The 117,524-nt window shown below is 37.9% G+C and overlaps 1 protein-coding gene across 1 annotated transcript; it reads right to left on the bottom strand.

The window, feature by feature from the left end:
- Positions 1–66,240: 66,240 nt before the first annotated feature.
- NDNF (neuron derived neurotrophic factor) lies at positions 66,241–104,147 on the bottom strand. Its single transcript, XM_086704305.1, has 4 exons — positions 103,613–104,147; positions 78,704–78,892; positions 69,967–70,091; positions 66,241–68,283 (listed from the first exon to the last, which is right to left on the bottom strand). Exons 2-4 carry the CDS (start codon positions 78,889–78,891, stop codon positions 66,890–66,892), a joined length of 1,707 nt encoding a protein of 568 aa, XP_086560431.1. The 5' UTR covers position 78,892; positions 103,613–104,147; the 3' UTR covers positions 66,241–66,889.
- Positions 104,148–117,524: the final 13,377 nt, after the last annotated feature.

The raw sequence follows: 117,524 nt of genomic DNA, 5'->3' as shown, positions 1-117,524 counted from the left end.
TACATTTATAAAGGACATCTACATTAGTAAGTTGTCTTCCTTTAGGTACCAGGAGGAGAAGGGTGATTTTAAATCACAAGAAACTTATTAATGGAGGAACAGTGACTAAAATCCACATAACATTCCTTACTCTACCATGCTTTTCCTGGTGACCTCCCATAACTGGCTTCTCCCCTCCTCCCTCAATATCTTTTGTCTTTAGCTGAAGATGGTATTTAAGGTGGTGGTTTGGGCCATCTGGAGGAGTTACTCAGTTTTCCTGGGTATCTCACATGTATGTGTGAGATACAGGTATGTCAATAAACTTCTGTTTGTTTTTGTTTTGTTAATCTGTCTTTTATTACTTGTGGTCTCAGCCAAAAACTCAGGAAGATTATTTTTCCTCCTTTACAGTTCTGCTGAAAAGGAAGGGGCCCACTGGTACACCCCACTTGTACCAAAGCCTGCAGATGGTATCAAAAGGTAAACTGAGACAATACTAAAATTATTAAGACCATATTTGGGCAAAAATCGATTCAAATTGAGCAGCCCCAAATGGGAAGTGGTAAGGAGCACTTCACTCACAGGAGCTGGGAGAAACTTTTTCTTTAATTTTTTTAAAATGTTTTATTCATTTTTGAGACAGAGAGAGACAGAGAGCAAGTGGGGGAGGGGCAGAGAGAGAGGGAGACACAGGATCTGAAGCAGGCTCCAGGCTTCCAGCTGTCAGCACAGAGCCTGATGTGGGGCTTGAACTCATGAACCGCAAGAGCATGACCTGAGCTGAAGTTAGAGCTTAATGGACTGAGCCACCCAGGGTCCCCAGGGGGTTGGGAGACTTTTATAGAGAAAGGGTAGAAGCAAGATAAAGAAATTATTAATTGGCAATAGCTGAAAGCCTATTTGGCTGTTTATGATTGCTTGTCCTCCATATTTTGATTTTGTAACCTTGAGGCATTTACAGGCTGATGTTGGTTTGCTTATGTAGGCCACCACTGCATTAGAGCCACAACCGTCTAAAACCTCCTTGTTTAAACAGTTTAACAATGGGATCCTGGGAAACCAGCAGAAGCCCGCGAAGGATAAGAATTCTTACCAAAGTCAGCTCTCCGGAGATCCCTGTCTGTAGGGTCCAGTCCAGAGAAGAAGGTTAAATTTTATGTGACCTTTCTTTTTCAAATTCAAATTAACAGGACTAAGACATTTATAAGAATCAGTTCTGTGAATTGTAACTCTTCCGGATTTGGTTTTGGGGTGCCAAGTGGTTATTGATACTTTCCCTCCCAGGGATGGTTATTGCTTCCCCGTTTGTCTGGTTTTGTGTCCTGAAAACTTGGCTTGGCCTTCTTTTTCTTTCTGCCCAGGGTACACAGATTGTTGGTTCTTGCGTGTGCAGGTGGCTCATCCATCAGATTGGGGGCCAAAAATATGGCTGGACAGAAGTGTGCATCACACCTCATTTGAGGCTGGTGTCCTACCAACTGATAGCAGCTCAGGGGAGTTGTCTTACTTTCTTTTGGTTCCTTGAGAGTGGCCCTGGATCCCAGGAGGACCGCATCTCTTGCCCCTTCTTTGGGGATGCCTCTTGCACCCATGGTTAGGTCAATTAAAAGATCATTCAGCACACTTGGGTGGCTTAGTCAGTTAAGGGTCTGACTTGAGCTCAAGTCATAATCTCACAGTTCATGGCTTTGAGCCCCGCATTGGACTCTGTGCTGACAGCTCAGAGCCTGGAGCCTGCTTTCGATTCTATGTCTCCTTCTTTCTCTGCCCCTTCCCTGCTCCACTCTGTCTCTCTTTTAAAAATAAATAAACATAAACAAAAAGATTTTTTTAAAAGATTATTGGCTTTGATTTTGAGTCACCTGTATGTGTAATTTTGTTTTAAAAGATAAAGGGGAAAAAAAACTTTTAAAAGGAATTCAGTGCTGTCAGAAATATTTATTATTTGTCCTGGCCAAAACCTGATAATAGGATTGTTTGAAAGAATTTTTAAAGAAGCTCTATGATTAGTTGCTGGCCTAACTGGAAGCTGATATTCAGAGCCTGATAAGAAATTTTTGCGGGAGCTGGATGGGCTTCTCTCATAAGCTGAAATGGAACTATATACCCAGAAGGAAATAAACCATTTTGAAGCTTTTATGGAATGATTTATTAAAATATTTCAAAAGCACACAATTCTAAATCTAAAACGTAAGAATCTTTTGATTTCCATCTTAGTTGGAAATCTTTGCCCTCCTAAAAGAAGTAAATTGAAGAAAATGTAGTTGTGTGGGTGAGTCAGCCCTTGATATTATTCAGACTGTAGATATTGTAAAAGAGCAGGACATTGGAAACAGAACTGTCCTGCACTTAAGAAAGAGAAGGAAAATTTACTTAGATTACTCTAGACCTCAGATAATAGGCTAATTATGCCCCAAAACTCCTTCTTGGAGGAAACTACATCAACTACATCCTTTCTCTGTGCCTTTGAGATAAATTTTCTACTCTGTCCTCTCTAGGACCTGGAAGCCATCTCTAGGTATCTAGCCATCTGAGCAGGTAACTTGAACTTATTTCACTGGCCAGGAATACAATTTGGATTCAGTTGTTCTTTATTTATAAACTAGGGAGTCTTTTATTATTATACCTGTCTCATGACTGAAAATTTTCATGAAAGTTATAAGATCTCCTCCCCTATATAACTATTATAAAAAACATAAGGCTGAGTCCAGAGAGTTGATTTCCTCAGTAGCTAATAGGATGATATTGTAAATGCCACAGAATCTCATATAAAAAGGGCCCATTGAGTACCTGCACCCATCATAGCTAAATTCAGAAGTAAATGAATGAAGAAATTATACTAAAAAATGAACAGAACACAAAGCTCAAAAAGAAATGAGAATCAAATTCTCATGAGTCCTCTTGTGAGCCATATCAGACACAGTAGAGCAATAAAGCAAAATCTTAAAACAGATAACTGATAAAGGAAAAGAACTGAATCTAGAATTTTATATCCAGGCAAGTTACCATTCAAATCTAAAAGAAAATAATGACATTTTCAAATATGGATGGATTCAGGACACCTGTGTGGCTCAGTCGGTTGGGTAAGCATCCAGTTCCTGATTTTGGCTCAGTTCATGATCTCATGGTTCCTGAGTTTGAGCCCACTTCGGGCTCCTCATAGTCAGTGTGGAGACTGCTTGGGATTCTCTCTCTCCCTTTCTCTCTCTCAAAATAAATAAATAAACTTAAAAAAATATATATGGATGGATTCACAAGATTTATTGCCCCCAAAACTGAAAGAATATAAAAGATGCAATCAAGGAAGAAGAGATACAAAACTAAGTTGAGGCAATGATATAATGAAGAGTGATAATTTACATCATTATGGATTGTAAAACTTCAAAAATCAGTTAAAGTATTAATCTAGACCTATAATTCAAGACACTATTGACACGACAAATGAGAGGTGTATATGCGTGTGGAGGATGCAGAGGAAAAACAGAGGTGAATAAAAGCATGTTAAAGTTTGGATCTAATTTTGGTTGATTGGCTCCAGATGTTGTTAGACAAAAAGCTAGGTAAATATGTTAACATTTTCAGGATGTTCTTAAGAAGTAGAAAAAAGTAAAAAAGAAAAATTGAGGGGAAAAATAGTAAAGAGAAAACACAAAACAAGAGGGAAAAGTCAAAACATAGACTTAATTAATTACAACCAATATAAATGGGTTTAGAATAATCTGTAAGATGTGGAAGACACCCAGATGTCCAAAAGATGATGTATAAATGAAATGTGATACAAAAATACAATGCAGTATCATTCAGTGTTTAAAAAGAAGGAAATTCTGACACCTGCTACAATATGGATAGATACTATATAATTATACCTATATGACCTACTTAAAGTAGTTGAATTCTAGAAACAGAAGGTGGTTGCCAGGAACTGGGGGAAGGGAGAAATGGGGATTGTTGTTTAATGGGTATAAGAGTTTCATTTTGCAAGATTAAAAAATTCAGCGGATTTGTTGCACAACTTAACACTACTGAATGGTAGACTTATAAACAATTAAGATGGTAATTTTTTTAAGTTTATTTATTCATTTTGAGAGTGAGAGCATGCATGTGGGAGGGGCAGAGAGAGAGGAAAAGAGAACCCCAAGCAGGTTCTGCACTGTCAGTGCAGAGCCCAACATGAGGCTCGAACTCACAAACCGTGAGATCATGACCTGAGCCAAAATCAAGAGTTGGATGCTTAACCAACTGAACCACTCAGGCGCCCCAAGATGGCAAATTTTATGTTACATAATTTTGAAAAAAATAAATTTTTTTAATTATTAAAAAGAAGAAAAAAACTGTAAGAGAGAGAGTCACTGATTGGACCCAAAGAGAAAAGCTAATGCATAGCTTTCTACAGCACAGTTTCCAAGAGTCCCTCTTGCAAGAGCCTAAGCACTAAACTGACTGGAACAAAAACAGAAACAAAACAAAAACAAAAACAAAAAACAAAAACAAAACTGGAATTATGTCACAGAGGCTGAACATACTGAATAAAATTAAAAATCAGTAATAATCAAATATTTAAAACTTACCAATAAGAAAATCTTACAAAACAAAAATTCACAGAGTGGAAACAAACTGGTAATTAATTGAAAAAATATACAGCCTTGATTATTTTAAAAAAAGTATTAAAAATAAATGAACTGTATCTTAATAAAAAAAATTGGGTGGAAAAGCAAAATAAACCCAAAGAAAGTGGAGCAAGAGATGCAACAATAGTAAAAGAATAAATTAATAGGACAGAAACAACAAGGTCTGTGGATTCAGCTGTCTAAAAGAATGAAATATTGGGGCGCCTGGTTGGCTCAGTAGGTTAAGCATCTGACTTTGGCTCAGGTCATGATCTTGAGGTTTGTGAGATGGAGCCCCGCGAGGGGCTCTGTGCTGACAGCTCAGAGCCTGGAGCCTGCTTCGGATATTCTGTGTCTCCCTCCCTCTCTGCCCCTCCCCGCTTGTGCTCGGTCTCTCTCCCTCTCTCAAAAATAAACATTAAAAAAAAATTAGAAAAAAGAATGAAATCTTGCCATTTACAACAACGTGGATGGAGCTAGACAGTATTATGCTAAGTGAAATAAGTCAGTCAGAGAAAGACAAATACTGTATGATTTCACTCATATGTGGAATTTAAGAAACAAAACAGATGAACATAGGGGAGGGGGTAAAAAAGAGAAGGAAGCAAACCATAAGAGACTTAACTATAGAGAATAAACTGAGGGTTGCTGGAGGGGAGGTGGGTGGGGATGGGCTAGATGAGTGATGGGTATTAAGGAGGGCACTTTTGTGTTGAGCACTGTGTATTACTGGGTATTACATGTATCACTAAATTCTACTCCTGAAACCAGTATTACACTATATGTTAACTAACTAGAATTTAAATAAAAACTTTAAAAACAAAAACTAAAACAAAATCTAAAAACAAAAAATAGAATAGACTTGATTAAAACAAAAAGTAGTATTTGAAAAAAATTAAAAAGACAAATTTAGGGCAATTATAATCAAGAAAAATGTGAGAATACAACTAATAACAAAGGGGACCATTAGTGATTCAGTTTTACGGAATTCCAGATTTTAGTTACTACCATCAGTAATCTTGTACCAATGAATTTGGACATCCCCTACATGAATCAGATAATTTTCCCTGGAAGATATAAATCGCCAAAACTTGAAGTAATGGAAAACCCAAAAGAACAAAAATAAAAAAGCTCAATAGGTAACTTACAAAAGGAGGCTGACTGGAGATAAAATTAAGATCAAGGAACCCATAAGCCTCCTTTTATATGAATAGATCCAGAATTTAATTTAATTAAATCTAATTATCTAATCTCACAGGCTACAATGTTCTGAATTAAAAGTGGAAAAATGTACCACAAGAAGAGTTTTGTTTCACTTTTGAATATGAAGTAAAAACGCCTAAATGATGTATTCATACATTAACAAATAAAACAACGTATTAAGGAAAAAACCTAACAATATGTCAGATTTAAAATAGGCTGCAAGGATGATTCAATATTAGAAAATCTATTATTTTGATTCCCTATATTAACAAATTAACAGAAAAAAAATTCAACAGTTGCCCCACATTTTTCAAACAAAAGCCAACATACATTAATCTTTAAAAGAAAAATTATTAGCAAATTAGAACTCAAAAGAAATATCCAGATCTGAAAATAGATATGATTTGAAAAAACGTCCAGAATAGGAAAACAGATATAAACCAGAATTTAAGAGCAAATATCATAACTGAAAAGCGAACATTAGCATAGTCTTTAGGAAGTTCAATGTTGAAGTCGGCCTGCCTGAATTTGAACCTGGCAACACCACTTCCTAGCTGTTGGATTTGTATCTGGCATCAGGGAGGGAAGAAATGGATGTGATCTTCTCCTTACTCTTCTCTTTTCTTTCTCTAGTTGAATAGGCCTCTCTTCTCCCCACCCCTACTATAAATTCTCACACTAGCTTTCTTTCTGTACAGCAAGTAACAGAGAGGAGGAAGCAGAAATTGGGTTCATGTGTCTGTGCTCTGATTTGTTTGCTTTGAGGTTGATTCTCTTGTCTTTTCTTCTCTTTTCTTTTCTTTTTTTGGAGAAAGAACAGCAGAATTTAATCTCCTATTAAATTATGCTCACCAAAATGAGGGGAAACAAAGCTTGTGATATCCCGAAGTTCAGAATCCATTCATTTACTGTATTGCTATGCCTTGGTTCTGCAAGAACTGATCATTATATGAACAAATTTGATGGGAACTTTGTAAAATAGGAAGAGGTCAAAAAGAAAATTGTATTCCTTGGAGTCCATTTGGTACCTTTTTAATATGTTTTCTTTGTTCTTAGGTATTTTTAGATTTTAAAAAATTGGGAAATTACCATCTTAATTTTGTATTTTATTTTTGCTTAAAATTATGCTATGGATGTTTTCTCATGTTATTAAATATGCTTCCAAGTATTTCAATGACTAGAAAATAATTCATTTGTTTACTTTTTAATTTCTCATCATAAGCAATGCTGCAATGAACATCTTTGTGAATAGATATTTAAATATATGAATATTATGAATGTTATGTGTAACACCAAATTGCTTTCCAATGAAGTCATTCTGATTTATAATTTTACCAGCAGGGTATTTAATTTTACCTATAGATTTAGATGTGTTAATAAATATTTCAGTTGTATCTGTGAAATCTCCATAACGCTCAGAAAAAGTCAAAACAAAATGTGAAAGACCCAAACAATAAGGTAGTTTTGGATATGTGGGAACATGCTTCTTCTTATTTTTATTAAAAAAAGAAAAAGCATGAGTTTTTACTACACACCAATACTGACCATTACTTTTGATACATAATTTCATAAAATTTATTAAAGAAATGTAAGTTAATTCCAATTATTTTTATTATTATGTTTGAGCATTAATTTGTAACCATAGGAATGATTTAAGGAAAAAGCTATTAATTCGTACACAGATCCCTAAAGTCAAAGGCAGCAGTTACCTCAGGAAAAAAATTTAACCCAAATTCTTAATTGATATGGAAAATATACGATGGTTTTGTGCTTTGTGGAAGTGCTTTCATATTATAGCAGAGCTACAGAAACTAAGTTGTCTGAGTTCTGCTCTTTTCTTGCTTGAAAAAAATGTTTGTTTTTATATACTTATTTTTTTAAATGATTATTTATTTTTGAGAGACAAAGAACACAAGTGGGGGGAGGTGCAGAGAAACAGTGAGACAGAAGATCTGAAAGTAGGCTTCTGGCTGACAGTACAGAGCTCACTGTGGGGCTCAAAGTCACCAACCACAAGATTATGACCTGAGCGAAAGTCCGGTGCTTAACTGAGCCACCCAGGTGCCCCCAAAATGTATGTTTTTATTTATTTGTAATTATTTTTTAATTTATTTTTTTGAATTTACATCCAAATTAGTTAGCATATAGTGCAACAATGATTTCAGGAGTAGATTCCTTAATGCCCCTTACCCATTTAGCCCATCCCTCTTCTCACAACCCCTCCAGCAACCCTCTGTTTGTTCTCCATATTTATGAGTCTCTTCTGTTTTGTCTCCCTCCCTGTTTTTATATTATTTTTATTTCCCTTCTCTTATGTCCACCTGTCTTGTCTCTTAAAGTTCTCATATGAGTGAAATCATAGGATATTTGTCTTTCTCTGACTGACTAATTTCACTTAGCATAATACCCTCCAGTTCCATCCATGTAATCGCAAATGGCAAGATTGCATTCTTTTTGATTGCCGGGTAATACTCCATTATATATACATTATCCATTCATTCATCGATGGACATTTGGGCTCTTTCCATACTTTGGCTATTGTTGATAGTGCTGCTATAAACATGGGGGTGCAGGGGCGCCTGGGTGGCGCAGTCGGTTAAGCGTCCGACTTCAGCCAGGTCACGATCTCGCGGTCCGTGAGTTCGAGCCCCGCGTCAGGTTCTGGGCTGATGGCTCAGAGCCTGGAGCCTGTTTCCGATTCTGTGTCTTCCTCTCTCTCTGCCCCTCCCCCGTTCATGCTCTGTCTCTCTCTGTCCCAAAAATAAATAAACGTTGAAAAAAAAAAATTAAAAAAAAAAAAAAAAAAAAACCATGGGGGTGCATGTGTCCCTTTGAAACAGCACACCTGTATCCCTTGGATAAATACCTAGTAGTGCAATTGCTGGGTTGTAGGGTAGTTCTATTTTTAGTTTTTTGAGGAACCTCCATACTGTTTTCCAGAGTGGCTGCACCAGCTTGCGTTCCCATTGAGGTTGATTTTCTTAAGGACTGATTCTTCTTTACCTGAGTTGCCTATCTGGCAGATGATCCCCTCCCTACTGAGGGACAACTTTACTCCCTGTAGCACTCACATAGGGTTCACCTGGCAATGGAGATGTCCACATTGGGTGTATGACAGCTTGGCTGAGGGACCAGCTAGGCAGTCCTAAAGCCTGAGTCTCCCTTTGCCACTTTTCATGTTCTTCCAGGTGAAGCCATAGGGAATCATTGGAGTTCTCTTCCAGATACTCAAAGGCCCACCAGGACCTTTCCAGAATATACCTTTGTATTCACACATACTACACTCTGGTCCCTTCATGACCAGCAAGGATGAGTTACCATAACTATCTCCATTTCAGAAATCTTCAGACAAGAATCTGGCTCTAGTCTTTTTATGTTTAAGTACATCTTTAAATTTCTATAGACCTACATTTCTTTCACCACCTCCAGCCTATAGGGATAAGAACAAAATGGTGTACTTCTAAGCATACAGAACACCTTCCAGCAAATACCCTTTCTTTCCAAATTTCCTCTTCCTCTCATTGATAAAGACTGTCAAAGCAGGTTAGCCTTACTGGCACTTGGGGTTAGACTGAAAATCTTATGCCGAGAACCAGGCTTTCTTTGAAAAAAAAATTTTTTTTAATGTTTTTTTTTTTTGTTTGTTTGTTTGTTTTTTGAGAGAGAGACAGAGACAGAGTGTGAGCAGGGGAGGGGCAGAGAGAGAGGGAGACACAGAATCTGAAGCAAGCTTCAGACTCTGAACTGTCAGCACAGAGCCCAATGTGGGGTCCGAACTCGTGAACTGTGAGATCATGACCTGAGCCGAAGTTGGACGCTTAACTGAGTGAGGACCAAGCCCTTTCGGAACTCGACCTTGAAAAAGTTAGTAACATTGCTCTCTGTAGAAATCTGTCTCCACTGTTAGTCTTACACTATTTGGAAACCTCAAGAGACAACAAAGATTTCGATCATCTAACATTACTACATATAGAATTGAAAACTTTAAAATTATAAGAGGAAAATATAGAAGAATATCTCCATGACTTTGGAGTGCAGAAAACTTCTTCAAGAATATTTTTAAATGTAAGATATCGATACAACAGAACACATCAAAATTCAAAACTTCTGAACTGTTCAAGAAATCATTATAATATTAAAAGACACACTGTGGACTAAGAAAAATATTTGCAACATGTGTAATGTAGCATACCAGTAGAAAAAGACAGATATCTAAAAGAAAAGTAGAGAGTGGAGGAAAATGGAAAAGTCAATAAAAGTAAAAATTTAAACAGCCATTGAAAAGATGGTTAACTTCTGTAGTAACCAGGGAAAGAGAAACTGAAGCAACAGTGAGATCACATTTTTAATTCCATCAAGGAGGCAAAAATCTAAAAGCTGAACAAGGACCTAAAGTTCCTGAAGTGTAGGGAAATGGGTGCTCTCTCATTGTATAAACTGTGAGATCCACTTTGGGGAGAAACTGAGCAATATGTGTTAAACCTAAATATGTATATATTCTTTTACTTTACAGTTCTATTTATAGGTTCCTACTGTTACAGAAACACTAGCACATATGCTCAGGGAGAATTGTAAAAGAATGTTGTCACAATATTCATTGTAATTGCAATTATAAATTCAAATATGATATAGCGGCAGATAGAGTAGTTAAAATGAATCAGCTAGATCTGTGTGTCTCAAGATGGGTAGGTCCCAAATACATAACATTGAGTGATAAAAGCAATTTGTACAATTTTTTGCACAATATTACTTATATAAAAATAACAAAATATATGAAACCACGCTATACATGTTTATGGATACATCTATGTAAGTAAAAGATACTAAAGTTCTGAAAAATATACATTATAAATGCATAAAACCATTTGTCTCTGCAGAGGAAAGGGGGAGACTAGGATCAGAATTGGTTTTTAAAGGTACTTTAGCTTTAAACAGAGTGTTCTAGTTTTTTACAAAGAGAATGGATTTTTGGCATTACACAATTAGTTCAAAAAATAAAAATGAGGGAAAAGTGAGATTAGACTCTAGAGATCAAAAGATTATGCTTTAGCTTTTGGGTCCATAGGAAAAATCATCAAATGTCTGAAAATCAGTTTCCTCTTTTACTAACAGGGTATACTTATATATACATACACATACACATACACATACATATATATATATATGTATGTGTATGTATATGTGTGTGTGTGTAAAATATAGAGATAGATAGATATAGAGAGAGTATTGGATGATTTAATGTTGATAACACACAGAGCACTACAGGTGCTCAGAAAAAACGCCAGTTTTCTTCCCTTTGCATTCAGTGAAAATGGAGTATACACAATTGTACTTAAAGTCTTTCATGAGGGTGAACCTAATTTGTGGGTTCACAGTCCATATTCAGTCTATCTGGAAAACACTTGACCATGGGGGTGAGAGAGAACTCAAGCCCTAAATTCAGACTTGATTCATTAATCTGTATAGAGTCTTGACTTCTCTTTAAAACTCATTTGACAGCTTTGAAACACTTTATTTTCCCCCAAAGGAACTAAAACCTTATTACATTAATTACCTTAGAAAATGAGAGAAAAGAACCAAAGGTCTTTGAAAAAACACTTTTTTCCTTCTTTGACAAATATTTCTAGGCACAGTAAAATTAAATATCCCATTGTAAAAAGATAAAGTGCCCCCAATTGGGATATTACTTTCTGAATAATCCTGTGGATATTCCCAGTCTGAGCACCAAACCGTAACTCACTCTTAGAGGTTTGCTAGAATCATAAACTGCCAGAGTACAGTTTTATGAAGGTTCAGAAGGACAGTCTGAACTTGCCCAATTAAACAGATTAAATTTTAGTTGTGAATTCAGGCCAGGGCCATGCATTAATTGTTTTTCTACAGAATAAACATAAATTTGCCAATGCAGTGAAGCTTGCAGCTGGTGAAAGTCCTTTTTCCCAATTTTCCCAATGGAAACGTTTATTTATTTAACTCCATTTATAAAGTTAAAAAGCAATCTAATGCATGTAACGTAGAAAAATGAAGAAAGAAAACATCTGTAACTTAGAAATAAACATTTGGGACTAAATTGTTTCTTAGTTATTTGTGAACTATTTTAATGTGAGTTACATGCAAGCATGGGGGTGCACAATTCCACAAACAATAAAATATACCTTTAAAATATAATGTTCCAGTGCCCAAGTAGCGATGGAGTTAATACATCTAGAAAAATATTTGGCCAGGACCCCGGATGACTCAGTCGATTAAGCGTCCGACTCTTGATTTCAACTTAGGTCATGATCTCACAGATTTTGGGATCAAGTCCCACGTCGGGCTTTCTGCTGACAACGTGGAACCTGCTTGGGATTCTCCTCCCTCTCTCTCCCCTCCCCTCCCATTCCCAGCTCCTTTTCTCTCTTTCTCTCTCAAAATAGATTAAAAAACATTAAAAAAAAAAAAGAAAATATTTCACATTAAGAACTATATATCCAAATTTAATTACTAATGCAGGATAAAATTTTCTTTTTGTTTAGGTTGACCCATATATTTTCATTAAAAAAAGGATAATAGTCTGAAGAGAATGAGAATGTATTGATATTCATAAAATCTTTGACAATTTGGGGTCAGAGGCAGGAAGCAGAGCAGAGGCATTACTTATAAAGATTAAATGTTATTGTTTTACCTTGAGTTTGCTTTCTCCTTGATTCAAAAATTAGTCATTTTCCTTACACAACCTAAGGTATCATAAAGTCATTAACACTTCACCTATGGCAACCTATATAAATACGAAAAATAAGGTACCATCTTTCTGCAGAACTGCCACACGATCTAAATAGCTTGTGAGCAGTGTTTGCAATAATAGTACACTAAATATAAAATTTGTACATTGACATTGCAAGATTTCTTAATGCACATGTAATAAAAATGGCTATTAATGAGTATTTGCACAATGTAAAACTTCTTTCAATATTTTTCCCCTCAGAGATGTACAGAGATAAATAGATTTAATACACTTCAAGAAACACTTCTACTTCTTGAGAATATTGGAAGTTATAAACGTTCTATGTCAAAAAACATATGGCCTTAAGAACTATGGTTCGCTTTCTTGTGGGGATTTTCATGGCATTCTAATGCCCAGAGAAGCATGAGATCATCCTGAACAGACTGACGCTTTTTGAACCAACGTGTAATAACTTGGGGCTTCACTTGGGGGTCCCTCTCTTGTGCATATGCATATAAAGCACACATGCATTTACTCAAATAGCCAGGTTCGAGGAATCAAAAGCAGGAAGAAAATTATAGTCGTTTCCAGATGCTGTTATAATCAGATCTGAATTACCCATCGGCAAGCACCTCCTGGCAGGGAGCAGAGTAATGAATCCTGACAGATGGGACACCTGGGCCTCAAATCAAAGCAAATTCCCTCTTCCAGCAAGGCCCAATGTCGCCATCCATACAGAATGGCCTTCCTTCCCCATGCTGACTATTGGCAGTGTGGCTTCTGCCATCTTTCCAGTTTTATTTGCTACGAAACCTCCCCAGGAGCCTCATCCAGCAATCAAACTGATCCCTCACCTTGTCCAAACACACCCACTGCATTTGTACTACACCCAGGGTGTGCCTACTCTCTTTAACTGAAATTTCTCCCTTCATCACTCTGCCTTCCAATTTTGCTTACCTTCAAGCCTAAAAACTGAAACAAAACACAGGCAGAACCACGGACACATACACGCACATATACCCCTTACCTCCTCTTTGATGTCCTCCTTGATCTTCTCGGAAAAATGATCTTCGTCCAATCTGAACATCAGATGCACTCATCCATATTGTCTAGTTTACTTATAACCTTTTTGGACTTTGGCTCTGGGTACTTTCTCTCCAAACCTGGTAGGCAATTATGAGAAGACGGAGGGGAATGGGAGTCTTGCCGAAGGGGTCTGTCCTATTCACACACCATGAGCTACAGAGTTCTCTCTATAGCGAAGTTTCTTCAGTTGCAAAACAAAGGAATTGGGCCCATTAATCTCTAAGATACATTCGAATTCTAAAATTTGATAACTCTAGCATGTTACCTGTATCTGTAAGTTTTCATTTCTTGATTTCATATTCTTTACTCATTGTTTTAGTTTGCCAGGGCTAAAAAGTACCACGGTTTTCTGCTCCTCTTGCCTTCCATCACATAAGTATAATTGACAGTTGGTCATAATCTCCTGTCTCAAAAGAATGTCATGAAAACACTGCAATAAGAAAGATTTTAAAGCACACTGGGGACTATTTATCAGGCCCTACCAATAAATAGGAGCTAAACTGTTCACATTTCGAAAACATATTGGCTCTTTCATACCATAATAATGTGGATGCAACATGTACTGGTTGTATGGATCCTGATATTAAGCTTAACCCTAATGATACTTAATAAAAAAATCCCTTTGAAAATCTGATCCTCTATGAAAAACAAGTGTCAAGTTATTGCATTTCTTTTTCCAAGTTGATTGCCCCTTCTTAATCTCTTGGAATTTGGAAAATGCAATATCTTTGTGGAGCTAATCTGGTGATGAAGATTAGAGAATGGATTTAAACCAAATGTGAAGTACATTTCTCATATAATAAATGTAACATTGATGGATTTTTAATAAACTTATTGTCAGAACACCATGGTTTCTGTCTTTCATCTCTTCCCTAAATCATTCAAACCCATCTCTGAGATTGTGGATTTAATAAATCCACATTATTTCTAAACCTAGAGAAACCCAGCCAAGACTCATACCGGTGTCTTCCAGTGTTCCTACGGCCCTCAATTTTTGTAACAACATAGGCAAATTCTGATGTCAAATTCAGGAAGTGGTGGGGAACTCTTACTGAAGCCTGGACAGATTGCCAGTGTTTCCTACATGAATAATAAAAATAATAGCAACAATAAATCTGCATTCTAAATCAAATAGTCCAATTCTGAAAATAAATTTCCCCAGGAATTCTACGGTACCAGAGAAACCAGATGAAACTGGGAAGAGAGGTTGCTGGGCTCTACAAGTATGGAGTACCATCGGTCCAGACTCCCCTCCCCGCCACTCATAGGTCTAACCTATGTCTCAAGGGTGCTCTTTCCTTGAATCCTGCCCTTCATCACACATCCCATCCCATCACCCACACCTACTCTTTACTTTCCCAGAGGAAGCAAGTGCTTTCTTGTCCAACTCCACCCAAGTAAAGTTCTGTCCTCTCAGCTTGTTGGCCAAGGTGCCAGTATTCCTTCAGGCTGTCTTCATTATATTATTCACCTTGGATTCAAAGACGTTCATAAGAAATAAAATATATACATTCATGTGCACAAATATATAACTCAGCATTTCAGTTTTCCTGACCAAATAAATGTGTATTGGTCTTTTGAAATGGTGTAAAAGTCACCCATTACTTGAAGTACTAAAAATGTAAAAAAGCGTAGACTTTTATTCTAATTGCTTAATTTCCAATAAATAGATTTTATTTTAATATTGAATTATAGGGGGACCTAGGTGGCTCAGTTGGTTAAGCATAGACTTTGGCTCAGGTCATGATCTCGTCATTCATGAGTTCAAGCCCCATGTCGGGCTCTGTGCTGACAGCTCAGAGCCTGGAGCCAGCTTCGGATTCTGTGTCTCCTTTTCTCTGCCCCTCCCCCCCATCTGTCAAAAATAAAAATTAAAAAATATATTGAATTAAAAAAATCACAGTATGCATGAAAGGTATCTAAACTAGACTTTTAAAGTTCACTGTCTGCATCTATTTTCAAGTTCTTAATTCATGATATACTTAACTTGCTAAAGACAATTTTAAGGCTGATTTTCTTTACTAATTAAAACCTTGCAAAATACATAATGTTTAACAATTTAAAAATTCACTTCCATTCTGCATTGGGAAAGAGAAGACTTAAAAATGATTGCCAATTCTATTAATTGCATGTAAAGCTGCCCATAATTTTTCTTGCCTTCTCTTCTACTCATCTTCAAACTTTTTGTTGCTATTGTTACTTAAAGTGTTAAAACACAAAATTGTAACCTCCCCTTCTGGAACAACACGAAAGTCAACTATTTCTTACCGTTCGACTCGAGAAATTGCTCATCCCCAGCTGAGGTAGTACACTGTAGAAAGTAATGTTTATGGATATGTGTTGTTCTATATTTACTTTAGTCAAATAAATATTGCTTGGTAATGTGAAAAAGCAGTGACTAAGTTTTTTGTTATGTTTGACTTTACAGTGAGCACATATAAAAGGTCTTTTTTTTTTTTTTTAGAAGTAAATTATTCATTAGGTCAGGCCATTTAAACCAAATTTACACAGGAGTTTGTCACTTCACAACTAAATTCTTCCTCATGTTACGTTTAGGCAATGAGAAGCAATTTCAGTAAATACATAGCTTAATGAGTGTGTGCCTAAACAATCCACCCTAAGGGTTCTCCTTACAGCTCACATCCCAGTATCCCAATCTACAGTATTTCCCCTAGAAAGCACAGGTCTTCTGGGGCTGCATGTTGCTTTCATGCTCAGTGATATTCAACAAACTTCCCAGAACCCAAAGAAAGCACAGCTTCCATATACTCGAGTGTGAGAATTTTGTGGGAAACTAATTGCAAAGGTAAAATCATCTGTTATATCACCCTTTTTATTCAGTAAATGGTAAGTACTCATTCAATCCATTCTTCAATTACACTATCATAAGCAGTAATTATAGATATGAAATATTAATAACTTTAAAGGATATGAACATTAATGTGATAGCAGGCATAGCCCTTGTATAATTGGTTCTAACCAATCCACTTGCCATTTCTTCTCCTGTTTTTCTTAAGGGCATGTAAGTCTTCATTCTTTTCTTCTAGTCCTTGCTCATTTAAATCCACCAATCTGGAACAGTCTGCCCATTTCTTTTTGCTAATGCAAACCTTGAAGTTTTCCTTGATTCATCAGACCACATCCCCTTCTTTATGCACAGGTGGTTTCAATATTAAAACAATTGCTGACATGTGGACATGGTGTGACTACTGTAGTTCTACTATTTTATTTCCGTGAACAAATAACATTTTGATTATAACTGTTTTTATATTTATATGGAAGTTGCACAATCTTTAACAAATAAGGAGAATTATAGAGGTCTCTGAGAAAAAGCTTACTCTAACCTAAAATTTGCAGCTTTAATTATTTTTTGACCCTGCTGTCTACATAGCCAGAGACTGATTTATTACTACAATATGATATTTATGTATGATATCTATTAACATTTAAGAAAATTATTTTAAAAGCCATTGATCCCATTAAATAATGTACTTCTCTAAATTATGGCTATTTTCATGGCTGAATTTTATAGTTACTCTTTCAACCATGAAAGTTCAAATTGAATTTAGTGTCTTAGTATAATAATATACACAATTTTATTACCCCTAAAAAGTTTAAGCAAAAGAAAAATGCTCCTCCAAGAATCAAAATGGATGAATAATTCATTTATCCAAAATCTTTCTTTCATGAGTTATCCATGTGGGGACAGTCCTGTGTAGGTGTCACCCAGTGGGTCTGGCCCTTCACCACCAATCTTAATGCCCATCATGAAGTAGGTCTGTCTCTGCCCACTTCTTCCTCTCCTAGTCCTCCTTATAAGTTCTCCTTGCATCTAACACACCTTTTCCCCCACTTCAGGCTACAAATCCATAAATCAAGATATTTAGGCTCATCATCTTTGTCTAAATCTGTAAGATACCTTTTCTGAACTTTACTCCTTTAGCAACAGAAGACTGGGTGCAAGGGGCCTTGCTCAATGGTCCAAAAGAAGGACCAACATCATGGATTATCTGAGAGTTCTACTTGACTCCTAACTCTTGGATGGACAAAGATCTGACCTATGCTACTATCCCACCCATGATAGGTAACAAGTGTGAAAAGCTGTCACTGTCTCTGTCTTTGGTTGTAAATGGTTGGTATTAACATTTTGGGTACTTCCCCCTGACTATTTCCATTCAAATTGTGTTTATGCAAGATTTTTCTGTATTTAAGAATTGTAAATGCAAAATTTTAGCACTCTTCTGTGCTAAATGCCTCTTAGCTACCTTCTTAGAGGATTAGCTAGCTTATAACAGGCACTCTATAAATATGGTCAGATGAATTTTTTTAAAGTAAAAATTTTAAAAGAACTGTCATATTGGCTAAAACTAGACATCTCAATAGCTCTCAGAATGCCCAGGAATGGAATATAATAGTAAGAAATAAACACAAGCATTATTCACAAGTTGCTATTATTATCAAACTTGGTTCCAGCCTAGTCCTATCCTACAAAATTTCCCCTTGTTCATGGCCAGAAACAGGAATCTCTGTTTTGCTAGCTATTTTATTCTTACTGCTTAGGATAATATTTGGTACACAGAAGGCACTCAATAAGTACTATTGAATAAATGAATGAATGAATAACAAAACAACAGCAACAAGAGAGGCTAACATTTATTAAGGACTTACTAGTAAAACACTGGTTGAATTCTCACATGGACTTTCTCATTTACCTGAACAAACACGAGAAACTTAGATCACTTAGAAAAACTATTCAGATACAGAAAATTGAACCAGAGAAATACCCAAATGACTCAAATTCTCCTAAAGTTGTGCACATACATCTACACAGCAAATAATTCATTTTACCTAGATTTACATAATTCAATAGAGTAAAAAATAAGTGTTTTGCCTAAATTATCATGTTATTGCTTGGAGTTTCCATATTCTTGTTTTACTTCATAGCAAACTCTGATTAACAGGTAGAAAGTTAAAATATTTAACCTAAATTTTATTTATGAAGGCTGTGGTAGAAAGCATAGGCAATGATGAGTATGAAGTGTAGAATGAGAGCTTAGTATATACTAAATTTTCACTAAATGCTAGTTATTCATATTATTTCTTAAAATATTGTTACCCAAGGAGCACTTACAACTATGAAGCAAATCAGTGGTCAAGATTTGTATTTCAATCAAGAATATATCGGGGTGCCTGGGTGGCTCAGTCGGTTAAGCGTCCGACTTCAGCTCAGGTCACGATCTCGCTGTCTGTGAGTTCGAGCCCCATGTCGGGCTCTGGGCTGATGGCTCAGACCCTGGAGCCTGCTTCCGATTCTGTGTCTCCCTCTCTCTCTGCCCCTCCCCCGTTCATGCTCTGTCTCTCTCTGTCTCAAAAATAAATAAAACGTTAAAAAAAATTAAAAAAAAAAAAAAGAATATATGACTGTGAGGGGCACGTGGGTGGCTCAGTTGGTTAAGTGTCCAAGTCTTGATTTCAGCTTAGGTCATGATTTCACTGTTGTGAGATCATGGCTCGAGGTTGTGAGCCCCATGTCGGGTTTTGCACTGACAGCACAGAGACTGCTTGGGATTCTCTCTCTCTCCCTTTCTCTCTGCCCCTTCCCTGCTCAAGCTCTTTCTCTCTCTATTTCTCTCAAAATGCATAAACTTTAAGAAAAAGAATATGTGACTATGATAGTGTCATACTCTTTTCAAAAGTGGTTCATGTTATTTACTTGAGAAAAATCTCAAGGACTTTAATTCACAGTGGCCCATCATTTTACTCCTGGTGTCCACTACAAGTTACCCAGGGAAGGGGAGAGGAACTGGCTGGAACTCAATGAAAATACGGGCAAGCGTTAATAACCCACATATGTAAATATGGAACTAAAATGAAAAATGTAAAACAATGTGCAATTCCCCTTGGACAGCTCAGCTTTACTTAGGTGTGGATAAAAGTGTAATGGGCATATGCTGATCTCTCTTTTGCAGAAGAAAGTTAGAAGAAGCGTATGGCCTCCAAACTTACTATCAACACTCTAACAAGTGTGCTCAGATTCATAAGAAACAATACTTAATGTTTGGCTTTAAAAAATGTTTCTTAAAGCTGAATTAAATGAAAACCCCCAGAAGCTCAACTTTCTTATCCTTTTTAGGATCTATGGCCAATGCACTACATTTATGTGAATATGTGATAATGACATTAAGGGAGTTAATAACGTGGAGAGAAGAGTCCGAAGATTGCATCCTTGAGCCAGTGAAAGTGAAATAGGGAAACTGAGGGGACTCCATTTTATTTTATTTTATTCTTATTTTTTTTAATGTTTATTTATTTTTGAGAGAGAGAGAGAGAAAACGCAAGCAGGGGAGGGACAGAGAGAGAGGGAGACACAGAATCCAAAGCAGGTTCCAGGCTCTGAGCTGTCAGCACAGAGCCCGATGCAGGGCTCAAACTCATGAACCAGGAGATCATGACCTGAGCTGAAGTTGGACGTTTAACTGACTGAGCCACCCAGGCATCCCAGAAGGGACTCCATTTTAGAAAGTCTCCATCTCTGCTGTTTTCCTCCTAGGCCTCACTTACTCATGTTTCATATTTTAATTCTGAGTAAGCCAAAGAAGCTATATTCCCACTTCAGGGGGGAAGCAAGAAAGTTAATCATTCTCTGGGTTTTCATTTAGGCCTCAAACACCTGATAACATCTAAGAAGAGTCACATTCTGAACATGTTCCAGGACATTAGCTTCAAACAGACCTCAGCAGATCCTGGCATCAATACCCCTGCCTTTGGTAATTTATGGAATAACACCTATTGTTCACCTGACACTCACCTCCAATTGGACCCTTCTGTCACTCATGCTATTAAGCAAACTATTTTCACTTTCCAGCTCATGTTTGATTTCTATGTTGCATGAAGCCAAAGACCCTCTTGGCCAATCCTATGGGACCCTCCCCTAGGTTCTCAGACCGAACCTGCCTGCATCAAAAGCAAGCTTTCTCCTCTTAAACTGAGAGGGCTAATGTTAAAACCAAGAGCTGTTAATGCCCTCTCTTTCTGAATTCTATTCAGGCAGCTGAACCTTTCTACTACTTAACTTCCCAACCAAGCTCTTAGGGAGTCTATTAGTAAATGAAAATTAGTGATTAAAGAAAACTATGAAGAATTTCCAGAGTTCAGTTTAATTTTAAATTTCTATTCAAATTTATTTGTTTATGCAAAACACATAAAAAATACTGCAAAAAATTGAGTACCAAAATCTCAGATGGGGAAGATCTTTAGTATAAATGCCAAACTGTGAAAGATGTTAGGTTATAAAAATACACATCATACTGTACTCTAATATTATCTCACAACATTTAATCTTTTACTATTATTAATACTCCTTATATAATAATGACTCTGTTGATTAACTAACCAAAAAATCTATACCCCAGATACAAGGCATTTAGTCGCCAGAACCGTAAGAAATTTTGGAATCAAACTTTCACCGCATACTTACATTTTCCTTTTATTTTAGTGATTGAGACATTACTGACAGAAAATCAGGCAGGGAGTATCTGATTCATGTTCTTGAAACAGAGATATGGGTGTTTCTTTCACAACACAACCAAAGTACGTGACTTGTGCAAAACTGTGTTCTTTTCTCACCCACCTAAAAGAATAATGTAAATAGCATCTTCAGCAAATCTTTGAATAATACTTCCTGGCACTGAGTTGTTTACACTCACTCTTCTTTAGAATGGCAAAGCAAGTAAAATCAAGAAAATTGTAAACCTGTAAGGAGCTCTTGGAAGGTTTTAGTATAACGTTCAAAAGAACAAAATTAGAGCCCGAACTTGCAAGACAAACCCTTGCTAAACTTTTATAATGGGCGGCAAGTTTCCCTGGGTGCTGGTGAGAGCAAGTGAAACTGCGGGGCCAGTTTTTGGCCGCATCTTCGGGTTTGGGCCTGGAAGGTGACACCCTACTTTACAAAAATTGCCTTTGACAGCTTTTGTACTTCCACAGCAAAGCTCAGCACGAGGGGAGTCCCCTTGAGACACTAGGGGGGATGAGGATTAAGGCGAGGATGTGGTATCACCGCAGGGCATGGGCAAGGTCATCTAATGTCTCATGTACTACATTCTGCTTCTGAAAGATCGAGCTTTGGGACTCTCTTTTTTTCCTTCACAGTCTGGCGTTGATAGGACTAGGACAGTCAGAGATATAAGACCTGGAACAAATCGCATTGACAGGAACTCAACGCAAACCACATGTTCACTACTGATTTCCGAACTTGTGTTCCTCAAAAGAAATCAAAGACATAATCTACTTTCTTAAACAATTAAACAGGCCTTTTGTCAGTATTTAAGAAGGCCTTCCCACCCTTAGGGAAAATGCAACCCCACCCCCTCCCCCAATTCCGTAATGTTGTTTTCTTTGCATACACTTTTGATGATGTAAAAAAACATGTTTTTTTCTTCTCTAATATATTTTGACTTGCTATGAGCAAATGATTTATGAAGATAAAAATTGGTAACATTTGCTTCCAGAAGTTGTTTCAAAACCGTTCAACTTTAATCAGTATTTCAATCTATTTAATTAATTTCGTAAACCTCAGAGATAACAGAAGTACCATCACCCCTCACTAAGTTAAGCTTAGGTGCACTCAGGTGAGGAGAATTTTATTTTTGATCAGCAAAAACATGCTTATTAAAGTGACATGATGCTCTCAGTCTGCTGCTGGGAAGAGGTTTTTCACTAAAATCATTTCTCAATTTGATAATGTTTTTCCTCCATTCTATTCATATTTTAAATAATATTGCCAAGAATGCTGTCTTTCCTCTCATCCCAGATTTCCTGACTACCACTCAGTTTCAAAAGCGCATAAATGAATAAAATTTCAAAAAGAACCAAGTCTGTGGGTCCTGCAGAAAGGACACACACCTGACTTTTAGTGTCAAAACTGACTGCATTCATTCACCAAGCCATTTCCCCTCCAACCCAAGCTTTTACTCAATACATTATTAAAAAGTTCTGTTTTCTTTTACCATGGGAACATAGACACTTAAGATAATTAATTACGATCATCATTATTTCTTTAAATAATACCAAAAATTACAAAGCAATTTAATACAGAGACTCCTCTTTAAAACCCTTTACAAACCTAAGCTAATTTGCCATTGTAATTCACCAAGAATGGCTATTATCCTCTCTTTATAAAGGGTAAACTAAAAGGTTAAGTGAAGAGCTTAAGGCCGCTGAATAAGTTAATACCATTTCTGGGAGTAGATCACAGGAATGCCAGGTTTCTGCCTTTAAGCTCCAATTAGAATACCACCCTTCAGGAGAATGGCCCATTGAAAAGTTTGAATAAAGGCACATTTTATTCAAGACACTTTCTCCTCTTCAAAAATAACTGAATAAAAGCTCTTTGCTTCACTTAATTTTAAGTATGTTTTTCTGAATAAACGTTTATTGGAAAACACTCAGCATATACAGAAATACATAAAGAATAAAATAATAACCATATACAATTCGGGATAGCCAGTAGTATAATTGTGTGTAGATGTATGTTTTCTGTACATAAATTTAGTATCATTTCACAAAGTTAAGAGCATGCTTGAGTTGAGATTTGTAAATTTTTTACTAAAATACACCATAGACACACAACATTTTCACATCAACTTAATTTTTTCCTAAAAGCAAAGTGCCAGTAACGAACAGAAAATAGAATAGAACCAAGGATACAACTGGAAGACAATAGCAAATGTTTGCATAAGAGGTAGTCTAGAACCAAAAAAAAAAAAAAAAAAAAAAGAAGAAGGCTTTGAATATTGGGCAAAGGAATTTGAGTTTGATAAGTGAAACTCACTCATAAACCTGAATGCCCTGATCTCTTAGTGCATGATCTCACCCAAAGCTCAGAAGTATAAACCACAAAGGACAGAAATCACAGTGAACATTGATTGAGAGCTTCCTATGTGTCAGGCACTCCCCAAAGTGCCAGGGCTGCATCCAGGTTTTGGGGGATGTCATGCTTAGGCAGTGTGTGTGTGTGTGTGTGTGTGTGTGTGTGTGCCCGCGCGTGCGCGTGTGTTGCGGAGGCAGAGGGGGGAGGGTGGTAACTGCAAGGAAAAGAATACAAAATTAGACATAAAATTGAGTATGAAAGTGAGAATTTACTTAGAATGATAAAAGACATAATAGATTATAAATTTTTAATGGCTGAGAAACAGATAAGCACATTATGCAGTATACAAATTATACCCCAAACAAATTTTGAAAAGCTAATGAAACCACAAACATTCCAAAATCCAGAGGAAAAAAAAAATATGTTGGACATGCTTCTGTAATAACCTTTATTAATAACCTTGTTGCCTTAATTTTGTTTTTTTTCTTTTTGATTGCCATTTCCTAAGGTAAAGATGTAGTGATATTGTTTTCCACAGAGAAAGGAGGAAGCTAATTTAAACTTTCCTCTACTTAAAATTTATTTTTATCACTAAAGTTTACAAAAGCACTTTATAGCTTCACAGGTCATTATTGGTAAAGTTATAGAAATATACTTAGGATTTTTTGTCAAGTTCAGTAAAGGCTCCTACTTTTTTTTTTTTTTTTAATTTATAAACTGTAAGACTTCAGGGTATTTCAAGTTATGTGTGTGTGTGTGGCAGGGGGTGGATGTGGGTGCAGAGAGTGATCACACTTACTAAATTGATGATTAGTTGGTTTTTAATTGGTATCTTTGGTTTTAATAGTGGTTATGACTATTTTGTTTTGTTTTGTTTTAAACTATTTCCACACCCAGCATGGAGCCCAATGCAGGGCTTGAACTTCCAACCCTGAGATCAAGACCTGAACTGGAATCAAGAGTTGGATGCTTACTGACTGAGCCACCCAGGTGGTTTAAATTATCCTCCCAGTCTTCAATTTTATCACCCATTTAACATTTTTATTTGCTTCAATTGCGTGAGGCACACGAGGTATGTGGAAATATTTTTAATAGGTACGCTAAATATTAGGCTATCAGTGAGACGAACACAACCTTGGGTTCTTTGAGGGCAGGGACTATTTATTTTATCTTGGTGTTTTCTGTGTCCAACACAAAACTTGGCACCTCCTTGGTGCCCAGTGAATGGTGAATAAATAAAATGTGCCTGGTCAGTAATAGAGTAGTTTATAATCATAGCTTTGATTTCTTGGTTTGCTATTTCTTGCACTTCATTTAGTATCGAGGACAACTACCAAAGTTGAAACTGGCATTTAAATGTTCTATATACAGGGGTGCCTGGGTGGCTCAGTCGGTTGAGCTCAGATCATCAGATCATCATCTCACAGTTTGTGAGTTCTAGCCGCGAGTCAGGCTCTGTGCTGACAGCTCAGAGCCTGGAGTCTCCTTTGGATTCTGTGTCTCCCTCTCTCTCTGCCCCTACCCCACTCATGCTCTGTCTCTTTCTCTCAAAAAACAAATCAACATTAAAAAAATAAAAATAACTGTTTTATATACAGAGTACCAGAAAATAATATGAGGTTTGGGGATGAAAAAAGTTTATTAAACCACATAATGAAACATATTAATAAGACTCTCTCCCCAATTTTTCCTCTATGTAGTACCTATTCAGTTTGGGTGGGCTCACCTCCAAACTCCAGCAGTGAAACCTAATTCATAAATAATTTAGGCTAATTCTATCTCTTTTGCCACAGAGAAGGTAAATCATGCTTAGCTCAGCTGAATGCAAGACCTTTGCCTGGCCATGGAGATGATTTCAAGGACGGTCTCATCCGCACAAAAGTCAGGAAAATTTCTGGGATTCTGACATCTCTCTTCGTTTTGGGATTGTGATTGATGTCATAAAGCAAAAAGCAGAAGATGTCCACTTCATGCTTCCTTTTGTGGCTTCATTTTTCTAAAGCCTGAGCCAACAGACAGTGTCCTGGGAAGTGGAGAGTAGAGAACGTGATCCTTCTAGATGGGGAAAAATGGAGATCTGTGGGGTGCAGGGGAACAGTACTTTCTCCCTGACAGTGCCCTTGAAGGCAATGCCTGTGTAGTACTAAAAGAGGCCAGTTTTGAGCCACTAGAATGTCCATGCCCAAGGGTAGAATAGCAGGATCAGGATGACCAGTCCCATTGGGTCTATTTAGGTTATACCCCTCAGTGTCCTATCAGCGACCAGTGTGGAAAAATGACCAGTTGTAACCAAAATTCCTCTCATGTATTGGAGCATATATAAAACTCCAAGACCCTTGCACAGCTTGGCACAGGGAACCTAGTAATGACTGAAGCTAAATTATCTTCCAGCTTGACAGGATGAGGTCTTTAAAGACAATAACTACAATTTTTTATTTTGCTTACTTGAGTTTATGAACTAAGAATCACACTCTCTTCAGTTACCTTCTACATTATGCCTAACACAATGGCTTAAACATAAGGAGTGCCCAACAAATGTATGATGGGTGGATAGATGAATAAACAGATGGATAGTATTTTAGAACTGGATTTGAAAGCGAGTTCTCTAACAGAGGCTATCACAGTTCCCGTGCAATAACTTAGAGGATAATGAGCAACGATTAGAGATTATTCACATTCTTAATACTTCTGTAAGAGTCAAACCTAACTAGGTTGTTCTTTCAGTTGTACTGAGTATTATTAAAGTACGTTAAATTTGGTGTTGCCTTCCATCTGGGTCACTGAGGCCAAACAAAACTGAGTAGAAAAGAAAACAAGAGAACTCCAAATTGCACAGAGCTCTTGATGATTTGAATCAGAGCTGTCTGCTCTGTCATCCAACCACAACATCAGTGCAGGTGCAGGCATGGGGATAAAAGTCACAAAAAGCGCATGTGATCTTGAAAGTCGCAGAATTTATTCACTGTGTAGAGGAGTTAACCAAGTGATTAAGTGGCTCCAGTGTGCTTTAGAAGCCTTGGTTTATTTTCCCCTATGCACGGATTGTCCTTTTGCAAAACTCTATAAATTAGGTTCTGATGTAGGGACCACTTTGGTCTATCAATTAACTCTCTACTTTTGGCAGTACAACTGCACAATAAATTAATTATGAACTCTTGTAAGAGCTTTAACGGTCTTAAGTGTTTTTGTAATACTGTTGAACAGAACGTGGAAGTTAAATTCCATGTTGGGAATTTCCCAGAGAGGTAGATTGATTTTGTACCTGAAGCATTTCTAATTGGTAAATGCCAATTGACTGATGTTCAATGTGAAGTGGTAAGTATTTCAATCAACCTGACACTTATTAAATTATATTTGAAAATTGATGAATAGCTATACAGGGTAGATATTCTCTTAAGATACTCTTAAGAGACCATATTCAACAACTGCCAGAGAGGTAATATTCTTACTGGCATAAGAATGAACATATTCTGAGTGTTTTCATAACTAACAGTACATTGGGAAAAAACATTTCAAGGATGTACTTCATATAAAAAAATTACCTCAAAATTTTGCATTCTCTTCTATACATGATGAAGAGTATCATGCAAAATTGACCCCAAGACAGATTTCTCTAGATGATAGATGAAGTGTAGAGTCACTGCATACTGACAAAAAGAAATTCATTGAAAATATTGTATATAACTCCATAACAACCTTGGAGTGGTTGTTAATTCTAAAAGGAATTGAAATTGAAAAGCAAGCTTATCAGTTGCAGTGTTAAAGACAGCTTTTCATTGCTCTGGAGCCATAGAGAATATGTCTTCAGGTGGGATGGTGTGCTTTAAAATTCTTATCTATTTTATTCTGCAGTTTTGCAGTTTATTCTGAAAGTTTATTCACAATTTTCCCCTAACCCATCTTTTGCAGGTCTTATTCATTATTTATAAAGTTCAAAAGATAGAGGTAACAAAACAAAAATACAGTAGTGGGAAAAATTGCATTATACCAGCAAAACTAATTGTAATGAATCTTTTGGCTGGGATGTCCAGTCCATGTGCTTGGAGCCTGGACTTCAAAATTGTCAGTTAATGAGAGGAAGAGTGAGGAGAAAGGAGAAACTGAAGAAATAGATACGTTTTGCTCTAGCTTTTGCTTCCAAATTTGATCAAGGATTGGCAAGACTAAAAGTTACATTGCCTCTATTTTCCTTGGTGTCATTCTTCTTGCTTTTCCCAGGGCAATGGGGAAAAGTTTTAACTCACCAAGAATGCTACGAATATCTCAAAATGGTGTAAAATCATCGTGGTGAGATGGCAATGATTCTCATCTCTCACAGGTTCCTTTTGCTGTAACCTGAGAGGTCATTGACCTTGACTGAACATGTGGGGGCCTTGTAGTCACCTCCCTCCATCTTGCCTTCTACTCTTCTTTACTAGAGTCATCTTTCCAAAAGCACTTTAGGGGCTGTCACATCCCTATAATTATTACCTGATTTGTCTCTGAAAGCTGTTAAGTTCACATATGACAATAAGTCAACATAGCAAGGGATCCTCCTAAAGTCACTGACAGTGTACTAGCAGCAAGAAGGTGAAAGGCTATAAGGCCATCTCTAAGAGCCTCGGTTTGTTATATGCCTGAGTTTGTCCCAAGTCTTAGGAAAAATTGGTTAGACAATACTATTCTACTGAATTCTCCTAACGTGTCTCTATTTTTTTTTTAACCTATCTTCTCTTACCTTCCAATTGACCAATGCTTGGCAGTTGTCTTTGATAATTTTCTAAACTAAATTTGGTCTAATACTTCTTAATTTGCACATAAGAGCCTTCAAGATATTGCAGTGAAGTGCTGGGATACAAGAAGTCAAAGGAACATGTCAAATCCCTTTGGTGTGTCACTTTTATTCAAAGGTTTGAAGAAAAATGTTTTGATGTTAGAGACGCCCAAGAAATTTTGCTCCAAGTATATCTACATTTTTCCTTTCCTGAGCTATGTGGAGTGGACATGAAGACTTTCTTTTGTGAGCATGTAAACGAAGACAATGAACCTTAAAATTGTATATGCACAGCCTTTGTCTTACAAACTCTACTTCTCTTCTAGTCATCTAAATTGAGGGCAATAAAAGGTGAATGTCAGAATGACCAAAGTTGTTTTATGTCCAGGATGACTCTATTTGCAGACCCTGAGAGAGGAACTAACCAGACTCACGTAGTAGATGACCCAAAGGACTGTACTTGGAAGAATACAATGAACTGTGGCCTCAAATCCTTTGCTGTTAGTCTTCGGCTACTCTCTATGATTAAGCTGTGGAAGGAGGTACTTATCAAAAGTTTTTGAGCTGATGGGGAAATGTTCAGGAGTAGAAGAAAAGATAGAGGACAAAAATCTTGGATATGGTGAATTAATTCATTGTCATCTTAACGATAATGGTTAGCTTATTAAGTTGACTTAACATCATTTAAAAAAAATCTCTGATGGCATTTTACTTAATGAAGGAAGACTGCTTCAGTGAAAGTGAGGCTCAAATGTCAAGTAAACAATATTGATTCTATGGAATATATATAAATTTTCTGCTTATATTTGTATATATAAGTTTTCTATTGTTAACTTTTAAAATGTATTACTTTAATAGTAAAATAAAAGCATATATGTTATGGAATAGAATGTAAAATTAACCTATATGATTGCGATGAAACAGGAAAATTTTTAAAAATTTGTAAAATGGTGAGTCACTTTGGAGTATGTCTACAGATGCCCCCGAAATAGGTTCTTTGAAAACTTGTGCTTACGTAAGTGTCCCTTTATGTGAAGAGACCTCATAAAAAGATGATGGCTAAGGGTAAATGAGGTAACGCTAAGTACTTAGCGTGGTGCTTGGGGCATACCAAAGACTTGGTTAAGCTTAGTCACTGCTGTTGTTACTACTATTGCTTTTATCATCATCATCGTCATCGTCATCATTGCTATCACTATCATTATCAAAGTAGAAAAAAGTAATTCCAAGACAGATTTTAAATTTTTTTTTTTTTTTTCAACGTTTATTTATTTTTGGGACAGAGAGACACAGAGCATGAACAGGGGAGGGGCAGAGAGAGAGGGAGACACAGAATCGGAAACAGGCTCCAGGCTCTGAGCCATCAGCCCAGAGCCCGACGCGGGGCTCGAACTCACGGACCGCGAGATCGTGACCTGGCTGAAGTCGGACGCTTAACCGACTGCGCCACCCAGGCGCCCCCCAAGACAGATTTTAGCATGTTAGTTAGGTTTGGCCATCCCCAATATCCACTGAAGGAAGTTTCCATTCTCTTTGAGATTACCCATTCAACTTCTTATAATAGCTTATAACTGACTAAGATGAAAATAATGGGAATAAATAAGATTTTACTATATCACAATTGGTGATGTAGCTTCATGCTAAACTTGGAAGGATCCAAGTATGTATTCTCTTAAGCCTTCAGGAAAGAAAGAGGATTTTACCTGGTAAATATATGAAAAATAAAATCAAGTTAACATGTGTGACTGTTGCCTGAAAGTATGTGTATCTTAATGCTGAAATATTTACGTATGTGTATTAGATTCTTTCTAGTTATGGATACTGTTGAACAAAGTGAAGCTGCTTTTGGAGATTTTCTCCTCAGATATGAAATTGACTTCCAAAAGTGTCTTTACTCTTTGACAAAAATCCATGACATTTTAAAACAAATTGTTTTGAAGTCTTCTTATTTATTTAATCAATACTTTCTATGTTTTAATGAAGAATTTAATGTTTTTTTAGATAGTGGAAAATGCTTTTCATTGAAAGCTCCAATTTTTACCATTGTGATAGGTATAAAGCAACATGAATGCTTCCTCACCAGTAGAGGATTGCTCCAAATTTCCTGGTCTCTCAAGTGCTCGTGAGAAGGCACCATTTTGTTTTTATGAATGGCCAGTGGAAAATGAAGGAGTCTTAGGGCTATAAGTGAATGAATTAACTTGGGAAGGCAACTGATATGCATGCCACAGCCAAAGAAATCATTTGACCATTTGGATTATTTCTAGAACTGTCTGAATTCAGTAAGACATAGTTAATTTTCTTCTGCCTTTTGCATTAGTTTTACCAAGAATAGAAAGAGAATTGGGCCTTTGAGCTTACTTAGTACTAAATGACAGACAAATCCTAGCCCTGGGAGCAATTCCATTTTCATTTCCCAAGTCTAAGACTACAAGTGATATGGCCTCCTTCCCACCCTATTGCATGAAAGCACCTTTGGGAGTTACCTTATCCAAGTTCACAATAGAACACCTCATTAGTCATGAACAACACCTATTAAAAAGCCGGAGATTCTTAGAATTCCTCTATAAAATTACTCATCTCAGAATTTTTATTTTTGACATTCAAAATACATATCTAGGTCAATACGGAATCCTCATGATTCGATTCCTTCAACTTCCCAGGAAGATACATTCTTAGTTTCTCCAAATTGTTTAATAGGACATCACAGGCACGATGTTTCCTTCTCATGGCTCAGACTTCTCACTGGCAAGTGAGATAGATAACGATACAAGTTACTGCCCACAAAGATTTACTTCAAGAAAATGTATAGGTTTAAGGTAAACATGGAGTATTAAAACACTTAATTATATGTGCTTCATAATTAGTCCTATGACAGAAAATCATTTCATATTCATGACTATTAGGTGAGAAGAACATGAAGCTTACACACAAGAACAGCTGGTTCTGGAAACCACAATCCTGATAATCTACTCTTCAGAAAATTCTGGTCAGCTTTTTGGTTGATAGTAGGCCATATTCAAATGATGAAGCTGCCAACTAGGTAAGCCGAAGTCATGAAACAAGTAAGGAAAATATCTTTAAATCTTTTTTTGGCTGCAGTAAGTTATCATTAATTTTGTTCTCAGTTTTAAGAAGACATTTTTTTTTCCTTACTAAAAATTGAAATGTATATATTTAAAGTCAGACTCTTACCTTAAGATTTTAGTGAATATCCCAGAAATGGAAAACTTTCACTTAAAATCGGAAAGAAGTCTTCTAACCATCATTCTACATAAAACTCATTTCCCCCCTGCTATGGTTCTTATGGCCAAGACTTCTTCTGTTTATCTCTCCCTTATTTGGATCTGAATATGAGAGAAATCATAGCAGAAATAGAATTATTGCAATTCTAAATTATGTTGAAATGAGCAATGCCATTTGTTTCACTACAGACAACTTAATGGACCTACCAGAAAAATTATATAAAACTTGAAAAGAGATTATTGAGTGTTCTTTATTGTCATATTGGGCTTAATATGTTTGATTGTCTGGGACATATTACAATTTCATAGAAGCGAAGGTTAATTTACAGAGTTTTATTCATCAGAGTTTATAAATAGTTTTTGTCTAGTGGAACAGATAACCATGAAAGTTAATAACTGTAAAATAATAACCAGTTTAGTATCTAATCTATTAATTTTATTCTAACATTTCAAATTTATTTGTTTAGTTAGTTATTAGTTCATTTATTTTGAGAGAGAGAGAGCGCACACAAGCAAGAGAGGAGCAGAGAGAGAGAGAGAGAGAGAGAGAGAGAGAGAGAGAGAGAATCCCCTGTGTTGTCAGTGTAGAGCCTGATGCAGGGCTCAAACTCCCAAACTGTGAGATCATGGCCTGAGCCAAAAGCAAGAGTAAGATGCTCCACCTACTGATCCACTTAGGTGCTCTCTAAAATTTCTGTTTTAAATTTCAAATAGGTATTTCTAAAATGTCCTTTGCCCCAATTATAACTCTGTATTGGTCCTTCATTTATTAATGAGTTAAATAATATATTTGAAATATGTTCATTTTATGTATGCCTGATAGCATAATTGTAAACTGTTTGATAATTATATTTAACATGCCCTAAATTTTCAGTTTAAAATGATAATAATAACCAGAAATAACATAGCTATCAGTGTGTAAACTTAACATTACAAAAGTAAGACATCCGGAACTAAAGACCTCAAGGATCGCCTATTCCATTTTTCCTAATTTCAGTTGATACTCTTGAGGCAAGATAACTGAAAAAAAAAACAAAACATTTTTTATATCTCCTACCCCCATCCTCACATCAACTAAATCCCTAAATTCTGGGTATCTTACCCTGTAAATACTTCTTTCCTTCCCTCTTCATATTTTTTAATTTTTTAAAGTTTGTTTGTTTATTTAAGTAATCTCTACATCCAATGTTGGGCTTGCCCTCATGACCCCGAGATCAAGAGTCCCATGCTGCTCCAACTGAACTAGCCAGGCTCCCCTCCCTCCCTTTGAATATTGAAATATGGTCTATGTACAAGGTTAACATTAGTTTCAGGTGTACAATGCCAAGTGAATGGACAAGTCTATACATTATACAATGATCACCATGATAAGACTGGTTATGATTTGTCATCATGCAACATTATTACAATATTATTAACTGCATTCCCTATGCTGTATATTTCATCTCCATGACATTTATTTTATAACCGGAAGTTTGTACCTCTTAATCCCATTTACCTATTTCACCCATCATCCCATCCTCTTCCTATCTGGCATCTGCCAATTTGTTCTCTGTATTTATGAGTTGCCTTAGTATTTCTTAGATTACATTTCACTACCCCAGCCCAAAGTACCATAGTCTCTTTGCATTACTATGATGGCCTCCTAGCTAGTCTCCTCATTTCCATTTCTATCTGTGTCTACCTATCCTGAACATAGAAGTCAGTGTGCCCTTTTGCAAATATTTACCTGGTTATGGCACTCTGTTTAAACCACTTCAGTGGCTTTCCATGGTCCATAACATAAAATCAAAATAGGTTAGTTCAAGCCTGCATGATTCAGGTTCTATTCACCAGCCATGTCCCTGGCTACTGCCTGCCCACTCTCTATGTCAACAGCCAGTACACCTTTTATTCCAAGGGCCAGATAATAAATATTTTAAACTTTTCAAGCCATATAGTCTCTTTTGCAATTGCTCACTCTGTAGTCATAGCACAAACTTTGTATTTTTGTTCTAGTGGTTTCTTGAGCTCCTGCATTTTTTAAATCACCTACAGTCTCTAGGTCCACTTCAAATTCTCAAATTGTGGTTGCCCAATACCTTCATCCACCACCTCCTCCCTTAGTTATTGTACTTATGTTATGTATAGTCTTTTATCAATTTTCACAATTTCTGTAGGACAGTTGGATCACAATGTTTGTCTCTTTCATGGCAATATTTTTTGAAGAATTTTCATTATCTATGGGAAAAAATGAGCCTCTTCGTTTCAGTTTCCCTTATAGTATAATTCATAATATTCTGTGCTTCTATTTTTTTTAATATTTGAATTTATTTGATTTTCCTGGACCATTAGCAGGAAGTTCCAGTGGAGGAAGAGGTGAGGTATCATTCTAAAACTCACAACTCAAGGGCTCCCTTTTCTGTTATTAGAGTAAAGTTTCTCAACCTTGGAACTATTTTTTGTTTTAGGTTTATTTATTTATTTTGAGAGAGACAGAGACAGCATAAGCAGGGTAGGGGCAGAGAGAGGGAGGAGCGAGAGAGAATCCCAAGTAGGTTCTGTGCTGCCAGTGCAGAGCCTGGTGGGGGGCTCAAACCATGAAGCCGTGAGATCATGACCTGAGCTGAAACCAAAAGTCAGACCCTTAACCAATAGAGCCACCCAGATACCCCCACCTTTTTAAAAAAGTTTATTAATTTTTTCTGAGAGAGACAGATACAGCATGAGTTGGGGAGGGGCAGAGAGAGAGAGAGACAGAAAGAGAGAGAGAGACAGAGAGAGAGAGAGAGAATCCTAAGACAGGCTCGGGTCTGTCAATGTGGAACCCTGACGCGGTGCTCAAACTCACGAACCTTGAGTTTATGACCTGAGCCGAAACCAAGAGATGGATGCCTAACCGACTGAATCCTCCAAGCACCCCAACCTTGGAACTATTGACATTTGGGGCTGTCCTGTGCATCACAGGATGTTCTCCAGTGTGACAACCAGAAAGGCTCCTGATATTGTCCAAGTTACCCTGGGTTGAAAATCACTGTGCTAGATTGAAAGACTTTCTTTTTCATCTGTGTAATCACACTTCCTCTGACAGCCAGCGTCCCATCTGGTTTAGGAGGGCTTTTGCCACCAGTCCACGGTTTTCTCAATCTCCCTTCTCCCCATCCAGAGGCCTCCTTTTGACTGTCATTAAGAGGTAGCACTGCCTTCTGAGAATGCGCACACTCTCAAATCTGTATTTTGCTAGATCTTTGAAAGGTCTGCCACCTATAGGCTCCTTTGGCTAGAGTCCTTACCTTTTTATTTTCTCTGCCTCTCGCCCCATTCTTAGGCTGAAGGTGAGCCTAATTCATCCTTGAGCCCTGTTTAATCTCTACACTGATCTGTGCAGCTCCCTCTCCTGACAATGTTGTGGATATTTTCTAGAGATTTCTGGAATCTACCACTACTAGCTTCCTAGTGCTCCGTTCTTTAGCCTTGCAGTTTTCCTGTGTCTCCTGTGGCACACTTCTTACACATAATCTGTGGTTTTGGGGGGTTTCCACATTTTGTATTTTTATAGAAAATGCATTATGTGGGAATGTTTTGGTTTCTTTTCCCCTATTTTTCTCCGTTATTTCTCTGTATAGGTTTTGGGGAAAGTGGGAAGTCTCAGAACTAAATTGCCCGTGTTCTTAGTAGAACCAGAAGTCCTGAAAATGTATTTTAACTATTTTTTTTTATAGAACATTTTTTTTTTTTTTTTTTGTGGTGGGTATAGTGGATTGGCACTTAGCCATCCATTTGACCTTCTACTGTGCAAGAGTAATTAGGAGTCTGGCTTGAGGTGCTGGCTATCAGAAATAGTAATGCAGGGCTTTGAAGGCCATACATACAGAGGACATGTGCCTGCTGCTTTTCTGCTAAGCAAAGGTCCTTGAGACCTTGGGAGTTTTCTTCATCAGGGATCAGTATCCAGTCACATCCTTGGCTAGTGGCAAGATGCAGTTATGGCAGTAACAGTGTCAAACCTCATCCCTGGGTCTTAGCTAAGACAATCTGCTTTCTAAAATATTTTTATTTTTAATTGTTATAATATATACGTAACAAAATTTACCATCTTAACCATTTCTAGGCATACACTTCAGTAGTAATAAACATATTGACATTGTCATATAACCAATCTCTAGAACTTTTTCGTCTTGCAAATCTGAAACTCTACACTCATTAAATGACAATGCTGTACTTCTCCTGCCCCAGAGCCCCTACCGACCACCCATTCCATTTTCTGTTTCTATGACTTGAATTATTCTGGATAGCTCTCACAGATTTATACAGTATTTGTCTTTTCCTGACGGGTTTATTTCACTTAGAGTGATGTCCTCAGGATTCATCTGTGTAGCATTGTCAGAATTCCCTTCCTTTTTAATGCTGACTAATATTCCATTATATGCATATGCCACATTTTCTTTAGCCATTCATCTGTTGATGGGCATTTGGGTTCCTTCTATCTCTTGCCTATTGTGAATAGTGCTGCCCTGAACCTGGGGCAAGCGTGTGCTTTTGATGTCAACAGTTCTGCTAACAGCCCCTGATTCCAGTCTAGCCGATGATGAGAGGAGAGGTGGAAGGCCAGGTCAGCAGGATTGCTCTCAAGAGTGTTTATTTATCAGGCCCTTCCTAAGTTTCATTTTAGATTTTTAAACAACTAAAGCCCTTTCTCTTTGTGAGTGCTAGAGTAGTTTTAATTTCCTGCAGTTGGACCTCGTCTTTTTCAGTTGTTAGTTTCAAAATAGTTGCAGGCCACTCCACCTCAAATATGGGAAACTAAGTGTGGTTATCTGACATATTTGGGTTTGGTTACACACAATCCAGTTATCAATGGAAAATGGGAAGTGGCAATTGAAAAATAGTTATTTAAATTATCCCCTGGAATAAAGGCTCTTGAAGGTAAAGCTGGGGTGAGCTGGGGGCTGCTATGATGGCCCATTACATAGAGAGTACAAGGACTTGAAGGCAACGTGGTTTCTTCTGATTTCTACAGAGATTTATGGAAAGAAGTGAAAAGATCAGGGTTTTAAATGCTTGTTAATTGGAGGGCAGAAAACCAGGGAACTTCTATGAGTGATTTTAAAAATGCATTATCTCTTGGCATTTCAGAGCTGGTATAACTGTAAATCAGATACAAAGTCCAACCTTACAAGGTAGTCAAATTCATAGGCTTTCTTGGTCTATTATATGAAATTTGAAATATTGATTGGCAGAGAGGGGAGCTGAAAATTGGGGGGATTTAGATTAATCATAGCACCGAGAGCCCAAGCTTCACTGCACCGTGCTTGTCAAAAGAAGAGGTGACTCCCCTTTTTTCCCCTAAGGATGAAAATATTACTATTGAAATGGGCTTATGGCTGAATGGCAACTCTAGTCATTATAGCAAAGACAGATGTGGTCATCATAGTAGGCAGGAAGTTAGGAGTGGTAATCAGAAAGGTCTGATTTTTTTCCTCTAGAGACCCTCGGTGATAGCTCCTAGATAAATGGAAATCCTTAAACTGGAAAAGAAAGGCAACTGAGTAAGTGTTCTAGAATACCCTACATTTAGCAAACACAACAGCCTGACCTGAGTTGATCACAGTAGAGAGATACACCTTCTCATGCAATTTCCAGAGGTCCATTACCGAAGAGTGTATTTAAGGAAGGGCACTGTGATAAGGCCTAAAGCTTGGTTTGTAGTTTGGTCCCTAAAGGGATCAGTGACCATTTACTGAAGTTACTGTGTACCTAGACTTTTTCAGGGATTACTGGGCTCTGCTCTGATGCTAAGTTTTGTCACTTAAATAGCACTGTGTTCTACCAATGACAGTTGATTGCAAATCAGTGTATGAAGCTTGGGTGATAAAAGGAATTTTGGCTTGAGGCTGTCTCATAGTGGGCATAATAGTTCCACAAACATACCTTGGTTATTTCCTTCATTTATTAATGTAGATTTTAAATAAGAATACTTGGCAATTGGCAAAATATACACATTGGCTCACCAACTTATGAAGTAAATAAAGGCTGTTCTGATGAACATGCCCAGAGGAAGCATTCGTAACCATCCTTCCATATCAAATTGTTAGCCAAAAGCAGTATCACTTTTCTGGAAGAATTACAGATGTTAGTGTCATCTTTAAACATTTGAAATAAGTAGAGCTGGTGTTTTCTAACAAATGCCCTTTTAACTTGGTTTTTGGTTTTGGAGAATAAAAAGGGATTTTTCTGAAATTAATAAGGTGGTGACTCAAATTATAATTGCTGTTCCAGATGTGCTCTATTTACAACACCACTCCTAGCATATGGTATGCAGCCATTGATTTTGAGAATGCTTACACTGAACCAGCTGGAAAGACTTCTCATGCCCAGGGCCAGTTAAAGCTGGCAGCTTTATGACTTATCTGGTAGAAAGAAACGTATATTTTTATGTATATGTATACATATATATATTGAAAGGGCGGGCCTACGCCAGCCGACTCCATCTTGTTCTGTGTCCTTCACTTTGACCACGCCTCCTCCCTTTGAGTAACCTCCTGCTCACCTGCCTAACCGGACTGGGACCCTTCCCCAGCCAATCGGCTGAGGCCACAGCCATTACCTCACCAACTGCCCCTAGGCCCCAATAAAACCTTTGTCCTTTGGAAACTTGCTCTCTCTCCCCAGTATCTCACCGCTGCGTCGGGTGCAGGTAGGGGATTGAGCTCGAGCTAGCTCGAATAAAGGCTCTTTTGCTTTTACATCGGACTCGGCTCCCTGGCGGTCTTTGGGGATCACGAATACTGGGCATAACATATATGTATATATATACACACACACACGTAGAGTCATCACAAATGTGATCTATGCTCCTTTCAAAATCCATATTCTTTCTAAAGGCCCTTCCAGCCTTATGCCTCTTCTTATTGGTGGCAGTGGAGATGCAGTAAGCTGCACCAATTTATATTTCATACCTTCATTTTGGAGATCAGGTTCTGATATGTCTCAGACTCCAAAAAAAAATCACTAAGGTAGAAAGACTTTGCACTTTCCCAGGTTATATATCTTTCTGTCACATAGCTATTTCACTAAGATGTTTCAAATGTTTGCAACATCATGCCTATCATAATAATATCATCCATCTAGTTGACCAGAAGGATGTCCTTGGAAGTTGGTGATTGTACGAAAACATGATTACTTTTTTAATGTTGGACACAGACTTTTATCTGTTTTATTTTGTTTGTTTTATTTTTAACTTTTTACAGAGATTAAAAAACATTACATAAAATTTACCATTTTGATCTTTTTGGGGTATATTCAGTAGTATTAAGTATATTCATATTGTTTTGCAACAGATCTCTAGAATGTCTTCATCTTGCAAAACGGAATCTTTATATCCACTAAGCATTAAGTTCCCCCGCATTTCTTGGCAACCATTTTTCTACTTTTTTGTTAATATGAACGATTGCTTTAAATGTTTCATATGAGTGGAATCATATAGTGTTTGCCCTTTTGTGACTAGCTTTTATTTGCTTAGCATAATTTCCTAAAAATTTGTCCATGAAGTAACATGTGATAGGATTTCCTTCTTTTTCAAGGTTGCATAATATTCCATAGTATGTATATTACCACATTTTCTTCATCTATTTTTCTGTGGACCTTTGGGTTGTTTCCACACCTTGGCTATTGTGATTAATACTGCAATAAACATATGTGTATAAATATCTCTTCAAAACTCTGTTTTCAGTTCTTTTGGATATATACTCAGGAGTAAAATTGCTAGATTATAAGGTAATTCTATTTTTTTTTTCAACGTTTGTTTATTTTTGGGACAGAGAGAGACAGAGCATGAACGGGGGAGGGGCAGAGAGAGAGGGAGACACAGAATCGGAAACAGGCTCCAGGCTCTGAGCCATCAGCCCAGAGCCTGACATGGGGCTCGAACTCACGGACCGCGAGATCGTGACCTGGCTGAAGTCGGACGCTTAACCGACTGCGCCACCCAGGCGCCCCGAGGTAATTCTATTTTTAAATATTAGGAAACAACCTCCATACCGTTTTCCACAATGGCTGCACCATTTTACATTCCCACCAACTGTTCACAAAAGTTCTGATTTCTCTTATCCTCACCAATACTTGTTATTCTCTGTTCTTCTGATAGTGATGATCCTGATGTATGTGAGGTGATATGTGACTGTGGTCTTGATTGCATTTCCTTATGATTCCTGAACATCTTTTCATATGCTTATTGGTCATTTGTATATCTGCTCAGGAGGATTATCTATTCAAGTCCTTTGTTTATTTTTTTAAAGTTTATTAATCTATTTTGAGAGAGACAGAGGCAGCACACATGGGGGAGGGGCAAAGAGAGGGAGACAGAGAATCCCAAGTGGACTCTGTGCTACCAGTGCAGATCCCCACATGGGCTCGAACCCATGAAACCATGAGATCATGACTTGAGCCAAAACCAAGAGTCAGTCGCTTGACTGTCTGAGCCACCCAGGCATCCCCTTTTGTTTATTTTTTAATCAGGTTTTTTTCGTTGTTGTTGTTGAATTGTAGAAGATTCTTATATATTCTGAATATTAACCCCTCATCAGATATGATTTGCAAGTATTTTCTCACATTCTGTACATTGTCTTTTCATTTTGATGATTGTTTCCTTTGATACACATAATTAATTAATTATGTTTTTAAATTAATCCCTTTTTGCTTTAGTTAGTTGTACTTGTGATGTCACAGCCATGAAATTGTTGCCAAATCCAAGGTCCTGAAGCTCATCTCCCATGTTTTCTTCTAGGAGTTTTATACTTTTAGGTCTTACATTTAGGCCTTTATTTGATTTTGAGATAATTTTTGTATACACTGTAGGTAAAGAGTCCAAATTCATTCCTTTGCATAAGGATATCCAGTTTTCCCAGCACCATTTGTTAAAGAGACTAACCTTTCCTCATTATATAATGTTGGCAGCCATGTCCATAATCATTTGGTCATATACACAAGTCCTTATATCTGAGTTCTGTTCTGTTCCATTGGTCTATATGTACCAGTACCATACCATTGTTTTTCTTTAATTTTTTTTAATGTTTATTTATTTTTGAGAGAGAGAGAGAGAGACAGAGAGTGATCAGGGGAGGAGCAGAGAGAAAGGGAGACACAGAATCTGAAGCAGGCTCCAGGCTTTGAGCTGTCAGCACAGCACACAGCTCAACATGGGGCTTGAACTCAAAACCATGAGATGGTGACCTGAGCCCAAGTCAGATGCTTAACCACCTGAGCCACCCAGGTGCCCCCACACCATCTTAATTACTGTTCCTTTGTAGTATGTTTTGAAATCAGGAAGTGTGAGGCCTCCAACATTGTTCTTTTTTAAGATTGTTTTAGCTGTTTGGCCCTTGAGATTCTATATGAATTTTAGAATGTTTTTTCTATTTCTTTTTTTTTAATTGCTTAAATGTTTATTTTTGAGAGAGAGACAGGGTGCAAGTGGTGGGGGGGAGGGAGAGAGGGAGACACAGAATCCGAAGCAAGTTCCAGGCTCTGAGCTGTCAGCACAGACCCCAAAACAGGGCCTCAAACATACAAACAGTGAAATCATGACCTGGGCCGAAGTTGGATACTTAACTGACTGAGCCACCCAGGTGCCCCTGGTTTTTCTATTTCTACAAAAAATGCCATTGGAATTTTGGTGAGGATTGCACTGACGCTATCGTTTGCTCTGGGTAGGATGAACATTTCAACAATAGCAAATTTTCCAATCCACAACATGTACTATCTTTCCACTTATTTGTATTTTTTAATTTTTTAAGCAATATTTTGTAGTTTTCAGTGCATAAGTCTTTTACTTCCATGGTTAAGTTTATTCCTAGGTATTTTATCCTTTTGGATGTTATAGTAAGTACAATTGTTTCCTTAAATTCCTTTTTGTATTAGTCATCATTAGTGTATAGAAATGCAACTGATTTTTGTGAGTTGATTGTGTGTGCTGCACTTTTGCTGAAATTATTTATTAATTGTAACAGGGGTTTTAGGGTTTTCTATATATAAGATCGTGTAATATACAGAGATCATTTTCTAATTTGGATGACTTTTATTTATTTTTCCTATCTGATTCCAGAATATGTTGAATACTAGTAGTGAAATTAGGCATTCTTGCCTTGTTCCTCATCTTGGAAAAGCTTTCAGTCTTTCAGCATTGAGTATGATGTTGGCTATGGGCTCTTCATATATGGCTTTATGATTTTGAGGTAGTTTCTTCTGTTCCTAGTTTTTTAAATGTTCTTATCATGAAATTAATCTGTTTTATTTTTGATGAATATCCCAAGTGCTTAGAACTGTGCTGGCACATAACAGGCACTTGATAAATATGTGTGGGAACAAAATAGAAGAAGAAAATTAATTGTGAAAGGACCAAAGTCTCTATATACTAAATCATTACAAATATCCAGAGAGTAGACTTAGCCCTTGAGATAAGATAGTGGAGATACACTGTCGTCACTTTTGGGAAAGCGAAGTTCTTCTAGTGTTCTTTACTTATTTGGACAGAGAAAAAGCATACTCTACATCAATACTCTGAAGTAGACCAAAGTAGCATTATCTTGCCTTAAGAGCTGGCTCAAGAAAAATGGTGGGAAAGAGAGATGCTCACAGTGATAAGAGAAAAAAGGGATGGGAGAGTGATCTAGTCTCCAAAGTTGCGAATCATTACTTTTACTTTATTCTGTTAATGAGAAGTAAATCAACTACAATTACAGCCCAAACTCAAAAGGAGATGGTTAAGCTCCATCTCTTGAAGGAAGGAGTATTGAAGAATTTGGAAATATATTTTAAAGATACCATTAAGAATATGGATATGCAAGGTACATGCTGAGAGAAAATATTCAAAATACTTATATTTGTCCAATGATATATCTATATCTATATCTTTATACTATTTATATAAAATGTCTTTTTATAATAAAATATAAATAAAAATATGATCTTACAATTCTTTCTTAGGTCTTTATTGAGAAAGAATAAAGATATATGCCTACAAAACATCTTAAATGTCAATATTCATAGTGGCTTTATTCATAATAACCATAAACTGGAAACAACCCACATTTCTATCAACAGGTGAATGGAACTGTGATATATTCATACACTCGATTACTATGCAGCAATAACAAAGGGACAATGTACTGATTTATACAATAACATGGATGGATCTCAAAAATATGATCCTGAGCAAAAAGAGCAGAAGGCACAACAGAGTACATCATATATGGTTTCGTTTATATGTACCCCTAGGAATAAGAAATCTAATCTAAGGGCACTTGGGTGGCTCAGTCAGTTAAGCGTCCAACTCTTGATTTTGGCTCAAGTCATGGTCTCATGGTTCCTGAGATTGAGCCCTGCTTCGGGCTCTGCGCTGACAGTATGGAGCCTGCTTAGGATTCTCTCTCCCTCCCTCTCTCTCTCTCGCTCACTCTCTCTCTGCTCCTTGCCCACACACGCATGCACACTCTCTCTCCCTCAAAATAAATAAATAATCTTAAAAAAAAAAAAAAAGAAATCTAATCTATATTGAAAAAAGCAACCAGTGGTCGCCTGAGCCTGGGGAACAAGAAAAAGGGAAGTTCCTAGAATGATGGAAATATTCTACATTTTGATTGCGGTGATAGTTACACAGGGGTATATAGCTTTGCTGACACTTGCAGAACTGAATGTTTTAAATGGGTGCATTTTATAATATAGTAATGATTCCTTAATAAAGTTGATCCAGAAAGGGGAAAATAGTATTTTGCAGCTGGATAAAAGACCTAATATAAAAGGAAAAATTTTAAAGATTTTCAAAGTAAGAGATTATCATTATGATCTCAGGGTAAAAAAAGGATTTCTCAAATCATATACCATAAAGGGAAAACAACACCACCTATACACACTTTTCAATCTCACTCAGAGTTTGTCATTTATGTTCTCATCTGTGTTCTTTGCATCTGTTGAAGTTATTACTAATGTATCTTCATATATAAGGAAACTTTTCTGAGTTTTCTTGACAAACACACTGAAAGGTCCACATTTTCAAATATACTTTCTTTTCCCTCCTTTCATTATTATAGATAGGCTTTGCATTTTTAAATTCCCTGATATCAAAGAGGCTTACCTGTCTGGGGACCCTCTAAACCATTGTGGGGTAGTGGAAATCTCACAATATCAAACTAATTTTTCACTACTACTTCCTTTCATGTGACAAAAAGGCTCAACACATTCTAAGAAGAAGCAAATAATGACCAGAAGATACTTATTGCGCATTTGTGGGGGAGATGAGGGCTGGAGGTATACAAGGGAGCTGTAGGCATTGATTCCTGTCCATGTCCCATCTTTAGTCTTGCCAGGATTATGTTTTTGGTAAGTAAGACATATAATGGAAACATCCTTGGCAATATTCTTTTAAAAATGACATATTTTTATAACCCGAAGCAGGTCATTTTGTATGACCCAACAACAGTTTTGTGAACACCACAATTATCCTGAAACAATGTGTATTCTGATTTTTGCCAATGTTTTTTGCCTGAACCAGCAGCTTACTTTGGCAATGGATGACCTCTTTGAATCTTTTTTTGAATTTCTTTTTGAAGGGTATGGTTGCAATAATTTTCGTTATTTCTGAAGAGTTCTGGAAGCCTCTTTGATTCTGAAGCATTACCTACATCATGGTCCATCCTACAAGTTTACCTACTGTTGGTATAAATATTTGCATTTTAACTTATATGACTTGTGTATCTCAGAGGAGGGTGATCAATTCAGCCATCTGGTGGACTTAACTTTTGGTGGAAACTCATACTCTAATGGTGAAGTTTGATCTGTGAGAATATAACCTGTGTAACATTTTCCATTTTTTATTTTTAGGTACAAACAAAATTAAATCAGGATTATCTAAGGGTGTTTCCAAAAACTTATCCTACAAAAGTCAAAAGGTTATGTGATTTTCCTTCTTAGGTAGAGAAAGGAGTGTTGCTATGTTTCAGGGACTATAGGAATGGCTAGAGATATTTAAAAGGGAAATAAACAATAGTTCCCTGAATATTAGTAAGGTATCTAGCTGAGAAGGGCTGATGTCTGCACATAATGGGGAGTCATCATGCTTGAGGGGACACTAGAACTAGATCAGCGGAAGCTTTCACAAGCTCTGCTACTAGACCTTCTATGGGAGATGCACACGCGTTGGCCAATGGACTGAAATAAGCAATGGGTTCCTGGTTGTTTTCCTTGCAGCTGAGTCAATGCCCCAATTCCTGCCCAGGACATGCATGGTACAAAAGAGTACAGAGTTTGTAATAATTGCATATATACAGATATAAGATTGGGGATTGTTGGAGAGACTCCTTTAGTTTAAGAAAGGTGTGATCGTGTTTGTTTTCCCAAAGAAAATGTTGAGCGATCTCAGCAGAATTTAGCATTCTAGCCTTAAAGGTCCCACACGGCTTTTGGTATCTGATACAGAAAGTTGCTAAATTATATAGTTGACTTTTTTTCTTTTTGGTAATGGTCACATAAGTCCATTTGTATGAATATTTCATTTTATTTATTTATTTATTTATTTATTTATTTTACTAGTCTCTTGTTGGTAGACGTTTGGCCTGTTTCTGGTCTTTTGCTATTAAGGTAATGAAGCAATAAATAGCCTTGAATACTTTACGCATGTACCAGCCTATTTAGATGTGGCAATGTCTTCAGAAATAGCTACGTCTGGGGAAAACTAATGTTGGCAGAGCCAACTTCTCATCCATCTCTGGCATTCCTTCTTGGGTTTACTCAGGCAGGCCTCTCCCACGTTGCCTGGAGTGGGCTCTGTAGCCACACTACCCAAGTAAAAATCCTGGCTCTCCCATTTACCAGTTGTGTGATTTGTGGAAATTGCTATGTTTCTCTACTTCAATTTTCTCATTTTAAAACTGGAAGCAGAAACAATTAGTATTTTACAGGATTATTTGGAGGATTAAATGACATCATACATACAAATTATTAATACATGTCTTATTAGGGTTCCTGGAACATAGTAAACACCGAATAATCATTAGCTATTGTTAATGTTATTATTCTAAATGATTATTGAACCAAGCACCACGACTAAAGTTAAATGCCCTGAAGGAAAAAAAAATTCAACCCATCTGAGCTATATGGATTAAGAACAGTGAAATTTCTCAAAAGAGGTTCTGGAAAGAATAAAACAGTTATATATATATGCATATATGCATACATATATATGCCTAATACATACTATCACAAAGTACAACATAAAAGTAAAATCCGAATAAAGGTACGTAGAGAATGAAATAAATTTGTCAGAAAGGTAAGAGTGATTGTGTTTGAATAGTTGAATATTGGTATTTTTTTTAACTTCTATGTTTTCAAAAATGGCCATGACAAATATGTACTGGCTTTATAACAATAAAATCACCAATCACCCATTCAACAAAATCTGGTGTAGTTCCTATCAGTGAGGCTCTCATCTGTTAGGAATAGGAGAGTGGGCAAGAGAAGAAACTGCTTGCCTGGGACAGTTCACTTTCTAAAGACAATAGCACTCTATTACTAATTAAAGGAAAAGGAAGCCTGGATTTGATGACAGAATTGTTGGCACAGTCTCTGCTACTTCCAGCTGTGTGAGCCTCAGGAAGTCACTTAACATCTCTGAGCCTAAGTATCTTCAACTAAAAGGGGTAAAAGACCTACCTAACCAGATTACTTCCAGGACTAAGCAGAGTAATGGGCATGTGAGTGCTCTAAGATGTACAAATATATAAGGTGTTATTATTTGGGATCTTCTAAGTTAAAAACAATATTGTCAAGTTATTTTTATGACACACTGTGTCCATAGAAGCACTAAATGATGCAATATTTAGATCCTTTTTATTGGACTTGTTTAGTAGTGTGAAAAGCTATCTAAACATAAAGTTGTGTCTTTGGTTGTACTAGATGTAGAACCTGGATTTTAAACTATCCAAGATCTCTTTTATTACTTAAGACTGGAAACATGAAAGAATCTCTGGATAGAACTCCCATTCCAAGTTTTTATTATCTAGGAAAGTTGTCAGCTTTGTACCTCTCCTGAAATGCATTTCCTAATTCTGCCTAATTTGCTAAAGGTTTGAATGAATTGAAGCTATAATGAAATCTTCATTGAAATATTGCTGCATACATAAAGTGTCGTTTTGTTCTGCCATTTCATTTTCTGCAAATATTATTTTCAGTTATTTCATGCAAGTAAAGCGTGCATAGAATTATTTATATTGTGAATCAGAATTTTGTTATTAAAAAGAACATTAGGGATTCTCTAATTTAATCCCTCACTTTACAGTTGAAAACTCGGAGCTTCTGAAAAGCTAAAAGGCTTCTGCCCACAGCCGGTGAGGCTGCCATCTGGACAGGGCCCCTGGGATCTGACTCTCAGTACAGCTTAACCAGGTTAGGGCTCCTTCAGGCCAGCCAGCGGGCCCAACAGCCTCTGCCCTCTTGGTTAAGTTTCCATTGGGTCCCTGGGCTAAAGCACCCAGGGCTATAAGAAATGAAACCTCAATAGTTACACTGTTAGAGGACATCAGCCTTCTTTCTCCATAGAAATAGTTACTATCAGGGCACCTGAGTGGCTCAGTCAGTTAGGCTTCTGACTTCAGCTCAGGTCATGATCTCATGGTTCCTGCATTTGAGCCCTGCCTCCAGCTCTGTGCCCTAAGCACGGAGACTGCTTCTGATCCTCTGCCCCTCCCCCCCCCCCCCCCCCCCCCCCCCCCGTCGTCCCTCCTCCACTCGCTCTCTCTTTCAAAAATAAACATTAAAAAAAAATTTAAAAGACATAGTTACTATTTCTATGGATGAATTTCCTTAAAGTTTGCTTAATTGATTTTGTCTTTTCTTCCTCTTGGTCCCAGATATGTTGTCACCCAAACGCTTCCCTTCTAATATTTAAGCTCTGGAATTCAAGAGCAGAGCAGTAAAACATTTCCCTCTCAATTTGTCCTTTCAGGTTAGATTTATATCTTCATTTCAAAGGAAACAAGAGGATATCTTCTGTAGTGTAAACCCTTACACTTAACTTTTAAAGCAGCCCCTGCCATTAGCTTATTGCTAAGATTCTGATTTTGCCCACTTTTCTTTTTTAAACATTTTTTAATGTTTATTTATTTTTGAGAGACAGAGTGTGTGAGTGCGGAGGTGAGCAGCGAGAGAGGGAGACACAGAATCCCAAGCAGGCTCCAGGCTCTGAGCTGTGAGTACAAAGCTGTTGGGGGCGGGGGTGCTGGAACTGACAAATCACAAGATCATGACCTGAGCCCAAGTCAGAGGCTTAACCAACTGAGCCACCCAGGCGCTCCCCCCACACTATTCTTACTTGACCCCCTAAATCTTTATCTTAGAGACAGAAAAAACAAATAAGAGCTTCCAGCGGCGCTCCTGACGGTTTACAATGGTGTAGGAAACAAGTTCGGCTTTGCTAACACTACTGTAGCAGGAGAGACTCCGAAGGCCCCAGAGAACCCCGTGCTCCCGCTCTTTAAGGGCTGGCCTCTCCGGAAGGCCCCTTCATTATTCCACATGCGAGGAAACTCAGCAGCAGCATCCTCTCCTCCCCGCTGAGGTCACCCTTTTCCTTTGGTGTTGTTTATGTCTCCTTCTTGCTTTAAAGGATGGAGGATGTAGATTTCTGTTTCTGTACCAGCTCTGGCATTTATTGGACCTCATTGCCTTTGGCTCTGGCTGGCAGTGGTTTTAATTCTACCCAGAGGCCTGCAAACAACTGGTGACTTCGTAAGGTTCACACAGTTGTTCTTCATGGTTACTGCTTCTCAGCACCTCAGGAAGGAGTGGGTCAGGACTAGTTTCCTGAAAGAGAACAGACTTTTTGATTAGGCACGGAATGCAGCTGAAGTGTGGCTAAAAGGAGAACTGACTTACAGGCCAGTCTCTCATTGTAATATTTTTATTGCAAATTGGTAAATGCTATTTCTAAAGGAAAGCTCCAATGTAAGTATTTTTAATGAGCAATGTTATTACAGGTTGGAAACAGGTAGAGGAATAGATGTATGTATTCCTGACCATCACTCTTACCACTTAACTCTGAAGTTTATATTTGCATGGAGTTTTGATCACTAACAATACTTCTGAAAAATAATTTTGACTATCAGGTTAACGTTCTGCTAACTAATTTTGAAATCGTGCCACTGAATGAAGGAGCCCAACAAAGGAAATATTGTAGGAAAAAAAAAAAACACTTTTGAATAGGAAGCCTCTGTAACTTGCTGTGTGACCCTGGGCAACCTGCTAATCCCTCAGAGACCATTTCTTTGACTTTAAACTGGGGATGTTGTACTGGATTAGCTGAGAGAGCTCTTCCAGGATCAATTACCTATGTATTCTCTATCTCTGTGGTTTTTTGACTTGCTACAAATTACTTTGTATGGGTGGGTGAGGTTGTTTCCATTCTGTTTCCGAGTTGTTGACAAGGTATATTGTTCATTTCTCCTCGTTTTAGCCAGTTTCATAACACTGCAGATTTACAGCCCTTGTTTCGGGGCACCTACAGTATCTGTATTGCAAATGTGTAGGGTCACAGAATGTTTTTAATAAGTTAGGACTGAAACAGCAAGACCATTACATAAGCTTCTCAGAACAGGGATGTGTTAAAGAAACTAATCACAGAAGCTCAGGCCATAACATTAAGCAGTCCCAGAAGAGGGGCATTTACCCTCTATTGCAAACAGTCAATTTTAGGTGGCCCTTGGTAAAGTGTAATTTTAGATAGTACATTTAAATGGTAGGGTTTGCCAGTTCCCCATGCACATGTTATTATTAAGACACACTTTTTCTTTTTTTATCGAAGGAATACATTTTCCATAGTTGTTTTGTGATGTAAGCAATAGGAAGTCATTGGATTTTACCACTTTCAAAATGCAAGTGTTTTCCAAGACTCCATTAGCTGAGTTTTCCAGGGACTCCATTCTAGTTTTTAAGTGGGCGAAGGAAGTGTGAGAGGAAACTTTAGTAACACTAATGTTAACACAAAGCAAAAATTGGAAGGCTAAGGTTTTCTTATCTGAAATCAGGTTTAGTTTCAATGCAGTTTTCTCTTTTGATCTTGATGTCTGCAATGGTGTCAGCAACCTTGAGTTTATTTATGGCTCCTTGGTATAATCTAGCTGTGTGTGAAAGCCTGGTACCAGGCTTCCCTAAATACCTTGGTGATAAAGGTCAGTCCAGAGCAGAAGTATGAGGAGAAACAACTATCTTCACTCTGTTCTAGCAATAACATATCTGACCAAAGTTAGAAGTGGGCTTCTACAATAGATGAAAATTTAGAGGTGGATATGTAGATGTTTCTCTTATAGATATGTAAGATATATCTGCCTAAATAGGCATTCAAATAGGCCCTGGTAAGTTGAATTTGGGAAGAGATGGCTGAGGTCAAGACTAATAAAATTTAAAAGAAATGCAATGCTCCAAAGCAGCAATTTTTAATTATATCTTTGGGTCTGCACTCAAGGCTAATGTTCATAACCAAAAGAAGAAAGTCAACAACAGAGGGAGTTTCCACATTCATGAGTTTCTGGCACGTAGATTCTATACCTTTCTGAAAACTCAACTGACTCCCTTAACATTTTGACTTAACATTTGTAAAATTTCCTTAAACAATACAGTCTCTACCTAAACTTGAAGATCAAGTATTAAATACAGCTGAAATAACAGCCCTAAAGGTTGTTTTGTTTAGTAGCATCTTTCTTTTATCAATTGAAAATGATGAAGAGATATTTGTTTGGGTTTCTAAATTCCATTTGCTCTGTTAAAACAACACTTCAGCCAAAAGACCCTAATGAAAGTTTCCCTGTGACAAGCCTAAACAGTGATCCAAGAGGAGTGAAAAACCAAACTAATGAGAAAATGATGTAAAAGGCCAGCTCTCTGCTCTCCCCACGAGGATTTTAATTACAGAGAAATCAACAGCTGTGCCAGGGGTAACACAGGAGTGCTGGCCATGCAAAATAACACCTTGGAGTGGAATGAATTTGAAGTAAATGGGCTGGAAATATTGGCTTTCCAAGCAATCAACAACAACACATGAGGGGAAACATGGAGCCTTTAATTGGGTTAAGTGTGCTGATCCCAGACTTCTCTGTAGCATCTGATTCTGGTGAGTGTGCAGGTACTCGTGATTCCTGATTAAATGGCAAAATAATCTTTCACTTAAACTGTCCATCATAGATCTGGGAGAGTAAGATGATATTCGGGATGTTATAAGCTGTTGTATACTTTCTCCACCTATGAATGTTCTCCACAAGTGAATGTTCCCTTGACTTTATGACTTACTGTGGACATTTATTCTTTATTGTCATTGACTTTGTGTGCAGCTTTGTATGCTGAATATTTTAAATAAAAATTTTTTCTCAGTCTAGAGGGGCTTATATCCTGGTGCCTGGGTGGCTCAGTCAGTTGAGCGTCTGACTCTTGATTTTGGCTGGGATCATGGCCCCGAGGTCTTGGGATTAAGACCCATGTCGGGCTGAGCTTGGAGCCCACTTGAGATTCTCTCTCTGTCCCTCTGCCCCTCTCCCCTGCTCTCTCTCTCTCTAAAATAAGAAGAAAAAAACATATATTTTTTTAACCTTCTTGTTCCTTTCTATGTGAATGTTACAGTGAGCTTAGATAAATTACCTAAAACATGTTCTTATTAATCAGCCCACTAATGAGAAGTCCAGATATGCCAATGAGTACCTGAAGTACTGTTGTGTCAACCAAAAATGTCACGGGATTTCTCAAATGGGTTCAACATAGTAAAATCATGCATCATCCAAAAGAAAAGAGAAACTGTTTTCAGCTTTTTTGACTAGAGAGTAACCCAGAGCTTTTATTATTACTTTAATTTTTTACATGAGTATTGTAATACCCCTCATTTCCTTGAAGGTTCTGTTACACATTGCAAAAGGAGAATCACTCCTGTTGAGGAATTAAATCCGCACTTTAGTTCACCAATAAGGAGTGTGGCAAGGTATGGTCCTATTCCCTCACTCAGACCTTCTCACTCTGGCCCCGATAACAATACAGAGGCAGAGAACTTCTACATTTTAACATATATGCACATATCAGAGTCAGGGTCACAGTCTCTCAATCCCTGAAAAACAGGGCTACAATCTTTCAGTTCCTTTTACTTCCTTTTCTTATTTTATTTAAATTACATCTTAATGATTGAAACTGCTTCTAAAGAATTGGATGCTTTATTTTCCCTTTCCTCCCCAAGCTAAAATATTTAGGATTCAGAAAATATTTGGGCTAGACTTTGGCTCTCTTGCCTGTACATTGCTACTGTTGGAGCCAGGAGTAACCTCAGTAGGTATCTGCCTCAGCTAGGTTGTCAGGAAGAATAGCTGAGTGTTGGCTAGACTACCCTTTCTGGAAAGGCAGGGATGGTGTCTGGTTTTATTATTATTATATACCAAATATAATATATGTCAAATATTATATACCAAATACCTAGCATAGTGTCTCGTCCATAGACAACACTTAGTAAGTATTTGATGAGTGAATGAATGAATAAAAACAAAAACAGAGGTGCCTGGATGGCTCAGTCAGTTGGGCATCTGACTTCAGCTCAGGTCATGATCTCACGGCTGTGAGTTTGAGCCCCGCATTGGGCTCTGTGCTGGCAACTCAGACCTTGGAGCCTGTTTCAGATTCTGTGTCTCCCTCTCTCTCTGCCCCTCCCCTGCTCAGGCTCTGTCTTTCTCTCTCCTTCAAAAACAAATAAACATTAAAAAAAATTTTTTTTAAATAAAAAGCAAAAGCAAAACAAAACAAATACAGTGACTTTAGTTTTATAATGGTTTGTATATTCATTTATTCATTCAGCAAATATTCAGTAACCTCATACAGTGGATATATCAATTAAGGTTCTTAGGGATATATGTAAACCTAGACCATTCTGGTGGATTCACTAGGAAACTATATTTTTATAGTTCAATACTAGGCCATGCTGGAATCATTTTTAAGCTTTTTCTAAGGTCATGAGGCAACATCTGCTTCTTTTAATATATTCTATTTTTTAGAACAATTTCCGATTTACTGAAAAATTGTGAAGATAGTACAGAGGTTCCTATATACCCTATACCCAATTCTCTTATTAGACTCATATATTACTATGGTACATTTGTTGCAATTAATGAAACAATATTCGTGCATTATTATTAACCAAAGCCCATACTTTACTGATATTCTCTTAGTTTTTACTTAATGTCCTTTTTCTTTTCCAGAATCCCATCCAGGATACCACATTATATTTAGTCATCACTCCTAAGGCTCCCCTTAGCTATGACACTTTCTCAGGTTTTTCTTGTTTTTGATGATCTTGACAGTTTTGAGGAGTACTGGTCAGGCATTTTGTAGAATGCCCTCAGTTGGAATTTCTCTGATGATTTTCTCATGATTAGGTTGGGGCTATGGGTTTGGGGGACCTGGGAAGGCAATGGAAGATCATGTCAGAGTACTTGCTATCAAGATCACTTATCACTGTTGATATCGGCCTTAATAACTTGAACCCAAAATTCACATATTGAAAACCTAATACTTAAGGTGATGGTATTAGGAGGTAGGGTCTTTGGGAGGTGATTAGCTTGTGAGGGCAGAGCCCACATGAATGGAATTAGTGTCCTTATAAAAGAGACCCGGAAGGCTATCTCATCACTTCTGCCACATAAGGACACACTGAGAAATTGGCAGTCTGCAACCCTTCATGGGGCCTTCACCAGAATCTGACCAGAATGGTGCCCCGATCTTGTGCTTTCAGCCTTCAAAACTGTGAGAATTAAATTTCTGTTTATAAGCTGCTTAGTACGGTATTTTGTTATAGTAGTCCACATAGACTAAGACAGAAACCAACATCTGGGTGTTAGCTGTGCTCATTGCTACTGGGGTAGCATTGCTTCTGGACCCTCTCAGCTGAAAGAGCATGGAAACATAAGCGTATATGTCAATCCATGTTATTAATTTACTTTATATAATATATGTTATATATTATATATGTTAATGTTAATATTAATTAGTATAATATTAATAATTATATTAATAAGTATTAATATATTAATTATTAATATATAACTATATATAATTCAGTATATATTTTTCAGTATATATACTGAATATAATATATAAAATAGTATATATTAATATTAATATATTAATGATTATATTAATCATTATTAATATAACAGTAATAATTAATATTATATAATTATATATAATTCAGTATATATTTTTCAGTCTATATACTGAATATATATAATATATAAAATAGTATATATTATTATTTATATAATATTAATGATTATATTAATAATTATTAATATAATATTAATTATTAATTATTAATTAACATTATATAATTACATATAATTCAGTATATATAAAATATATATAATTCAGTGTATATTATATTAATATCCTATATAATATATAATGATATTAATTATTAACTATTATAATTAATTATTGATATTAACTATAATAGCATCTCCAACTCTGTTCCATTACCACATGAATCACTCTAGCCTCCTCTTCTCCTGGCTTATTTGTAAACTCCCATTCTGACAGCAAGAAACCCATCTTTTTCCATCTGCCATACATTTAATCTAATTGTACAATTCCAGTATACATGCTTAACGGTATCAGAATTAACACTTACTCCACTGAGAAATAACTTTATCAACTGGACCACAGTGCTCATGTAGTTTCTTTTGCTTTTAGTCTTACACGTATTTTCAAAGGTACTTAGGTCAGAAACTTCCCCACCCCCATCCCCTACAGTGGGATTGTTTCATACATTTGTAATACAATTAGATTCTCTGGTCAAAATTTGTATTCCATTCTGGGATTCCCTGGCCTCTTAAATGATTTCTGAAAATTTGCATATGTTAAGGTATACTGTTAGAATATAACAAAATAAAAATAAAGTGTTCGACTCATGTGATTTAAAAAACAGGATTAAAGCAAAGAAAGCAGAAGGAAAAAAGAAATAGAGTTAACATTAGAAATTCACATAACGTAAAAGCCAGAGGAGGTGGTTCAAGATGATGGCATAGGAAGATACTGAACTCACCTCCTCCCACAGGCACACCGAATCAATAGCTACATTTGAAAGAATTCCCTGAAAAAGACCTGAAAACTAGTTGAACAGCTCCTTCACAACAAATGGTAAAAGACCCACATCAAGAGGTTAAGAGAGGCAGAGAAGCTGTCTTGCAAAAAACTCCACCCCAGTGCTGTGACCTGGAGTTTCTTCCTGAGGAGCAAGGGGTTTGTGCCTTACCTCAGGCACGCAATCCTTGGGTCTTGCAATGGAGCGATGAGCCCCAAAATATCTGACTCTGAAAACCAATGGGAATTAAAGCCAACAGACCCAAAGAGAAACAGGGCTGTTGGAAGCTGAGATCCTTCTCAGAGCCAGGAGGAGGGGTGTGGGAGGGTGTAGGCAAAATTGGTGAAGGGGGTCAAGAGGTACAAACTTCCAGTTATACAATACATAAGTCATGGGGATGTAATATACCAAAAGGAATAATAAGAAAGAAAGAAAAAAATTAGAAGATTAATGACAGCAGAAGATACTTTCTTTGAGAAACATAAACAATAGATAAGTTCTTGGGAAGCTTTTAAGAAAATAACAAGATACAAATAATTTGAGAAATAATAAAGAAAATAAAACTATATATATAGAGAGAATAAAGACTATAACATAACACTATGAATAACTTTGGAGCAATGCATTTGAAAATGTAATGGCAAGTTATAAAGGAAAACATGAGTTAAATTTTGATTGAGGAGGAAATAGGAAAACTGAGTAGAATATGATCAGTAAATAAATAGAATAAGTAGTCATAAGGCTCCAAAGGATAATAGAACCAGATGGTTCCCAGGTGTGTTTTATCAAATATTTAAGAAACTAATAACCCTTAATATTATACAAATTGTTGCAGAGCTTAAAGAGAAAAGGAAAGCTCCCCAATTAATTTTGTGAGGCAAAGATAACTTTTGTAAGAAAAGCAGACAAAGGCAGTAGGAGAAAGAAAAATTAGAATGCATTCTCATTCTGGAACATGAGAGCATAAATCTAAGACAAACATTTTATGGTTATTATATTCTACACATGCTTTTTGTAAATAACTTTATATCCTCTGTGTATTTACATAAAATACATATAATTTTTTTTGTAAATACATATAAATCAGAACTTGTACAACAAACCAGATGTTGGCATAAACTGAGTATTTTATCTTACCCAAAATGCAGATGCAGTAATAATTTTTATTATATACTCTTTAAAAATACTTTTCAATTCTTAGTTTAGTCCACTATAGGTCCCTTGAGAGTAGTTTCATTTTACTTTTTTATGGTCGCTTTGTTTAATCAGAATTTGGAATGAGCATGAAATGGTAATATTAAAGCTATCTGCTCAAGCTCTTTTTTGAGAAATGTGTGTTATCCTAAGTGAAGAGGTAACGGAGGCAAGCTCGAAGGACCAAAAATTGAGCTTATTTGAGAATAGCAGAGGAATTGCAGTTTGGGAAATGCAAAGTGAAGCAAACTACAGGGAAGCCGTTGATGATCTGGCGTTGGGTGGGGGGTTGTCTTATGGGCAAGGAGTACAAGAGCAGGAAGTCCAGCCAAGGTCCAGTCAGTAAGTTCATTGGCTTGAGGATGGGGAGAGATTCTTGTCAGATATTCACTGGCCCAGGAGATAAGCTTTGGTTTTCTAGAAGTCAGGCATTTATGGGAAATTGGTCTCTCACTTCTTATTTTCCTGAGGGCACATGTGAGAGGTTCTCCATTTCATATCCTCTGGTTCCATTTTAGATTGAGATCCTTTCACAGGTGTCTGTCTCTACATTTACCTCCCAGGTGATGGAGATACTAAGCCCTGAACCTGGGTCTTGGCTGTCTTTTGTCAGTCCCCTCCCTGAATGCTCCAAAGGCAGCACACACTGGAGAAAGCCTTAAGGGGACTTGACTGTGTCGGTCATTCCCCCCCCCCCCCCCCCCCCCCGCCGCCCCAGGACAGAATTGTTTGGGAGTAATGGTAAAAATATAAGAGACTTTCCTTCCTCACTATTCTTTCCCAAACAGGAAACTGATTACAGCTCAAGACACATGCAGAATGGAGAGTCCTTTGAAAGGACTCCATTTCTTGCTCTTATTGGATTAAGTGAGTGTCTGTGTGTGTGTTGGGGGGGGGGGGTGTGGTAGGGGTTTGTGAGGTTGATAGTAAAAGAGAAACCGGGGGGTAACCTGCTTTTAGCCCAACCTCTATGTCACATGGGCTCATGGACAATTTCTATGTAGATGGTCAGTTTCACTTGCCAAATGTCTGCTTGATTAGTGTGGAACAGAAACACGGACCATCCCAAATGATGTTTAATAGAAATGTTAACATAAAAGTCTCTTAAACTGGGCTTTCGAATGTTTCCTTTGAACTTACATTTGACTATATTTGTTTGTTTCTTAGAATTCTGTGTGCATTAACCCCTAAGCAATGTTCCATATTGTGGGAGGGAATACTCCCACAAAGATACTGATGAAGTAGAAGATGAAGACAAGGTCTGACCATGTGTTGCTTGTGTTGAAGAGAAAATTATTCTGACATTTGTTAAAAGGGTAAGTCAGACTTTATTCAAGACTGATATTATAGGTCCAGAGACCACTGCAATGGGGTTTGCAATAGGGGAGAGAGATCATTTCAGATCCAGATGTAACAAAGAGAAGTAGGGATATACAGTCAAGTAGCAGGGTGGGGAAGGGGTCTGTTGATGGAAAATGACTATGGGAGTATGGTCATTCTGCTTAAACTGCCCTAACAGGATTCTGGCTGAAGGGAAGCCAGGATGAAAAGATATTATCTTTGGGGTGGTGAGGGATGAGAAGTTTGGTCAGATATTAAAACTTACCAGATATTCAGGGTGGGAGATTCTGTCTAAACTGAGCAGAATTCTTGCAAAAATTGGCCTACGCAGGAGACACCTGGGTGGCTCAGTCGGTTAAGCATCTGACTTCGGCTCAGGTGATGATCCTGCAGTTTGTGGGCTCAAGCCCCGCATCGGGCTCTGTGCTGACAGCTCAGAGCCTGGAGCTGCTTCAGATTCTATGTCTCCCTCTCTCTCTGCCCCTCCCCTTCTCATGCTCTGTCTCTCTCAAAAATAAACATAAAAAAAAAAAAATTGGCCTATGCAGGACCTACCAGGACACTGGTTGTTTGTTTGTTTTTTTTTTTTTGTCTTTGTTTTATTGTTTTGTTGTTGTTGTTATTGTTGTTGTTGTTATTGTTTGGGTTTTTTTTGACACTGAAAGTCCAGGTTTTAACAGCTTAAATGACAAGCCTCTTGAGAGAGGTCCAAGAGAATCTTTGTCACTGACTGGAAGAGAAAGTTCACGTGCAACCACGAATGCAAGAGAGGTAGGTGCTGGTTCAGCACTGACTTTGAGGATGGAGGTCACCACCATGTGTTTATGCTGATACACACTTCGCACATCTGAGGAGAATGTCTGGGAAGAAGCGATGTTTTTTAAAAAAGAATGAGATCAAGCTGACACGGAAGGTGGGCCAAAATATCAAGTTCAGTAATACAAGCCAGTGATGAAACTAGTGTATTGAGTATAATTCCATATTTGATGAAAATGACTGATTATAATAAATATTAGTTTATGTACAGGGAAGTAAAAAGCATTGAAATGGGAACAGAATTGCTAAAAATAGTTTTCTTTGGAGACTGAAATTATAGTGAAGATTCAAGTTTCATGTTATGTGTTTTTTAATACCAAATGTTGCCTTAGCAATTAGGAGAAAATATTTTCAAAGTGGTGGGGAAGGAGGCCGAGGGGCAGAAGGGCACTCATCCCTCCTTAGCATTGTCTAAGAAAGAGCACTACTAAGGAAGCCACATCAACTAACTTACTAGCCCCAAAGGCAACACCTGAATCTCCCTCCTTCTCCATGCAGGGCACAAAGTTTACCCCACCTGGGATTCAGGCAATAGCTATGGGGGCTTTGTAAGTGCCAAATACATAGGAAGAATTTGTATGGGAACAAAGATATAAGAAGGTGAATCAGAAGAATATTAATAGCGGGGCACCTGGATGGCTCGGTTGGTTCAGTGTCTGACTTCGGCTCAGGTCATGATCTCATGGTTCACGGGTTCAAGCCCTGCTCTGTGCTGACAGGTCAGAGTCTGGAGCTGCTTCGGATTCTGTGTCTCCCTCTCTCTCTGTCCTTCCTCTGCTTGCACTCTGTCTCTCTCTCTCTCTCAAAATAAATAAACATTAAAAAAGTTAAACAAAAGAATATTAATAGCAAGTACCTAATGTGAAACAAAGCAAGTCCTTTAAAAAAAATTTTTTTTAACGTTTATTTATTTTTGAGACAGGGAGAGACAGAGCATGAATGGGGGAGGGTCAGAGAGAGGGAGACACAGAATCCGAAACAGGCTTCAGGCTCTGAGCTGTCAGCACAGAGCCCGATGCGGGGCTTGAACTCACGGACCGTGAGATCATGACCTGAGCCGAAGTCGGACGTCCAACCAACTGAGCCACCCAGGCGCCCCAGTCTTTTTTAGAATGAACACTAGTCACCATCCTTTAAAAGTAAGCTTGTTCCAATGGACTTCATGGAAACCAACAAGCAAGGGATAAGAGTCATCCCTTCCAGCATTGGCTTATCTATAACCTTGGATTTGACACTGTGCTGTATCTTTTATTAGCCATATGACGTTGGGGAAGCAACCTAATTAACCTCTCTGATCTTTGGTTTGTTTCTTCATCAGTAAAGTGTGGAAAATAGTAGTCTCTACCTCATAAGACTGTTGTGTGAATTAATGCCATAATGCCTCAGCTCAGGGCTTTACATATAATGAAGTCCTAGTAAATATCTGCCATTAAAAAAAAAAAAAACTGGACAAAACTGAAACAAAACTAAAAACAACCACAGACAACTCTTTATATGCTAAAACACAAAGGCATTAAATAAAGGTTTATTGGCATCATATTACAGACACATATTATATCATATGTGAGCATTACAGCAAATTCTATATAATAAGATATATGTATAAGGAAACCGCCAAGCAAGGTTGTTGTGGTGTAGTATAGGACACCATTAAAATGGAAACATTCCACCCAGTAAGAGGAATTTAGCAATACTTTGTGAATTATTTCTCATCTGTCTCTAGCTCTCCATATTTATCTGTGTCAAAGATAATTTGTTTACAAATGTCCAGGCCAAGCTTTAAGTGTATTTTAACTTTTCCCCATTTTTATCCATCTACTCTTACTGTATTTTATTCTGATGAAAGTCTGGTTCACTAACTAATAAGCAGCAGAGCTCACTACCACACAAGTGGAAGGAGAAAGATGCATGAATTTGGAGCCAGATGTATCCACTTTGTATTCACTTTGTGACCTTGAGCGCATTATGTAATTCCTTTGTTCTTTGGGTTACTTGTCTGTTCAGTGAGACTACAATAGTGTCTTCATCTCAGAGTTGTTAGGATTACATAACTGTATTTCATATGCCTGGCACTCAGCATGTGCTTAAAGGTTGTTAGTTTCCCTGCTTTTCCAAAAGGAATCTTAGAGATCATCACTTCTCATTTTACAAATGAGAAAGTTCGAGTCCACAGAAGTTAAAAAAAAAAAAAATCTGCACACCCGAAGTCCCATTTCTAATGCACTCTTTCCACTGCAGTCCTTTCCCCTAGAGCTTTGTTTAACTTCAACAGAGAAGAGAAAACTCGGTGGAATCAAAAAGTATTCTTTTCCTCTTTTTAATATAGGTAAGTCACCAAGAGATTTTAAAAGTGGGAGTGAGTTTTATGAAAGGTAATAAGTAGTCTAAGAACTGTCTTAAATCCTCAGAAACATTAAAAACAGAAGTTCTGTTCTTCCAAGATTTCCATAGCAGAGCATAAGTATTCTGTATGCTTTGGCTCCAAAAACTCCAGAACTGAGTATTTATCTGCACATTTCAACTCAGGCCTCCCGGAATGCTTGCCCGTGCAATTGGCAAAGGAGCTGGCTTTCAGAATGTAGAGCAGTCAAGTTTGCTCAGCACACAGCTGTATTTGAAGCACAGTGCTCTGCCATCAGTCCACGGAACTTGCACAAAACACAAGCAATTTAAATGTAAATGCTGTGCTCTTACCCTGCTTTCGATATCTTTGTCATCTATTCCCATACCTGAAGATCACCATGGATAACTCAGGAGAAGCCGTTATCATGTACATGATGAAAACAGGCAAAAATTCAGCAACCTGTAATTTAGATCTTGGACTCTTTGAGAAAGAATGGCAAGCTTTATTCAGCAGGAGGGAGATATTCAACACTGCCATTTAAAAATAGCCAGCCAAAGAGTCTGTTGTTTCTTTAAAAGCTGTTCTTAAGATGGCATTTTACCGTAATAAAGCTAATTGAATTTTACTTGGTTATTTATAAACAAATATATGTATACTTGTGCCTCTCACTTGTCTCCCTTGCCTCTTGTCTCAGGTAAAGTTCTTACTCCATCCAGAAAGAGCAGGACACAGTAAATGTGTCTAAGGCTACTTGTGGCTGCCGTGATACACGGACACTCAGTCTTTGGAAATGGGCCGTATTTGTGACGACACCAGCTGCTCTTAGAAATTGCTCATGTAGCAAACTCTGTTGTTGTTACTATTACATGGTTAAGCCCAAATCTAGTTACTTTGCCATATGGATCTGCAGAGGAGCATGAAATGGGTCAGACAAACACAGAGGCCTATGCAATGTTTCTGTGGCTCTTGAGGGTAAAGCTGCTTCTAAAAACTGCTGTTGTTCTGGTGGTGTGGAAAATTTTCCAGCCTGAATGGGAAAAGCAGCTATCACATTAATCTTACTTAATACCTCTCCGTTCATTTTATAGGAAGAGATGAGACTGAACAGTCTAACCTCTAATGCTGCTGTGTATTAATGTACTTTATTCTATTTATCATAAACAATTTTTCTCAGAAGGAAAACCCTTTCAGGGTTATGATGTAGGATGGACATTTGGGGTTTTGTCAAACATATCATAAAACAACTGCTTATATTATTCTGTGCTGCCTTACTTACACAAGTTAGAAGGATTATACCAAGAGCAAACTACAGACAAGAAATACATTTGCTTATTTCCAAATTATGGCAACATTAATCTTGGCAAGTATTTATACAAGAAGAGAGAGACCCAAAACATTGTGAAATTGCTGCTTAAAACTCAGTTTCTGATGATAGTATCAGACTCAAAAACAAAGCAACATACTCATCACATCTCTTGCTGTAGGATGGCTCTTTTTTTTCCCAGACTGTTCTGTCTGGATCTCATCACCCACAATGAGAATTGGTCTGCTCTGACTTCTCTTTATTACACCTTTGTCTCAACTCAAATATTATTTCAAATTCTGAAGTCTTAGGACACATCCACATCCCGGGAGGGTGCTTGATGTGTCCTTGGCTCAAAGTCTTTAAATTTACCTTTCTGACAAGTTTCAAGAAAAAGTGACGCTTTGCTGAAAGTTCTCTGTAGCATAATGGGATGGTGAATTACATTCCTCCTTATTTCTGTTTCTTAATGAGTCTTTTACTAGGACTCAGTGTCCCTCCTTGTACTACTTTCCTCCCCCTCTAACACTTGTGGGGTACCTGATGTCACCATATCTTTATTAGTATCTGAATAATGACAAAATGCCAACGTAACTATGCCTAAGGCCATGCACCCCTCAATCTCGGAGCCAATTATTTTTCTGTGATGGCAATCAATAGACTTCAATTTATTTTACACTTTGAAAAAATATTTAAAAAAATCTTTGAGGGGCACCTGGGTGGCTCAGTCCGTTAAGCGTCCAACTCTTGGTTTCGGCTCAGGTCATGATCTCACGGTTCATGGGTTTGAGCTCCAAGTCAGACTCTGCACTGACGGCATGGAGCCTGCTTGGGATTCTTTCTCCCTCTCTCTGCCCCTACCCTGCTTGCTCTTCCTCTCTCTGCTCCTCTCGCTCTTAAAAATAAACAAATAAACTTTTAAAAAGTATCTTCGAAAGAGGTGTGAGGGTAGATATGAAAAGCCATTCTAAGCAACGTTATCTCTGATTACTAAATTTCTTAAAGGCTGAGAAGGAGGAATGTGAATAAACAGAAGCGAAAATCTTATCCAAATAACATGATCGACCATTCCTAGGAAGTGAGAATATCAATCAGTGGATAAAATGTTAATAGAGTGGATGGTGATCTAGATCAAATTTTCCAATACAATATTTCACATCAAACAGAATCCAAAACCTTAATAAGGTTAAGCTATAGTAGATATCTCACTGCCCTTATTCTCTCAGGTCTCTTAAGAAAGAAATTCGCTAAAACTATACTTTTCTCCACACTCCATTTCATCTCCCTGCCCTCCTCTCTCTCACTTTCCACCTTTCAAGCAACAGACAAGGCTCAAATCCCAAACCACTGCATATTTATCTGGCCAAAATTCTCTGGGGAAAACACAACGAGTGTGCCCTGATGCCTCCCAGGTCCTGTGGACAACCAAGAGCAGAGGACAGCTGAAGTCTGGCAGTGGTCACTTCTCTTAGTGCTGGTGACAACCCAAAGTCATGTTCCCAGACGATTTTGTCTCCATCACACCATATCAAAGTGGGGAAGGAAGTGGTTGGAGATGCTCCAAATGACCTTGTTTTTCAAGTTAGATGCTAGTTCTTGTTTTGTTTTGCTCTGAAACCAGCCAAGGAAGAGACAAAGAAATATACTCTGGATGAGCCACTACATGCTTTCTGGAGTAAAGAAATGCTTACAATGAAATCCTAGAGTGAACATTTACTGGGAGGGCAGGAATCTGGGTTCTCATCTTAGTTGGGCTTCAATTTCCTCATCTATAAAATGAGTTAGCAGAAATAGATGATCTCTAAGAGGGGTTGGTAAAGTATTGGAAGAGATCCTGATTGGTTTGGGGTCCATCAAATCCACTGAGTTGTATATAAAACTGAGTGTGTATGTGTGTGTGTGTGTGTGTTTTCATTGAATACATCTAGACCTCTAATCTATTAAGAATCATTAAACTGATTTCAAACTGGAGAGTTCACCTAAGTGATTTTTTTTTGATTGAATTCATTTCATTTGGCTTTTCAAGACACCAAAATCATGATCTTTTCAAATGTACTCTGAGTAATGAAAATAAGGAATGAATATATCCTTTCCAGCACATACCCTTTAATGCTTCACACTTAAAAATTTAAGCTAGACATTGATTACAAAATAATTTAAGCAATAAAATCATCTGCTGTAATTTTTTAATAGATTCTGAATAGTTTTCGATTCAAAAAATACAGGGCTTATCATTACAATAGTTGACTAATGATCTTATAGCCTCAAGTTTGTATGTGCATGAAAACCTAAAATACTTCATGTCTCTGAAAATAACTAATTTTTTTTTTCTTACAAGTTTGAAGTCAGTCATAGGTTACACACATTCTTAAGAAAATCTGAAATGGCCTTTAAGAATAAGTTCCTTTTAAGTAATAAATAAGACAAAAAAATTATTTACTTTTGGAAAATGATCCACAAGTCACATTTCCCCCTCAAGAATTAGTGATTTACATTCTGGTAAATATTTTGGAATCTGGGCAATTCCACTCTCTGTTTCGACCATGAGAATTTTATTTTTATTTCTCTGGTCTTTAATTTCTTCTGCACCTGAAAAATAAAGAGAGTGACCTTGAACTAAGTGTCCTCAAAGATTCTTCCCTCCTCAATGATACTATGGCTATCCTTGGGATTCTAAAAGCCCTGTTCTCAAAACAGCTATCCTGGAGTTTAAAGAAGATAAGGTGGTGCTTTTGTATTAGCTACTTTCTAGTTCTTTGTTAATTAAGAACAATTTTTTCTTTCTTTTCTCCAGCTCACCTGAGTGCTGCTAAAATTCTAACACATTCGTAAATGAGATCTTTATTTTTAATAGGTTTTACCCTTTCTTTGTGACTGATAAAAGTTTCACAATGTGTATTTAATTTCCCTACAAGTTCTAAAAGGCAAATTTCACTGGGGCCATGAAAGAATTCTCAAATTTATCCAAACTATGTAGTAACCAGCATCACAGCTGGCTGAAAAGCAAAAACTTGGTTAAATTGAGTTGGCCCTGTTCCCAGGGGTTCCCAGGCATTAAGCAATATCTGAGAGTTAAGTCCATTGCCTTCAGAAGCTGCAATAACTCTTTGATCCACTGTGGCTCCATTTAGCACTTTGGTCTGTAATAACATATTAGTGAGTAATACGAGAAAGTTGGTTCTCCCTCCAAATGCACCACGTTTATAGCTTAGGATGTTAACATCTCTGGGATATTGTCAATTTTAAAGTTCTCCTTCCAGTCTGATAGGCTACCTGGCTTCGGTACGTGTTCTTTTTTTCTTTTTAAAAATTCTTTCAGGTGTCATTACTGTTTTATCTGGATGTGATCAATTTCCTTTTAATATCATAACCTAGAGGAGTGGGAGGATAGATTTTTAGCGGAAATATTTTTTTTTTAATTTTTTTTTCAACGTTTTTTATTTATTTTTGGGACAGAGAGAGACAGAGTATGAACGGGGGAGGGGCAGAGAGAGAGGGAGACACAGAATCGGAAACAGGCTCCAGGCTCCGAGCCATCAGCCCAGAGCCCGACGCGGGGCTCGAACTCACGGACCGCGAGATCGTGACCTGGCTGAAGTCGGACGCTTAACCGACTGCGCCACCCAGGCGCCCCTTAGCGGAAATATTTTATCCTAAGGTGATCAGAGCACCTTTCCTATTGGCCACCACTTATACTTATCTTAGCCAAAGCAATTCTGTGCTCCATAGGAATGCGACGGATGCATGCCCACTGTATGAAAGGTGGTGCCTGCATGTAGGGGACAGTGTAGAGGTTAAGAGATTATATCTGTTCCCACTTGTAGGTACAGGAGCACCTTGCAATTTAAGACTCACAGAATTCTACAAAAGACAATGTCTTATAAAGAAGGTATCTTATAATGTCTCCTTATCTGAATCTGTCACCACCTAATTTATAAATGGAAACGGGGGGCAATGGGAGTTGCTAGATTTTCTTAAGGTTATGTGGCTTTGGTGATGACAGACTTTACACTCTCTGAATCCTGAGCTAATGTTCTCATGACATCTCATGTATAGTACTGTGGAGAATGAAACCATCTAAAGCGGCTCTTTGTGCAGTCTTTGCTAAACGGTTTCTGTTATTATTTGCCTATATTTTATCTTACACCTAAATTACTTTGTAAAAATTCGTGACAAATCAAAGTATCAGACTGTTAATGTTACAAAACAGTAGCTTCTGTCGGTTCCTCATTTCTAGCTCGAGTCCTAACTGGTGGTTGCTAGACTGCTTCAGGTAGAAATTAAAATAATTATTTTGCTAATATTCAAGAAGATGGAAAATACTTGCAATGTCCCAAGTTTGTATTTAAAACAGATGCTTATGTTTAAAATAAATGAAATACATTTTAGGTCATTAAGAACAATTTGTTGAACACTTACCAAGCTACAGTGTTTGGCTTATCCTATTCTTTTAAAACAAGTCTGTTAGAGCTCCCTCAACCCTGCTGATACCTGGCTCCGGCTCCAATTCAGTGTCAAAATACAAATTGTAGCAACTCTCTCTAACGCCACAGAAACTTTAGAGAGATGCAACATGCTTTCTTAACTGTTAAAAAAGGGTCAATTCTGGTGCCAAATTCTATAAAGACGCAGTTTTGTGAACAGAATAGAAATTGAATACACCATGGTAGCTGCTTGGGAAAATGAACAGTATATAATCTAATATCTTTAATTTTATGTACATGAATATAATGTATGTCAACTTTGTACATGAGATACATATAGTATTTAAACATTTTACTCAACAGATAAGAATTTACAATAGCAATATAACTGACTAGAGGGCTGTCCACTTAATATACTTAGATTAGATCTGTACTTTAACAGGAAAAGAATTTAATAGTTTACAATCATAGAAACACTGACATTTAAAACGACTTTATAAAATAATTTATATATATCCTAGCATCTATAGAGAGGAATGATTTGCATTTTGTGGATGTGTGCAATGAATGGCATTATCTTAGATTTTTAGGTAATAAAATAATTTAGAAGCAGTTCATGCAGTGGTCAAAGCAAGAGATGGCAGTTCCTTCAAGATGTCCTCTATCTTTGACATCCACGGGCAGCAGACACACACTAGGTGCCATCGGGGCACACTAGAACAAGGCTCCTCAACAGTTACTCATATAAACATCCATGTACACAAGTTGATATCCTTCCTTCCCCAGTACCAGTCACAACTTCTCTCAGCTGTGGGAGTAGTCAGTTTATATTGAAAGTGATTTCGTGTCTCTCCTGCAGTTCTATGTAATAGTATCTCTCTCTGTGAGGTAACTAACAGAACTTCCTGGTTTTCACGACTTTACTCTGATACTTCACTGAGTGCCCCCCATGTCCTATGACATAAACATCCAGCAGGTAAGATTTTCCAGGCAGAAGTCCTTTAATTGTTTCTGTGGTCACTGCTTTCTGTAGGTTTTGACTGTGGAAATATTTACAGAGGACCTTTTCCGATTTCTTCCTTGTATCTGGTCCGAGGCATTGGTTTTGCTCTCTTTTCTTCTGGTCTTCATTGTAGTTATCATCCACTTCCTTTTTGTAGATGCAGAACTTGTTCCTCTCCTGAGTGCCCAGCCAAGCCACCGTGGCCGAAGAACAGGTGCGGAGCTTGTCGAAGGCTTTGATTCTTGTGTCTTCGGGAAGAGAGGGAAATGGCTGCTTACTTGGCCTTGTGGTCGCTAGTATTTTCAACATAGATGCTCCTTTCTTGTGTCCCTTCAGGCGAATGAGATACTTGGCTTTAGGTTTTCCTCTGAGCTGAAACTGCCGAATGCCTTCCACATTCTGCGACAGAAGAAGCTTCCCATCCCTTCTCACTTGGATCTGGATAGCGTCCAGACAAGAGTGAATGAAGAAAGTGACTTTTTGGTGTGAAGAGACCGGGGCAAACCGCAAAAACTTGGCTCCCTTCCGTTTGACAAATACGTCTGTCACTTTTCCATCTTTGAGCTCGACCGTCTTCTGTTTTGCCTCTTCCTTGGTCCTGGCGAAGGTGCCCACGTAAGCCGTACTCATGTTGCTGTTGCTGTTGGCCACGAAGACGTCAAAGTAATACTGCGTGTCGGGTTTCAGGTCTGAGACGGTGAAGATGTTCTTATTTCCTATGCAGATTTTCTGAATGTCAACCTTGGGCCTCGAGTAGACATGCCGCCCCAGTTTGGGGGAAGGCTTGGTTAGGAAGCTGCGTTCTTTGCCCAAATTATCTGAAGGAAATCCAAAGTGGGCAAAGTCAAAGGGGCTGAAGTCCAGCCCGGGTTTTGGAGCCATCATAAAAGCATCATCTGCACTCAGTTTTGCTTCAACGGCACAGAGACTTTTGAAATTGTGCTCTTTGTTGATGACCACACAGTACTGAATGGGTTGTTTCAGCAGAGACGCTGTAGGGCTCGGTTTCCAGGCCAAGGTGACTGTGGTGCGTCCCAGGGACGTGACATCTACTCTTGGGTCGTAAGGTAATTCGGGGTAGGGCTGATCAGACTCTGGGGTTGTGGTGGCATAGACTTTGAAATGTGTGTCTTTCTCTGTTGAAAGAAGCTCCAACTGATACAAACCAGACGGAGAACTAGAAGATATAAAATACTCCACATCATTGCCTTTGTAGGAGAATAATTCTGTGCCTTCCTCATTAATGATCTGCTGCCTCTGTTCCTCCAGAGGCTCTGGGTCACCTAGAAGACACGAGAGAAATACAAGCTACATGTCAGGGTGTGTACTGTGGCTTGCTGACCTTAAATTGTGTTTTTAGACTCTTCTTTTTTCTCTGTTATAAAACTAATAATGTTCCCAGTAGATAATTGGGAAATAGAGAAAAAGAATAAGATAAAAAAAATCATTAACTTTTTATCCTGAGACAGTCCTTTATTAATATTTTTTGATCCTGAGACAGTCCTTTACTAATATTTTCATTCATTTCCATCTATGCAATTGATTTATTTCATCTTTCTCTATAACCTAATAGCATTTATTCTCATACATATATGTTCCCAGGCAAACCTTCATTTTTGAATCCAGTGTTTCTCAATGTTATTATTATATTAATATTATATCATAAAAATAATATTGTTGGTCAATTTTTGATCATTTAAAATTGTGCTCTTATATATATGTTAGGCTTTTCTGAATTTAAATTTAGGCTTGAGGATAGGCTCCAATTAGTGGAATTTTTAGGTCAAAGACTGTAAACGTTTTAGAGACTAATCCCTACTGTCAATCTGCTTATCAAAAGGATTCAACCTGATTGCATTTTGATGGCCAGCCATTTCACAGATTTTGCTCTTGTATCTAGGACTGGACAATCTCTCATTAAAATATAGAATATAAAGGACCAGCAGGGGTACGTAATTTTCAGTGTAGAGAACACATGCACAGAAATAATAGGAGGAAAGTATTGAAACTAAACTAATTTTTTCTTTTTATTGTTAACATCAGATATCACACGAATGCCAGATAAGCTGACAGGAATTGGTGAAGGACTGGGTTGCCAGGGTGGGAATGAATCTCGTTCAGCTTATTACTGCAGCTTGAGTGAGGTATGTAGACTTTCATATTCCCAAACCATGAGATTAACACAATCTCGTGTGGCTCTTTATTCTCTATCTCCTCTGCTATACTTCCCATATTTGCCTAGTTACAACATCCTCTTATCACTGTGAGTGGAGCAGCCTGCTGGCATCCTTCGCCTGGCACCAGTCACCAAGCCTTCATCTTTAAGCTGTGATGCCTTCACCCCTTAAAAGGAGATCACACCAGGTTCGTATATGGACTCTTCTCATTTCCCTGTGTCTCGGTATTTGCTTTCCACCATCTGCATTTTCTTTAAATGCCTCACGCACACCTTATACTGACTGTCTTGTCATCCTGGACTTGCACTGGTGCTAAATGCCTTCTTGCTCCTCTTTTTGGTGCCATTCTTTATTCCCCAGAGATCTTGGCTGCATATTGGAATCACAGAGGGGGAAATTTAAACAGTCCCAATGTCCAGTCCACACTCCAGGACAATTAAATCAGGACCTTTAAGGGTAGGATCCAGGCATCAATAGTTTTTAAAGCCCCCAGTACTGATTCCAATGTTTGGTAAGATTGCAAACCACAGCTAGAGAGCCTAGTCCAAACCTCTCCATTTTTCCTCACGCGTTCAGTCTCCACGTCTGTCTCCCTTAGCCATTTAACTAAGATCGCCATCATTTGATGCCACCTTCCATTTCCCTCATCTCCATTGCAAAGTCTCCAGCTTCTTCACATATGCATTCATGCTGTTTTTTCTTTCTTCTTACTAACAGAAGGATGTATATTTCATAAGCCTTTTAGCTATCCATTCAGAGGTCTGGGGCCAGATTCATCCTGCTGCTTACCTGAGACTTCCCCGCTTGCCTCTTCTGGCAGCTCTTGGAGACTCAGCTTCCACTCTAAAGGTGCATCGCAGGGAGTCACTGTGACTGATAGTGGAGTATTGTCTTCTTCAACCACAAAGAAATACCTATGGGGAAGTGGACCAGTTCAGACTGAGATCATTCATTCTAAGACTTACAATCAAGAGTCACTGGAAAAATCACTGGCTGCTTTAGTTTTCATTCGTTTAACAGATCTACCCTGACCCCTTATGTAAAATATCACCTTCCTTCCCAAGAAGCTTTCTTTCACACTTCTTCATTTGCCTTCAAAGCAGCTATCACTACCTGACATATTATATTTCTTTGTTTACCTCTTTATTTTTCTATCTCCCCCAACTAGAATGAAAGCTACAAGAGGGCAAGGTTCATTGATGAAGACTGAGAGACTAAAATAATTCTTAATCAGTATTTGTTGAATGAATTGATGAATAAGCTTAGACTTTAGGCTTTTGGGGAAAAGTCCTTAATTGTTTGCAGAGTCTAAAACTTCCTCAGTGGGGGTGGGGGTGGGTTCTGCCTGCCTCATTGGCTTCTTGTCTTCTATGCTCAAACCACGTGGGATCCCCTAGTTTTCCAGGATCCACCCTATCTTAGAACTTCTGGGATGTTTCTCGTATGCCTGAAATACACCCCTTTGCCCTTACACATATTTAAGTGTCACAATATGCCTTTTCTGACTCCTCATTCTGGATCAGGTTCTCTTATATACTCTCAGAGTGTCCTCCTGTACTTTTCAGTTGGGGCACTTATTGAAATTTGTGACTGTATATTTGTATTATTTGATTGTCAATTTCCCCACACAGGCCCATTTAAGGTTCATTTGCCATGCCATTGTATTCCCAGAATTTAGTACTGATGTCTGCACATAGTAGGTACCTGTTAAATATTTTTGAATGAATGAATTACTAAATTAATGAACAGAACCCAAGAAACCTAGCACTAACCCTATTGTTCCAGACCCAGGATACTTACACCTAGAGTCTATTCTGTTGAAAGATACAGAATCTGAATGGCATTAGAAGTACTTCATCCCCCCTCAAATATGAATTAAAAGAAGGAAGGTGGGGGTAGGGCAGTGGGAGGACAAATAAAGTGAAGACTCTATAAAAGTAAAACAACCTGTTCATGAAATAGTAAAGCTAGATGTCATCCTGAAAAAACAACCAGATGACTGAAATATTTACTGTGTGGAAAGTTATATGTACCATAAGCATCCTTCAAGACATATGTCAGGTGGCTGAGTTTTCAATTCAGTCTACTTTTTGGAGAATAGAATTTTCTTCCTTTGGCCAGGTTGCATGGCATGTGTTAACACTATACACACACTATGAACTCATCTATATTACAAAGAAAAGATACAACAAAACAATTTGGCATCACGTAAGTGAAAAAATGTTCAAAACGACTACGTTTTGATTTTTGTGAGGGTAGCAGCTCTAGCTGTGGAAGCAGAAATCAGTGTCAGTTCATCCACTACCTTCTGTTCTCACTTCAAACAAGAAAGTAGCTTATTTCCCAAAGTAACTGTCTTAGTAACTTAAATACGGGCCATAGGCAACCAATGACAAATAAAACAATTCTTGCATTCCACAAGGCACTCATTATACATATAAAACAGCAGGGAGTCCCTCTAACTCAACATTTTCATATGGAAGTACTTATGATTTGGGATAAAAGATAATCTGAATAAACTTTAATAATTTGAGAAACATTTGTTGGCTACCATGCACAGAGCACTTGTGGAAGAGAACAGCAATCAGGGAAAACAGGGCATGATGCATGTGCTCCAACTATTTACTGGCTGGTGAGGGAGACAGAAATGTAATGAATAACTAAGAAAACATGGTCCCAAATTATAATGCCAAAACTGAGGGATAAACACTCCATGAACCATTTAGCTTTTGGAATTTATGTGTAAACCTAAGAATAATTAATGAAAAAAGCTATCCACTGCTGCTAAATTATACCTGGAATTTCATCTTTAGTTGTAATATCAACAATGTCTATGAATGCCTCCCATTGCATATTTCACACCTAGAAGTGATGTTTCTATTGTTGCTGCACCTCTCCACTTAGTGTAAGATAACATTTTATCCAAATATCAAAGCCCCCAATCTTTATTTGTGGGGGGTGGAAGGGGAAAGACAAGAAAGAATAAACAAATATATATTGGAGAGTAGAATTTTCTTCCTCTGGCCAGGCTGCATGGCATGTGTTAACAATATACACTATATATATATATGTATATATATATATATATACATATATATATCTAGTGTCATTTTTAAAGTTAAAATATTTATAACCATTGTATGAACCCAATCTGTTGATGGAGTAAAGGTAAATGAACAGTGATAGTTTTTACTATAGTTTGGTTTAATATTTTAAGAATGTAATCATATTGTTCAAAGAAATATTATCCTTATAATAATATCCTTATATTTATTGAGATATAATTAAAATGCAATATATTAATTTTGGATGTACATAATAATGATTTGATACATGTATGTATTGTGAAATGACCATCACAGTAAGTCTACTTTACCCCTTTAACCATGTGAAGTTACATAACATGCAATACAATATTATTGACTGTAGTCACTATGCTGTACATTACAACCCTTCGGGTTTTTTGGCTACATACCTAGAAGTAGAATGCTGGATCATATGATAGTTCTATTTACAGATTTTTGAGGAACCTATATACTATTTTCCATAGTGGCTGCACCAATTTATATAGTCCCACCAAAAGTGCACAAGGATTCCCTTTTCTCCACATCCGTGCCAGTATTTGTTATTTCTTGTCTTTTTGACAATAGTCATTCTGAGAGGTGTAAGGAGATATCTTATTATGGTTTTGACTTGCATTTCCCTGATCATGAATGATGTTGCGCATCTTTCCCTGTACCTGTTGGCCATATGTATGCCTTCTTTGGAAAATGTCTATTCATATCCTTTGCCCATATTTTAATTAGGTTGGTTGTGTTTTTGTTGTTAAGTTGTATACACTCTTTATATTTTTTGGATTTTAAACCTTATTAGATACATGATTTGCAAGTATCTTCTCCCATTCAGTAGGTTGCCTTTTTATTTTGTTAATGATTTCCTTCACTGTGCAGAAGCTTTTTAGTATGATGTAGTCTCACTTGCTTATTTTTCCTTTTGTTGCCCTAGCAGATCCAGGGGGAGGGGAGGAAACATTGCTATGACTAATATCAAGGAACTTACTCTTACTACCTATGTTTTCTTTCAGGAGTTTAGTGATCCAGTTTCACTCTTTAGCATGTGGCTGTGCAGTTTTCCCAACAACATTTACTAAACAACTGTCCTTTTTCCATTGTATATTCTTGGAAAATTGTATATTATTGGTAAATTAATTGACCATAAGTTCATGCTTTACTTCTGGGCCATCTATTCTGTTCTATCGATCTATGTATCAGTTTTTATGCCAATACCATATACTGTCTTGATTACTATACCTTGGAGTATAGTAATATAGTTTGAAATCAGGAAACATAATACCTCCAGCTTTGTTCTTCTTTCTCAAGATTGGTTTGGTTTTCAGGATCTTTTTGGTTCCATACAAATTTTAGAATTATTTGTTCTACTTTTGTTAAAAATGCCATTGGAGTTTTGATAGGGATTGCATTGAATCTATAAATTGCCTTGGGTAGCATGGACATTTTGACAATATTAATTCTTAGAATTCATGAAAACAGAATATCTTCCTATTTATGTCTTCTTCAATTTCTTTCATCAATGTCAGTTTTCAGTGTACAGGTCTTTTACTTTCTTGGTTAAATTTTTTCCTAGGCATTTTAACCTTTTTGATGCAATTGTAAATGGGATTATTTTATTATTTTCTCTTTCTGGTAGTTCATTTTCAGCATGTAAAAACAAAACAGATTTTTGTATATTGATTTTGTATCCTGAAACTTTAATGAATTTATTTATTAGTTTCAACAGTTTTTTGGTGGAATCTTCAGGGTTTTCTATATATAAAAAATCGTACCTGCAAACAGTGACAGTTTTATTTCTTCCTTTCCAATTTGGACACCTTTTATATTGTTTTCTTCTTAATTGCTTGGGCTAGGACTCCCAATACTGTGTTAAACATAAGTGGCAAGAGTGGGCATCCCTGTCTTGTCTTTGATCTTAGAGGACAAATTTTCATCTTTTTACCATTGAGTGTGATGTTAGCTGTGGGCTTGTTATATATGGCTTTTATTATGTTGAGGTACATTCCCTCTATACCTGCTTTGTGGAGAGTTTTTATCATAAATAGATGTTGAATTTTATCAAATGCTTTTTCTGCATCTATTGAGATGATTTTTATCCTTCATTTGGTTAATGTGGTGTCACACTGATTGATTCATAGATGTTGAATCATCCTTGCATCCCTGGAATAAATCCCACTTGATCATGGTGTATGATATGTTTAATGTATTGTTAAATTTGGTTTCTTAATATTTTGTTGACGGTTTTTGCATCTATGTTTATTAGGGATATTGGCCTATAATTTTCTTTGATGTGTGTGTTGTCTTTATCTGGTTTCAGTATCACAGTAGTGTTGGACTCATAAAATGAATTTGGAACTGTTCCATCCTCTTCAATTTTTGAAATATTTTGAAAAGGATAAGTATTAGATCTTCTTTGAATGTTTGGTAGGATTCACCAATGAAGCTCTCTGGTCCTGGACTTCTATTTGTTGAGATGCTTTTGACTACTGATTCAATCTCCTTGCTAGTAATTCATCTATTCAGATTTTCTATTTCCTTATGATTCAGTCTTAAAGATTGTATGTTTTGGGGGATTTATCCAATTTTCCTAGATTGTCCAAATTGTTGGCATATAATTGTTCACAGTAGTCTCATAGTAGGTCCTTTGTATTTCTTTGTTATCAAGTGTAACTTACTCTTTTTCATTTCTGATTTTATTTATTTGAGTCCACTCATTTTATCTTAGTGAGTGAAACTAAATAAAGGTTTATCGATTTTGTTTATCTTTTCAAAGAATAGCTCTTAGTTTCCTTGGTCTTTTCTATTGTCTCTTTAGTCTCTATTTCATTTGTTTCCACTCTGATGTTTATTATTTTCTTCCTTCTTCTAACTTTGGGCTTCATTTGTTCCTATTTTTCTAGTTCCTTTAGGTGTAAAATTAGACTATTTGAGATTTTTCTGATTTCTTGAGGTAGGCTGTATTGCTATGAACTTCCCTCTTATAACTGCTTTTGCTGCATCCCGTAAATTTTGGTATGTTACATTTCCATTTTCATTTGTCGCAAGGTATTTTTTGTTTTTTTTCTGTTGACCTATTGGTTGTTCAGTCACATGTTTTGAAATCTCCACGTATTTGTGATTTTTTTCCAGTTTTCTTTTTGTGGATTGATTTCTGGTTTCATACAATTATAGTCTAAAAAGATGTTTGATATAATTTCAATCTTCTTAAATTTACTGAGACTTTTTTTGTGGCCTAACATATAATCTATCCTGTGTACTTGAGAAGAATGTGTATTCTGCTGCTTATAGATGGAATGTTTTATATATACCCAGTATATCTATCTGGTCTATTGTGTCATTTATGGCCAATGTTTCCATATTGATTTTCTGTCTGGATGATACATCCATTGATTAATATAGGGTACTAACTTTCCCTACTATAATTGTATTTTTGTCAGTTTCTCCCTTTGGTCTGTTATTTGTTTATATGTTTAGGTACTCCTATCTCTATTGGGTGTATAAATATTTACAAGTGCTAAATCTTTATGCTGGATTGAACCCTGTATGTAATGCCCATCTTTGTCTTTCATTACAGTCTTTTGTTTTAAAGTTTATTTTGTCTGATATAAGCATATCTACCCCAGCTTTCTTTTGGTTTATATTTGTATGGAATTTCTTTTTCCATCCCTTTATTTTCACTCTGTGTGTGTCCTCATATCTAAAGTGAATCTCCTGTAAGGAGCATACAATATTTTAAAAAATCCATTCAGGCACTCTATTGTCTTTTGATTGGAGAACTTAGTCCATTTATGTTTAAATTTAGTCCATGTATGTTTAAAATAATTATAAGTAGGTGTGTATTTACTGCCATTTTGTTAATTGTTTTCTGACTGTTTTGCTCCTTTGGTCCTTTCTTCTTCCCTTGCTTTCTTCTCTTGTGGTTTGATGACTTGCTTTAGTGTTTAGATTCCATTTTCATTATCTTTTTTGTAATCTAGGTTTTTCTTTTGTGGTCATCATAAGACTTACAAATACGTATGTATATATATACCAGTCTATTTTAAGTTGATAACAAGTTAAGTATGAATACATTCTGAATCTACATTTTTTACTCCCCAGTCCCCAATTTATGCTTTTAATGTCACATTTTACATCATTTTATTGTGTGTGTACCTTAAATAATTGCTGTAGTTTTAGTTATTTTTTACTTCTTTTGTCTTTTAGTCTTCATGTGAGGTTTCTAAGTGATTACTTCACTATATTTACCTTCACTAGGGAGACTTTACTTTCATATGTTTTCTTAATACTAGTTAGTGCCTTTTCTTTCCATCTTAAAGAAGTCCCTTGAACATTTCTTATAAGGCTGGTTGAGTGGTAGTGAACTCCTTTAGTTTTTGCTTGTCTGGAAAACTCTTTATCTCTCTTCTTTTCTGAATGATAATCTTCCTGGTCTTGGAAGTTTTTGGCTTTCAGCACTTTGAATATATCATGTACTCCCTTCTGGCCTGCAATGTTTCTACTAAAAAAATCTGCCATTATCTTATGAGTATTCCCCTATTTGCAACAAGTTTTTCTCTTGCTTTTAACATTCTCTATTTATCTTTGACTTTTGACATTTTAAGGTAACATATCTTGGTGTGGATCTCTTCAGGTCCATCTTATTTTGAACTCTCTGGATTTTCTGGACATGGATGTGTGTTTTTTCTTCTAGGTTAGGGTAGTTTATAGCCATTATTTTTTCAAATAAGTTTTATGTTCCTTTCTCTCTTCTCTTTCTGGGACCTCTATTATGCAAATGTTGTTCTACTTAATGTCCTACAGGTTCCTTAAACTGTCTTTACTTTTTAAAATTATTTTTTCTTTTTACTGCTCTTTTGGGTGAGTTCCACTGGCCTATCTTCTGGGTTACTGATTTTTTCTTCTGCTTTATGTAGTCTGTTACTGACCCCTCTAGTGTGTTTTTCAGTTAGGTTATTGAGTTTTTCAGATCTAGGACTTGTGTTTGGTACTTTCTTATATTTTCTATCTCTTTGTTGAAATTTTCTGTGTTCACCTATTCTATTCCCAAGATTGGTGAGTGTCTTTATGACCACTACTTTGAACCCTTTTTCAGGTAAATAACTTATCTCTGTTTCATTAAGGTTCCCCCACCCCTGCCGTTTCATCTTGTTCTTTCATTTGCAACATAGTCCTCTGTTCCCCCCCCCCCCCCCCATTTGCTCGACTCTGTTGGTTTCTATGCATTAGGTGAAAGAGCTGTCTCTCTCAGTTTTGAAGGATTGGTCACAGGGAGACTGGGGGTGTGTCAGTCTTAGTCTATGCAGTGCCCTGGTGGTGGTAACCTGCTAATGACAGTCTCTCTGATTGTTTCAGTACCATGGCGCTCAGAAATGTAACCATCCTGGTCAGGAATTCAAGGGGCCATCCCCTTTGTGACCCGTGCACCTGCTGGCTTTAGTCAGGGTGTGGTGCAGTGCCAGGCTGGGGCATGCCTGCCTGCCAGGTTTAGCAGGATGGAGCCATGGGAGGGCACAAATGTGGGCTAAGTGGTACTAGCAAGGTAGAAGGAGAGTGCAAAAATAGTACCTGCCAGCACCTCCATGCCTGGAAAGAGTTGTAAGAGACCCCTTTCCCTCTAGAAGACACTTTGAGATTAGCTAATGAATCTCCTTTGCACGTGGTCCAGGAACTTTTCAACTTACTGTGCTTTCACTGTGTCTTAGGGTGAGTAAATTTGTGCCTATGCCCTTTAAGAGTGGAGTCTTAGTTTCTTATAGCCTTTTGGGTCTCCTAGAAATAAGCCCTCTTGGTTTTCAAAGCCAGATGTTTTGGCTTGTCTCTCTGGTGCATGCAGATCCCAAGGTTGGGGTGCCTGATATGGGGCTCAAACCCCTTGCTCCTCAGGAATATGCTATATATTTGTCAGAGCCTTCCTTTTTGCGAGTTACCACACTAGGGGTGGGGTTTTTGGCAAGACCATTTCTCTGCTTCTCTTACCCATCTCTAAGTGGCCTTTTTATCCTTTGTGTGAAGGAACTCTTCAGCTAGTTTTCAGGTCTTCTTCAGAGAGAATTGTTCTACATGCAGCTATAGATTTGTTGTGTCAAAGGGAGAAAGTGAGTTCAGGGTCTTCCTATGCCCCTTTTTTGAACCTTATTTTAGATTAATTTCATCATAATCCTACAGAGTCCTTCTTAAAATTTTCCTGCTATCTTAAAGATAAGAAAATCATCATTCCAAAATGTAAGAACTACAAAGATTGTCCTCTCCATCCCCAGAGAGATCACAATCAGTAAGGATCAAAGAGACTCTACTTAATGATTAGAAGTTGCACTGTCATTTTCTTTTCTTAGAGAAAATAGGCAATGTTATTCAGAGGTTGATTGCAAGTTATCTAATCTAAGTCTAAAAAGTTACTTTCTTTTTTAGTATCATTCATGAGCTTATTGATAAAGAGAGTACTGCAGGGAGAATACCTTTTAGGTGTGTCTCTAAAGAGATAACTGCTAATTTCAGCTCCATCTGGAATTACTGATGAATCATGAAAAAATGCTTTGTCCCGGATCTGCATCTGAAAAAGTTCCTCATCTCGAGTGGGTAACTTCTGAGTCCTTGAGCTGAGTGGTAGTAGCAACCACAGCAGACACCAATGGAGAGGCACCATCCTGGGGCAAAAGAAATGATTGCTTACATTAGTTCTGTGGATAGACACTTGGGCACATTGCAAATGTTCTAAAGGGATAAGAATATTTTAGTTTTGACAGACAGAGCCAAATTATGCATTTTGGATATAACTTTCCTGTTGTTGTTTTTTTTTCCCATACTATTTCATAGAGTTGATAACAAATTCACTAGGATTTATAAAAGATTTTGAAATAAAAGGACTCTTGATGCATTAACTTCCCTGGGTATCTAGAGAGAAAATCCCCACTTCAATATGGCCAGAAAAGCCAATGTGGTTATTGCAGAAATGTGTATACAAATGTCTCAATGACTGAACCATAACATAAATCACAGAGACTCACTGAGAGCCAGAAAATTACCATTGCACAATTATTTTTATTCTTTCTTGAAATTTGACTAAGATTATACATGTATAGTATTATTCTGATTCCCAAGATCATATTTTCATAAATCAGAGATTTTTAGAGATGATAAAGCTTAATTTTCTCATAGGTTAAGCAATTTGTCCAAAATAAAGGTTGTTATTTGCTGATGTCTAACTATCATTCATTACTAAACTCTTCAACAAAACATTAAAAAAAAACAAACAAAACCTTTTACTGTAATAGAAATGGGCTTGGATTACCACTCTCAGGTTAAATGAGACCACTGAAAAGTTGTATCGTTGGTCATTTGCCTTAACCTCCCATAGAGTTATGTATTTACTACTCCAACAGAATATTTTCATGGAGTTACATTTTGGCATTCAAACTGTCTTTTATCAAAGATCCTCTAGGTAATTATGGATCACTCTCTACTGCACACTGCTATAGGAACATTGTCAAGGACACTATCTTCTACACGTCTCAGTGTCCCTAACAGGAAGTCTAAGGTAGGCAAGTTCTTTTCATGCCAAGTGCTGGTGAAAGCTTTGCTTCTGTTGAGGATTTGGTGCCTTTCTCTCTCACAGAAAGAACTCTGTAAGGAGTTGTTCTCCTTTATCTCTTTGACAACATACATCAGGGAATTCAAGCATGAGGGAAAGACAGTGTTTTTACACATAAGTGCTTCAAATAGTGAGAAAGTCGAATGGAAATATTTGCAATAATTTGAAATGAAATGAACACCAGTTTTATTTATAAAGAGTCATTCCTATAGCTATGAGATCACCTCTACTTAAACCATCCTTTGACTTTAATTTTATCTTCCTTGGAGTGCTATCAAAAATAGATTCATACAACCAAAAATTTTTTTTGAAGGGAATAAACTTTTCTTTTCTATGAGAATGTGAGAAGAAACTTTTCCACAGTGAGCTTACCCAAAAAGTAAATTTAACTTCCTTTTTCTTTTCTTTTTTTTTTTTTTTAACGTTTATTTATTTTTGAGACAGGGAGAGACAGAGCATGAACAGGGGAGAGTCAGAGAGACAGAGACACAGAATCTGAAGCAGGCTCCCGGCTCTGAGCTGTCAGCACAGAGCCCGACACGGGGCTAGAACTCACGGACCGCGAGATCATGACCTGAGCCGAAGTCGGCCGCTTAACCGACTGAGCCACCCAGGCGCCTCTTAACTTCCTTTTTCAAAAACATTTTTTTTTTTGCCATTTGTTCTGCAGTTTTCCATATAAGACAGCTGCAGTAATTGAGAATTACTATGTGCAAAAAAAGGCACCAAATTCGCTAACTGCATTATTGCATTTAGCTCTCGCAATAATCTGTGAAGTAGGTACTATTCTTATATAAAAATAAATCTCCTTTTACATAATCAGAGAGGAATAGAAATCCAGGTGGAGATGACTGTAGAGCCCAAAGGTTTCTCCTCTGTAATATTTTCAAGAAAGGCATAACAGTTTTTTACAAGGGCTCTTATTTTTCATCCTTATTTCTCGGTTGTTTTGTAATCGAATGAAAACTTGACTCAGAGCTAAGAAATTTGACTTTTTGGTTTCAGCACTAATTAGATGTGTAATCTAAGGCAATTCACTTAAGCACTCCAGATGGACCTCAATTTTCTGAAGGGTTTGGATGATGATCTCTAAACTTTGAAAACGAATGGTGATTCTGAGACTGAATACTCAACTCCTCTTCCCAACTAGATAGCAGTTTAGAAGGCCAGGCCTTCTTAAGTTTCATTAAGTAATCTGAACCTCAGATATCTGAATGATTGTCAGGATGAGATCCAAGGGCAGTTGGAGATGTGAAGCAGGAGCTCACATTAGTTACTAATAGCAGATGAAGCTTATAACTACAAAAGATGGCTAGATATATCAAAATAAAAACTCAGTGAACCTATTTGAAACAAGCACGGACATAGTTGGCTAAACTAAATGGGACCTCTACTCACAACCTTTAATTCCTCCCCTCTGATGCCCTTCCTCCTGTGGCTAAAAGAAATGAAAAATCTGATATGCTAGTATTTGCTTTGCTGGCCCTGTTAAGAAATAATTATTATTTCAGCATAATATGTCCTGTTTACTCTGTAGCAGTGTCCCTGAAACTTTGCCCCCTGAGGGCAGAAGCAGCTAGATAATAAAATTTGTCTCTTTAGAAATGGTTAGAATTTGGCTTTCTATACTTATTAGGAACTTAGAGCCAACATGCCATGGCAGCACTTGAACATGAGATACTCAGGTGTATTTGCTCTAGACCCACTCTAATGCACAGCTTTACCTCATTAGGCTCTATGTTTGCCCATAAAGTTGTCAATTGCACAGTACCACCATAACCGAGCAGAAGAGGCTGCCCAGTGCCCCAGGATATTTGGGATATTTAAGTCAGCTCCAGAGTAAGACAGGTCACTAGTTATCACTGGTGGGAATTTTTCCAGTATCCCCAGCCATCCATTGGCAGAACTTTCTCTTTATTGAATCAGCTAATGATAAGAAATGAATTTTGAGTTAAAAATAACAATATTAACAAAGTTTGTTTTGAACATGCTGTACTCTTCTAAATGCTATATATATATATACATTATCTCATGTAATGCTACATCAACCCTATGATGCAGGCACTATTATTTCTCTCATTTCAAAAACGATCTAACTGAAGCTTGGACAGGTAAGATCACATAGTGATACAATATGATGTAAAAAATACAAACTATTTACCATATGTAAGTTTAAAAATATGAAAAGTAGGATTATTGTATGTTCTCCACATCAGCTACTTTTTAATTTATAAATAAACAAGTAACAGTGAACAACTTAAGATGACAGGATTCTACAAAGTAAGTGGTGAGAGATGATTCTCCATGGGTCTCTGTGATTGGTTTTGCATGTCTTGGAAGCAGAAGAATTGACTGCTTTTGTGCCAGATTATATTTTCAAGGATGTTTGTGTAATGAAAAGCCTTGGAAGATAAAGCTTCTGGAGCAGGCATGATCACTATATCAGGGAAGATCTGAGTTCCCCAAGCTCAGGGCTTCTCTCTTGTAAAAAAAAAACCCTATTTGGGGGCTAGTGCTATCTGGCCCTCTTTTCATCCTGTGGAAATTGGAAGTCAGTGAGCCAGGGGGAGAAAATGATAATACTGTGGATTCTGCTATTGCTCTGAGTTGCTCTGAGTATTGCTTTTGTCTCCAACCCAGTAGTCTGATGCCATCTAGTATCAATGAAACTATGTATAACAGGTTAACTTGTTAACTTACAAGTAGAGTAAAATCTTAGATTCTTCATTCATATTTTTGACACTACATTTTTCTTACTGAATTATTTTACTGGATCACTACTAGCTCAGGTAGATGTATATTTTAATTGAATATTTTAATTGAAACTTTAAATGAAAACTTGACTCATTTTGCGAAATGACATATATATATATATATATATATATATATATATATATATATAATTATTTCCCCTGATAAAATTCTATGAGGCCAACGTTTTGTTTCTGAAACAACTCTAACCATATTAATTGCTATATGTTATAGACAAGACAGACAATTTTTGGAAAGGTGTTTAAAATTTTTATGATCCCTGTTTTCTTCTTTTTTTTTTCATTGTATACATATAAGAAGATAGATGCTAGCTAAGCCTATGGTGGTAATCATTTTATAATATATATAGATCAAACTATTATGCCATGCATCTTATATTTTTATAGTGATGTGTGACAACTATTTTTCAATAAAACTGGAAAAAAATAGTGTGATCCCAAAGCACAGATCTTTATATTTTACAGGATTATCTTTTTCAAATGTTATCTAAAAACACTCATCTACTGTTGGGAAAAAGCTTACTCTGTTATTAGGGAAAGTTAATCATTTGACCAATTTCATCAGGTTACAGGCAGAATTACTTTAAATAAACTGTACTTAAAGGAAGCATTGACTATAGCTGATCAAAAAACTATTGCGCAGACAGGTTGTGTATATTTTTTCAATTTCTATTCACCAATTCAACTATAAAGCTTTACTTAGATATTGTTTAAAGGATTGTTTTAAGATTATATAGATTTTTTCCCCTACCAATAAAATGTTCTGTCTCAGACACTCAGCTTAAGAATTAGTCACTTTAAATAAACAACTAAAAAAATACATTCTTCTCATGAGTAAGACTTGGGTAAGCCAGTCTATAAGAACTGACTTTTCTTCTAAGATTACAAAAGTGCCCTCTAATGGCATAACTTTTCCTCTCATTTATTTTTGTTACTTCTAGGTATCCAGAGCTTATCTAGATTTAGAATTTAAGTTAAATAACATTCCTTAGAATTTCTCTTTCAGCATTATTTCTTTTGTCATGGGCATCTGGTAGTAATCTAGGCAACCTATCTGTATAGCAAGAAACCATGCTATCTTTTTATAATCAAGGGTCTAGTTCCAATAGAAGTAGGAAGTTGCTAGGATGATTCCAAATATTTTTATTTTTCTAGGCATAGCAGTCAACTCGGTTCCACAATTATTCACAGCCTAGGACTAGATGGTGTTATCTTATTGAGAAGAGTGACTTTGTTTCAATTAAAATTGTTTCAACTAAAATTCTGATGAATTACATACATAAATGCTATACTTGATTTTAGATGCGAATTTAAAACTCTGACGCTGTTCATGTCATCAGAAGCATCTGCATATCTGGCACACACTTTCAGATCCTGCCAAGACTGAAGTGAAAAAAGAAAAATGACCTAATGGTTTGATATACCTCAACCTTTAGTCTAGATTATGGATAATCTAGATTATTGGATAGTTTTATTCTTTGGAAAACCCGTGTGTCCTAGATTAAAAGGAGAAATTGTTTTTGAAATCTAATTGTCCAAAGATTAACCATGCATTCTATACTTACAAAGATTGAGAGAGGTCTGGGTACTGTAAAGTAAATAATTTTAAATATAATTCATTTTTATGGCACATGCGCACACACACACACACTTAAGGTCAAACTATTTGGAAACATTATATGAGTCCAGTTAGTTGATATTAGAGTAAAGGCAAATGAGCAGTGGTTCTAAAAGAAGAATCTTATACATATAAAAATTTACTTTTATATTTGCTGCCCCCTCTCTGGAGAGTGGGTAAAAGCTACAGAGCAGTTTTCTTGGGGATGTTTTAGGAATGACTACCAGGGTCACTTCTCCCATTCCTCTCCGCCATCTTCTCTGTGGGGGTCTCTGTTCTCCCATCCCATAGAGGGAAAGGGGACACTAGGAAGCATAGGGGATGAAATGGAGATCAGTTTTAAAGAAAATGCCAATGAAGAGATACGAAGCATTTGTGTCGTTTCCTAAAGGGTAGAGAGTAGAGCATATGATGGATAACTGCAAACATACAACTCATTCGAAGATTTTATTTTTGGTATTAACTTAAACATTTTATTCTGTAGAGCCTTTAGTGTAGTCAAAATAAATAGTCAAACTGACCTGGCATACGCTTTTACCACAAACCTGCAGAAATGTTTGAGGATTGTAAAACAGTCTAATGGCAAGCAAGAAAAAAGGGAAGTTTAAATAATTTACCAATGTATCAACTAAACACCCAGGATAACCTCTATTACCACAAAAGCAGAGTATAGTAAAAGCAATAAAACTTGCCCTATGGTGTCTGTTACAACTTCACTAGTGTCATTTCGCAAAATTTATCTTTAATTACATATGACCGGCTAGTCAATTTATCATCTTGGTTAATCCACTGGCTCACTTTGTGAAAATAAAAATTTATTTTTGGAAATTGTGTAAACAATGATTATAAGTAAATAAATCTGGTTACTTTCTTACTTCTTTTAAAAATATATTAGATGTACTTGACCACAATCCCTATTGATAATCTTGTCTTAAGAGTAGGGAAATATTTCAAGCCACTAAAAAGCTTGCCTTTAGATTTATAGACTACGGTTTAGCTATATTACCCCATTAATGTAAGGGATTTGCAAATCTGGTAAATAAAATGCTGTTTCAGGTTTTCATGAACTGTCTAAGACTCTCTGAAATAGAAGCTGTCCTGTATATTAAAGACATTGTGACCTTTATCAGTGCTGTAGTTTCCTCAGAAACAGCAGCCAACAGTTCAGTCTACCTGTGAGTGAGATGATCAAATCAAATTTCTCCATTCCTCCACAACCAGCCACCAAGGGCTTGCAAGTTCCTTACAAAAACATGTGAATGTATTTACAAAATATATCATTCAGCTCTTACAGATATTACATGTTGTAAACCCAGCAAGATCAGATTCATCTCTATCAATAGGCCACACCAAGAAAATAATGAAAAAAAAATAATGTCATTAAGATTCACTTAAAAACTCTTCAATGAACCCAATCACATGTAGGCTAAAACCATGAAATAAATTTACAATCCCCAGAAAGAAGGACGGGCATTCTGAATTTACTTGAGGCAAATGCATCTGGAATAAATGAAATCTAATGTTTAATTACAGAGAGTGGAAAGTGCATGATTATAATTTAGTGAGGATAATTTCAAGGAATGGTCTGCCGCAGAGATTTCTGTTATTTTCTTTTCCTTTTTAAGTGCAAATATTTAGTCTCTCCACTTCTATTTTTAAACTCAAGGGCATTTGTTTTGTTTGAATCATCCATGCCACATCTGATAATAAATCTGAAGCATTTAACCTAGCTGTAAAGAAAAAAAAAAAAAATGTAGCCTTTGTTGGGGGAACGGCCCCCACGTCTGCCACAGCCTGCTCTGTGAGCAAAGGGGGTCTGTGTGCACACTTTAATAGCAGAATGCCCAGCGTGGGCATGCACATTCCCTCAAGGCTGAAATTTAGTGGTAAAAAAAGCTGGATTCCCCAAAATCGTTCTGTTCTGTTGTCTTTTGCAAACAACGAAAATGTTAACTGAAATTAGTTGGTTGTTCTCATACATACAGAAGTATCCTCTGCTATGGCTGAAAAGTTGAGGGATACAGAGCATATTGTGGTTTGGTGTGTTTCCATATTTGCAAAGGGTGAAATGAAGCAGGTGGAAGTGGAAGGCCCCGGGTTGGCCCTAAGGAGTGGTCTGTGGCACGTGCCAGGTGAGCTCTTGTTCCGCAGTGGCTATACAGCACAGCTGCAGTAAGCCTCCCTCAACAAGGCAGAGCCAGAGTCAGGCACAGAACCCACAGGCGAAAGCTCTCCAAATGCGGGCTGTCATTACAGAGGGGAAAGATTATTAACAGTTTTAGAGTTCATTATGTCAATGATCTATGGATTAGGGACCTTCACATGCATTTCAGCTGCAGTGATTCCAACCTCCCCTACCACTTCTCTACATGATTGCCAACTTTCATTCTGGAAGGAAATTAAATTAGCATGAAAAAGCAATGTGAAATTAAAACATGCCAAGGATCTGAATACAGTTTCCATTCTGTCATCTCCTCCCCTCTGATCCTCATGGTGTGTAGTTCATAGTGGGGCCAAGACTAGGGCACTCTAATTTTAAAAGATGGTCATGCCTACAGAATAAGCTTGAAAGAGGATCAGATTTTAAAGTAAGTTACCCTGTATTCCCACCATCACTACTGCCAATAATAAGAATACTGAACCATAGAAATGGCCAACGATGTGTACTACAGATAAGAGTAGTCTTTGATTCAGGAAGCCAGGCCCATTTTACTAAAGGAAGGAGTGGATCTCCTAAAATGCATCTGATAGGTGATTAGAAGATATGGTAAATTCAAAAGCAATACAGAAGACAATGCAAAGTAAAACTGGAACAAAAGAGTGAACATCTTCCTCCTATCAAAATTTCCTCTGCATGTGCAACTGAGATAGCTGGGATAATTTCCACGATCTTAGGCACAGCTAATGATTCCTAGAATAATGAAAGCCCCTAAGGGAGAAATAATATGCTTGGTTGCTTTTCTTACTTTAGTTTGGCAACTAAGCCTTGTTTCCTGTTGGTCTGCAACAAAATGAAAATGACTTCCTGTGCAATGTTCCCCAAAGCAGTTAACAAACTGTATACCCCATCGTCTACTGAAATTTAGCTAAGATGTAATATGGCAACAGTCCAGGAGCATCTAGCAACAGCACATATCAGCCTAGAAGATAAGACATGAATTGTCATGGTCAACAAATACTGAGCCCCTGTTGTGTGTAACACACCAAAAGTACACTGAAAGTACAAAGATGTTTAATGTAGATTCAGACTGTTCTGCTGCTTACAATCGAGTTGAGTGGCCATTAATTATGAGTAGAAGTAACGTGCAATGTAAGATAGCACAATGCCAAGAGGAAACGGGGGGCTCATATGATAAATGCCTTCAGAGTTGGAGCGAAAACTCACCAAGAGTTGGTGAAGACAGAACAAGACTCAGAGAGAAAGTAGGATAAGGGGAGAAGAGCCAGATGCCAGGAAGGGAGATGGAGGTGTGAAGAGCGGGGCTGAGGCACAGACGTAGAACTGCAGCAGTAAAAGTTAACAAACAAATGTTAACTGAGCACTTCCTCTGTGCCAAACACTGAACAAGGTGCCAGGTACATAAGACATCCTTTCTTCTTGAGTTATTTATGGTCTGGAAAGAAGTGAGGAAGAAAATATTTTTATACAGAGAGATCAGTAAGGAAGTAATTGTGAAGGTTCATAAAAGCAAAATATCCCATTATAGAGAAAACTGAGGAAAGCTAAAAGATAAGTATCTCATGGTTTACAACCTATGCTTCTTATCAACTGCTGGAATTCCTGGGAAGAATTCTGAAGAGGGCCCTACAGCCCCACATCGTGTCCTAGGGCCACAGGGAAAGACTACGGAGGCAAGAACAAGTACTTCCTCAGGACAGGCTACTTTTTCAAAGAGCCCTATTTGCAAAACTTCTCTTTTCCACACAGAGTTTCCCTCTCCTACACCCCCAAGGTTAGGAGGCATGGTTCAGTGGAAAAATCACAGTTTGAGTCAGGACACTTTCACCACAGGCAGGAGAACTATCCACGTTGAAGGTTTGTTGGCCCAGATGGTCTCCTCCGTGCCCTACACTTGTGAACCCCTGCCAGTCCAGGTGAGTGCATCAGACCTCACAGGAAAGATGGCAACATAAGAAAGAAACTACGTTTTACAAAGTTTACAAAGATGCAAACTACTACTGAGATTCCGCTCAGGTCATGATCTCACAGTTCATGTGTTTGAGCTCTGCATTGGGCTTTGTGCTGACAGCATGGAGCCTGCTTGGGATTCCCTCTCTCTTCCCCTCCTTTCTCTCTCTCAAAATAAACAAACTTAAAAAAAAAAAAAAAAGTTGTGGTAACGGGTTGTTCATGCTCAGTGAGCAGGAAACTAAGAGAGACAGAAGTTATGAAGGGAGCGCCCCGGTGGCTCAGTTGGTTGGGTGTCCGACTTCGGCTTGGGTCATGACATTGCTGTTTGTTGGTTCGAGCCTCGCATAGGGCTCTGTGCTGATAGCTCAGAGCCTGGAGCCTGTTTCAGATTCTGGGTCTCCCCCTCTCTCTGCCCTTCCCCTGCTCATCTCTGTCTCTCAAAAATAAATAAACATCAAAACATTAAAAAAAGAAAAAGAAGTTATGAAGAAAATTTGACAAGAAAACCCTGCAGTTTGGCATGTGACCAGACTTCTTCATAAGCTGTGTCCAAATGGATAGGCTAAAATACAACTTACAAACCTTCCTATAAGCCCACATCTGCCAAATGTCATCTAACTGATGCTCCTGGGCACTTTTCTGCAGAGTGCCACCATCCGCGGAGGAGTCCTGAGGCAGCAGGCTTGATATGAGAATGAAGGCAAGGGCACAGGCATGGGCAAGGATGAGGCAGGTAGTAAGCTCAGTGACAGGCAGGGAAAAGCAGGCTAGAGAGAGCAAAGAGATCGCTGGCAGGGTTATTAGAGACACCAAAGAGTGTAGAATACTCTAAAGGAGAAAGGTCAGCAATCTTGTCAGATATTTTGTCACATATATAGCAAGGATTTACTAAATACCGATTGACTGGTGGACCAAACTGAGTAATCGCCATGTCTTCTGAACGGAGATCATTACTAATTGTGTTTGTTAGTGATAGCAAGGATAAAATAAAATACTGTAGAAGGAACAAAAGATTCTAAAAATAATCAGTCTCTTCACCCACCCATCAGCAACAACCTTACCTTCTTTACATATTTTCCATCTATCTCAGGTAATATATACTACCTTCTCAAAGAAACTTCAAAATTTTAAAGGCCTTTTTAGTTCGACTTACCATACTAAAAAAACCAGGTACTTAAATTATTCTGGTTCAAAGATATTCCCGTTCTTATAACAAACCTGGTTTCAAAAATTGCTTTGGTAATTCTGCCAGCTATGTCTGCTGAACACATGGGCTGCATCTTCCATAAAGTTTTGATCAAAGAAATCTTTATAACCCAGATTCTAGTGATGTAATAAAAAGCGATACTCATCAACAAGGCAGTGACAACAGGAACTTTTTCTAAAAGAGCAAGTGTGATGGGATTGCAGAGTTCATTGGCTGATTCAACAAATGTTTACTGGGCACTTACTCTGTGCCGGGCACTGGGAACACAGCAGTGAACAAGATGTGTGATGTTGTTGTGTTTGCAGGGCTTGTGCTTCGGTAGGTAAGGGAGATGATGACCAAGTCAAAAACTACACATAACCGTTCCAGACAGCAGTAGCATTGTGAAGAAAGTGAAACAGGCAAAGAGGTTGGAGGGGAGAAGAGGGAGTAGGTTGGGGGGAAGGAGCCCTCCTAGGCTGAGTGGTCATGGATGGCCTCTCTGAGGAAGTGACATTTTAGCAGGGGATTGAATGGAGAGGAGTAGTAAGCCACGGAGACTGAAGGGAAGGACCTATTTGGTCTACTGGATTTTATGTCCAGGAATCTGCCTCATCTGTGCCTTAACTGTCACCCTCAGCCACTAAGAGGGACGCAATCACAATCCACAGGGACCAGAAGACAGCACTGACTCAGTGAGGCGGCCACAGTCACATGAGGCGAGGAAGGACTGGCAGTGTTAAATCCAGGCATGCTGGGATGGGCGGTGACACCAGATGTTTTAAGGTCTGTTATCAGATGAAAGAGGGATTAGAAGCACTCTGGCTGGCCCAGCTAGTACCAGCTGCCCGCATGGCACTATAGGGACGGAGATTGGGGCTCAATAAAATAAAGACTTATCTGACAAAGCTGTTAAACTGAACAGAGCGGTTTAAAGAGTAGGTGTTCTGACAGAGGAAGGAGGCTTCCTGATTTTCTGGACTGAGACACTGAAAACAAAACAAAACAAAACAAAACAAAAAAAGCAAAAGAAAAAAAAGGGCTATAAAACCTGCAGGAAGATTCTTAATAGGATTGTAGGGGCATAGTGTTTACTTAGATGGTTTGTTATCTGAGCTCTCCCTGTAAACTGTCAGTGAGTGAACTAGTGTTTATTAAGTGCCTGTTGCAAGATCCCTGGAGACATAAGAGGAGGATAAGGCAGAATTAAGGTCTTCCAGTGAAGCCAGAGACTTTGATTCTTATGGCACTTTCTTATCTTCCTTGAATTATAGCTATTTTAATATTTTTTCCTGTCCTTAAAAAAAAAAAAAAGCTCTCCATGAAGCAACATGAGTTTACTCAAGTACGTGTCCCCTGGAAACTATTACTTTTTACTCATCCTTGTATCTCCTATATAGACTTTTTTAGTTCTTATACAAAGTAGGCACTAAATAAGTATTTGCTTAATTATACTGATTTCAAGGAGTTTATTGCAAAGAGGAGGGTAATCTGAAATCTCTCCCATCAGATTCTGGACTATGCAAGGAAGTTGGGGGTGGTTGTTTGCCAAGGCCTCGAGGCTGATTCTTAGCTCCAGGCCCGTTTTCCTTCTGATGCCCAGGATCTAACATTCAAAGGTGTGAAGTGGCTCAGCACTGGCCTCACCAAGCCAGACTCAGGCTGGTGAGGAGTTTAAATTTGGGCTCTATTCCTTCCTCTGCCAAGCACTTCTGTACCACTGAGTCCATGGGCAGATTAAGTCCCCACAACTTCTTGATTCACCCTGGTTTCCGTGTTGACTCAAATGGAATAGTGTTCCTGACCAGGCTGCTCCAGAGTTACCTGAGATGCTGCATGAAAACAAGTACACACTGGTGTTAATTAGCTCAGCAGCACAGTCCTGCCACGTACCAAATGAAGAACCTCAACATTATCCACTTTTTTGGATCTCCATCCGCTGTTCACCAACAAATCCTGCCAATCTACCTGCTGCATATTCTCTCAAATTTGTTCTCTCTTCTCTATCCAAACTGCCAATGCCTCAGATTATCCACTTATTGCTTCTCACACCCATTTCCCACAGCTCTCCTTGACCATTTTGCGCAGTACTGACACTATTATCTTTATGAACAAGAATGTTTCACTCTTCTGCTAACCAAAACAAGTCAGATGTTTCCCCCGAACTGGAGGATGAAGTCCGTGCACATGAGGTCCTTTACCTCACTGCTCACTCCACCAGACTTATTCCCGACAACTGTCCATACTTGGCTTGTCGTTCCCGTGTGTTCTTCAGGACTCAGTGGACTCCTTCACCTAGGACACCTTTGCTGCTTCTCTCGGTGGCCAACTCCTACTCATTCTTCACGACTCAAACATTTATGACCACAGGGAATTTAGTTGTGTGCTTTTCTATGTGCATACTTCTACTGCACACCGTTTTAATTTGTTTGTGCATATTCTTGACATGCCCAGGGTCTGTAGAAAGGAAATGCTATGTTTATGACAGTTATAATGGTGGTCATAGAACAACACCAAGCGCATCTACATGACATTTTGTGTGTAACAAATAAATGAAATTGAAAGTAATAAAATTAACTATTATTGCTGATTTATGGGATTTGTTTCATAAGAGATATAATAAGCTAAATAGGAAACAAGTTATGGATGCTTTTGACAATTTTATGGGTATAAAATAGGTTTTTTTGTAAAACTTAAAGACTTGGGAAGTATTTCTTTAACCTTTTGAGGTGGGCCTCATGGAAACTTGTTGGCTGGCTGCCATAGAGGGATGGTATGTGCCGGATGGTCCAGAGGCCTGGTATAGGGAAGCATTTTTTTCTGTTGTTACCAGGACATGTAAGAATAACACAGTGCATTACTCAAGAGAACCTTCTTCCTTGAAAATAGGTGAAATATGGTTTGGTTGGGATACTTTCTGATCAGGGAATAGGAATGCTATAGACCAGTGCTTCTCAAATCTTAATGTGGATTCACATCACTCAGCTTTCCTGTGAAGATGCAGATCCTAATTCAAAAAGTCTGCCTGTCACTCGTCCTTTCTAACAAGCTCCCCAGAGATATGATGCTGATGGTTCATGGGCTGCACTTTGAGTAGATCTGTGTCTTTCAATTCCACGACCGATTATCTGGTTATGGTGGCACGATGATTTTCTTCTCCAGGATTTTCATTGCTTGACATTTTTTTAAGTATTTTAAGTAATCTCTACACCCAATGTTGGGTTGGAACTTACAACCCCGAGATCAAGAGTCGCACATTCTACCGACTGACCAAGCCATGTGCCCCTCATTGTTTGCACTTTCTGATTTCTAATTTTCACTCATTCCAAATGTTAATGTTTTAAACATATATTTACCATGGACGACATGGAGATTATACATATCCTTTCTTCCTTTTACTTTGAGAACTATTATTACATCCACACAATTTCACAGCTTTCTCTTTTCTTTACCTTCTTTAGATTAAAAAACAAGAAGATATGCAGGTTTATTCTCTCTGGGGAATACGTCTGTGTTTAACTTAAAGCCCAGTAACTAGTGGAATTTTTTAGGAGATTGTGACAAGATCTTAATTTATTCATATACCTAATGAAGTTGGCAAATATACTACTAAGAAATAAGATGCTATCAAGAAGAAATAATTATTACCGTAGAATAGTAAATACCATAGCTAAGAACTGGCATTTGATTCCATGGACCTAATCCCATATTCTCCCAAATACCTGATGGTCCTGAAGCTCTGCTTCTTTCCTCCCCACTGGCAGTTATTTTGATATGACAGCATTAAAGCCTATCTGCTATCAAAGAGTTTTGGAAGTGGCCTCAAGTGCCAAAGCAAGGACAAAATCAAAGTAGTCATTAAACATACTGTAATCAAGATAATATACTTCAAATATAGAAGAGTGAGACAGATGTACCAGGAACCTTAAATAGTTCAAATGATTAAACCTTAAGTTATTATTTCCAGATTAAAAAAAAAAAAAAAAGGAAAAAAAAAGCAAGGGGCACACAAGTATGTAGTTGTTGTGTTCTTGTAAAAAGAAATAAGTTCAAGTAACAGTTTTAAAATATGGATTTCTTCGGCGATCCCTCTTATAAAATCCAAGGCCAAAAACAAATGTAGAGCCCTGTCTTCGGAGAGATGAGATAATATTCTCCAAGGACACTGGTTCGTGACAATCTCACAGTTGAGAGAACCTCAAAGAGAGGATAGTTAATGCATCACCTCTCTTTTCTTTCTGTATCTCACTCTCTGGTCTCATGTCTCCAAGCCTGGGGACGGTTAAAAGGCTGCCAAAGTAAAATAGAAAATGATCGCTAGACTTTGAGTAAGAAGATCTGAGTTGAAGGAGTTCTGACCAAACCATTATTGGCTTTTGTACTTTTAGCAAATCTCTTAATACTCTTTGAGTTTCCTCATCCATAAATGGAAAACATTTATTCTCAGGGCTGTTAATGAGGTTTAAAATGGTGGGTGTGAATGCTTTTTTACAATGAGAAAAGGTCCTATTTATCTATAAATAGTATAAAACAGCTTCTCAAACTAGTTGCAAAATTTTATTCAACAACAAAAGATACATGTTTTGACTTGCTCTTCAAACAGGTATCAGAAAGAGTTTCAGCATCAGGTTATTCTATCTGAATTTACCTAATCTATCAGGTAACAGATTAGGTTCCTATTTAAAGACTGACTAGAAACACAGAGGAAAGGCCAAGATGTTGGGTTTTAAAAAATAATCACATAAACAGGAGGAAATTCTTAATATTCTTTTTGTTAGCCTTGATAGACCATATCTGAGGGCATCAATATTGTTTAATAAACAAAGATGGATTAAGCGGATTGAAAGGTGAGTGTTCTCAGGCTTTTTAGGCACTAGATCTAGCAAGGGATTTCAGATGCACGTGTCGAGATTAGAGAGCTGAGGATCAGGCTCAGTTCCTGGGATGTTCTGCATTATTATTTCTGGATTAAGAGATGATTAAAGAACAGGGCACTCAAAAGGCAGATAGTGCGGGCAGACCCCAAGGTCACTTTTAATGAAGAGTTTATAGTAAATTATGATGAAATAACACAAGCTCGTAAGTCTACAACAGAAAGATGACAAACCAAAAGACACTGACCACAATTATTTCATCCCTCCCCTCCTCCAAAAGTAAGATCTACCGTTAGGTGTGGTTTTCCTTTAAAAAAAAATTTTTTTTAAGCATTGGGGAAAGGCTGCTGCTGGTGAGTGTCAAGGGTCAACAATGTTCATTGGTCGTTACACAAGATAGAGCCTGCCAAGAGAAAAAAAAGTCTCAAAACTGCCTCTTTGTTGTCATTGTTTTGTAAATGTGAATAAAACTTTAAATATAGAGATTGTTTTCAATTACAGATTGACCTCGCTGGCTGAAATGTTAATATGAGTGTGCGTATAAATATCTTCACTGTTTGAACTTACTTATTCCTCATTATGTTTTAAAGGGCTTTAAATGTTTAGAATATTTGGAATATCCTATCATATGTGTCTACAATAACTTTCATTCCACTGAAATGTGTAATTTCATCCAACTTTGGAGGGGGAGGAATCATTTATTTAAAGAATTTTAAAAGAGACGTAACTTCAAATCTTATCTCTCAAAAGTGCCATATTATTAGTGGAATAATGGAATGAGTCTAGAGGTGAATTATTATTATGCAATACCACTATTTTAAAAAGGGATTCTGCAGATTATTAATTTTTCAGTGTTGTACCTTAACACATATTGATTAAAAGTCAAAAATTGTAATCATTTTTCTGTAAAAACTTCTCTAGTAAGTTAATTACCAAAACCAGCAAACAAACATCTAGCACATAAACTGTCTGTGATTAAGGTCTTATCAATTTAGACTAAATTAATGATCTTTTTTAATCATTAAATTGTAAAAGAAAAATTTTCCAAGCAAATGCATCCTTGCAAATTAATTTGGCAATTAATCTCAATTAAAAATTTTTAGACATTTCCACCAATTTTGCTTATGAAACCAAGAGTCCCTACTTTATTTTAGAAGTGTGTGAATGAGTGTAGGGAAGTCTCTTAACTGAGTCTCAGATTTCTCAGCAGGAGGAGGGTTACTATCTTCCTCACTGGGTTCCTGTGAAGATTAAGGTAAATGATGGATGTGGAAGTACCTTGTAAACAATCAATGGGTTTTACAAAGTTATAATATTGTTAATAAGTAGAATAATTTCCATTCACTGTTGTGAAATTCAAAACACAGAAGCAACTTTAACATAAGTTAGTAACTAGCAACTTTACAATAAACAATAAAATTTCAAATAAAAATTTCCAAATGTAGCACTTTATATATTTTTACTAGAGCAGATTAGACAACTTTTTTTTAACTCTTAGAATACTGAAAATTTTCAGAGCATAATGGAATGTATTATCTATTTACTTGTAACAGAGGAATTATCAAATGCGTATACATATAACTAAGAATACTTTTGAAGACAGTGGTGACTAATTTATTTGAGGGCTCTTTCAGCTTTCTGTTTAAGACCTCTGGCTCTCTAATGTGTTGTTCCCAAATCTTTTGGAATTGTGATTAAAAAATATATACCTGTATTTCATATATATAAAATAACAAGGCATTCTATGCCACAGTGAGTATCCTAGTTGATTATATTGGATGTAATCCTATACTTCATGTCATTTTTTCAGGTAGGGTTGACTTCTTGTCAGAGAATTGGAGATTGAAATGCCACTATTTTCACCTGACATTATTTTTACTTCATAGAAGATGTGACCTCTGCCATTATTTCTTTTTCATTCACCATCTGATACACTGAATAAGAGTGCTTTTGACATTAGATCTATTACATAATGTTAACAGAACTTCTTTTCCCTCTTTATACATAAAAGTCAGTATAGATAGGGTTTCTGATATTTTCTCATTTCATCATAATGAGGCATCTTGTGAGGGAAAGAGGACACCCTTTTTTAGAGACCTGTGCTTTACAAGAGCAACACTAGATATCTGTTCAGTGCCTCAATTATTTAAAAGAGTATCCTGTTTCCTTCATTTTACTGAAAAGATATGTTTTTAAATACAAATACTCAGTAGATCTAACCTTGCAAAGATAATCTCAAGTGTCCTCACCGATTCCTCAACATCAAGATTCCATATCTTAAATTTACATCAAGGAAGAAAGAAGGTGAATTCCGTATTTTGTGGGCCCAGTGTAAAATGGAAAGCGCAAGACCTCTTGTTCAAAAAGTAAGGATTTCAAGATGGTGACAGAAGAGCATTCGACTAAGCACAAGAGACCTTCCAAGTGTGGCCCCTGAGGCTGGCCCCGGGGATAAGTTACACTAGAGTATAAGAAACTGAGAGTCAATTACAAACTTCGAAGGATCACCCCTCGAACTGAAATATTTGAGACTTGGGAAGGCCAAAAGATAAATGATTGCTGTCTTTTCTCAGTTTTCCAGGTGTTTTAACTACCAGTGCTGTTTCTGATCTCTGTCACCACTGTTGGCAACAAATATCTCTTCAGCTATAGGATCCAGTTACTTCTGAAACAATCCCAACTTGAAGTTTTGGATGGTATCAGTGAATTTTAGTGAATGCTGTGACTTAATATGAATTACAACATTTATTGAGTGCTATCAACATATGAATAATATTTAGATTTAAATCATGACATATATACTAGTGTATTCTTACGGGTAACATGTATTTATTACCTGTCTTTAAATGTATTTTAAACAAGATAACTAAAAAGGATCAAGTATGTGTATTTTTATGTGAGATTATTTTGGTATGACTCTGATAATTTAATCAGAGACATATTTTATTACAGAAATAAAATGCATAATGTGACATTTGGCAATGCCCATGAGCTTAGAGTACACATGGCCTGAACAAAAGGGAGTAATCAAAGCCATTTCTTAGGTTCACATGGATTGCTGAGGTTTAACTTTTCACTACCATGTGCTATAAATTGTAACCACCTATACTCCAGGATGCACCTAAGTTGGAGAAACTAACCCTAAATAAATCAAGCCCTTTACACAAGCTTTTCTCTTGTAAACATAATATTTTCAAGTATCACAATGTCACCCCTCATTTTGTTTGTCAACTATCCAGATATGGTATTCTCTATCTTTGCAAATAAACACTTGCTCATAGTTTCTGTATTAAACAGCAGTCATGGTGATTTCAAAAACAAGATATCACCCTTCACAAATCTTTCTAATGATCAGTTCAGGTTTTACTCTTTCTTTTAGAAAATGATAAATTTCAGGGGTTCCCGGGTGGCTCAGTCGGTTAAGCATCTGACTTCAGCTCAGGTCATGATCTCATGGTTCCTAGGTTTGAGCCCTGCCTCTGGCTCTGAGCCTGGAGCCTGCTTCAGATTCTGTGTCTCCCTCTGGCTCCCTGCCCCTTCCCCACTTGTGTGCTTGTGTACTCTCTCTCTCTCAAAAATAATAAATAAATCAACATTTTTTAAAAATGATAAATTTCAGTCTCATTTTGTCTAGATCTGTGTATACAAGGACAATTGCCTCAGAGAACAAGATGTAGTTACGATGACTTTTAGTTATGGATAAAATGCTCATATGAATAGAGTCCATATTTTTCGGCTATGTCTTTAGATCGTGGAGTACACGTCCTCTGAGCACACAGCTGGAATACGAGAGTGTTTGCCTTGCTTTCATGTTAGGGAGAAGACAGAAACTTGTACGGTCACTGTAGACTACAGTCAGGACCACTATTTGTGATACTGGCTGTAAGCATTCCAACTAGAAAACAGACATGAGTGCATGTTGCTAATTCGATTTTTGTTATTTGGTTATTAAATGTAAAATGTCCACACTGTGTCCAAGAGTTTCCTTCATTTGAGCTGATTTCTAGTCATGTGTAATCACGTTTTTATTGAGTTCTTTTCAAACTTTATATAACCTGTTGTTTCTTTCTTTTTTATTTTTTTAATGTTCGTTTACTTCTGAGAGAGAGAGAAAGACAGAGTGTGAACAGGGGCCAGGAGGGGTAGAGAGAGAGTGGGAGACACAGAACTTGCAGCAGGCTCCAGGCTCTGTGCACAAGCCTGACACGGGCCTTGAATTCACCAACTGTGAGATCAAGACCTGAGCAGAAGTCGGAGGCTTGACAGACTGAGCTACCCAGGTGCCCCTATTTCCTGTTGTTTCTAAAAAAGCTTTTTTTTTTCTTTTCTAATAACTATATAGAAGGTAGCAAATTCTTTCAAAAGAACAATTAAAAGAGCCATTGGAAAAGTTAACTATATACATTCTGTCATATTTTTCTTTTTTAAAGATCCAGAGTTTTCACAAGTGAAACTAAAAATAACTATTTCAGAGAAATATATAAGATATTAAATATATGTCCTTTTCAAATTTGATACAGGAAAAATTAACAAATCAAAACCCCAAACTATCCACCAACTTGCTAAAATATATCAGTTTCCAAGGGATATGGATAATTGCGGAAGGAATAATGAGATATAATCTTGGATGTTTCTATATTTAAAGACTTGAGGTCTGTGGACTTTAAAGTTTAAGTCAATTTTAGCTTAGTGAGTGCTTAAAAAAAATTGACAATGTAACAGGACCCAATATCCAGCTGTTCTGTGGTCAAGTCTGTCTCTTCATCCCAAAGGGAAAGATCTGCAGAAACATATCGCTAGTTCACTTTTGTTCCATTACTGATCAACTACCTTACCCTTAATTTTTAAAATGCAAAACTAACAATACCTTTTTTATTTGAGGTGAATTAATATTATAGTTTATAATTTCCGAATATTTCAGAATACTAAAATACACAGATTAGGTGGCTTGCAGTTGTAGTAAGATACCCAAAGAAAGGGGGAAGGTGTGAATATAGCACCTTCGGGTTCAGGGAATGTGTTTCGGAAGTAAGCAGCTGAGAACACACCTGCTTTTGTCACTGGTTTGGGCACTGGTGGGCTACAGACATCAAATGTCAGGTGTCATCTGAGGAGTGGCAAGAGATCTCTATGCACAGGTCCAAACACAGACTCATCATAACATGCTTTGTTTTTTTCCCAGAAATACAACCGAATTTAGGATCAGCATACCACTATACAATGCGATAAAGTATTAGTTTTGTTTTTCTATGTCATACTATGTGATTCTTTTTTTTTTTTTTTTTTCCTTTTTAACAACAGTGGCACAGTATTTCCTTTTCTTCCTAGGTGAAAAATAACATGCGGAAGCATGATTATGTGTGTCGTAGGTGTCAATGTGAACTGTAATTATAACGGGAAACAAGGCAAAATTTATCCTAACTTTGGGGTTTCAGTGGCCAGGCATTTTTACATGGAATATTTAAATATTTGAGGACTTTAATTTTGAAATCAGTTTGAAAGCAAAGATTTGGTGCGACTTACTGTTTACTACTCAACTACATAACTTGTTTAATTGGTGCTTCTATGAATGACTGAGCCAACTAGAAAAGGAAAAAAAAATTATATTCTTCAGAATAATTGCTCCAAAATAAACATTTACAGGTTCTAGACATTGTTTCAAGGTCAAGTGAATAATCTGAATTAGTTTTGTAGATTACACTTGCCTTTGACCCAGTATAGATGACTATGGGATATGCTTTCTTCCTGGTGCCTAAGCTGATGGGAACTGACCCTGGCAAGTTCCATTTATTACTTGGATGGTACTATGGGTGCAGGGCTCCCCAAAGCAAGACCTGACAAGAAAAGAGGGAGCAAAACAGTGTGAGAACACTGCTTGGTCACTAGACTCAACTACTTTATCACTGGAATAACTAAGGAAAAAAAGACTAAAATAATTTTAATCCATGCACATTATGTGGAATTCTTACTATGTCTTGCTATCTGTTAACTCAGGCATAGTCGTCACAATTCCAATATCTACTCATTCATCGCTGCAAAATGAAAAATAAGTTCTGTCCTAACAATGACAACAAAAACACAATCAGTTTTAAAATAAAAGTTCTGACCTCTTCATAGACTGACTAGAAATACTACAGAAATGAACATGGGAAGATAACAATGGACAGATACATTTTATTTCTACCTTTCTCTCCTTCCTTCCAAATAATTATAGTTTAACAACACAAAATTTCCCGTATTATACACGGAGAGTATGGTCAATAAATCCAAGTGAGAAAACTAAGATCTGAATCACCAGGTTCATGAAGCTGATTGAAACATTCGCTACATTAAGTTATCCGAAGGCTGATCCACTGTGGCTACATTGAATGTAAGCATTCCCTCAGCATGGTGTTGCCAAGGTTATGACATCACTCTTTGCTTTTTTACCATTCATATGTTGCCACATGAATGCTCAATAGACCCAGGACAAATAAACGGAGGGTGAGGGCTTCCCTCATTCTTAGAAGGGTATTTTTCAATTATATATTTTGTTACATCTTAGGAGATAAAAGCTGTGTCTGCAAGTGATTAAAAGATGTTTTATATTCATGGTTTCATTTCTGCTGAAATAAATGCGTAATTTAAACCACACATAATTCCTAGCAATTTAGGCCCATTACAGAGTTCTAGCTTCTTTTTTATGATAGTTACTAATTAAAACGGAGTGTTACTGCCACGTGGAGCCTGTGACTTCCACATACAGGTTTAATGAATCAAACGTCCTGACATAAAAATGAAAACAATACAGACAAAGCTGCAAGCTGTTATGTTTCTAGTGTGTGGTAAGGATTAAGGATATTCACTGAAGTTAAGAATTATGCAGAGAAAACACTTGTAATTTCTTTCTTTAAAGGGAGAATTAAAGGTTTTTTTTAGTGAAATCTGAAATAGTCACCAATTTTTCTAACTTCTGGACCCCTCATTCCCAGCGGACTCCCCCTCCTGAAGAATTCAAACTCATCAGAGTCACTTTTAAAGGATACATGATGGGATATTTTAATGTAATCCTGCATATAGGTTTAGATTGAAAATGGGAATTGGGACTATAATTAATTATGTTGCCATGTTTTTTGAACTTTAAGGAGACAGACTGAGGCAAAGGAGGGCATTTCATAAGACTGCAACCTTCTAAAAGTTCATAGGTCAAGACTTTGGTAAAATGACAGTATCTTTTTGACATTTAATTAATTCCACATGCAGAATGAGTGTGAGAAATTAATACCCCTTTGGTGTACTCACTTTCTGAAACCACTGTAATAAGAGACTGACACAAAATCAAAACCAAATATAAACACGGTCTTCAGCTAGGGTATGGCCTTACGATCACTGTTACTAAACAATAATTAATAATAATAACTACTGATCGCTCTCCGTACGCGTATTTGCTGTCGCGTCCATCCATCACATCTTTCAGGATAATAAAACAGTTCAATCCCATCAAATCCTCCAAAGCGCTCCCTCTGGAGGGATGTTTTATCTCTACTTCTGTGAGCCCAGGGAGGATTCTACTTGTTTGAAGGGGGCGGAGAATGGAGCTGGGTCCTATTTATTTCCATTGACGACTCCCCGGGTTCTCACAGGCGCTCAGAGCCCGGGTGGGAGGAAAAGGGGAGGGGGTGCGGAGATTCCCTCCTTCAGAGAAGAAAAAGGGTTCAGGAAGCGAGGCGAAAGAAGGGGTGGGTGAGGGAGTGGGGGAAAGGGGGTAGTGTGGTGGGAGAGGTCAGGGACTAAATGAAGAAATAAATTCTTCTTTGATAGAGTAGGATCGAATGATGCAAAGTGGACGAATTTACCAGTCCAACTAAGTTGCTGAAAGGAACTGTGTGAAAAAACAAAACAAAACAAAAGAAAAAGAAAAAGAAAAAAGAAAACAACAACAGCAACAACAACAACCACCCAAAAAGCAAACCCAGAGACATTTTCTCAGGTTCATTTCTCGCTCAAGGTCTTGGTTTCACTGAGCTACTTGTACCCTGAGCAGGAGATGGACAGCGCCCCGAAGGGGGCCGGGAGCACAACCGCGACCTGCCCGAAGGTCAGCTCAGCGCCCTTTGCAGAGGTGCCCGCGGCAAACTCCGAGGGCCTCCGCGACCCACGCGGACCCGGTGCGGAGGGCTAAGGGGAATTCTCCAGCTTCGGGCGGGGGGACGGGGGGGGGGGGGGGAGGGGGCAGGAAGGGCGCAAAATGAAACGAAACCACACCCTAAATTTTGCAGTTTGCGAAGTGTCCCAGGGGAACAGCGGGGACCTGGAACCACTCGTTCATTCCTGAGTGTCGGGGCCGCCCCAAGTCTCACCTCAGTACTGAAGGTAGAGCGGACTGGAGCGAGTACCCACTGGTGCACAGACAGGTCTAGGGCACTACGTACGCCCTGTCGCTCGGTCTGGGGCGAGAAGGAGCGTCCCCTCGGTGGCTGCTCTGGTACCCCGGCAAAAGCAAGATCAGGTTCCAGGCCTCCCTGCTCAGCTCAAGGAAGTTTCTCTAACGATGCTCGCCTCCGAGGCAGAGCGCGAACGAGGTGCCAAAGCGGAGAGGTTCGGCTGGCCGAAGCGGACCGAGATCCCCGAGCCCCTGGCTGCGGCTGGGGGCCGCCCACCAGGACCCCGCGCCTGCTCTGCCCGAGCGCGAGCCGGGTGCGCAGTCCGGGCTCCTTGCGTTTCGTCCCACACTCAACGCGCCGGCAAGACCCCAGTCTCACAGACTTTCTGTAGCCAAGGCTACAGGAGGTGAACCGGAGGGGGAGGCAGCAACCCTCCCGGCAGGCGGGCAAAGTAAGTGTCCAGGCCAAGTCGGGAATAAAGGCTCTGCGGCTCCCGGGACTCCGCCGCACCCTGGGCACCTGGAACCCCGTGTCCCCGGCCCGTGCACGGTCTCTCCACCTCCTAACACCGCTGGGGCCGCCCAGCCACGAAGCCAGTGTGGAAAACCGAGGGAGATCTCCTCCACGCCCCTTAAGCCCTCAGCTCCTCGGGATCTGGCGCCCTCGTCCAGCCGCGACGGAGAACCTCGCTGGGCCCCTCTGAGTTAGGGGACGCGCGCCTCCACCCCCAACCCCAGAGGAGCCCTCGGGTGTGAACATTCCTTGTACCAGGTCTTGGGGTGGCGGTCTAAGGCGTCGGGACGTCACGAGTTGCTTTCCTCTCGTTACTTACCTTAAAAAAAATCGGTTTGCTTTTCCTGGGAGGGGGAGAGGAAAAATCCCTCCACGAGGTGTGGTGTGCGAAACAGTCCACGTCCCCGGCACCGGCCAAGATGCTAAGCACCAGTACTCAGGAACCGAAGGGGCTGGGAGGCGGAGGAGGAGGCCGATAATAGAGAAAAATTAAATCGGCCGAAGTGTCCCAACTTTGCGGTGGGCGCTGCAAACTTCAAAGGCGGGCGAGGGCTGGCGGCGCGCGGCAGCCGAAGTTGCTTCGAAGTGGAGCGGGGAGCAGCGCGGGGCTGGGGGATCCCTGGGCAGAGTGGGGAAGTGGCGGGAGGTCCTTTTAAAAGGCCGGGAACGTGCGGGGGCTGGGCGCCGCGAGGATGCTGCCAGCCCCGCGGGGGCTGTCGCGGGCTCCGCGGGCGGCCGCTCGGGGCACCGGCGCCTGGCTGGAGTGCGGCGCAAGGAGAGCGGGGCGCGCGGGGCGACGGCGGCGGCGGGTGCGCGGCTCGGTTCGCTCCGCTCTCTCGCGGCTCCGAGCCGGGAGTGTGTGTTCGCTCCCGAGTGTCACTGCTGAAGCCCAGAGCCGCTCCCCCTCCCGCCCCACCGCTGCCCGCCCGCCCCCTCCCTCCTCTGCCCGCTGCCTCCCCCCTCGGTTCCTCCCTCCCTCCCGCTGCGCGCCACCGCGCGCGCGCGCGCGCGCACTTACACACACACACACACACACACACACACACACACACACACACACGGAGACCCAGCGCTCCCCAAACGGGGACCTTCGCGGGCGGCATCTCAGGGGACGCACCGCCGTTCTTACCTCCCCGCCAGTCGTGGGGAAGAAGAGAGAGGCCCACCGAGACCCCCTCAAAGCCACAAAACCTAGGGAGAAGCGTACGCGGGCCATCGCACCGTCAGGGAGCCCCGGGTGCACAATGAGGGGGAACTCTGGGGTTGATTGGGGGCCGGGGGTGGGGAGACGAGCTAAATCCAGAAGGTTGGAGGCGGAAAGCAGAGTGTGCAAACTGTGCACTCATGTCCCACTTTTCACCCCACCGCCTGCCTACCACCGCCTTCACTCAGGGAGCGCTTCCCCCTCGGCGCACACCGAGCCTCCTCCGGTTTGAAACTCAGCAGCTGTTTTAACAATTGAAAAGCGGCCCTACAGGACCAGTGAGAGACGGAGCAGAGTGTGTGAAGCCATTAAGGCTGACTAGGTAATTATGATAAGAAGTTACCTAATTAGCAACCTGGCCAGGGCACAGAAAAAAAGGCGGGGGGCGAGGGGAGTAGTGAGTGATTTAGTGATCTCATTTTCCCAAATGCGAACCTAGTTTCCAGCAAACCTGGTTTTTAGACTCTCAAATTTTATGTTCTCAGAAAACAGTTTATTCAGATACAGTATCAGTATTGAAAGCATGAAGGATACTTGCCCTCTTCTTGCCACAGAGAAATGAAGATAAGTAAGATGCAAATCAGCCTTACCGAGGTCATATGAACAACTATGGTCTTTTTGTTAAATACCTGGTCACAGAGGGCAGTCCAATGAGGCTCCCAAGGTTTTGTGGCTCCTAGGTGAGAATACTGCCATAGATGGATTTATGGAACCGTTTATACTCCACAAAGTAGTTTTGCAAAAGCCATAGAATGTTTAAACGGCTAAAAGGGTTGTTGACATCACTGTGCAAGATTTTTTTTTTTTTTTTTTTTGCATATGGGACAATCAGGTGGGAAAAAGGGATCTCTTGGTGTCTGTTCAGAAGATCTGGAGAAGTGACTCCAACACTTAACAGATATGACCCAGAACAGGTCATTGGGCATTCATTAACAAACATTTATTAAGTGCCTACTGTGTACTATGTAGATATTGGTGCTGTGATTTCAAGGTAAGTCATAGTGCTTGCTGATTTTGAGGAGTGCACAGCCTGGTGGGGAGACTGAGGCATGAATGGAAATGGGATTATCACTGTAATAAATATGTGTACCTGTTCCTGTAGGAACACTGGAAAGGAAGCAGCTAATTCTTCTTTAGAAGGTACTCTTGATAGAGATTTTAGTGTAGAGTTCTGAAGGATGAGGAAGAGAATGCCAGGCAAATAAGGATAGAGAAGGAAGGGTATTCCACAAACCGAGAAAAGCAAGTGAAGAGGTTAGGAAATTGTCAAATTACACGGTGTGTCCTGGGAGCTGGGAGAAGTTAGGTGTGGCTGGATTGCAGGTGGAAGTAAGCATGGCCAGGCCATACCAGGATCTGTGGGCCCAAGGAGCCAAAACTCTCCTGAAGGGGGTGCATAGTTGGGAAACTAGTAAGGGCTTTAAGCAAGGACAGATTTTATGGTTTCTAACTGTCATCAGATAAGAGTTTTAAAAAGTTTTGTCTGCTGTTGTTGTGGAAGACAAATAGGAGAGAAATGGCAGTGAGGAGGTTATTTCCAGAGAAATTTAGGTCAGCACTAAGGCAATGGCAGTGCCCATTGAGAGGTTGGGACAGCTCTAGAGATACTTAGGAAACAGAACATGCAGGACCTAGTGGTTGATTGAATTTGGAGGGTAATGGAGAATAGGAGTAGTTTAGACTGAGTTGGAGATTTCTGGGTGGGGCAAGAAGGCAAATGATGGTGCTGTTTGCCAAGAGGAACAACATATAGAGAGGGGCAGTTTGGGGAAGAACATAATGCATTCTATTTTGTTCCATTTTAAACTTGTTGAGTTGGGGGAGATTGTGGAATATCTGAGTGCAGCACTATGTAGTCCACTGGAAGGAGTGTGTCTTCTCTCTGTTCCTAAAAGAGAAGACCCAAGCTGGAGGATCATCAGGAATCATCAGCATTCGGGTGTTTCTTGAAGCCAGGGAGAAGAAGACAGCCAGGAAGAGACTTAGGATGGAACATGGCAGAACACCAATGTTCTGTTCTTGCAGGGGTTGATGGGAGAAGAGGAGCCTGCCAAAAAAAGAGATGCAGACCAGAGACGGGGGAGGAAACGAGGCGCAACTGGGTTGATGAAGCCAAGGGAGGAAGGGACCGTTGACCAATGCAGAATGTGGCAGAATCACGACAGCCAGCCTGAGACGCAACTGCTACTCTTTACCGATGTCTCTGTGATCTTCACCTAAGCAATTGTAGTTTATGGTCTACGGATGTGAAGGATCCAGATAAGAGCGGGTAGAGAAGGTGGGATCATGGGGAAGAAGCTCATTTACCTAGCAGTTTGGACTTGAGGGAAAGGACAGAGAGTTCTAAGAAAAGCATTTGTGTGGAGGTTGTATGCTTGTTTGCTTTTCTTATGTGAGATACTTGGTCTTAATTGAATGAAGTTGAGGGAAAAGCAGGTGGAAAGGGAAAGGCTGAGAAGTTCCATGAAGTTCTCTGAGCATCGGTTCCCTCCTCAACATGGACAGGGCACCCTAACTAGTCTATGAATCTCACAGGGTTGGTGGGGAGTTTGAATAAACCAGAGGCGGAAATAGTGCTTTAAAATTGCCACTGAGAAGAAACCGAGTCTAAAAGATGTTAAAGTGACTTATCATTAATGCAGATGATTCGTGACAGGCCAAATCCATGTGTCAAGTTCTATAAGAACTCTATGAAGAATATTTTTATGAAAGTTCCTAAAGATATTTTTGTTTTGAACAGAACATCACGATTTGCATGTATCAATATGCCTATCTTCTCAAAATGTATGTGGTGTGTGTGTGTAGATATCTTCAGACTTGGGTGATATGACATATTAGAACATGCGTTAGTCAGACAGACTTACATTTAATTCTAGACTCCGATAATTATTTGCTATGGAGTAAATAGGTTAGCCTCACTGAGCTTCAATGTTTTCATTTTTTCAAGTATAAAAAAGGAACGAATTATAGTTGACTTACAGATGTTTTGTGAGGGTTAGGTAGTATACCCTATTCAAGTGTTTGGCAGAGATTTGATTATTTATATCTGAAATTACTTTTAAACTATGATTTTATGATTATTCAATTGGGGGGGGGAAGCTCAAAATGATTATAAAATTAAGAATATCATTCAAGGCTATTTAAGAGAACTCCTAGTTCAAGCCTACATCCCTTAGGGGTTCATGAGACCCTTTCAGGGAGGTCTGCAAGGCCAAAGCTATTGTTACATTAATTCTAAGATTGTATTATTGTATTATTACATCAATTGCTTGTTTTACTGTGTTGATCTTTGCACTCACAGCACAGAAGCAATGGCGGGTAAAACCGCTAGCACCTGAGGATGGCCCAGGGCAGTGCAGCCCAACCATGCTAGGAGTCGTAGTGCCCACTGCCACAAATGTCACTTTCACTCAAGAATGTCTTTGATGAAGCAGAAGGATTTTTTATTTTATTAAATTTAAACTCTTGACTCTGTCCTCTTAGTATTCTGTGTGGTAAAATGGAAAGTACACAGAAAATTCTTCTGCGGCATACCAAAGCACAGTGTTGGTCTTGAATTGAAACACTTGTGTAATTAGGTTGTGAGCTAAACTAGCTGTTTTTTATTTCTTTTTAATTTTTTTAATGTTTATTTATTTTTGAGGGAAAGACAGAGCATGAACGGGAGAGGGGCAGAGAGAGAGGGAGACACAGAATCTGAAATAGGCTGCAGGCTCTGAGCTGTCAGCACAGAGCCCCGTGCAGGGCTGGAAACCAGGAACAACGAGGTCATGACCTGAGCTGAAGTTGAACGTTTAACTGACTGAGCCACCCAGGCGCCCCTAAACTAGTTGCTTTTTAAAATTTTACTTATTTATTTTTTAGAGATGGAAAGAGAGAGAGAGAGAGAGGGAGAGGATGTTAAGCAGGCTCCACATTCAGTGGGAAGCCCAGAGTGGGGTTCAATTCCAGGACTCTGGGATCATGACCTGAGCCGACTGAACCACCCAGGTGCCCCAAGCTGTTTTCTTTTTTACTTGAAAGAGCAACTGACAAACTATAGGTATTCACACTTGGATATTTTGCAAACATTTTTTTTCAAAACAAGTTAAGTGAGCCTTGTCACTTCAAGGTAAACAACTGGAAGTATTTATTTTCAATGAAAAATATGAGCTTTCAAGTAAAAAATAGAGAATTTAGAAAACGTGTTTCTGCCATTATGAGCTTGGTGGCTTTCCCATATTTAAAATCTTTTGTAATTAGATTGTGATCATTTTAATTAATGTGTTTTTTGATATTGTGTAATGAAATATGTTGACATTTTGAAGATCTGCATAACTCATTGAACCAGTATTTTCCAAATGGCCAATTACAAATGATGTTATAAAATCATTCACGAATTAAATGTCCAAAGTACAAGATAGATCAAAAAATGGTAATATAATGGAGTATGAAATATTAACCAATTTGGTTTCATACTCCGCACTGCAATTACAAAGTTTAAGAAACTTTGTAGCATCAAAGAAGAATATCCAGAATTATTAAGAATCTTATTAAAATGCTGCTGTTTTCCAACCACATATCTGTGTGAAACGGGATATTCTTCATCTATTTCAAACAAAACAACATATTGCAATACAGAGTAAATACAGAAGTGATATGAGAATTCAGCTGTCTTCTACTAAGCCAGACATTAAAAAGACTTGCAAAAATGTAAACAAAGACACTTTTCTTACTAAATTATATTCTTTGGATAATATAGTCATTTTCAGAAAAAAAATGTTATGTTAACATGTAGCAGATATACCACAGTTATTTTGAAATAAATTCATAAATATTTTTAAAAATTTATCTTTTAATATATGATATAATGAACACTGATAGCAATAACCCACATAAACCAAAGTTCCTTGTGATCCTCAATAATTTTAAGACTATGAAGTGTTCCTGAGGACCACCATTATACGGAATAAGTTCAATCATGAAAATAGATAGAAATATTATCAATAGATGGAAAATAATTGTTTAAAAATGGAATACACTGAAGATCATCAATACTATGATAGTATTCTGCCTATAGATTGGCCACCACCTCAATTATACTTGTCCAATATATGTCTCATTTTATACATATAGTTTGTATATAGTATATGTATAGTTTCTATATGTATATAGTATATGTATATATACATAGTTCTATATGTATATAGTATATGTATAGTTTCTACATGTACTTAACTCCATAGACTATTGTGGTTGGCATCACTACTCTGGGGACCTGAACAAAAGAACTGGCAGAAACCATTGTACAAATCCTGAAGCTTGTATAAACCAGTGTCATAGTCCTGGCCATACCACTGAATCATTACTGGGCATTCTTTTGTTTGTTGACTCACTTTCAATCCCTTCCCCATCCCACCCTCTCCATGGCAAAGATGCTTACACAGTTCTTGAAGTAGTTCTCAAAAATTGTTTTGAAATTAGTGATAACCTCTGATTTGATGACTCTTACACACTGAACTAATGTAAAGTTGAAACGTTAAGCCTGAGCCACCTTTCATTCTTCTTAAGGGCAATCATTCTCATAATAAATATTTGTTAAGCTCATACTATATGCCATGCATTATGCTAGGTGCTGGAATAAAAGAATAAGCAGAGCTCTTGTTCCCCAAAGGCTGTAGTCTAGTGGAAAATTAGGTAATTACCATGTAATATAATAAGGGGGTGGGCTTGCTGTTCAAGTCCACGAGGAGGGTGGGAATGGGACGTTGGGGAAAAATTCTTGAAAAAAGTAACACCCAGAAACCTAAAAAATGGATCAGTCATCTTGGGTCAAAGGATAGACATGTGGAGTCAATGGGGTTTGAAGGAAGTAAAAACAGATATAGGGAATGTTACCTATTAGCGACATATGTTACATTAGGGAGTAAGATATTTGGGGAATGTAACAAAGAGACCATTACTATAGAAAATTGCCTGAATTAAATCGCCTTAATTATAAAGGTGTAGATAAGATCAACATATTTTCCTTGAGTTTTAGTTTGTTTAAGAAGTTGAATGGTATATTTAAAAATTGCTATATTACATTTAAATACAATATAACTTACATCAGAATTACCATTATCTTACAAAATATCACTGGGTTAAAAAAAATATCTAAAATTGTATTAAAAACCTCAAACATAATTTTGCATGAATTTTCAAAGATTAAGTGAGTACATGGCAAAGAAAAATTATTCTTACTTTAAATAAATTCATGCTTTAAAATAAATTCATAAATTTGTTTCATGAAATTTGTTTATGTAGCTTTGTTCAAGGCACTGTACTCACTGCTGAAAGACATACTGAAAAATACATAGAATAGTAATTGTCCAGGACGACATTGCAAGAAGAGTTCAGACATTTTTTCTTTCCTTTCTTGAGACATTCAATAAATATTCATCTGCCAGATCCTGAGGATGTATTATTAGAAAGACAGATGTTGCCCCTGCCCTCAGAGTGCTTACAGCACAAGAGTGCCAAATTAGTTGGTTTTCAAATGTCAGTCACAGCATCAGATACCAAGGGATAATTGTCAAGGGAGTAATAAAAATTATAAAATAGAATTTATTCACTTTAGGAAAGGTTTGAATTGACGGCAAAGAGGGTGAGAACATCAAAGCCACAGAAATGTTTTTGGGGAAGGTTCAGAGGAAGGAAATACCAAGATGCATTAAGAGGCAGTGAAAAGTATAGTTTGGCTAGGATTGATTTTGTTAATGGAATTAATATAGAAAAAAAAATTGGATACATAGGCTGGGCAGATTGTAGTGACCATGTTAGAGGAGGTTTGGACTTGATCCTTTTGGCAATGGGTAAAACTTAAAACATTTAAAGCAAGCACTGTTTGCCACAGTTAAGAAGGACACTTCTGGTTTGCACAGTTTAAATGTTTATTTTTTTAAGATTTTAAGTAATCTCCACACCCAACTTGCAGCCCAAACTCACAACCCCAAGATCAAGAGCTGCCTGCTCTACCCAGTGAGCCAGGCAGGTGCCCTGAGGACACTCTTGATTTGTAAAAGAGAGATTCTTTTGATTGTAGTAAATGGGTTCCTGTTACAAAAAAAAAAAAAAAAAAAAAAAATCCCCTATCTGTTTTACTTTAAAGTATATATTTGTTCATTCATTGCATTTCAATATATCTGTGCATTTCAATATATACATTAATATAGCAATTAGTAAAAGCAGCATTTTTGATATATTACACTTTATCAGTTATGTGCTGGAAAAACTAAAATATTTTTTAATGTAAATCCAGAAAACATTTCCTCCTATGTTCTAGAGGAAGGAATCTATTGATGACCTTGAGTCTCAGCCTTTGGTATTCCCTCACTATTCTTTGGTCCAGGTTGTTGACCAAATCAGCATGGATTGCTGTTTTCACTATCCTGAACTGGATGTATTATAAAGCAATGAAGAACAATGCAAGCCTAAGCTAGCAGCAATATTGTAAGGGTGCAAAAGATACATGCACACAAAAATAGAGAGATGAGAAAAGCCTGGAGTATAAAAAGGGCCGAAAGAAACAGGGGTGAGGATGCATTCTGAGCTGTAACAGGGAGTCCAGGGGCTTGCTTTTAATACGTTCCTATAATTTGGGATCATTTAAGAATTGCTGTGTTTAGGCACAGCTAAAAAGAAAACTCTTTCATGTGAGTAATTTGGCCCAAGTGCCTGACAGTTCCGTGGTGGTGATATCATACTGCCTTAAGGCCACACAGACACAAAGCCTGGTTAGTTTTTAAATGTTGTGAAGCCGAATGGCATGAGATATACTGGAAAATACACAAGCTTCTGAGTCAGAGGTCTTGGGTATGATTTCCTACATTGCTCTTAATAACTCTGTCACTGTGTGAACTCGGAAAATTGTTTAATTCCTCTGAGGCTCTGTTTTCTTATCTGTAAAATGGGGATAATAAAATTTCCCTGATGGGGTTATTGTCAGAATTAGACTTTCAAATATGTAAATCGCCTGCTACAAAAATAGGCACTAAATAATTGGCAGTTCTTAATCCCTGAATTTAATTTGCCTTAAAATGCATAAATCATTTGCCCCTACCTAATTAGAAAACCATTTTTAAGCGAAAAAATAACATGAATGGCACATACAGGACTTGCTCATTAGGATGACCAAAATAAGTGATTTCATGTTTGACAAAATGTATTATATCTAGTACTTTCTCTTTATAAATTTATCTAGCTTATTACTTAAAATATCCAGTGTAAAGGACATAACTTTCCACATTTCTCAGATGAGAAAACAGATTTAGAGACGCGAGTGGCCAGGCCGGGGTCTGATCCAAAGCCTCTGCAGGCTGTCCTGATATATTACTTGGAGCCTTTCTAGTAACTATTTTCACAGATTCATTTTTCTCCTTTTGGTGCTGTCATGTTAATGGGCAATTTTTAAGAGAGGATTTTACCACAGAATTTGATTTGGTGGCTCCTTGTTGGTGCTCCATAAGAGCAAATGTGACCACACGTACCGTCTTCACAAAAGTGTGCCGGTTTATCAGCTCTAGCCACAAACCTCTCAGGTCCCAAGTTGGGAAAAGTAAACCAGAGGGAGGTGAAGTAGTCCAGACTGATTTAGCTGCCTGAGTCTTTTACTAGACAACCATTTAAACTCTCCCCTAATGACACAGTATGGGTCCTTCCCTAAAAGTACTTAACAAATTAGCTTGTCTATGAAAAACGGTATGGATAGGAGGGTGCACATAATTTTTGCAGTCTTATCATGCGCAGCTCATAAAAAGTAGACATATAGACTATATGTACCTTTGACTCAACCAGTTTCCATTACTAGTAATTTGTTAACCCTAGAGATCAATTATTTAAAAAAAAAAAAAAGTCATCCACATTAACCTTTTGACTGTCTAATGCTTATATTCCTTGAGTGGTTTCTATGTGCCTGCTACTGTTACTATTCAGTAGTCCCCACAAGAACCATTATCCAGAGGTATTATTATGATCCCCATTTTAGAGATGAAGCCACTAAGGCTGTCAGAATTTGTCATATTTCTTGCCAAGAAGAAATTTGAACCCAGGCAATACTTTTTTCTATGACACGCTCTTCTCCCCTTTTGGAATAGATTCAAGGTGTTCCCTCACAAATGTGGGGGAATGAACTAAATAATTAAAGAATGAGTCAACTCCAGTCATATCAACATCCATTTTTAGCTATTTCTTATAAACATTTTCCCTTTCAAAAAATAAAACTGTTCTTGAATAGAATAGCATTATGGAAAAATTCCATTCAGCTTCTTTGTGTGTGCTATCAGACTGAAATATAGTAAATTCCTTATTGGATTAGAGCAGTTAACACTGGATTTTGTCACATTTCTACTTTTAAATACCACGTCTAGGAAAGAAATGTCTTAATATTTACTTCATTGTGCCAAATCAGATCCTATTGTAAAACTAGATCAAATATGAATCACTACTCTGTAAAACTCAAAATCTGTATGTTCAAGGTAATGAGAAACAGAGGTGGTTCTCATTTTCCGAGCATAACTTCTCAACTCTCATTATGCTGTACTGAAGAAAAAAATTGCATTATTTCAGGTCCTATAAAAGGAGTAAAGCCATTTTTTTTTCCTGGGCAATAAATTGTAATTTAATCACTGAAATTATTTTGGGAAAACAGCTTTCATTCCAACAGAGTCTGATGTGACTCTGAAAACTCTTGGTGTTCTAAAGGAAAATTCTGATTTTTGCTAATGTAAGCTTAGATGATATAACCTAAATCATCTTCATTCTTCAGATTAATCCTTATATGACATTTTCTCTCTATAAAATACAATCAATATGGAACCTTGATTTTTTTTTTGTCTTCCTAGCATTTTGTCAGTAGCTCTCTTTCTAAGTACATACATTTGTATTAACATGATAAACAGTGGTGGTGTATCAGTTCCAGTCCCCAAACCAACTGCACAGTCAAAATCTGAGGGAATTTCTGGTGTGATGAAACTGCAAGCCTAGGGGTTGGACATTTTTCTGAAATTTGAGGAAAATAACATCGTGAACAAATAGGTTAGAAACTCAGAGGTCATTTGAAATACCAACCTTCGAAGAACTCATTTGTGCATCTGTCAAAACATAGGAAAATCATTCTGATTTTGAAAGAACTTTTCAATGACCTTATCTATGGAGGAAATTTCACATTGACTTACGAGGAATATGTAATTTGTGTTAAACACCAAATCTCATTCAAAAACTAAAGGTAATCTTATATCCAATCAATTCTAGACCAGAATTTTTGTAATTTGACAGAGAAAGTTCTTAACGGAATAAGTGATACAAATCCAGGAGGATCCAAGTGCACAAAGACCTTCAAACGTGCTAAAATGTTTGACTCTATCTTTGCATGAGCAAACACATTTACAAACCTCCTACTCGCTCTTCCTCTATATTTTGAGGCAAGTCCAGTAAGACACATGTAGGAGAAGAAACACAATAAGACGAAGAATAAAGGCAATGGGAAATAGGGAGATAGAGGACAGGAGAGGGAAAAGAAGAAGAGATAGTGGTTAAGAGTTTAAAATAGAGAGCCAGGAGAAAGTAAAGACTGGTAGTAAACTGGTTAAGGTGAACGACAGTGGTAAAGACATGGAGGCAGAAGATTTAAGAAGTGAAGAAGGCAGGAAAATAAAGAACAAATGCATCAGAGAGGTGGAGAAATCCAAGAAAAAAAAGGGGTGATATATGACTTAGCACCAAATCTAGAGGTACATCATAAAGCCGATGATTATACAATGGAAAACAAAATGGAGTAGGGACAATGCCATTTACAGATGGGGGGGAGGAGCAGGGCAGCATGTTTTAAGAATTTCCATCTCACTATCAGTTGGGAAAGCTTCAAAGAAGAGCTTGATTTTCATCTGAGTGAAAGGAAAAATGATAGAAAGCTGGAGCAGGGAGGATCTTGAAGATAGAGGAGTCCTCTTGGTAAAAGGAGAGAAAGTAAATTGGATTGTATATTTGCACCAAGTGGGATTTGAGCCAATATGCCTTAAAGCAGAACTTCCCAAAAGTTTTCCATATTTAAACATAGCTTCTACTATTACTTGATTTGTTTAAAAATTTTTTAAACATTTTTATTTATTTTTGAGATAGAGAGAGACAGAGCATGAGCGGGGGAGGGGCAGAGAGAGAGGGAGACACAGAATCCAAAGCAGGCTCCGGGCTCTAAGCTGTCAGCACAGAGCCTGACACAGGGCTCAAACTCATAGAGTGTGAGATCATGACCTGAGCTGAAGTCGGATGCTTAACTGACTGAGCAACCCAGGCACCCCTTACTTGATTTGTTTAAACTGGAGACCTTCTGTTTTACTAAATAGCTTATTTAAAAGGGAAATTAACAACCTAATAAGTAATATCTGTTTCATATACTGGTTATGTTCTTCTTTTCTCATACACATTAAATAAATAAAATATTTGCTATGGAACCAATCTAAAGTGATATCTCATGCCATTGCTGCTTTGCATGCAAGGGAAGTGAGATAGCCCGAGGTTGAGAAGAAGCCAGAAGGGATCTCCTCTAATCCACAGTATTGGGAAGCTCCTGAAAGATCTAAGAAGACAGGAAATACAAGAGAGCAATGGGTAGTTCACCCCAAGGCTTGGAAGAAAGAGTGCAGAGATGAGAAAATGACCCCTTGACATCTGGTATTGAGGTCATTTCTGTCTCATTCTACTGATCAAAGCAATTCAGATGCAAGAGGTGAGGAAGTAGACTCCACTCCTTGATGGGATGAACTGTAAAGAATTTGTGGCACCTCAACTCATATAATCACAAGTTCAAAAACTCAACAGAGTCATCAATAATTCAAAAGAGGTGATATTAGTTTGGAAAGTCATTTTCATGTTCTTTTGACAATATAATATGTTTGGGGCTGACTTTTACAGAATTAGGTCAGGTAGAAGAGGACTATATCGACCGTTTTATTCTAACTCTTATTTTGGGGTGCCAATTCTCGTAGATCCTATTTGACATAAGTACACATATTTTACGGACACACACACCCCTCTAGTCTATTGTAGGTTTTTTGAACTATCTTTGTTCCAGTGAACCAGAAAATCTTTTTTATTATATGAGAGGGAAGAACCAAATTAAAGGCCAACTTCATTTATGTTAACGTAAACGCAAAATATCTTCTTTCTACATGACATCTTTCTGTGGGTGAAACACCTAATTCAAGCATCTAAAGAAACAAATGTTCATTTAAGAAGGAAAAGTAGTTCTACTTTAGAAGGGAGATGGAGAAAGGATTTATATTCCACTAATTCTTAACTAAGAGCAATACCGTAGTGTTTTATTGAACACTTCCAGAATATTATTGTTACCTCAAAAGTATAGAAGAGATTCATTTATACACTCTATTGACCAATGTTTAAGAGGCAGTGGAAAGTTCACAAGTCTTCCTAAAACAATGAAAGAAGTTTCATTTATTACCTCATTGCTAGGGCTTGGAAATGATGCTTTTCCTGAAGTCTAAACATATATGAGGCTCCCTTTTGAATACAAAAATGTGCATGTTGCATATCTATATATCTATATCTATATCTTTTTCTATATCTATATCATCTATCTATATAATTTTGTGCCTGGTGTTTAGTTCTTTTCACTCCATTTTGTACCCACCTTCCTCTGCCTCCCCTGCTTTGTGGTGTTGAGGCTGGGACCCTGAATAACCCGCTTCTGCTTCCCCAGCTGCTCCTGGTCAGGTTTTGCTGTTGGGGGGTTGGGGGGAGAAAGGGAGGAGAGTGCAAGGCTGAAGTGAAGGAGGGGGGGGCGGAGCACATTCCTTCTGTGCTTCCTGTCTCAGCTATTTTCCTTCCTGTGCCTCCCTGCCTCACCCAGCGCCACTTCTAGCCTTGGCAGTGGAGGTATTTTGCAGTAGCAACAGTTGGTCCCAGTTCACTGTGTTCCTGGCCTGTAGAGCAGTCTGGTACACTCCCTCAGGGACACCAGGCCACCAGTCCTCAAGTGGCTTGGGTCGTGGGC

Source organism: Puma concolor, chromosome B1, assembly GCF_028749965.1.
Source record: "Puma concolor isolate L17-30 chromosome B1, mPumCon1.1.hap2, whole genome shotgun sequence".
Taxonomy (NCBI): Eukaryota; Metazoa; Chordata; class Mammalia; order Carnivora; family Felidae; genus Puma; species Puma concolor.
The sequence above is the reverse complement of the archived record's forward strand: the minus strand, read 5'-3'. Positions and strand labels throughout refer to the sequence as shown.

Excerpts from the sequence above, each read along its gene's own strand:
- NDNF (XM_086704305.1), bottom strand. The coding sequence starts at position 78,891 with ATGGTGCCTCTCCATTGGTGTCTGCTGTGGTTGCTACTACCACTCAGC. Across the intron at positions 70,092-78,703 it reads TTTAGAGACACACCTAAAAG|GTATTTCTTTGTGGTTGAAG; the intron begins GTATTCTCCCTG and ends ACTTCCCCATAG. Across the intron at positions 68,284-69,966 it reads GGCAAGCGGGGAAGTCTCAG|GTGACCCAGAGCCTCTGGAG; the intron begins GTAAGCAGCAGG and ends CGTGTCTTCTAG.